Consider the following 109,010-nt stretch of genomic DNA (forward strand, 5'->3'; position numbering starts at 1 on the left):
AAACTCGTGACTTCCCAGTATTTTTTGGAGCCTTGATGTTTTCATTCCTTGCTTCTGAATACTTCTTCTTACCCATTAAAATGCCAGACGGTTTACATTCATGTCTTAAATTGGAGCAAATTAAAATTAATTTTTGTTTTGGCAGTATGTCTTTGAGACTTGTATGACCCCCCCCCCACCTTGAGAAAATAGTTTGTTTTGAGATTGCTAGAGTCCAAACAGCACAAAGGTCAATGGAACATAGAATTCATTCCAAGGTAGCCCACAGGTAAACAGGCCCCTCTCACCTGACCACCGCCCACTCCTGGCACCTAGCAACAGTCATTTCCTTCACCTCTTGTGTAACAGGTGCCACACCTGGCTGGCGACCTGGGGTAGGGATTCAGAGATGAGAGGTGGAGAGGGTGTCACCAAGGAGCCCTCCTCTCCCACCACAGTCCTGGGACCTGAGGCAAGGCACCCCTTCTGCACGGGGCAGCTCTGTGCCCCCAAGCTGTGACAAAGCCAGAGATACCACAAATTCTCACAACCCTGGCCTGGAGGTACTCACCCACCTTAAACATTCTTCCAAAGGAATTCCGAATAAAATGAACTCTTCTGGGTTCACTGTAGCGTTTCCTACCTTCCCTACAGTCATACCAGGCTGTTTTATTTTCTGTAGGCTGCCACAGGACTCGGGATGTACTTAAGAAATGTTAGGGGGTAGAAAGACCTTTTTCTCCTTCTGGCTTCCTCCTGAGAACAGAGTTACTTGGCATCTGCTCGTCCACATCTGCTCGTCCATCACATGGCCTTTCCCTTTTCCCTCTGCACAAGCCTCAGAAACCTGCCTCCTCGGGGTATCCTCAACCCTCCTCCTCTGTCTCCAGCCCTATGGCTTCCTTCCCCGCCTCCCCAGGTTTCCTTCCTGCCCGCTTGGCTGCAGCCACCCACAGGCTGTAACCTCTCCTCTCTCAGAGCCAGAGCCCCAGCTCGGTAACCTAATCACCCTTTCATTACCATCTGCCTGTGAATGAGGCGGTTGTCCTGGCAGTCAAATTGAATTAAGGGCTACATTTGCAAAACCCAAATTTATTCTGCTGGGGCCCCAGTAAAATCGCTAAAATTCAATTTAGCAGACCACGGAAGCACTGGGACAAGGAGCCTCTGAGGCAGGGCGATCAGCCTTTTTCATCTGGTTGCTGTGAGCTGCAGCCTGGTGAGTTGGAACTAGCCTGATTGGTTTGGAATCAAGCCTCTGCCATTGGCTGCTGCGTGATTCTAGGCGAGTTACTTAACTTCTCTGAGCCTCAGTTTCCTTAGCCATAAACCAGTTGCTGTCCAGTCAGTTCTGACTTACGGCAGCCCCATGTGTGTCAGTAGAACTGTGCTCCCTAGGGTTTCGATGACTGATTTTTTTGGACGTAGATCACCAGGGTTTTCTTCCAAGGCAGCTCTGGGTGGGCCCAAACCTCCAACCTTTCAGTTCACAGCCAAGTGCCTTAATTGTTTGAATCGCCCAGGGGGTCCCTAGCCATAAAAGGAGAGTGATAAAAATAGCTACCTTTCAAGCTACTGGTATCAAGTATGTAAAGTGCTTGGCACAGAGTAGACACTCAATAAGTGATAGTCCTTACTGTTTAGAAGAGACTCGTGTCATATAAATAGCAGAAATGAAGCTGCAGAGCTGAAGCTTTCCCCCACAGAGGTCACAGCTCCCACCTTGCTCAAGGTAAATGAGCCAGCTGAGGAATGGTGATCGCCGACATTGCCCAGAGCTGTGTCTTCTAAGACTGATCCACATTCCTGCTCCCGAGTGAGCACCAGGCATCACCTTGGAGCATTGAGCTTGGCTGTCTCCTCCCACATGTAATGGCCCCACTGTGAGTTGGTTTTTTGGACTGGCACCAAGTGAAACTGTTTGCTAAGTCTTGGACACATTACCCCACCCTCATCGCTGGTGGCTAGCACATCAAGGGTTGGGGAGAGCACCAACAAGAAATTCAAAATCCTCCACAAGCACAGTGGACTCCTAGTTACCACTGCAGTTTCCCAAGTAGCTGTGCTCTTCAGCAGTCCTTCCTGGTCAGAAGACGGGGTAGCGAGTGACCTGTACCTTCCAAAAATGGGGCTGGTGATGGCGGTGAAAAGGAAGGCAAAGTAGGAGAATTACTGATTTTTTTCCCTCCTTTCTTGGGCATAACTGGTGACAGTAACAATGGAAAGAAAGCAAACTACGTGGTAAGAGAACCAGCTACAGATAATGCAGTGGTGTAGTGGTTAAGAGCTATGGCCACTAACCAAAAGATCTGCAGTTTGAATCCACCAGCTACTCCTTGGAAACCCTACGGGGCAGTTCTATAGCGTCACTATGAGCCTCATCCTCCCGGTGAAGGCTGTCTCACAAGGCTTTTCCAGTAGATCTTGCCTATCAGACTCTGCCCGGTGGTGGATGCAGAAAACTCAGGAGCCTAGTCTCAATGCCCACCACCCGTCTGTCAATTTCTTGTACCATGGAGGCTTGCGTGTTGCTGTGATGCTGGAGGCTATGCCACTAGTATTTCAAATACCAGCAGGGTCACCCATGGTGGACATATTTCGCCGGAGCTTTCAAACTAACACAGATTAGGAAGAAAGGCCTTCTGAAAATTAGCCAATGAAAACACAATGGGTCACAACAGAATATTGTCTAATACAGTGCCAGACCTCTTGCTTTCTTCGTGTATGATGTCCTTGATGTTATTCCACAATATGTCTGGTTTTTGGTCATTAGTGGTCTCTAAATTCAGGTGGGATATACTCAAGGTCATACTTCTGCTCTTGTGAATTTCTTCTAATTTTCTTCAGCTTCAACTTGAACTTGCATATGAGCATTTGATGGTCTGTTCCACAGTTGGCCCTTGGCCTTGTTCTGACTGATGATTTTGAGCTTTCCTATCGTCTCTTTCCGCAGATGTAGTCAATTTCATTCCTGTGTATTTCATCTAGGCAAGGTCCACAGGTATAGTCACTGTTCAAGTTGCTGAAAAAAGATATTTGCAATGAAGAAGTTGTTGGTTTTGCAAAATTCTATCATGCGCTCTCCAGTATTGTTTCTATCACCAAATATTTTCCAACTACCAATCCTTCTTCTTTGTTTACAACTTTCACATTTCAATCACCAGTAATTATCAATGCATCCTGATTGCATGTTCGATCAATTTCAGACAGCCGAAGTTGGGGAAAATCTTCAGTTTCTTCATTTTTGTCTTAGTGGTTGGTGCGTAAATTTGAATAATAGCTGGTCTTCCTTGTAAGCGTGTGGATATTACCCTATCACTGACAGCTTTGTACTTTAGGATAGATCTTGAAATATTCTTTTTGACAATGAATGCAACTTCATTCCTCTTCAAGTTGTCATTCCCAGCATAGTAGACCATGTGATTGTCCAATTAAAAATGGCCAACACCAGTCCGTTTCAGCTCACTAATGCCTAACTCGACGGCAGTGGGTTTGGGGTTAATGCCTAAGATGTTGATGTTTATGCATTCCATTTCATTTTGACAATTTCCAACATTTCCTTCTGTTGTCCATGGGATTGCCATGAGTTGGAGTCAATAGCAACTAACGACAAGTCTCAACTCAAACATTACCTGAGTCTGACTTTAAACAAGTGGTGATACCTTTGTGGGTCTCAGTTTCTTCACCTGTAAACTGAGGGTGATAGACTAGAGACACATAAAGTCCTTTTAACTCTAACAGTCTGTTTTTTTCGACATGATTTATAAACTAAACTCTTGGCATTTGGAGTGAAATTAAGGTGCAAAGGCTTGGTATGTTGAGCTTTTCCACCTGAGCAAACACTACGCCCACAAAGTATACTTTCCCACTGGCGAGGAAAACAATAGGACCACCCTTGAAGTGGGAGAGGTGAGGTCAAGGAAGTCATTGGGAGGGAGACCTCTTTTTCAGCAGCAAATAACACCACCGCTGCCAGATTAGGGGATTGTAACAACCCAAGTATTCACACACACAGAGTTGCGGTTGCATAAAATAGGCTTTACTTGCAACTTTAGAATTTCAACAAGGAACTACATTACCGCAGTGGATAAATTTAATAACTACTTTTTTGAGTACTAATAAGTTTCACTGTCACTTTTTTTTTTTTTTTTAACATGGGGGGTATGGTAAGAAAATTGGGAAATATTAGAAAGGGAGATTGTTTGCACATGCAAGTCAACTTGGCTGAGTATAAAATTCCTTTAGATGCTTCTCTGTGGATTTCTGACTATTAGTAGTACAAAAAAGGTCTAAAATCAGTCTGGTATTTGTTCTTCCTTCAATAACGTGGGTGGTTATTTTCTGCCTGGATACTTGTAGCACTTTTTTTTTTTTGGTCTTTGTAATTCAAAAATGTCAGTATGTATTCAGGTGTGGGCCTCTTTTATTTTTTCCTTTTAGTGGTTTTATTTGGAATATGTGAGCTTTTTCATTTATATACCCTCGCCTCTTCTAGCCTGGAAATGTTTTTCTTCAATAAAGCTATTATCACGTCTATTTCTATTTTTATTTCTATTGTTTAGGTTTCTTCCTCAGTAATACTATAATTCTTTAATTGGATTCCTATTCTCACTATCAGCATCTATCTCTTTTCTCAATAATCATTTATTTTCTTTTATTTCTACCTCTATTCTTTTGCTAGACTGGTAGTCCCCAATTTATGACAGGATTCCATTCTGACGACTCCATCGTAAGTCAGCTCTGACAGAAGTTGATGTATTTATAATTGCCATCTTTGAACATCTGTGAATGAACATCTGAGAATGATAACATCACCAAATTACAAGCTGCAACATTGTATGTAGCATGTATTACTAGCCATAAGATGTACAAAAAAAAAAGAAAAGACAGTCATAAGTGTGGTTCATTGTAACTCGAATATGTCGTATATAAGTCGGGGACTAGCTGTACATCCTGGTATAGATGTCTCTAGTTTAACGACCAAATCACTGATTTCATTTGCTACACTGTTAATTGTGCTATTTCCACCTCCATGATAGATTTTAGATCTTTGGTTGCATTTTTGTCAACTACCATTATCTCATCTCTCTTTATATTTCATCCTGCTGACTTTTGACCTGAGTCTTTTCTTGCCACATGGTTTTTCTGTAATTCATAAAAACCATGTCCTCTTATAATCAAAGATATTTTTAACATTTTTCTTCTGGTTTCTGTAGTAGATCTGCTTCAGGGGTCTTCTTCTCAGAGTCTTTAGAAATATTCCTTTCCCTTGTTTTATAAGGTACATCTTAGTAGTTGCTTCTGTTCACCTATCTCAAATGAGGGGACATCTGGCAAACCACTAACACTGTTGGACTATTTCCCATGTGCTTGATACTTTGCAAATATGGCAGCATATAAATGTGTGCTTTATTCTCACACAGCCCAGCACCTTACACAGGAGGGAAAACTAGGACTTTGTTTTCTAAGGCCTTGGCTCTTTTCAGCAGCACTGAGGAGCTAACAGCTTCTTCATATTTCAGGAAACTCTCTGAAGAAATTTCTCCATATAAGCATTTGTTTGGGAATCCTGGATCCTCCCAGGAATGGTTCAGAACCATCCTGAAGTGGAAAGGGACAGAGCTGGCTCTTTTTGTGGGTTTACAGGAAAGTTCAGCCAGATTGAGGGTGAATCTCTGGAATCTGCAAGCTGTGGAACCTGAGGTTTCTACAGGGGGTAGGAAGAGACATCCTGCTCAAGTGCAACCTCTGAAAGGGGATTAGGTCTGGGGGGCGAGTGAGCTTCATGACAGGCCTGCTAGGTGGGCATCACTGAGTCCTGCCCTGAGCAGCAGCTCCGGTAGGTGGTGGGGAGCTGACTTCTACAGACATTCAGTGACAGAAGGAACAGCGAGTGTTAAGGGCAGTGACCACAGAGTGTAAGAACAAAGGGCCTGTTCCCACTTTTCTTGGGCTGCATAAGCAGACTGATAGTAAACTTCTTGCTGACCTTGGTACTTGGAGGGAGCAGATCCAGATTTTATCGTATTTAGAATATTAAAGAAAGGTGACTTGTCTTACACCAAGGTATGTGGAGGAAGTCATTCTAGGTACACACACAGTGTTCCAGGAAATCTTCAGACTTACACTAGCAGGCAGGCGTTTTTACAAATGAGGGAACAGAGGTGGGTAAGTAGTTCACCCAACGTCCCCAGTCTGTGTGCGCCAGAGTCAGTATCCTAATCCCCGGCCATTAGATGGCAGAGCTTTTGGCCACCACATTTCATTATCTCTAGAGTGTGGAGATCCCGTGAGTCTTTCCAGGTATTTTAGCAGGAAGTTAACCCAAAAACCTCCTTAGATATTTTATAATACGTTCCTTCTTCTCATCCCCTATGGACTGAATTGCCCCTGAAAGTTGATGGACAATATTGACTTATAAAAAGGGAGAGTAATAAAGAGAAGTACTTATTTACTAATCTTCAGAGAAGTTTCTAGACTTTACAAACCTATAGCTGTCGAGTAGATTCCAACTCATAGCGACCCTATAGGTCAGAGTAGAACTGCCCCATAGAGTTTCCAAGGAGTGCCTGGTGGATTCTAACTGCCAACCTTTTGGTCAGCAGCTATAGCACTTAACCACTATGCCACCAGGGTTTCCTTATAAACTAAGGTGCAATACAATAAAAGAAAGAAAGAAGAAAGGAAAAGGAACAAGGGTCAAAGCCAGGCAGGAAAGGATAGTTAAACAGTGCTTTTTGGAGCAATGGGCCAGGAGAAAAAATAGGAGACAAAGCTCCCTGCATTTGAGAGGTAGTTTCCATTTGAAATTAACCAAGAAATCAACAGAAAAAAAAGAAACGATGCCAAGTATATTTTGTTAAGGTTTAATATCTCCACATAGGGATCTCCAAGGTTTAGATGGAAACAATGTCAAAGTTTGGCTTTATACATCTTATAGTCCTGGCTGCTTACCAAATAAGACTCATGCAAGTAGTTAGTTATGAGGTGGTTGTTTTGGGTGAAGAGTAATTTCTATAACTTGAGTAGTAAAACAAACTCTCTATTGTCATCTGCACTTCATTGTACAGTTTGTGAAATAACCGTCTCAGGCCATAACGTCCCCTCTGCTCTCCGAGATTGCTGCGTCGCAGTGGACGTGAGCAGGACAAGGGGCAGAGGAGGAACATGTGTGACCTTCTAGCTTTCAATGCTCCGTTCCCACCTCCCAAACAGCCTGTGGGTCTGTGTGGTGAAATTGTTACCCTGAGTTTTGAGAAGGAAGAATGCAGTCTTTAAGTCGTAATTCTCTAGCGGATATCAAATGATGGTGAGGAAAACCATGAAGTCAGTTCAGCTTCTGACTCCAAATTCCAAAGAAAAAGACGAGTGATAGAAAATTAAAGGCTGGTGGAAAACAGAGCGGTGTATATTTAGGAATCACTGTGTATAAATATTCCTCCCCCTTCCATTCCTCAAGTGAGTCATTGTTTTCTTAATATGAATATATATCGGCCCAACTGGCTGATATACAACTGCTTATACAAAACCTGACGTGCTTGCAGTATCCCAGTCATTCGACCCCAGAAGCACACTACAGAAGCATCCCAGACCTAAGGCACAAGGCACGCAATAGCCAAGTGCTTTGTCACAGTCCTAAAAGCAGCTTGACATACTTGCCTCTTCTCAAAAATGCATGCAACTTGTCATGAAATTCTGGATACAATTTTGCTATATGCTGCACCATGTGTGTGTATATATATATATATATACACACACACATTTAAATATAATTTATGACCACACCAGTCATGAACAGGAGATAAATGAGCAAAGAATATAAGTAGCTACTGGGCTTTGCCTACTTCTTTTTAAGCCTATGGCAAGATGGTATTCCCTAATTACCAGCCCCTCCACCTTCTCCCTAACCAGCCACCACTTAATACCACTTAAGTCAATAACACGGATTATGAAGGCCCCATTTCTAATACAAACTGGCTGTGTACTATCAGATTCAAAGCTAAAGCAAAAGGCGAAATGTGTAACTGTTTTCACATAAGCACAGAGCATATATGTAATTCATCAGTGAAAATTCTCCTATGGCTTCTTTGTTAGATGAGGTATAATTATCCCAAAGTACACGAGCAGGACCTTATTAAGATCATGATTATTTTACTCTTCATTTTTTCAGTATGAACCTTTCAGTTTGGCAATAAGAATCAGGAGTCTGAAGAATGTACCCTTTGAGAAACAGAGTTATAGAAAATAAGCAGGGATGTGGACAGAAATAGAAATATGAAGATGCATATCACAGCGTTACTTATAATAGGGAAAATCAATACAAAAATAAATAAAAATTAAAAAAATCTAAATGTCCCATAGTAAGAAAATAGTTTAATGAGGTTTGGTGTCTCCAGATGAAAGAATATTTTACAGCCATTAAAAACTGTATTTTGGGAAAATTATGCTACTGATACACTCACAATGAGGACAACTCATGAATAAAAAAAATAAGATATTAAACTGTGTATATACAACGATGGAAATCCTGGTAGTATAGTGGGTAAGAGCTACAGCTGCTAACCAAGAGGTCAGCAGTTCAAATCCCCCAGGCGCTCCTTGGAAACTCTATGGGGCAGTTCTACTCTGTCCTACAAGGTCACTATAAGTTGGAATCGACTCAATGGCAACAGGTTTGGTTTTTTTTTTTTTATATACAATGATCCTGATAATATAATTTTTATACACATAAAAAATAATGAAAGAAAATTGAATTATATTGGTAGTTATCTCTGGGTGGTGTTGATTTTATTTTCATCTTTATATTTTCTGTATTTTCCACAACATCTACCCAACCAAACCAAAATCACTGCGGTCGAGTCAATTCCAACTCATAGAGACCCTAGAGGACAGAGTAGAACTGCCCCGTCAGGTTTCCAGTTCTGTGATCTTTACGGAAGCAGTCAGCCACATCTTTCTCCCAGAGTGGCCAGTGGGTTCAAACTGCCAACCTTTTGCTTAGCAGCCAATTCCTTTAAACACTGGGCCACCAGGGTTCCTCAATATCTACCATGACCTTGCATTAATTTTATAATCATAAAAGTAAATAGCAATTCAAACTAAAGACATTAATTACTGAGTTCATGCAAAGCAGTGTACAAGGTATAAAGCTGTCGAATGAAAACTGCTCTGTATTCACATAACCTTTAAAAGAGTGATCAGTACGTCAGCCTCACCCAGGAACGCAGAAGCCCTGAACAGTGAGAAAAATGCTCTAATGGGCTTCAGCAGCTTAGCTGCTATAAACTACTCCAGGTCTCACATGCTTTTATTCAAGATGGGATCGCAGCTTGTGTTTCCTGTCTTGCTAAGGACACATTCTCCACAGACAGAGGCTTACAGAGTCCCTCTGTTAGTGTTCATCTGTCTGTCCTCATAAAACATGACCTTGCAAGTCAATTCCAGTCGAATCTGAAAGAGGGGCAGAGGGCCCCAGGTAACATAATGCGCCCAGAATAGTCTGCAGCTCTGACAGGTGCAAACAGCTCCACTCGTCTAAATATAAATTGACTTAGGCAGCTTGGAAACAGTCTTCCCCACTTTCTATTCTCATCGGGCAAAAGAATGTTCTCTTCTTTAGCTCTGACTCCTAATGCTGGTTATTTTTATTTAGATCCACTTCATAATAATTTTCATTCAAAGAAGAGCAACGTTAAAAAAAAAAAAAATGTTAGACACTAAAAAAAAAAAAAAAAGATTTCTCTTCCAAAAGCTTGGGTAAGGATAGCATCTTGGTTTGGGCTGTTTTTGAAAGGTGTTAAATTGTGGAAAGAGATAATATGTTAAGATTTTTTTTTTTTAATTTCTGAATGAGCAGAAAGTTAGTATTAACACCTGCATAAAGGCACTGTCTAGTATTAAGCCAGAAAAGAGACCTAATTTTTAATCAGCAGAGTGAAAATTATTTGGGGGACACATAGAACTCTGTACCTTTGCCAGTTCCTGCCATGCTGTCTCTCATTATCCCTAAATCCTAACTCCTCCTTCAGGGTCCTGCTCAATGGTCACTTCTCTGGGAGCCTTCTCTGACCTTCCCCATTGACCAGTATCTCCCATTGCCACACATACAAATTGTCTTCTTCTTAACTCCCAAAGAACACAGAACTTACCTTCCATACATTATCCCACATCATTACTTATTAGCCTATGGGCCCTCAGGGGTAAGATGACATTTCATCCAGTTTTCCATTTCCAGAACTTTGGCCTATGTTATGGTTGTTACTCAGTAGTGTTATTGAATGAATGAATAAATAAGAGGGTGAAAGAGTCAGAGATGAGCCTAAGTGCAAGGAAGAAGATGGACAGTGATACCACTGATAGCCAGGAAGAAGGTGGCTTTATGGAAGAATGATAATTAGCTATGCTTAGCCATTGGTGTTTTTGGTTGGTTGGTTGGTTGGTTGGTTTGGCATATTAAATGAAATTAAGGCTAGAACTCAATGCCAGATATTATAAAAAGGAACTTGGTATATATGGACTAAGGGTTGAAATTTTCCATTTTTACTTTCCTTCTTGGTTGCCATGAAATGAGAGGGTGAGGCAAGATCACCTCTCCGGGCTGGTCCAGCTCACAGGTTCTGAGGCTCTGGGACTTCTGTGTCTTCTGCTCGAACAGTTTTTCTGAGCTTGCAGCCCAGCTCTATTCTGATTGCAAAGGAGACTGTGCTCTTTTCAAACTCATGGACACCGCACTCCCACCTACCAAGACTGTGGTGTGCCACAACTAAGTTTAGCCCCACTCTGCAGGCCCAAAGTTTAGCCCCACTCTGCAGGTCCGAAATAGCCATAGCCACAAGGGGGAAATAATTACCATGGTTTCCTAGATCTACACGAGGAAGCTGCTTCCAGACCCTAATGCTATAAAGTAGTATTTACTTGTCCCAACTTCTTCCCTTTTGGTTCAGCTCACCCTCTGCCTGCACACATTTTGCAATACCTGTTGGCTCTTTATCTTTGCCCACTCCTCTCACATGCTCACTACACTTGAGAGACTTAGCCAGCACTTGGCTTAATCTTCAATTTACTCATCAGCTAATAAAAAGGGGGTTAAAGTTGGCAAAAGGGAATATTGCGTGGAAGCTCTATTTGCCAACCGCATACGAATAGCTGATTTCACAGGTGGTCCTTTATCAGATTTGCCCTTCAAAAAGTAAAGAAAAGAGTTAATGATCATCCTTTGGACCCGGAGACTCTGCTTCCGAGGGAACTCTCTATAGAGCTGAAGGTTGTATTAATTATTGTAACTGACCAGTGTTTTGGTCTCACATCCCTAGTAAGATTGTAAGCTGCTCTTACATCCCTTAAAGTCAAAATTTGCAAATGCCATACTCAGTATAATGAGTTTTCATAAAGCTAAATATATCCAAGGTGAAGGGCTGGCCTTTACCCTGAGATTATGCCCTTCCTGCGTTTTGCTGTTACTGTTGCTCTTAAAGATACAGTTCCATCCTGAGGCACACGGGGTGGCTATGGGTCAGAATCAACTCGAAGGCACCCAACAACAACAACCAAAGGATGGTAATAGGAGACGAGAGCGGTTGTTTATTTATCTTAATGCCCTTACTTGGCACTTTAAAAAGATGGCAACCTCATATCCGTTTCCAAAATATTTTATAAGATTTTATGGGACATTAAATCTAGAAAACTGGGAGCCACCTCCCTAAAGGGGGTAGCTCAGGCTTGAGCACGAAGCAGAAGATATAAATGATGATTCTAACACCCACTGCCCTGAGTCGATTCGGACCCATGGTGACTCCATGTGTTTTTGAGTAGAACTGTGCTCTGTAGGGTTTTCAATGGCTGTGACTTTTTGGAAGTAGAGGGACTGGCTTGTCTTTCAAGGCACCTCTGGGTGGAACTGCCAGTCTTTTGGTTTGTAGCCAGCACTTAACCATTTGCACCCCCCAAGAACACACACACTCTCTCTCTCTCTACGTATATGCATATACACACCAAGTGAAAAAAAAAGAAACATTGCCCTGAGGTGATTCCAACTCATAGCGACCCTACAGGATAGAGTAGAACTGCCCCATTGGGTTTCCAAGGAGCAGCTGGTGGATTCGAACTGCCAACCTTTTGGTTAGCTGCCGAGCTCTTAACCACGGAGCCACCAGGGCTACAGATATGTACACATATATTGGGGTTTTTTATAGCAAAAGTGATGTTCAAACTCTACCAAGGTCATCCTTCTCTATGTGCCTCAGGTGCATCACAGAAGACCTGTACATACAAATACTTATTATACAGATTCAAGGCAGGCGATTGCCCTAAAATCTGCATACCGACAAAACCCACGAGTATAACAGGGGTACTGTGTGAGATGGCCGTTGGTCCTACGCCCCAATACCAGCTTTATAAAAAGGATTTTATGTGTTTCTTTCACAATAGCACTTAGTCCACGACCAGCACAAGCAGGCGTTCAGTAGTTATTTGTTTTGGACACTATCATAGCAGCTGGAGATACTGACCCTGGGGAGACTCCCCACAACAGGGAAGGCAAGTTGGGAGTTCTCAGGGGCCCACCCGGCTCTGCACTTGATGCGAGAGGCCACGGACACTGGCAATCCGGTGCATAAAAGGCGTAAGGGCGGGTCCGGGGGTGGGTGAATGCAAACCTGGTACGACTACAGCCTGCACGTTTTGAACGACTTTGCCTAGCTAGGACTTTTTTGCCTAGGAAGAGGGAACTTTGCACGTCTCCTGCGTCCAGCCCTCTTGCTATAACGGGGCACTCTGATGCAGGAAATTGCCTCTGCCCCCTGGCACGCGTCCCCGGGCTCCTGATGAAACAGTGGCCCACCGCCCCCTCGCCAGCCCCTGGACTCCAGCCCTGTCACTCCGGGCGCGCTGCCGATCACGTGGCGGAGCGGCGCTCCCGGGCTGCGGCTCCGCGGCCATTGGTGGGCGGCTCGCGTCCCGGGCGCGCCCATTGGCTGCGGGGGGCGTTCACGTGAAAGGGGGTCTGGGATGGAACCCGCTGTCGGGAGAGGTGGCCGGAAAGTTAAAGGGGGCCGCGCGGCCGTGGGGAGCCGGAGTCCCGGGGGAGGGGCCGCAGGGAGGAGGCCAGCGGGCTGCTGTCGCGCACGGACGGATGCGGCTGCCCGCGGAGGGCGCTGACCCGAGCGCGGACCCCAGCTCCCGCAGCCACCGCCGCTGCCCCTGGCGCCCGGGCGCAGATGCTGCTGCGGGCTGGTGCCTCTGCACCTCGGGGCTGAGGAGCTGCGCCAGGTACGTCCCTCTGCAAGCCCTGAGGGCGAGGTGCAGGCCAGGGAACCCACGGCGAGGGGCGCGCAGTAAAGACCCGCTGTGGTTCCTGCGCCCCTGCACGGTCGCCGTCCAACTTCCAGGTACTCTCCGACGGTGGCACAGCGTAGGCGGCGGGCAGGCTGTTGCTTGCACTGTGGAGAGGGGGATCCAGGGACCAGAGCTAGGATGGAGCCCGGCTGGACCCACGTGGGCCGCTGAGGGGGGTCCCGGCCACGAGGGATGGCCTGGAGCTGGGACAGGGACTGCCGTGTGGAGATTCTGCACATCAGATACCCCTACCCTCTCTCTGCCTTCTGCTCTTGGCCTCGGGTGGGGTCTGGCACAGGGCCTTTTCAGCCTGGGACCCGACAGCTCTGGAGGGTGTCTCCGTGGGTCCCTGTAAAGAGTTGGGCGGTGGGGCCTTAAGGGAAAGTCACCCAGTCTGCCTCCGGGCCTCAGTTGCTCCGTAAAAAGCAAGGAAGCACACTTGGTAGACTCTCAGGCCGCCAAGGGCAATGGGACGTATAGCACTGCGGTGGCAGTGGCCTCCAGAAGCCCGGCGATGCCAACCCCGGCCCACGGCTGTCTCGGGTTGGCCAGGCCAGGCGGCTGCGCGGGGGCGCTCGCGCGACGCGGCTCCGGCCTGGCCCGAGGGAACCCGGCGCGCCCCGCTCCGCCCCGCCCTGTTGTAATAACTTGGGCTCCTCCTCGTCGTCGCCTTCTTCCCCCTGCCGGTCACATCTCCGGGAACCCAGCCCAGGCCCTGCCTCCCGGACACAGCGACGCTCACGTAGTCGGTGGCAGCGGTCGCCCCCTGCCACCTCCCTCCCGGCAGTCTGATGCAGCGAGCAAGCTGGGGAGGGGGCTTCTGTGCGGCCCGAAAGGTGGGTGCAGGATGAGGGGAAGGCGGTTCTTGGAGAGGTTGGGGCGAGAGGGGGCAGGGTCAGAGAGGAACCTGTGAGGACCCTCCTGCCTGGATCCTCCTGCCTGGATCCTCCTGCCTGCCCCTGGGGCCCTGTTCGTTACATCCTTTTGAACTCAGAGAAAAGGGTGTGAAATGGACAGTACCTGCGAAAGTAGGAGCCCAGAGCGACGTAATAGAAGAGGTGGGGCCTGTCAGGGTATTGTTTTCTGAAGAAGAGGAGAAAGTGGGAGAAAGATGACTTGGAAGCTGAGCTACTGAAACAAATTGGGGTCTGTGGTTTGTGTGGCTGGACTCTCTGGGAGAGCCAGGCTCCAGGAGAAGAGCAGTTAGGGCTTTGGGTTGGGATGAAGAGGAGGAGAGGAAATGGTTCATTTGGCAAGGCTGTCCAGGAGCCAAGATTAAAGTGAAGACAGCTGGAGGACTTACCACAAAAGTGAAGTTGAGGCCTTTCGGGAGGAGTTAGAGGGAAGAGAAGGCCCATCCGGCTTTATTAGCAATATGGCATGTCGGTGTTAGGTGGAACCTCAGAGGGAACACCTCAAGCCCAGAGAGGCTGAGTGACTTGCCCAAGTGGCACAGCTAAGTGCAGCCCCTCTGCGTAGCCAATGCTGTGTGGCCCAGGCTGGACACTGTTAGCTAGCAGGGACTATGCCGACTTAACTTGCTGCTTTCCTGTAATGTGCAGCCCATTCGCAGACATTTATCTCAAAGATACTTTGATGATGGTGACAGGATAGAGGGCTACAAGAGGCCGTGAATAGGGCCCCGTAATCTGAATCCAAAGGGGAAAGATTGCCACTTTATCCATACTGCATTAGCCAGACCTGTGGGGAGGGAACAAAGAAATGCTGAATGACTATGTCTTAAAACATTTTATAACCTTGTTTCGAGTGCTTGCCTAATGGTTTTGATAGAGCTTTCAGTGTTCCTGGTGGGTTTATTGGCACATCCAATTTTTCTGTCTTATCAGAGTAGAAGAGAATGGAGGGAAAAATGCGTTGGCCTAAATACAAAACAAAGATTTGCTTCCTAGAAAAGGCATAGCCAGACAGTCAATAGCTCTACTTGGCTCAGTTGCCTGATACTGTGGAGGTCATGGGGTTATTTTCTGTGTAGTTCCATAGTTTTCACAAGAAAAGTCGCTGTGCTACCTAACCCTGGCGAGCTGTCTTGGGAAGGCATGTTATCTGTCACTAATTTGACAGGGAAAACGCTTATGCAAAACTAACCATGTTCGCTCCAGTTTTCATAGCATTAGAGTTTGTTCTCTTTTGGCCAGGAACACTGAAATCGACCCTTGAGCATGGCCCAGTCTGTCACTGGGCAAGATGGATCTCTTGGGCATCTGTATGAAGGCAAAGTGAGAATCCCAGCTGCCCTGGGGACCAGCTGCTTACCCTCTGTATCCAGATCCTATGTCAAACTCTGCTGGTTCAAGCGTGTCCTTATCTTTTAGTTCTGTTTTTTTCCTTGGTAACTCATAGTCCCTGGCATGGGAGAGGGCTGCAGCAGCCAGGAGAGTCTGCCTGGAGAGAAGTCCCGCTGTACAGCCAAGCACATCCTGTGTTGGAGCTGATCATTTTCATGCCATTTGAGACTAAAACACCTTTCAGGGGGCTTAAGAAAATATTACCTTGTACATCTCAGTTACTAGGAATACTTCTAGGTGATAATCATCCATGTCAAGGTTATTGGGGAGTTTTTTGAGCAGATCAGGAGAGCTTATACCAAGCCAGCACCTGGCTGCAGTGATTTTTGGAGAATCATTGCATTAGTAACGCTGGAATCTACCTGCGAGGACAGGCAAGGTGGTTCACAGTCAAGTTTACCCCAGGTTGAGGCCGCAGGGGTTAATGTTCCCACTTTCAGTAAGGGTGACACTCAAAAAATGAAGGTATTCTGGGCAGGGGTTGCTTGTGCAATCTCACTGGGCCAGCAGCCCTGGTAGTAACCTTGGGTCACCAGGTGGTTAACCTTAGTTTTGCCTTTCACGGACAAATGTTGCAAAACTTTTTTTCTGGCTCCGGAAAGTGCCAGTGGAATTGTTTAACTAGCTCTGGCTCAGACTATACCGTCGCCTCCCTACCCCCAGTTCTGCTTGTTCACCCAGCTTGGCGATAAAAGGAGATCTTGGGGGCACATTTGTACCCCTGGGCCCAAACAGTGAAACTTCACCCATGTCTTCAGCTAAGTCTTTTTAACCTGCAGGATTAGCACTTTAGAGTGGTTTCAGTCTGCTGGACTTGTGAGATTCTCGAACTGAGTCCTTCGCTTCAGAATTCTATTTCCACAGTATCTTGAGAGTTTCCCAATCTTTTTCGAGTGAGCTGTTTTAAAGGTGGGTGTGTGGGAAAGCACATATGAAGGTGGTTTGCAGGCTTGTCAGAGATGCAGAGAGAACTTGAAGTTGACCTTGTGCTGACTCAGTACAGGAGGAAGCTACCAAGGAGGAACGTACTCACCCTTGGCTCACACCAGGTTTTTAAGGGTGGACAGAGTGGGAGAGTCTGGGGTACAAGTCAAGGACGGTTGGCTGGTTGGCTGGTTGGTTGGTTGGTTGGTTGGTTGGTTGGTTGGTTGGTTGGTTGGTTGGTTGGTTTTTAATCTGTATTTTTTATAAAGAAAAAAACTTTACTCTGACCCTCTATACTTATCTTGCCCAGGTCAGTCAGGGCTTTTCTTTCTAAAACAATCATACATGTATAAGAACAGGTAATAAAAAGCAAATTTGCCCTTAAATTTTTCACTAGATTGACTTTGTTGGAGGAGAGAAACTAAGACAAATATCCTTTAAAGTGAATGTTTACATAACTACATGTTGGCACTAATTTAGTCCGTTTTATTTGTCTCTAAATTTGGGTGTCTCTCTGGACATCCCACCTGAAATCCAGACTGGTGTTCGCTGAGTGCCTGTTACATCCTAGGGTAGTGCTGAACTTCTTTTGGAAAATGGGATCACACTTATCGTGTCTTCCTCCTTTCTCATTTTTCCCTTATATATTTTGTTCATCAAAATCAGAAGTTGAAAATGAGATATTATTTACGGGGCTGACCCAGCGGCCCCAGCTTTTGGCAGATCAGCAGCGTTTTGCCCTAACGGTTTTCCACTACGGTTCTCTCCCACAGCCCTAGTCACAGGGTGGGGACTAACCAGTTGCTGTGAGTCGATTCCAACTCATGGTGACCCCATGTGTATCAGAGTAGAACGGTGCTCCGCAGGGTTTTCAGCGGCTGATTTTTCAGAAGTAGATCGCCAGGCCTCTCTTCCAAGGTACCTCTGGGTGGACTTGCACCCTCAGCCTTTCAGTTAGCAGCCAAGTGTTTCACCTTTCACATCCTCTGGGGCCTAGCGGGGGCAATTGAGGCCTTTGAGCGAGCAGCCCCACAATGGCACCACATACCTATACCTTCGCCATAGGAGGCGAGAGAAGCCTGGGAAGTTTTCCTGTTCCCTGATTCTCAGATTTAAGATGCTAATCCCAGTTTTCGCACTAACTTTTCTGATCTAGCTCATTGTAACCGTGAAATCAGAATGTAAATTTGCCGTGGTAATTAGGATGATAAAATTGCTTAGCCGCTGTGAGACAGTAGTGTTGGGATGGGTTTTTGGAAAATCTTAAAATATTTGAGGGTTTTTTTTGAAGATTTTTTTTTTCTGATTATAGAAATAATATGTATTTTAGAAAATGCAAGAAAGGACAAAGCAGGAAAACACATTTCCTGAAATCTTATCAACTGAATATACTGATACCCGTTGCTGTCGAGCCAGCCGATTCTGACTCAAAGCAACCCTGTAGGACAGAGTAGAACTGCCCCATAGGGTTTTCAAGAAGCAGCTGATGGATTTGAACTGCTGACCTTTTGGTCAGCAGCCGAGCTCTTAACCACTGCGCCTCCAGGACTCCAGATGTACTGGTAGTGTTGAGTGTATCATTGATCTTCTTTTTTTTTCTCTGTATGTGTATACTAATTTTCCCCACAAGTCGGGCCTCTATGTGCAATTTTATCTTCTCCACTGTTTACATTAACAATATACTATCGGTTTTTTTCTGTGCCATTTAAATATTTTTGCAAATTATGGTTTTAATGACTATATAAAAGGGTATCATGGATGTAGTACAAGTCATTCAACCAGATGCCTGTTTTTGGTCTTTAGGTTATTTTCTCACCCTTTCCCCTCTATCCACTTTTAATTATTCCTGTAAGATAAATGTATGTGATATTAGAACATCAAATGATAAGAACATTTAGGAATGATGTGCCAATCTATACAATTACAAATATTTGTATTGTCTTTTTAAGTTCTTTCCTAATTTGATTGATAAAAACAGGCATTGTTTCTGAATATAAATTTTTAAAATAACTTATCAGGTTGAACATTTTGCATACTCGTGGCCCATTTTTAAATTTCTTTCACGAATCTGCTACTTGTGCCCTTTGCTCATTTTTTAATGTGGAATCTGTGATTTTGTTATTGCTTCGTAAGGCCTCTTTATATATTAAGGTATTGACTTTAGGGTCATGCTTGTTGTAAAATGTTTTCTGAATTTGTGTTTAATTTTTTGGTTTTATTTATTTTTTCACCTATAGAAAATTATAGTTTTTATGAAGCAGAGTAAATGTCTTTCTTTTAGCATGACTCTTTTTTCCTTTTTATTCTTAAAAAAGCTATTTTCACTTGTAGAGAAGACAAATCTTCACTTACATGAAAGATTTAAAAATGCTAGATTTCTGGTTCTTTCTATAAAGAAAGATATAATGTTGTTGTTAGGTGCTGTCAAGTCGAATTCCAACTCGTAGTGACCCCATGTGACAGAGTATAACTTCCCCATAGGGTTTTCTAGGCTGTAATCTTTATGGGAGCAGACTACCAGGTCTTTCTCCCCCAAAGTGGCAGAGTGGGTTCAAATAGCCAACTTCCCAGTTATTTGCCTAGCGTTTAACCATTGCACCACCTGGGCTCCTTGAAGAAAGCTATACTAGCTGATAAAAACCCATTGTAAGTTAATGAAAGCAGATTTGTGTCTGTCTTCACTGTTGAATCCCAGGGTCTGTACAATGCCAGGCATATAGTAAACTCTAAATCAGCATTTGTGGAATGAATTCATTTCTTTCTATTAAGGCAGTATTTACCAAGCATCTTTCTCAGAACAGCTGTTCTTCAGAAAAGCTGTTCTCCCCAGAAGAGAATCCATATCAAATAAGCTTGGCACATTCTGCAAACACTATGCCATCTTCATGATCACCCCCACGTTAACGTACTGAAAAACCAAACCAAACCAGTTGCCGTGGAGTTGATTCTAACTCGTGGCGATGCCATGATGTCACAGTAGAACTGTGCTCCATAGGGTTTTCAAGGGCTGATTTTTCTGAAGTAGATCTCTAGGGTGCCTCTGGGTGGACTCATCAAACCTCCAGCTTTTTGGTTAGCAGCTGAGCGCGTTAACCATCTGTACCACCCTGCAACCTAAGAATTCTTGACAGAAAAAAACACTTATCAACTTACTTTTAAAATTAATAATTCCATACTTTTTTTTAACCATGGATTTTTTTTTTTCCCACTTTATACTTTTAAGTCCCCTTGATACCAGCGATGTGCTGGACCACACTTTGGTTAATACTGCGAGCCACGTGGGTGGAGGTGAAGCGAAACAGCCTGCTGTTAGCTAGTCTCTGTTGGAACGATGCATTTAACACCCATCTGATCTCTTTGCTGTTTTGTTCTTTTTCCCTCTGTGCCAGGGTTCTAGCCTATTCATCTAGCCCAACGATGGCCGTGGACATAGAATACAGGTACAACTGCATGGCTCCTTCCTTGCGCAGAGAGAGGTTCGCCTTCAAGATCTCACCAAAGCCAAGCAAACCTCTGAGGCCCTGTATTCAGTTGAGCAGCAAGAATGAAACCAATGGAATGGTGGCCCCGACTGACCAGGAGAAAAAGGTGAAAAAGCGGGTCTCCTTTGCCGACAACCAAGGGCTGGCCCTGACAATGGTCAAAGTGTTCTCAGAGTTCGATGACCCATTAGATATCCCATTCAACATCGCCGAGCTTCTAGACAACATCGTTAATTTGACGACAGCAGAGAGCGAGAGCTTTGTTCTGGATTTCTCACAGCCTTCTGCAGATTACTTAGACTTCAGAAATCGACTTCAGAAAGACCACGTCTGCCTTGAAAACTGTGTGCTGAAAGACAGAGCCATTGCCGGCACGGTGAAGGTGCAGAACCTTGCCTTTGAGAAGATTGTGAAAATAAGAATGACATTCGACACTTGGAAAAGCTTCACAGACTTTCCTTGTCGGTATGTGAAGGACACTTATGCCGGTTCAGACAAGGACACGTTCTCCTTTGACATTCGCTTGCCTGAAAAAATCCAGTCTTATGAAAGGATGGAGTTTGCCGTATGCTATGAATGCAGGGGACAGACGTACTGGGACAGCAACAAAGGCAAAAACTATAGGATCACCCGGGCTGAGTTAAGATCTACTCAGGGCGTAGGCGAGCCACAAAATGGACTGGATTTTGGAATAGCCTTCGACCAGTTTGGAAGCCCTCGGTGTTCCTACGGTCTGTTCCCGGAGTGGCCTAGTTATTTAGGATATGAAAAGCTAGGGCCCTACTACTAGTGATCGGCATGGGATGGAGTGGGGCTGAGCCGGTGCACAGACAAGCCTGGCTCCAGTCACAGTGGGATATAGGCAGACGCCAAGAAAAGAGTAAAGTTGAACTGCCATTAGGCATGCTTTTCTTTAAAGAAAGGATCCTATTCGCTTTTTTTCTTAAGCCAGCAAATCCAGTCAGGTTTATGTCACAGAACTGGTTTCATAGTCATTCCCTCAGCGGGCACACCGGAGGATGCACGTGGTGTGCTGGGCCGTGCAGCACCCACAGCAGCCACGAGGATAGGAGTGGATAGTGGGGGGTCTTCGATGCCCCGGAACCAGGTCTGAGGGGAGCCGGCAGTGCCACAGGGCGAGGCGTGCCTGGATGCCGGGAGGACCCACTGCTCTCACCTGGGACTTGGAAAGCCACCTGCACGTGTCGCTCAGTCCCAGCCACCTCACCTTGGACCCCCACTACTGGTCTTCAGGTGTTCTCCGTCCAGCCAGGCCTTTCCTGCATGTGGGTGCCGCTGTTGCTCATCTGTACATATACACCATACTTTATCTCTCCGTGAGGATACGTCAGTCTGAAGTTGCACGTTTCTAATACAGCTATGGAAGAGAGATGGGGTCGGCTCCTTTCTTCTTCTTCTTTTTTTTTTTTTTTTCCTGTGCTGTCATATGATTGCCAGTTCATTTTTTGGCATATTATTTTCTTACACAGTCCATCTGATGTTCAGGAAAATATAATAAAGGCAAATGAGCTTGTGACTGACAGGCTTTCTTCCTCTCTCTTCCCGGACCCATATAGTGGCTCCAGTGAGAATAGCACCCAGTTATCTAGTGACTGGCCCCTGTTGTGGTGTTACAGATTGCCGGGCTAAGACAAGGGAGGACAATCATGAGTGGGACTGTTTTAGCTTTTCCTCTTGGCTTTTAGGGGAGCTTTCTAAGTACTTTTATCCCGAGTCGCCAGACAGCTCAATTACAAGATTTGTTGTAACTTGTTTGGCTGGTTCGCAAGCGTCTCATTCTTTGAAAAACAATTTTTAATCTCCTTTTCTGGAGTTATCTTTTATACTGAGTTTAGGACATTTTGATTTGCAGATCCTACAAATCCTTAAAGCCTCCAGAAAATGATTTTGTTTTGGCTGTGATTTACAATATCCAGGACACTTTGCAAGCACCTAGGGACTTGGATTTGGGTGTTTTTATTTATGGTGTGTGAGTACATAAAGGGTTAGAGGAGAAAACCCAACCAAGTTCTCGTATTCTATTTTAAATATTTGCCAACTCCAAAGCGTCAGAGATGAGTTGTTCTTAACCATGTTGGACCTCGAGTAATAAAGCCTGCCAGCTAAATGCTATTGTACAGAGACTCCTGGGTCGTTCAATGAATCCCCCAAACCTGTGACCTTGTATTTAGGAGTGTTTTGAAAATACTTTTATATGTCTGTTGGTAGAAGGTTGCATTTTTTTCTTTCTTTCTTTTTTTGAGCTTGGTTACATGACTGTGATTTTATTTTTGCCTGATCCTACTAAAGAAAGTTCTCCTAAGGGGGTTAGGAAGAGGGAAACACAGTTGTCTAGACATGGGGGCAAAGCCGCTGGACTCTCCTAGCAAAGGGTCTTCCTTTGCTTGAATTATCCAGATTAATTAGAAACACCTCAGGGCCCCTGTGACTTTGTAAATGTGGCACAATTCTCAGTTGTCAGGCACTGAATGTCATGGCTCTGAGAGTTTTATTGTTTTGTTTTGTTTTGTTAAGCTTTAAAATGTCCTGAGTTTTAAAATGCTCTAAGTGGTGTTTCATGTAATTCTTGGTCATAAAACTGGCTGTTACTAGTCTGCAATTTAGTGCTTTGTTTTGTTTTGTTTTTGTCTGTTTTGTGCTTTTCCCGGGTGAGTAGCACACTGGGATTATATGCTAATGTCACTTATGGGGATGTCACGTTTTTATCTTCTGCTGAAATGAGCTGAAACTGCGCTTTATGTAAGTAAACCTCACGTCAGGCACACAGAAGTTATGTTAAGTGTTAGAAATTTGGTGGTCAAAGCTGTGAATGGCATCGGGCTGAATCAAAGAGAAGCAAAGTGATTTCCTGGATTTATTTTCAGATGCCCCCCCCCCCGCCACTGCCATGGAGGAGAGGTATGAGGTACAAGGTGCACTGTCGTTTATATGCTGTCAGACTGAGGGTGACCAGAGAGTCCTATGTTCATAAGGAAAATGCCTCCAGTGACTGTCTAAGACATTCCCATGTCAGAATTTGAAATACCCTAATTCAGTGATAAGCATCTCTTCTAAAGCAGCCGTAAGTCTTCTCCCAACCCTTTCTTGCTCCCAGCTCAGCCTGGCTTTTTTGCTGGGGGCACTGGTTGCAACCCTCCAGCCAGCGCACCTGGGACGTTCACCTCACTAGGTGGCTCAGAAGACAAGCCCTCACCTGCTTGCAAAAACCCTTCCCTGATTCGAGAATTTGGGTCCCCGACTTCCCTCCTGAGTGTTGTCACTCACTGAGGTAGCAGTACCAGAAGAAGACTGCCCTTTCTTGACCACGCCCTCTTCCCACCATGGCAACCTTCCTCCTTTGGGCCCCGTCTTTCCTTGATGTTCATCAGATGGCCTCAGGAACTGCTTTGAAGGAAGCTCTCCTTATTTCATTGCTAGGTGTGTAGGTAGGCCCTTCACACTCAGGGGGTGACAGATTTCTTAGCTGGACACTTCATTGCAGCCTCACTTGTAGCTTTGGCCTTCCGGTAGCCCTTGGTTATGGCGACAAATGGCCCCAGTCCCACTGTCCTATACAGATTGCCCCAGAAGGGCAAGCCTTATCCAGGATGGGGTACGGCTCCATTTTTGTTATGCAGTTATTTCCTCCAAATGCCATGTGGAGCATTTACAAATTGGGTGCCATAAATAAGCTGGACTACATACGTATGCATAATAAATAAGCTTTCAGCCTTCTTTGGAAGATAGGAAGCATTTGGCTGGGTTTCTTTTTTAAGTGTTTTTGTTATAGGGGCGCACTTAACAACATAAGTGGTTAGAAAGAATGGGGTTTCGCAGCTCTCTATAAATTAAAACAGCTACGGAGTCAATAAGAGAATTTATTTTACATCTAAGATTTGATTTTGAAGGTGGTAAAACGTTACTCTTTCGGTAAGTTTTTTTTAAAGATGTATATTTTGAATTTCTAGGAGAATGCTTTGTGGTTTTTTATCTTCACGTATCATTTGCTTTTTGAAAGTAAGCATTACTTGGCGTCAGTTGGATGTGAAATGGGCTATATATGTGTATAAGCCAAGTACGTGTTTGTATGCTCCTTTTCTTCAGAAGTGCCCATTTTCTGGGTTTTCCCTCTCAACAGACAGTGAACGAAGCTTTCGGTCCTCTTTCATTAGTTTCCTCTTTTAAAAGTCCCTAACTGGCTGTGGTTTACCAGAGTAGGCCTGGGTGGTCCTAATAGCTAATTCTCTCTCCAGATATGATCGCTGAAATTGGGGAAAAGAAGTCACACGTGATGGGACCCCACAGGGTCATCTGAAGTCAATTTGGCAGCTTAGCTTCTTTCCCGAAGCCTGGGACTGGAACGGAAAGCTGTTGTCTAGGCAGTGTTTCCTCTCCAGGGTTGTAAAGCATCGCAGTTCAAGTTGCAAAGCTGTGAATGTTTTTTACAGTTTTGCTATTCAGTTCCTAGAGACGGCTAGAGCTCCGAGGACTTCTAGAAGGCAGCTGTGATGACATTGTTTCGGTTTTACTTCAGCGTGAATGTAGAATTCTCATCTTCATTGTATGCCTGAAAGTGCCTTGTCAAGAAATATTCCACAGGTTTAAAAAATAAATATTTTTGTACACAAAGTTAAAGGGGAAATGCACTTTAAAATCACAAAGAGTGGGTGTGTTTTGTGTGGTATAAGCAAGTGGTTTGTTTGTATCTCAAAAGCAAAAATGCAATAAAAGTAGAAAAAACGAAACTGAAGCTGTCCTATTCTTGGAGTCAGATGAAGGGGAGAAACATTTTAAGTCAAGGTGTTTGTAATCAGTGACTTGCTATGAGTCAGAATCGACTGGACAGCAGTGGGTGGTTTTTTAAGCAATGACTGAGTTAACTAAATTGTAAGGCGTGCAGGAAGGGAGGGTAATTGCTTCCTAAGTGAACGCTGATTGTGGCTGAGACAAAGTGCTGGGGAAGAAGCCCAGGGCCGCTGACGTTCTGCCCCGTGTTTCTGTGTCTGTATTTAATGACCCCAGAGCATGTCCCTTCCTATCTCTCGCTTGCCCTTGGAGCATGTATTTGGTTTAGTGTTTTCACACCCAAGTAGGAAAACTGTAAGTGACTACTCTCATAGGTTTATGGAGCCCTGGTGGCACAGTGGAAAGCCTGGTGGTGTAGTGGTTAAGTGCTACGGCTGCTAACCAAAAGGTCAGCAGTTCGAACCCACCAGCCACTCCTGGGAGAAAGATGCGGCAGTCTGATTCCGTAACTATTTACAGCGTTGGAAACCCTATGGGGCAGTTCTACTCTGTCCTATAGGGTCACTGTGAGTTGGAATCGACTCAATGGCAATGAGTTTGGGTTTTTTGGGTTTTGGGGGGGGTGGTTTATCATAGCTTTGGAGCCCTGGTGGTTCAGTGCTTAAGAGCTACAGCTGTTAACCAAAAGGCTGGCAGTTCAAATTTACCGGCCACTCCTTGGAAACCCTATGGAGCAGTTCTCTTCTGTCCCATAAGGTCACTATGAGTTGACTTCATGGCAGTGGGTTTATCACAGCTTTTAACTGCTTGATCAGCCAAACCCTGTCATCAGCATAACTAAGCAGCCCTCGGCAGGATTCTCTTCTCCTTTGGCTATCAGATATTCATCCTAAGTAGATTTCCAGAGATGTTTTATTTTGAAATTCGAAGAAGGGATGGAGGGAGGGAACTGATGCCAGATGTTCAATAATGTCAGCCAGTCCTCTGCCACCCTGGAACAGTCAGTGGTGACCCCACAGTGGACAAGTGGAGCATATCAAAGCTTAGCACGTGGTACGGAGATAGAAAAACTGTGCTCTGTATATACCTGTCTTTCTCAAAGTTTATGAACACTGCCTACAGTTTGCCCTCAGAGAAATGGGTAAGGGAAAAAATAACATTGGTTGGTTTTTGTGAATGTCTATTTCAGATTCAGTATGGTTTCCCTAATCATTAACCCCCAAACCAAACCCACTGCCGTCAGGTCAATTCTGACTCATAGCAACCCTATAGGACAGAGTAGAACTGCACCATAGGGTTTCCAACGCTGTAAATCATTACAGAATCAGACTGCCACATCTTTCTTCCTTGGAGCGGCTGGTGGGTTCGAACCGCCAACCTTTTGGTTAGCAGCCAAGTGCTTTAACCACTGCACCACCAGGGCTCTTTACATACTGCTGAAATCCAACTTCTGAGATATAATTTTTCATCTCAGATGTGTGGAGTGAAAAACAAACAAGAAAATACTTCAGACTAGCAAATACCCAAGCTTTCTGAATTGTTCAGTTAAACATGAGCTGCTCATCCGCCATGTACGAGGCAGTGCTAGGTGCTTTTTTTACCCAATCCCTATCAGAGATATCCCGTTCTGTGTTTTAGGTAAACCCTTGTGTAGCCCTGGAAACCAGGGTGCTGTGCTGTCCAGGAATAGACAGTGTCAAGAGCCTGGATTCTGGCCTTGACTCTGCCACTGACCTTTTTGAACTCTACTTCCCCGTCCGCTGCTCTCTGAAGGGGATCTGAGTGCCGTTAGCAGGAGTGAAGTAACCAAGGGACTCCAGCAGTTCTCTGAATGCTTTTCAGAGTTGGCCGACATGTTCATTTCTTAAAGGCTCCTCAATATAAATTCTTGAAGAAGCACCACGCACCCTATTTACATTCTTTGTGAGAATCACTGGATTAAGTAGCATATTCCAGACAGTAGTTTGGACTTCACAAAACCATCAGTGTTAACGCTGGAAGGGATCTCAGAGGTATTTCTCTTTGTGGATGAAGATATCCAGGCCCTGACTGAGTTTCCAAAGTCACATAGCTAGTCAATGACAGAGTCAAGAGGACAACATGGGTTTTTTTTTTTTTTTTCTTTTTACAAGGACTGTCTTGCAGAACTAGAATCAATTTCACCAAACGGAGAGACTGACATGGTGATTCTGAAAAGCAGTACCTCCTGCTGGGGAGATACAGTTCCCAGGGGAGAGGTGAGCAAGCTGGTCTTTGTACATGAAAAGGTGCCTCACTCACAGAGGTTTCCTCCGCAGACACACAGAACACAGAGCACGTGCAACCATCACGTTAAGTGATTTCGGTATCTGAGGGCCTGATTGGACAGTAGGTTGTAATTTATGAGAGGAAACCACCAAAAGGGCCTGGCCTTCAGGAGCGCCATCCTGGGAGAGAAGCAGGATTCCCTGCACCCAGAAGGAAGCAGCCCTGTTGTGGCACAGGAGGCCTTTCCCCGTCATTGCTCTTCTCTCTGTGTCACTGTGTTCACGACAGGAGATGGAGACCGAGCCTCAACAGGTGCTTTTTGCTGTCCACATGGGATTCTCTGGCAAGCGTCACAACTGAGTTTGTGTCACTCACTCAGCAAACCCTGGATGTCTCCCCATCATCAGGCCGGTGCTGGACCTTTGGTTCAGTGGCAGGATTCTAGCCTTCCACGTGGGAGACCCAGGTTCAGTTCCCAGCCAGCACACTTCATGTGTAGCCACCGCCCTCTGTTAGTTGAGGCTGTTCGTTGCTATGATGCTGAACAGATTTCAGTGGAACTTCCAGACTAAGTGACTAGGAAAAAAGGCCTGGTGACCTAGGTCCAAAAATCAGCCAGTGAAAACCCTATGAATCACGACAGTCAGATTTGCAACCAACTGCGAGGGTGGACGGCACAGAACCAGGCACTTTTAGTGGCAGGCCATCACGCGTGAAGTTGGGGGCTGCTGGCTGGCAGCTAGCGACAACCACCACCTTGAATGTGGCAGAGGTAGGATGATGAAACACAAACGTCACCTTTCTTTGGGCCAAAGGCTTTACTAATGACCCAGGATCCTGGCCTTCTACCCAAAGAGGCAAGATCAAGTGACCAGACCGGGGCCGGGCAAATTTTTTCAGTAAAGGGCCGCATAGTACATATTTTATGCTTTTTGGACTATGCACAGACTCTGCCACTTATTCTTTGTTTTCCTTTAAACCCTTTTAAAATGTAAAAGCCAGTCCTAGCTTGTGTGCCTTACTGAAGCAGGCCAAGGGCCAGGTTTGGCCCAGTGGCCACAGCTGGCTGGCCCACTGAGAAGTCATTTAGTATTGCCGACTTGCAGTCCCTCAGGTGAGGCCAAGAGCCCCAGGTTATTTTCAGTTTCTTTTTTTAAGATGACTGTATAATTTATGGTCCCAACTGGGCCACTTAGGAAAAGGAATAAGGATGCTTTTAATTACCCTGGCTCACCATGGGCAAACGGGGGCCTGCGGGCACCGTCCTGCCTGATCTGGCCACTGCTCACCTGTCCTGGCCCTTGGGGGCCTCTTAGACCTTTGGAAAGCTCAGATACATGGCCAGGCCAGTCATGTGTTGCCTCAGCTCTGGCTGGACTTCGTTTTTTTTTTTTTTTTTTTGCATGGGTTACAAGGGTGTGGTGATTTATCCTGTGGTCTCAGTGTGTTTTTTTTGGTTAGGTTTTCTACTTCCTAATTGTAGTGCTGACGGCCAAAAGCCCTCTGGAATCTCCGGTCAAGTCCCTCCCAACAGTGGCGTATTTAGGAGTGGAAGAGAGGGTTATTAGTGATTTCAGCTTGTTTCCTACCACCTCTTTCCTCCCGCCATTCCCCATCCTATACCCAACGAACAGAGCATGGCAGAGCTCCTGAGGAAGGTGGTCGTTGTTGACAGGGGCCCTGAGGCTGAATCTAGAAATACTCCAGGGGCCCTGAGGCTGAATCTAGAAATACTCTAGACCTGAGTCCCCAGAAGGTAGCACTAAAATGCTCCTGGGAATTTTGCCAACTATGGGATCGCCACTCATCTTTCTCTGGCCCAGCAAGTTCCAGAGACCATAAGCACCACAGGAAACCAAAGAGGTAGAAAATCCTCCCCGAGGCTCTGTGGGCTCTGTCCTTGAGAGCTTCCTGATGGTCACCATTGCGGATAGGCACAAAGCTCTTCCTTTTAGGTTTTGTCCCCACTTGCTGGTGTTGACCATTACCCACAGCTGAGGGTGGGTCAGTAATGCCAATGAAATCCTAATGTGAGTACTGAGAGGCCTGCGTAGGTGTTTATGAAGCCCCAATATGTCCAGAAGGATCCCTGGTGATACAATCATTGAGCACTCGGCTGCTAACTGAAAGGCCTGTAGTTCAAACCCATCAGCCACTTCAAGGGAAAAAAGACCTGGTGATCTGCTTCTGTAAAGACTACAGCCTAGGAAACTCTTATGAGGCAAGTCTACTCTGCCCTACAGAGTCATAATGAGTCAGAATTGACAGCACACAACAACGAGAGCATGTCCAAGGGAGTCTGTCACCACCAAAGAGTGCTTCAGTTTTCCAGTGTTCATCCTGAAGAGCTCATTTAGAGAAAAGAGAGACGCCACAAATCACAAAGCACAACCTGGCACCACCTTCTGGAGCCACCCAGTTGATTTCCATCTGCCAAGAGTTATGTCATGAATTTACTTGGCCATCATCTCCCCAGTGGCCTTGGCTGACTCAGCCTGTTGGTGGACAACTACCCTCTCGTTCCCGTTTGAATGGAGAACTAGCTAGTGAAATTCCACCCATTTTATTGGTATTAAACCAAACGCTGAAATATCCAAATAATATTTTCATAAATCCTTTTCATATACTGTTTTGCACATTTGCGCGTGTAATAAGCGTTTGTTAATTTGAATTTCCTGCTTGCTTGTCTAATCAATTGATCTATTACCTCACCATCTTGGAACACTATGCCTCAGATTGCTCACATCTTTCATTACTCACACACACCTCTCTCTCTGTCTCTCTCACATACGCACACACCACACACACAAACACGGATATTTTGGAAAGAAAAATTGAGGAAAACATTTTCTCTGCATAAATCCCCCTCACACTGGTTCAGTTTTCTGCTCTGAAATGGTGTGGCTCTTCCCCCACAGTTTCTCTAGGTGGGACACACTGTGTCCTAGCCAGGACAAAGAGCAATGTCGAATGAGCAATACCCTGCTGGCAGTGTCTCCCAGTCAGGAAAGGTGGAGCTATTGGGTCTGTAACTGCAACCTCAGCCCCGTGGGGCAACGAACTCAGGCTGGAGCCGCAAGTGGTTTTCAAACATTTTATTAAGCATTTGGAATCTGTCCTTCAACTGAATCTTACGTGGAACACAATTTGCAAAGTAGATAGGAAGACAGAAGCCCAAGGCGGAAACTGCAGGGAGTTGGGAATCACACCCATTCCCCTCTCCCCAGAACCCAAACCAAACCAAACCCATTGATGTCGAGTCAATTCCAGCTCATACCAACCCTACAGGACAGAGTAGAACTGCCCCATGAGGTTTCCAAGGAGCACCTGGTGGATTCTAACTGCCAACATTTTGGTTAGCAGCCGAGCTCTTAACCACTGCACCACCAGGGCTCCCCAGACTCCTGAGGTAATTCTGAGGAGTCCCAGGGCTCCAGGAATATGGATGAGAACCTACTCCTGCTTCCTCTGTTGGTAAACGTAGTTCAAGGATATCCTGTAAAAGAAAACAAAAGCAAGCAAATAAAGCCTCTGTGAGAGGAAAGCATAACTATTTAACCGCACATTATGCAAAAGATTTTTTGTTATTTTTATCAAGCATAATTATTATCTCCTTTCACACAAAGAACCCTGGTGGCACTGGGGTTAAGAGCTCCAGCCAGCTTTGGCTGCTAACCAAAAGGTCAGCAGTTCAAATCTGCCAGCTCTCCTCGGAAACCCTATGGGGCAGTTCTACTTTCTCCTACACTGTTGCTGAGTCAGAATCAACTCAACAGCAACAGGTTTGGGTTGTTTTGTTTCGTTTCACAAAAAAAAAAAAATCATTGGCTTGTTCACAGAAAATTCATTTGAGTTGTCTCTTGTCTTACGAATATCTTAAATTCATATACATCAATTAAACTGCTCGATGAGGCAACTTCTATTCATTATTTTATGCTAATAATACATAAAACAAAGTTATTCGGTGCTTCCATGGGCAGCTATGAACAGGACCAAACACTCGGGGAATCAGCAGTGGAAAGGGCATCACCATGGCCAAGTTATTGCAACCCTCTCCAATCGTTTCTTCTCCCAAGTTGGAAGTATTTTTCTCCATTTACTTGCATCAAACTAAACCCAGAGAGTCCCAATGTTTCTTTCTCTTATACTACTTTTTAATTTTAAGATAATTATACATACCCATGCAGTTCTAAGAAATAATACAGAGATACCATGTACGCTTCACTCAGTTGTCCCCAATGCCGACATCTTGCGAAACTGTAGTACAATGTCAAAAGCAGGGTAGTGACATTGATACAGTTGAGATACAAAACATTTCCATGCCACAAGGATTCCCCCTGTTGCTGTTTTATAGCCACACCCACCTCTCTTCCTTCACTCAGCCCCCTTCATTTTTGACCCCTGGCAACCACTAAGCTGTTCTCCTTTTCTACAGTTTCATCATTTTGAGAATGTTATGTAAATAGAATCAGATAATATGTAACTTTTGGGAGTTGGCTTTTTTTACTCAGCGTAATTCCTTAGAGAGTCATCCGAAGTGTTCCATGTATCCATCGCTCGTTACTTTTTGTTGCTGAACAGTAGTCCACGGTACCCATGGTCCCCAAGTTTGGTTAACCATTATTAACCTGCTGAGGGACTTCTGAATTGTTTTTAGTTGGGGACAATTATGAATAAAGCTGCTGTGACCATTCGTGTACAGGCTTTTTCATTCCTCTGGGAAAAATGCCCGGGAGTGCGATTTGCTGAGTCATATGGTCATTCCATGTTTAGTTTTGTAAGAAACTGCCTGACAGTTTTCCTGAGTGGCTATACCATTCCATACTAGCACCTGCAATGTATGAGTGACTCGTTTTCTCTGCATCCATGCTCGCTTTTAGGTTGTCGCTGCTTTTTATTTTATCAATTCTGATAGGTGTGTAGTGATTAGTTTTAATTTGCATTTCCCTAACAGTTTATTATGCTGAACATCTTTTCAAGCGCTTATTTGCCATCTGTATATCTTCTTTGGTGAAATGCCTGCTCATGTTGTTTGCCCATTTTCTAATTGGATTGCTTTGTTTTTTACTGTTGAGTTTTGAGAGCTCTTTGTATCTTCTAGACACTAATTCTTTGATGTATGACTTGAAAATATTTTCTTCCAATCTATAATTTGCCTTTTCATCCTCTTCACGTGGACCTTCTCAGAGCAAAAGCTTTTACTGGCTTTTAATTTATCAATTTTTTTTTTCTTTTACGGATGGTGCTTTTGGTGTTAAGGTTTAGAATTCTTTGCCTAGTCTTAGTTTCCAAAGACTTTCTTCTGTGTTTTCTTCTAAAAGTTTTATAGCTTTACGTTTTAAATATATGGTCCATTTGAGTTAATTGTTGTATATGGCGTGAGGCTGGGGTTCTTTGTTTTTGTTTTTTTCCTATGGATGTCCAATTGTTTCAGCACCGTTTGCTGAAAAGGCTGTCCTTCCTCCAGTCAGTTGCTTTTGCATTGTCATCAAAACGCAGTTGGGTATATTCCTGTGGGTTTATTCCTGAGTCTTTATTCTGTTCCAGGGTTGTATGTGTCTCTCCCTTTGCCCGTCCCACACTGTTCTGATTACTGTAGTTATATCAAGCCTTATTGCTGGGTAGAGTTATTTCTCCCAATTCTTTTTCAAGATTATTTTTTTTAAGACCTGTGTCTTTTCATATAAAATTTAAAATCCTCTTGTTTCTCTCTTCAAAAACTCTTGTTGGGATTTTGATCGAAATTACATCAATTTGGGGAGAATTGACATCTTCACTATGCTGAGTCTTCCCATCCATGCACATGGTCGGGGCCTCTCCATTTATCTAGATCTTTGATTTCTTTCATCAGCATTTTATTATTTTCAGCAAATGGATCCTGCACTGCAGTTTATACCTAAATATTTTGTTTTATTTGAAGTGATTCTAAATGGTATTGTATTTTTAATTTTGTCACATGTTATTGTCAGTGTAGAAATGCAATTAAATTTTGTGCGTTGATCTTACATCTTGTGAGCTTGCTGGACTGGATTATTATTAGTTCTAGGAGTTTTTCATAGATTTCTTGGGATTTCCTACTTAGACAATCATGTCATTTGCAAATAGGGGCAGTTCCATTTCTTCCTTTCCAATCTGTCTGCTGTTTATTCCTGTTCCTTTACTTTTCTTTCAGTGGCTAGACTTTCTAGCACTATGTTGAATAAGAGTGGTGAAAGTAACATCCTTGCCTTGGCCCTGATCTTAGAAGGAAAGCATTCAATCTTTCACTGTTAAGTATGATTTTACCTGCAGGCTTTTTTGAATAGATGCTCTCTTTCAAGTTAAGAAAGGTTCCCTTTATACCTAATTTGCTGAGAGTTTTTAATCATGAGTGGATGTTGGGTCTTGTCAGATGCTTTTTCTGTGTCAGTTGGTATAATTATGTGATTTTCTTCTTTACACTGGATTACACTGATTGATTTTCATTTGCTACAAAGCCTGAAAAAAATCCTGCTTGGTCACGCATGGTGTATAATTCTTTTTATATGTACATTGCTGGATTCAATTTGCTAATATTTTGTTGAGGATTTTTTAGTATAAGTTTGTGAGCCATACAGATCTGTAGGTTTCTTTCTCTCACTCTCTCTTTGTACTCTGTTTGGTTTTGGTATCCAGGTAATACTAAAAACCAAAAACCAAACCAGTTGCCATCATAGTGACCCTATGGGACAGAGTAGGACTGCCCTGTAGAGTTTCCAAGGAGTACGTGGTGAATTTGAACGTCCAGGCTTTTGCTTAGCAGCGGTAGCACTTAACCACTATGCCCCCAGGGTTTCCTCAGGTGATACCAGCCTCATAAAATGAGCTGGGAAGTGTTCCTTCCTTTTCTGTTTTCTGGAAGAGATTTTATAAAATTGTTGGTAATTCTTCTTTAAATGTTTGGTGGACTTCACCACTGAAACCATCTGGGCCTGGAGATTTCCTTTTTTGGGAGTTTTATAATTACAAACTCAGTATCATTCATGGTTATGGGGCTTAATACTTTAATAAATTATTTTTGCACAGTTGGGCACTCGATAGATATTTATTAAATTGAATTTCTTGGTGAATATCCTAAAGGCTATTTACAAATTAGTTAGGGCATTACAGTGACTAATCACATAGAATCATATTTAATACAATGCAATGCTCTAGTCTGTTGTACAAAGTTCTTATTTTCATAGTTTCTAATAGCTTTGATATTTTAGGCAAGTCAGAGCCTGCCTAAACAAAAATTTCATTATACAAACCTTTATTTTGTATGATGTACTCCAGGACTTTCCACTGTATTCCATATCACCTTTTAGAATACCGATTATGACTCACTAAATTGATTTCAGGACACACTAATGGGTTATAACCTGCCATTTAAAAAACATTGATTTTAAACTTTCTCTCTTTTGCTGTTGACATTCTATAATTCTATGGTTCCATCACTCCTGCTTTCTTTCCTGATTAAAACATAAATCCTATTGGACACCTGTAACATTATTATTTTGTAATTTATGTTCAAACCACTTCCAAAGTAGATTTAAGACAGTTTACAATAAATGCAGAACAGTCTTTTTTTTTTTTTTTAAGTTATAGGGGAAAAATAAGTCATCACCGAGGGAATTTTTTTTTTTTTTTCTTTTTAGGAGTGAAAACCATTATGGAAGGAAAAATAAATTATTGGGACATCTAGCTATCAAGTCATTTAGTTGAAATTGCTTTTCACTGTACTTAGTTAAAAAGGGGTCAGATTTCAAAAGATGAACAAAGTTTGCTGAGAATGGCAGAATTGCCCAAGCATCACAGTTGTCCTGGATTTGGGGGAAAGAAAGGTACCTTAAGTAAATGTGGTGCTTCTGTAGCCTGGACATGAAGCCCAGGTAAGCACACCAGCTCCTCCACCACCAGAGCCTCAGCTTTGTTCATCCTCCTAGGTAGGACGGGGGTGGCTGTAAGTGGCTTCCTGTAATTGCAAATTAAAAAAAAAAAAAAAAAAACTAAGGAAGAGAAGTTCGAATTCGAGTGTCCAGACAATGGCTTTCTATTGTTACCATAAGTCGTGCTTTCGTTTTCAGTTTTCTTGTGGCTTTGCCATTCTCGTGATATCATTCAGAATGTGGCCATGAATCACAGTATTTCAAAAGGCCTGAGTTTGAATGATTGTAGAGCACACACCGTTACTAGATCATGAGGTCCAGCTTCCACTTTTACAGATGAAGACAATGAGAGCCAAAGAGGTCAGGAGACGTGCTGAAAGTTGAACAGAGGGTTCATGGCGGAAGCTGGCCTAGAACTAGGGCCCTGACTGCAGTCCCGAGCTAGGATGCTCTGCTTCTCAGCTCCGAGCATGAAAAAGCACAGTTAGCAGCAGAGCCCTTTCCCCACCCAGCTCCGAGGCGTCCTTGCATCAGCATCTGCTGCTATAAATAAGACGCAGGAGGGAGGCAGGGAGCGAGTGCGGGAAAGAGAGTAGAACAGGTGGATGTACAGAGGAAGGAAGCAAAGAGTGGAGCAAGGGATGGAGCAAGAGCGGGATGGAGAGAAGGTAAAACAGGAAAGGGCCTTACTTCCTCCTTTTCTTGCTTAACCAGTTCAGAAGGTTGCAGATTTGAGTCCCATCTGAAGAGTGAACAAGTGGAGGCTACCAGAAAATGACAGAAAAGCAGAAATGAGTATCCAGCCAGTGTTACGGTTAATGTTCTAGCCGGGAAAAATCAAACTTTCAATCATCGACTACTAATCACCTAGTGGAATCCCTGGGTGGTGCAAACGGCTGATGTGTTTGGCTGCTAACAAAAAGGTTAGAGGTTCAAGTTCACTCAGAGGCACCTTGGAAGAAAAAACTGGTGATCTACTTCCAAAAAATCAGCCATCGAAAATCCTATGAGTTGCCGTGAGTCAGAATCGACTCAACATCACTCCAGGTGATTACAGACATATACAATTGTGCTCCTCAAGGGCTTACAATCAACTTGGAATTGCTAGCACATACTAGTTGACCAAGCGACTGGATATATGAGTTCACAATTAGGCAACAGTCACCCTTGTCAATAAAGAAATGCATTTATTTATTTATTTTTGGTTCTAATTTCAACCAAAGCAATGGGACCGCTCAATCTCTTGCTTCTTATTCTAGTGTTGCTGTGCCTTTCGCAGCACTGGGACCCGGGGTGTAGACTGCATAAGGGTGTCACTGTTTCACACAGGAAAGCACACGTGGGCAGGGATCTAGAAGACTGGCTGCAGCCTCTACAGCCACTTCTGTTTGGGTAGCTGTGGTTACTTTATTCTGGCAGAACCTGAAGGGCATGGACCCTCACACGCATGACAATGGTAACAACATTATAACATTACAAACTCTACCTCCAGTGTGAGCACCTGCTGGTATCTCTTAGTGGGAGCTCAACTGGCATTTGAGTGGGGCAAGTCATTGGCAGGCAAGACTTTCCTAGGCCCTGTAGGGCATTTAGCTTCCCAGCTCTTGCCCACTAACTCTCTATGGGCACTGGGACATCGCGAAGCACCTCCACCTTTCCAAATACTCCCCTGTGAGTTAGCAGTATCACCTCTGCTGAGAGGCACTGAAAAACAACTATCTGTTCTATGTTCTTTCATTAGGCATGATGCATGTCTAGACCAGTTGAAAAGCCCTCGGCTGACTTAGCAACATTAAAGCCAGCGCTGAGAGCCCACTGCTGGAGCCACGGCTGAAGTGCGCTGCAGGATGCACCAGCACCCACCTCCTCCCCACGCTCCTGGCCATAATTATAGTCCCGAAGCAGACCTAGGGGTTCTTGTTAGTTGTGGTCGAGTTGGCTCTGACTCCTGATGACCTTGTGTTCAACAGAATGAAACACTGCCAGGTCCTGTACCTCCCTCACAACCGTTGCTGTGTTTGAGCCCATTGTTGCAGCCACTGTGTCAGTCCATCTCATTGAGGCTCTTCTTCTCTTTCAGTGACCCTCTACTTTACCAAGCATGATGTCCTTCTCCAAGAACTGGTCTCTCCTGACAACACCTCCAAAGTATGTGAAATGAAGTCTTGCCATCCTCTCTTTTAAGGAGCATTCTGGCTGTACTTCTTCCAAGACAGACTTGTTCCTTCTTTTGGAAGTCCATGGTATATTCAATATTCTTCGCCAACACCATAATTCAAAGGCACCAATTCTTCTTCAGCCTTCCTTATTCATTGTCCAGCTTTCATGTGCATATGAGGCAATTGAAAACACCATGGCTTGGATCAGGTGCACCTTAGTCTTCAAGGTGACATCTTTGCTTTTTAACACTTTAAAAAGGTCTTTTGTAGATTTACCCAATGCAATACGTCATTTGATTTCTTGACTGCTGCTTCCATGGGCATTGATTGTGGGCCCAAGTAAAATGAAATCCATGATAACTTCTATCTTTTTTCCATTTATCATGATGTTGTTTATTGGTCCCATTGTGAGTATTTTTGTTTTCTTTGTGTTGAGGTGTAATCCATACTGAAGGCTGTAGTCTTCGATCTTCATTAGCAAGTGCTTCAAGTCTTCTTCACTTTCAGCAAGCAAAGTTGTGTCACCTGCATATCACAGGTGTTTATGAGACTTCCTCCAATCCTGACAGCAACTGGAGAAATAGAAAGAGATGTATCTCTATAAACGTGTGTGTGTGTGTGTGTATGTTTATGTAGGTAAAAATAACTGTATTTCCTAGCTCTGTTCACTGAGAGGGCCTGGAGAAGCAACACTCCAACAGTAAGGAGCACACTTAGCACTTAGCACTCAGATCTTGGTTTCTGAATATCACTCTCCATGAAAAGTAATTCTTAGAAAAATGGCTGATCTAGAGCTGGGGTGGGGAAAGTACACGATAAGCCCACAACATCTTGTTATAACAGAAGTGCCCAGGGAATGACAGACAGCTTCTAGAGCTCCTGTTGTCCAAATCTGGATCGATTTTAGCATCAAAATAATTAATGATTAAAAAAAAAAAAACAGTTGCCGTCGAGTCGATTCCAACTCACTGCAACCCCATGTGTGTCAGAGTAGAACTGTGCTCCATAGGGTTTTCAGTGGCTGATTTTTCAGAAGTAGATTTCTAGGCCTTTCTTCCAAGGCACCTCTGGGTGGATTCGAACCTGCCCACCTATCAGTTAGTAGCTGAGTGATTAGCCATTCGTGTTACCCAGGGACTCCTAATTAATGTTGTTGTTGTTGGTTGCTGTCAAGGCAATTCCAACTCATGGTGATCTGCCGTGTGCAGAGTGGAACTGCTCTACAGGGTTTTCAAGGCTGTGACCTTTCATAGTAATGGATTCTAATGCATTTGTTTGTAAACAAATGAGTTAAAAAATAAGGAGAAGAAAAAACTCTTCCTTACAAAATAGAACACCAACTAATAAATATAGAAGAAATAATAGAATTAGAAAATAACCATCTGGCAAACATTACAGTAATAATCCAGGCAAGAAGCATCAATGGGGGCTAAAATAAGTAGGTGAAAGTGGGATGAGTGATGGGATATTTACATACTACTTATTAATCACAAAGGAAAAAAGTAACTTTATAATAGAGAAATTGGGCAGACACCATCTAAGTGATGAGTTACCACCACCAGTGATGGGACAAATGGACACCAAGAGCCATGCAATAGGATGTAATGAAAAGAGCACATCATTACTTCTGTGATATTTCTGCCCAAAATAGATAGCTTGGCTCGAATCGTGAGAAAGAACAGGACAAACCCAAGTTGAGGGTCATTCTACAAAATGACTGCCCTGGAATCTTCATAAAGTTCAAGGGCATGAAACTCATTCCAGACTGAGTGAGAGTAGAGGGTACTTTGGGTCCTTTGCTATCACGCGTATCATGGGTGAAACTTAACAGGGCTCTCTGGATGAAAGCTATATAGGAGTTCTTTGTGCAACTTTTGTAACTCTTCTGTAAGTTTGAAATTGTTTCAGAATAAAGTTTTTTTAAAAAACATTTAAGCAGATTAATACTTATATATTGAAGAGCCCTGGTTTCTCTGTGGTTAATACCTATGGCTGCTAACCAAAAGGTCGGCAGTTCAAATCTACCAGCCGCTCCTGGGAAACCTTAGGAGGCAGTTCTGCTCTGTCCTGTAGAGTCGCTATGAGTGGGAATCGACTAGACAGCAATTTTTTTTAATTGTATAGATTTTAAAGGTGAAGTAAGTGACCAAACCAAACCCATCGAGTCAATTTCCACCCATAGCAACCCTATAGGACAGAGTAGAACTGTCCCATAGGGTTTCCAAGGAGCAGCTGGTAGATTCGAACTGCTGACCTTTTGGTTAGCAGCTGAGTCCTTAACCACTGTGCCACCAGGGCTCCAAAATAAGTGACAGTAATGTGTGTATCAGTGCTTCTCAAAGTGTAGTCCACAGACACGTATTGGTCTGCAAACTTTTACTATTCTATAATGAAAGAGCTTGTGTCAACCACCTCACTGAGGACACTGTTCGTTCAGCTGATGGTTTTCTCATGGCGTCACTTTCTCCATGAAGAAAGTCGTGCATTGATTTACATCTGGACTAAAGCCTTTGTCATGGATTGAATTGTGTCCCCCCCAAAATATGTGTTGACTTGGTTAGGCCATGATTCCCACTATTGTGTGGTTGTCCTTCACTTCATGGTTGTAATTTTATGTTAAAGAGGATTAGGGTAGGGTTATAATACCACCCTTACCCAGGCCACATCCCTGATCCAATACAAAGGGAGTTTCCCTGGGGTGTGGCCTGCACTACCTTTTATCTCTCAAGAGATAAAAAGCAAAGGGAAGCAAGCAGAGAGGGGGACCTCATACCACCAAGAAAGCAACACTGGGAGCAGAGTGCATCCTTCAGACCTGAGGTTCCTGCACTGAGATGCTCCCAGACCAAGGGAAGAATGATGACAAGGACCTTCCTCCAGAGCCGACAGAGGGAGAAAGCCTTCCCCTGGAGCTGATGCCCTGAATTTGGACTTGTAGCCTACTTGATAGTGAAAGAAGAAATTTCTCTTCTTTAAAGCCACCTGTGTGTGGTATTTCTGTTATAGCAGCACTAGATGACTAAGATAGCCTTCATGTCATCAGAGACACCTAGAGTAAAAAAAAAATTTTTTTTTTTGAAATGACAATGAAACGTGCATTGTAAATTGGACTTCATCAAAATTTAAAAAAGTTTATCAAAGGACTTTATCAACAAAATGAGACGACAACCTCCATAAATGTAAGAAACAGACTGTAAGACTCTTAGAAACATAAACTGAAATTTCCTAAAGGGAGATGTTAAATTGGAGAGCTCTCTCATGTTAGCGACACAGTTAAAAATTGTCATAGTCAATGTGGGCACCACTGTCTGGAGAAGAGATGAGAGGGCGGGGGGGTCAGAGCTGGCCGAATGGACACAAAAATAAAGTGGAGGTAAGGAGTGTGCTGTCTCATTAGAGGGAGAACAACTAGGAGTATACAGCAAGGTGTAAGTTTTTGTATGAGAGACTGACTTGGGTTGTAAACGTTCACTTAAAACACAAAAAAAACAACCATGGCAGTGCATGACCACTTTGGCAGTGATTAGTTTAAGAGTGAGATATAACATAGTTTTAGTCAATCAGGCATCAAGGGGAGTCTGATGACAGCTTCTGGAAAAAAAAAAAAATTCCTTCCTGATAAAAAGAGACATTTCGAAATAGAGGGTGGAGAGGAGTATGCTGTCTCATTAGGGGGTGAGCAACTAAGAGTATGTAGCAAGGTGTATATAAATTTTTGTATAAAGAGACTGACTTGATTTGTAAACTTTCACATAAAGCACAATAAAAATTAAAAAAAAAATTGTCATAGTCATATGACTCTAACTACCCACTTCAGAGTATACTCCTCGATGCATTTTGTTGTTGATTTGTGCCTTACGAGACCCCATGTGTCATAGAGTAGAACTGCTCTATAGAATTTACTTGGTTGTAATCTCTACGGAAGCAGATCGCCAGGCCTGTTTCTTCCCCGGTGCCACTGGGTGGGTTTGAACCGCCAACCTTTTGGTTACTAGCTGAGCACATACCATTTGCACCATGCTGGGATCTTTCCTCAATGCATTTGGATGAAACAGATAGACTCAGCATTCACGTGATGACCAACCATGGGCCACAAGCCTTACAACCCAGGTAACATGGATTTTTTTTTTTTTTAAACCCGAGCATTTCTTTATTTATTTCTAAGATGAAACCCTCCAAAACAAGATTATATAGTAGATTGTATGGAAGGGGATTACATTCCATTAGATTAGATTACATTCACAAGTAGTGTTGTTGTTGGTCCTGTTGAGTTGGTTCCATTCACAGTGACCTATGTACAACAGAACAAAATGCTGCCCAGTCCTGCACCATCCTCACAACCGTTGCTGTACATAAGCCAATTATTGCATCCGCTGTGTCCAACCATCTTGTTGAGGGTCTTCCTTTTTCATTGACGCTCTACTTTACCAAGCTCATGGGTCTTTTTTGTTCAAGACGGTTACGATGTCTTGACATCTGTCTGGTCCTTAAAGGAGAAGAATGCTTCAGCATACTCCTATCTTTACCAAATGAACACAGGTCAGTTCTCTCATAGTGGAGAAGAAAAACAATAATTTAAGAAATATCTTTGGGAGCAATAGGAATTCTCATTCATTACTGGTGAGAACGCACGTTGAAGACAGTGTGACAATCTTGTGAAGATAAACATAGGCTGACCACGGGGTCTACCAGTTGTGCTCTAAGGTATTTACCCAATTGTTTGAAAAGTATATTCACACAAAAACTTCCATGTCAATGTTTATATCAGCTTTATTCATTTGAGCCTCTTCTCTTTCCTTGAATTTTGCATACAGGGTAATTGTTGTATAGAAAATTTTTCATAAGATTAGAGTGAATACATGTTTTTATTGTTTTTTTCTCTCCAAAAAAAAGAAAAAATACCTTTAAGAGAATTAGCGAAGAAGACAAATTCTCATGTATCTGTAAGAAAAATCTCTCTTTTGCCTCAAAAATGAAACAGTGTTTCATTCTGTTGTATATAGGGCCGCTAAGAGTCGGAACCAACTTGACAACACCTAATAACAACAACAAAAAAGCCAAACCCGTTGCCATTGAGTCAATTCCGACTCATAGTGACTCTATAGGACGGAGCAGAACTGCAGGGGCCTAAAAAAAAGATTTCTTTTTGCAGATACCATGTTTAGTACTTGTGTCTAGCAAACTGGAAAACAATCTCTGCCCTTGATTTTAAAAGGTCTTGATCATCTATTTCTTAATAATTCTTCTTTTTCATGGGCTTATCAGATGATCGGAGGTAGTTCTCCCTACTAGTTTTACATTTTACCTTTTTGGTGGATCCTAGTCCTTCATTTCATCTGGTGTGAGCTTTTGTTTTTTACTTCCTGCGTTTATCCTCCAGCCCATACTGCTCTGCTGCTGTTGCCAAGAACTAGCACTGTCAGGGCAAATAAGATCAACTTCTTTGTACATTGTAGTTCTGCGCGCCACCCCCAAGCTGTGTCACATGGCCTCTTGGACCATCCGAGTCCACCAGCAGGAAGACTGATCAAAGAACCCGAGCAGGATCTTTAGTGCCAGCCGAGCGTCGCCAGCAACCGCTGCACATTCAGGAAGAACATAAATACCCCAATGTTGACCCAAATAAATCAATTGTCCTTGCTGCACCAGCTCCTTTGTAGCACCTGGAGGTGAGAGCAAACATGAGAACGTCTGGCCAGGGCTGGCTGTCCCCTTGCAGCTAACATTGTTTGTTCTGTGTCTCCAGAAACCGTCTCATCAGCATTACTGAGTCTGCAGTCATGGGAATGGTGCACCTCTGGACCGACTCCTGGAGTGGGTGGAGAGGTCTTCAGAGATCAGCAGCGACTCCGAGAAGCAGATTGCGTTGCTGTGAGTCTGGTGGCTATCAGGGTATTCAGAGTTGTAGAGATAAAGTGGTATCTCAGGTGCCATTTCATTTCCAAATTTAGTAAAGACTAAGCTTCTTGATGAAGCATGCAAGATGCTCCACCATCTGGCCTCTGCCCGTCTCCATAGGCCGCAGCCCCTGTCACCCACGGACTCACAACCCATTGACTCTCACCAATACCATGTTGCTCAGCAGGCCTCTCACACACGGTAAACCAGTCGCTGTCGAGTCGATTCCGACTCATGGCAACCGCATGTGTCTCGGAGTAGAATTGCGCTCCACACAGTTTTCGATGGCTGATTTTTTGGAAGTAGATCACCAAGGCTTTCTTCCAAGGTGCCTCTGAGTGGACTCGAACCTTCAGCCTTTTGGTTAGTAGCTAAGCATATTAACCATATGCACCAGCCTCAGGACTACTATTTCTTTTTGTGTGTGACAGCTGCGATCCCCATAATGTGGTAGCAAACTCCCCCTTTCCACCCCAGGTTCCCTGTGTCCGTTCAACCAGTTCCTGTCCCTTCCTGCCTTCTCCTCCTGCCTCTGGACAGCAGTCTCCTATTTGGTCTCGCATATCTGATTGAACCAAGAAGCACATTCCTCACATGCATATTTTTTGTTTTATAGTCTGGTCTAATCTTTGTCTGAAGAGTGGCCTTCAGGAATGGCTTCAGTTCTGGGTTAACAGAGCATCTGGGGGCCATTGTTTGGGGGTTCCTCCAGTATCTGTCAGAACATTGAGTCTGGTCTTTTTATGTGAATTTCAGTTCTGCTCCACACCTTTCTCGTGCTCTGTCTGGCACTCTCCATTGTGTCCACTGTCAGGGCAGTCATTGGTGGTAGCCAGGCACCACCTAGTTCTTCTGGTCTCAGGCTGGCAGAGTCTCTGGTTTATGTGGTCCTTTAGTCTTTTAGGCTAATATTTTCCTTGTGCCTTTGGTTTTCTTCGTTCTCCTCTGCTCCAAGTGGAATGGGACCAATTGATGTGTCTTAGATGGCCTCTCACAAGCTTTTAAGACCCCAGACTCCACTCACCAAAGTGGGATGCAGAACACTTTCTTAATAAGCTTTGTTATGCTAACTGACCTAGACATCTCCCAAAACTATGGTCCCCAGGCCCCAGCTCCAGCTACTCTGTCCCTCAAAGTGTTTGGGTGTATCCAGGAAACTTCTTAGCTTTTGCTTTGGTCCAGTTTTGCTGACTTCCCCTGTATTGGCGTGTTGTCCTTCCCTTCACCAAAGTGGATCCTTGTCTACTATCTAGTTATTGAATTCCCTTCTACCTCCCAGGACTACTATTTCTTACCTACAGGGTTTGCTTAGGCAATTCCTTTTGCCTAGACTGCTCTGTCAAGTAAAGGCTCAGTACCTGGCATGGAATAGTTGTTAAACCCAACTGAGACCTCAGGCCTCTTTTGTTTTGTTAAGCTTCTACAGAGTACTACTAGGTTTCTCTTGGTCCATTTCCCATAGTTAAAAGATTTGACATGTCTCGGTAGTAGGTTAAGCCCACCTCAGAGACATAAAATGCTGATCAGAATTTTAACCTGGAGAAAATAACCCTTTGCATTAGATTAACCAACAACACAAAGCATAGCTTATGTGAATATTTCAGGAAATGGAAGGAATTGCCTCATCCACATGGAAAATACCTGGGGTCTGACAAAGTCTGTTCCTGTGTTTCCAGAGCACCTCTCATCAGGGTTCTTAGTTGCTATGGTAATCTTCTCTGTTGATTTGGTTCCCATAGGCGAGAATACCAAGAGTCTGTCATTACCCATCTTTAAGACAAGCTTACAGCTATCATCCATATTAAGCCACTTTTGAAGGTCATTGGGATTAATATTAATAATTACTCCAATGCAATAGGTATAAATAGGATTATTCCTGGCAAATTGGGACATATGGTTACTCTACCCATATCAAGCTTTATGGGGTTTTGCATAAAGAGGTGTTTACTGGCTGAATGTATCTTAGTTTTGTTTTTGTTTTCCTCCTCACTTTCAATTTAACCTTCTTAAAAGCAAGGATTATATCTAATGCTTCTTCTGAATTATCTACAATATTGGATATATAACAGGTGCTTAAAAATGCTTGCTTATTGTTCTTCCCAAATGAAAATTCCCTATGGGTAACTGGAAATGTAAAAATTGAACTTTGTTAAGAAGTTAAGGCTAGAAAATTTGGGAGGGTCTTTGAAACAGAGGAGTCACTTTTAGCTGGGAATAAAAACCCTCCCAAGATAGTATGTAAATCTAAGAAAACTCAAGTCGATGATAAGACTTGAAATCCTCCACAGAAGGAAGAAATCCTCTTGCCTTTTACTGAGCTAGAACATGACAAAAGTCATGGGCTTTCACTAATCCTAGTACTTTATAAAGTGTGGCTCTGGGTGGAGGTCTTGGAGATTTAGTTAGGAAAAAAACAGTAATGAAATGAATACTTTTAGGTAATACCAACCATTGCTAAAAATAATAGAATTCAATAATAATAATAACCAAGGACAGGCATGTAGAATGTTGAAACTGGAAAGAAACTTGGACTACCTGAAACCCTTACTGCCTCAATTTTCAGATGAGAAATTTTTCAGGTGAGCCCAGTGAAGTTAAATGCCATCCAATGACCTCTTGCCCTTCTAGAAAATTCTTGCTGGTAGAGTTTGACGAGATTTAATTATTCATCTCTGCATACTTCAGCAGTCTTGGGAAACCTGGATCCACATTCCATGGCATTGATATTTCCCCTTTAGGTAAAGAAATGGAAACATTTCGAAAGCTTTTCTTCTTGTTTGGTGACTCTCTCTCCCCTGAGGTCTACGTTAGCAAATGCAGACCAGTTCTTGTAAGCAGTAGAAAGAGAAATATGAGGGAGAGAAGGCAAATGGAAGCCATAAACAAAGGTGGTGGCATCTGGCCCTCCTGTGGGTGAAAACCTGGCCCTTGCCATCTCGGTCATAGATGCTGTAAGATGCCAACATCTGATTTAGATATTCCCAGGATGAAATGGAGAGTTCGGTCTCAGAGTAAATTGAGAACATAAATTTATGACAAACCAGGAAATGCTCTTTTAAATAGTGTCATAGTTTTAGCACTAGCCAGACAGGTCACCAATGTAAGGTTGCTTCATTTTTCCAAGGTTTTCCTAATAGTTCAAGATTTGTCATTGTCACAAAATTATGGGAGACAGCTCCTTGGCATCTATCATTGGCACTTGGACCACTGAAAGGTTAAATCCATTTCCCAACGTTACATGGTGAGTCAAAAGGGAAGTATGGTGTCTGCTTATAACCTCCTACTACAGCTATTTTATGGGCGATGAGGAAGGTGAGGCTCTGCACTGGCCATGGCCCAAGCCGTCATTCTCATAAAGACTGCTGTTGGACATGGAATTTGCACTGTGCCTCCCACTCCAGCTTTTAAAAGATAGGATGATTTTTACAACATGATTAAAAAAAAAGTAGGGTAGGGAAGGGGGAGGTGGGTCTTAGAGATTCCAGAAACTGACAAGATTCTGGCACCAGCAAGGCATTTTAGTTGGGACTTTAATTTACCTAATGAAAATGTGAGGATTGATGACTTCCTTGGAGAAAAGGCCCCACATCCAACCCACTGTGCTGTTAGTCCAGGGCTGAACACAGTGACTGAGACAAAGGCATGGAAACTGAGTTAGAAATGTAAACAGTCTTTTCCTTCCACCCCTAACACAGCAGGCTCGGTAGGGTGGATTTTTTCTATAGGTGGAAAAGGTTAACTGCCCAGTTCAGAGCACAGGCCACCTAGATCAATGACTATGTACTCCTGAGTTTGCCTGCCCTATAGAAATTTTTTTTTTTTTTTATAGAAATTAGTGGAGCCCTGGTGGCACAGTGGTTAAGAGCGACAGCTGCTAACCCAAAGATTGGCAGTTCAAATCCACCAGCCCCTTGGAAACTCTATGGGGCAGTTCTACTCTGTCCTATAGGGCTGCTATGAGTTGGAATTGACTAGGCGGTAATTTTTGGGGGGGAGGGCGTGCCGGCGGTTTCTAGAAATTAGTTCCTGAGAAGTAAAAAAAGTGATTGAGCCAGCATTAAGGGATTCCTCATAAATAACAGACAAGCTAGTTGCACTTAGTAAAATGCTGTTAAATTCTTGGTCTGCAAGCAAAATTTTGTCAAGAGGCTTCTTTCTACTTCCTGCTACCAGAACTAACCTTAAAATTAGGTTGTTAAGTCATTCTAGAAATGATCCTCAGGGTTTATCCTGACCTTTCTGGTGAACAAGCAAAAGTAAAGAAAGGAAGAATAGCTTGCCCAAGATCACACAGGGAGTTAGCAACAATGGGGACCAACAGTCAGATCCCTTGAGTCTTAGAAGCATGTCTTCTACATCTGCAGCGTATCCCTCCCTTTCTGGCCCCCTGGCATGTGGGGGCCTCTCAGACCTTGGATAGTTTCCCTCTCTAGCAAGGAGACAGGAGAATAGGAAAGGTAAATATTCAAGGCTTGTATTTATACGACCATGAGCCATGCTACCATATTTCTTTTATAGGGAAGGAGAGGTAAAACTCGTATCTACCCCATTCTTATAAGCCACAAAGTCAGGTAAATCTAGATTTCAGTTCTTCCAACACACTGGGAAATACGCTGGAAGAATCACAATGAGTGACAGAGATAAACCACTTGATCTCTTTATGTCTCACTCATTCATCTGAAAAATGAGGATAATAATTGTGATTAATTTAAAGTGTTGTGAGAGGGCTAAGTGTGGTAATGTTCATGGACCATTTAGCATTGTGCCTTCAAAAGAATATATGAGCAAGTATTACTTTGGCTTCTGCGTATTGGTTGGCTATGGCCAACCAGCTCCATTCAAAGTCCCCTCAAAGGCTGTCCTACATCCAAGGGACCCTCTTCTATGCAGTAGGGGCCTGGATCCTGAGATGTGGTTTCCAAGGGATCTTAGGACCCTCTTAGTAGAACTGTCATAGGAATCCTCAGCCTGGAAGCCTGGATCTATTCCTCTCACTGCACACAGGCACACACACCCCCTCCCATCAAGTCTCAGCACCCTCTCCAGCTTTCTTCTCTCTAGAATGAGGCAGTTGGTTCTGCTTCAGGTAATGATGGGGTAGCTCCTCTCAAACAACTACCAGAAAGTACAGGAGAGTGACCAAAGGTAAGCAGAAACTAGAAGAGTGTCAATACTTGGAAGAAGGGAATGGTATTTGGTGAACTTCTTGCTTTTTTCATGACTTTTTTTCCTGAGGGAAGCCCTTGTTTCTACCACACAAGATAACTAAAACTTAGGCAGAAACCTACAATTTTCATACCTGGGTGCATCCTCATCAGCTGGAAAATAAGAGGGAGGAGTCCCTGGGTTGTGCAAATGTTTAATGCACTGGGCTGCTAACTGAAAGGATAGAGGCTCAAGTCTACCCAAGGATGCCTTGGAAGAAGAATCTGGCAATCTACTTTTGAAAAATCAGCTATTGGAAACCCTATGGAGCACAGCTCTACTCTAACACATATGGGGTCACCATGAGTCAGAGTTGACTCACTGACAGCTGGAGGTGGCGGTGATGGTAATAGCAGAACAGAGACATCTAGAGAGTGGAGCCCCAAATTATGCATTTAAATTCTGCCTAAATCTTTGACTGGCCCTCCAACTATGCATGAGTGGGACAAATGCCAAAAAATCCAAGGCTAAAAGGACTGAATTTAGATTTCAGCTTCTTCCCACGGTATGGTAAACAGTTTGGAGTATGAGTCCAACCAAGTAACTGCCTGTTAACGACAACAACAAAAACAAAAAAATCTCTCTTTGAAAGAATATGGTAGAATACAGAGTCCCTATAATGGATCATTCAAAATTTCTGGGATATAACTTAAAATTACAGGATATACAAACAATCAGAAAAATGTGACACTTAAAAGGCAATTGTTTAAAACCAACTCCAGGATGACACAAGATGGCATCTTTGACGTGTAAAAAAAAGAGAAAGAAAACACAAAACTACCAACCCAGAGTTCTATATCCAATAAAAATATATTAGGAAGGAAAGATCAACAAAAATTAAGAGAATTCATGACCAGCAGACCTGCACTGTAGAAGTACTACAGCGTAAGTTCTTTAGAATGATGGGAAAGCAATGAGATGGAAACTTGATTCTCAAGGAGGAATGAAGAGAATCAAAATGGTAAACATACAGATAAACATTTCTTTAAAATATGTATGATCATTCAAAGCAAAAATTAAAATGTCATTTATAACATATATAGATATGATGTCCATGACAACTATGTCATTAAGAACGGGTGGGATAAAGGGACCCGTGGTTCTTACATTTTATGTGAAGAGGTGCAAAAGTAGCTCTCAGTAGACAATGAAGAATTAAAGGAGTATATTTTAATCACTAAAGTAGCCACTAAAAAATAATGCAAGTAGGCTTAAATAAAAAGCCAGTAGGCAAGTTGCTGTATTTTTACGAAAATAATGCACTTTCTGTTTGCCAACCACTCCCTCCCCTCGTGAGGTATTTTTATAAGCACAGTATGTTAAATTTTTTTTTTTAACAGCAACATGTAAAAAAGTTGACATAGTGCACTTGTAAAAATACCTTGCAGGGGGAGGGCACAGTTGACAAAAAAAAGTAGGACACGTACATTATTTACATAAAAATATGGCAAAATGAAATTTTGAAATATTCAGTTGACTCAAAGTAAAGCAAGAAAGGGGAATCAGGGAAACAAAAAACAGATAAAACGTTGAAAAAATAGAAAAATGGTGGGCCTAAATCCAACATAGCAATAAGTATGTTAAATGTTAACAGACTAAGCATACCTGTTAAAAAGCAGAGGTTGTCAAAATGGATAAAAAAGCAAGACCTAAATTTACAGTGTGCTTTAAATATAAAGACCAAAACTCAAAAAAACCCATTGCTGTCGAGTTGATTCTGACTCATGGTGGCCCTATACGACAGAGTAGAGCTGCCTCATAGGGTTTCCAAGGAGCAGCTGGTGGATTCAAACTGCCAGTCTTTTGGTTAGCAGCTGAGCGCTTAACTGCTACACCACCAGGGTTTCCCCTATAAAGACATAGGTCGAAAGTAAAAGCAAAGGTAAGTGAAAGGATGAAAAAAGATATACCCTACAAAGAGTAAGCATAAGATGGCTGAGTGGCTATATTAATATCATATGAATAGGCTTCAAGGCTAAAAGTATTATCAGAGATAAAAAGTGATATTTCATAATGTTAAAAGGATCTATCATCGGGAAGACATAACAATTACCCATGTCTATGCACGGAACAGCAGAGCTTCCAAATGCATAAAACGAGGGGGTTGCACTTGACACGTTATTATTCTACATGAAAGAGAAGGTGATAGGAAGTAGAGTGCTCATGGCAGGTGGAAGGAGGCCCTGTGTTCAGGTAAGCACTTATTGTTAGGTGCCATCGAGTTGGTGTTTCGACTCATACCAACTGCATGTACAACAGAACGAAACACTGCCTGGTACTGCGCCATTGCATAACCGTTGTCATGCTTCAGCCCATTGTTGCAGCCACTGTGTCAACCCATCTTGTTGAATATCTTCCTCTTTTTTGCTGACCCTCTACTTTACCAAGCATGATGTCCTTCTCCAGGGACTGATCCCTCCTGATAACATGCCCAAAGTATAAGATACGAAGTCTCGCCACCCTTGCTTCTAAGGAGCATTCTGGCTGTACTTCTTCCAAGATAGATTTGTTCGTTCTTTTGGCAGTCCACAGTACATTCAACATTCTTCGCCAACACCGTAATTCAAAGGTGTCAATTCTTCTTCAGTCTTCTTTACTCATTGTCCAGCTTTCGAATGCATACAAGGCAATTGAAAACACCACGGCTTGGGTCAGGCACACCTTAGTCTTCGAGGTGACATCTTTGCTTTTCAACACTTAAAAAGGTCTTTTGCAGCAGATTTGCCCAACGCAATGTGTCATTTTCAGGTAAGCACTAGTGAGGCATTTTATCGCCCCTGCAAGAGCAAGCCTGGTTCATTTTCTGTAACCTTTATGAATAAGACAGCCTTATGCTCTCAGATGAGTCCCTGGGTGGTACCAACAATTAACACACTTGGCTGCTAATTCGAAGGTTGGCCATTTGAGTCCACCCAGAGGCCCCTCCAAAGAAAGGCCTGATCTACTCCGGAAAAATCAGCTGTTCGGAACCCTGCAGAGCACAGGTCTACTCTGACGTACATGGAGTTACCACGAACTGAATCCACTCCGTGGCAAACGGTATGTTCTCAGAATCTCTTCGGTATGATTTCTACAACTAGCGCATCATATAAAAATGTTTCATTGTAGCATGTGAATAATCGTATGCATTGATAGCTAATAATAAGAAGAATTTTGGACTTAGCAGACTTTCTTGAGAGGTTTGAGAACTTGGCTCTATGCCTACAATTGTGCTGCATGCTATTAGCTCTCTGCCCTTCAAAAATCCTAAGAGACATTTGGGAAGATAAGTCAGACAGACACAAAAGCAATCCCTAACAATCAAGACACAACTGAAATCTCAAATAATCCATCCAGATATAAAATCACCAGGGGAGCAGGGCATTTAAGAATGGGTAGGATTTGGAAAGGAATGGGGCAAGAGATTCCAGGAGTGGGTATGCTGTGAGCAAAGGTTCCAAGGCAGTGACCTGGGCTTCCCAGGATACAAAGAGTAGAGCAGACTGACTGAAGGGAGCTTCATGTAATAATCCTGCCCTTTAGATGAACAGAGCAAATCAAGACCTAAGGTTATTGTGGGCTCAGTCTTCCACTGTTCAAAAACAACGTACGTGTTTGAATGAAAGATACACAAACAATGATCAGGGACTGTGGGTGTACCCTACAGGAGGTGGGAAGAGAACAGAAATCGCTCCTCAACTCCTGCAGGGAGGACGTGGTTTTTATGCCAAGCAGAGCCCCTCAAATGGTGTAAAAAGCCAAGGTCTCCGTGGTTGGTGTGACGGATTTTCCAGGTAGGACAGGACAAAGAGGTTCTTTTCTTCTCTCTGAAACAAAGGAGAATGGTTTACACCAAGCAGGAGCAGGCAGGGGAGAAGGATTTAGTAGCAACTTAAGGAAACTGAAGGAATGCTGTCGGCCCAGCTCACGCCATGCGGATCTCTCTTCTTACTTGACATTCCCTTCCTTAGCTTTTACGTACACAGTCTGTGCCTCTCTCAAGCACCTGCTTGTCTAACATCTTCAGATGTTTCTTCTCATGGATTTGGATATAATTTAACTCTATCATTTTTTAAATATGATTATAAGCTTCCCAAAGGCAGAGGCTGCCTTTTCTGGCCTTACAGCTCTGGATACCACAATGCGATGAATGGTCTCCAGATGTAGACTGACCAGCATGGATTGAGATAACCAACTTTCAACAGGGAGATCAAAAAGAGGTGTTCACTGATAAACTGGCCCCTGCTGTGTTGTTCAGTGTCTGTTACTCTGAGAGCACAATTGATTTCTCCTATCTCTACAGAAATTCCATGGTCTGCAAGTGAGGAAACTGCTGGGGACCTTAGGAGGCCCAGCCTTGAGCCAGACCCAGCTTTGTAAAGAGCATATACCAGGATCAGAGGATACCGTGAGTCAAAGCATTAGGATATAAAACACAAGAACATCACGGAGGACGAAGTACTAAGCAAAAATTATGCCACTCAACTATGTGACTTTCAGATAAACATTTATAATCATGTGAACACAGAAACTACAAATTATTATTGAATATCTGCATGTACAAGGAGCCTTGGTGGCACAGTGGTTAAGAGCTATGGCTGCTAACCAAAAGGTCGGTAGTTCGAATCCACCAGCCACTCCTTGGAAACCCTATGGGGCAGTTCTACCGTGTCCTATAGGGTATCTATGAGTCCTAATCAACTTGATGGCAATGAATTTTGGGGTTTTGGGGGCATGTACCAAGCATTAAGCTAGGGGCTGGCATATAAAGCTGCTATGTACTTAAAGCTGAACTTTGAAGAATGAGTAGAATTAGACTTCCAGCTCTGGTAATGTGGAAGACCATAAAGGTTTTAACAACAACAAAAAAAGGTTTTTAAATGTATAGATGAGCTTCCAAGAAAGAAAGGGAAATTCTCAGGTGCCAAAAATGCAGAGGAAAGTGAAAAAAAAGGAGAAGAAAGAAAACACGTGAGCTTTAACTGTACGGACTTTAGACTTTCTTCCACAGGTCACAGGTAGTATGGCACGGGGGAAGGTAACTAGCATTTATGGGCATCTACTTGGAAACCCTGGTGGCGTAGTGGTTAAGTGCTACGGCTGCTAACCAAAGGGTCAGCAGTTCAAACCCTCCAGGCGCTCTTTGGAAACTCAATGGGGCAGTTCTACTCTGTCCTATAGGGTCGCTATGAGTCGGAATCGACTCGACAGCACTGGGTTTGGGTTTTGTTTTGGTTTACCATGTACCTGGTCTTGGGTTAGACTCTACATATGTTACCTCACATTACTCGGATGATGGAATAACAAAAACCGTATGTTAATAAGCAGAATGGACTGAACACTCAATCGGATTTTAGACATAAGCTGAGCATCTTTATCTCAACCCCTTGTTAATATACATTATAGCCTGTTCCAAGGGAGATGTGGGCTGTGATCTCGTGTCCAGCACAATATATTATGATCAGCTGAGGCAGCAGAGATAAGACCCGGGACTGTGCTCATGGGTAAAGCTTTCCACTCTGGTCAAATGCACACCCAACACCACTTAAGGATTTAGTAATCCCAGTTTTCTGACACCTCCCTATCCTGACCCCAGGCTACAGGAATCCAGGAACTCCGGTCCTAACAACCAATCACTGAATATAAGAAGGCCCCATCTGGAACTCAGAGCCAGCCCCAGCTACTTGTAGAAAGGGTTCCCTCACTGTCTGTGTTCTCAGATGCGCCCTGAAGATGCCCTTCTGAGGCCCCCTTGAGTTCATGGTATGTTGTAGGGACATCAAAGCTAGAGAGACTAGAATTCTGAACCCTCAGCACACCATTCTGCCCCCTGCCACCCCTGCGGCCAGCTTTAGATTTGCACTAACCAGAGTGGTTCTTTTTATGAACCTGTTGGGTGCTGTGTCCTCATTCCAAGTCCTGATGGTACGAGGATGACACTGTAGACACGTAGCCGAGGGCAAAGGACAAGAACTGTTCCCCTTTCTCATGTATGGCTAACAAGAAAATGGAGAACTTCTGGAGAACAGGCTTAGCAGTCAGTGAGCCAGCCACAGAAATTCACTAGCTGTGAATCTACTGGATAATAAAACAATCATAAATTATCCTAACTGGGAAACATAGACGGCGTGGCCCTGTGTTGCCGCCCCTGCTCCCAACTTCTCTCTGTTTCCATGGAGTCAGGTTTGCTCTCCTGTTTATGCCTTCTCTGGCACCTGCAATGTTGCCTTTTCCACTGGCTTCCTTCCGGCAGCTGCAAGCAAGCTCAAAACCAACCAACCAACCAACTGAAAACAAACAACGACAACAAAACAAAACACCCTTCCTCTCTTCTTCTTTTTACTACCTTAGTTCTCTGATTTCTTACAGCTTCTTTCCCTGAATTTGTGCCAAAAAGACCTCTGCTTCCAAACATCTTCCGAGATTGCTCTCCTGCCAGCCCCCAAGGGCAGCCCAGTCATCTGCTCTAACGGCCCTTTCATAGTCCTGTTAACCTAACCACGGGTTAGTCTCTTCTCCTGTATGGTAAGCTTCAGAAGTACGAGGAGTACATTTTGGTCTTCCTCGTTAACCCAGAGCTTTACGCATAGTAGGTGCTCAATAGTCACTAGAAGGAAGGGAGAGGAAAAGGGCTTGGCTTGGGAAATGATGCCATTACATGTACTATTCTTCCAAAGAAGTGAATCTCTGACCTTGTGGAGCTTGAAGAAATTGTGAAGAATCTGATTTGAGGATGTGAATGCAATGTGGTTTTGCGTTATCTCACTGTTCCTCAGTCGGTCCCGCTGTCTGAGCAACTAACTGTCCTCTCTCCTCTCAGACTAAGCAGGTTTGTAGCAGAGGTCCTGTTGCCACTACAGGCTACCTCGTCTTGTCTAAAACTCCCCAATCCTGCAGCGTAGACCATAGTAGATTCTACCGTGTTCAGAGAAGCAGAGAAAATGCTAGCTAGACTCCTTGCCATTTCTCAAGAGAGTGAGAAATTAGCTAGCACCTAATGTTTTCCCAGCACCAGGTTGAGTGAAGAAGACACAGACTCAGAGTCTGATGAGCTTTCGCTCTCCTTATGATAAAATTAAAACCACAGAGTAGTCTATGAGCCACTCATACAAGGCGACATTGAATCAGGACAATCATTATCCTAGATGGGAGAGAATGTAGTTGGTAGGAGTTCGGGAGAGCTTCATGGAGAAGGTGGGGGTCAAAGCTTGTCCTCGTGCAGCGTGGACTGTGGTAGCCATGTCTTGGAATCTGTTATAGCATGGTCTGTGGCATGATGTAAAGCCACCAGCCAGATTCTTTCAGGGATACTAAAGATGGGCCCTAGGTGACAGAAGGACGTGACAAAGCTTCAGACATGTCCCATATCCCTTTAAAGGGCCCACAGAATAAGAACGGGGCCAGAACACAGTGCACCTACAATGCAGTTAAATGGAGAAGAAGGGGCCTTCTGACATACAGTTTGGAGATTAGGGCTTTGGGCATACAAAAGACAAAGAATGAGCAAAGCCTCTAAGACCTGATTTCTTCCTGAACCTCACCATCCAAGTTTTCAGAGATACTGTTTCCATTTAAAAGTGCACTCCCTTGGAAGTAGTGTTGGTACAGCCCTGCCCCTGTGACCTGAGGTGCAGTTTACAAACACACAGAGAAGGGGCTGACGTGTACGGGTGCCTCTGGTGATAAGCCGTGGTTATATTTAGTCCCGAGCTCAAGTTAAACAAGGGGCCGCCTGCAATGAAGAGAGCACCAAAAACAAACACAAGTGCAGAGCCAGAGCAAAGGGCAAGGCTGCAAAGAATAAATATGCACAAGCCCTGGCCCAGATGTGATGGGGCAGGTGGAGCGAGTCGCTGTGGGCTGAGGCAGGGGAAACGGTGTTGGTCACTGAGGGACCACTTCCCATTGTTGAGTACTCACATCAATTACACGGAACCATCTAAGAGGTGACATCATTAACCACCCCTCTCCAGCTGCTTAGTAACAGTGTGCTTAAGGAAGTCACATCATCTCACTGGCACCCAGTTTCCTCATCGATAAAAGGAGGGGACTGAGCCACATAATATCCCAATTCCTTTCCAGCTGCGTTTTCCCAACTCACTTGCTAATTGCCATGCGTAACTGGGAAAAAGGAAATCGGAAGGCCACTGTATTTGTTTTCAAAACACTGTTGACATGGTGACCCAGCTGTTATCTTTATCACGTCCTTTAAAAGATCAGTTGAGCAAAGGACACAATTTTTTTTTTTTTTTCCAGACTAGAGTTAATCCACTTTAAAATTTAACAGCTAAACTACTAAAGAAAAATGTTAAACTCTGTGTAGCAGCAACCCAGTGGGCTGGCAGCGCACACAGCACCATTGATCACATTAGAAAAAGGTGCTCCCTCCAGGTAGGCCCAGTCCCGAGAGCCCAGAGCTTGGTGCGGCTCAAGCTACATCTTGTTCCTCCCAGATCCCTTGCAGGCACCCTGTCCAGGGCAGAACCTGCGTGGTCTTACAGCAATAGAGGAGCAACATATAAGTCTGTGCTTTTTTCCTCCTTCTAAAATCAAACAAGTTGCTGTCATTGTCAACCCCATATGTGTCAGAGTAGAACAATTTCACATTTTTCCACATCACAGACTCTGCTTCGAGGTATGGCTGGCATCTGTCTCTCTCCCAACCCCACAGCACCCCCCTGCAGAACAAAGCCTGTTTTCAAATTAACAATCTCTGACAGGTACAGAAGACCCAGTAAGCGAGGTAGGCATGGGTTCCACCACATCTTTGATGTGAAATTGTTCACTACAGATGATCTGGTAAGCAATGTAGCACTGTGCTCACCTTGCCTATTGGATAATCCACTCCTGTCTACAGTGGATGTATCTTGTACGTTATATTTTGCTTAGATGCTCAGACTAAGAGTTGAAGCAAAATGAAGCCAACATCTCAATGGACCAGAGGCCCCTTTGGCGCCCGTGACCAACCGAATGTTCCAGTGTACTCCAGTCTGAGGAGAAAGGCAAAGCGTAAGGCAAGTTCTTGACTTTTCTGAACATTGATTTATTCCTCCTACTCACACTGTGGCTGTGAGCACAGGCTTTAGGCACAGGATGGCCTAGGTAGGTAAGAAACCTTGGGCAAGTTATTTAATTTCAAAAAGCCTCCATTTGCTCACCTATAAATGAAGATTACTATAGTATTTACCTCAGAGGGATTGCTGTAGGGATCTAAGAATAATGCAATTAAAATTCTTAGCACAATGCCTTGTATGTGCGAAAGACACAATAAAGTTTAGCAATTATTTTTCTTCTTCACCTTCTTTGTCCATGTCTACACTGGTCTACAGTGAGCTGCCATGAACAGAATGAGAGCTCTGAGGTCAAATGGACCTGAGTTTTCATTCCATTTTTGACATCTTTTGGGGGATGTGGTAAGTAATGATGTCAAAAAACCTCAGTTTCCTCATCTCTGTGATGAAAAATAATATGCTCTCTTGAATTTTCCTCTCAGGGAAAAACTATTTAGCCCAGTGTCTGCCATATAATAGCTGCTCAATAAATAATAGCTCTTCTGTTTGCTCCTCTCACAAAGCCTGACTCATGAGAGAAATTTAGTAACACCGTCCTCTGCTAAGACATCAAAGTGGACAAATCCAGAGATGTGCTGGTGTGCTTATATGGCCCACAAGGCCGACTGTGTACATGTCTCCTCCCCAGCTGTCTGTGTTCCATGGCTTCATTCACAGAGACTTGAAATCAGCCACAGTGGTAGTATTTTTATCTCTACACTACACGCAATAGAAATATGGTGTACAAATACACTATATACAGAACAAATAAGGGTTTTTTTGAAGGATGGGGAAACTGGCACACCACTGATTTAATACCTTTTTTCAAGATTAACTAATGTAAGATAAATAAAAAATAAATGTGCTTAATTCTTATGCAAGGAATAAATGAAAGTATCCTGTACTCTGAGCATTCTGAATAGCCAGTTTTCCAGAGTCTTTTCCCAGAATCTGAAAATCTAGGGGGAATTGAAGAAAGGCAAGGGACCAAAAGAAGAGGGGAAAAAAAGCCTAGAGACTAGAGTGGGGTAGATTTAAGCTAGTGGTTTTGAGCCCCATGAGCTTCTGTGTGAACTACTGCCTCTTGCCTATGTACAAGTTCCACATGAGCCCAGTTAAGTGTTCTGGAATTCCCATACTTCCCAATATTATCCATAATTTGTTATGACCCATCAGTTGAATGCCTTTGCATAGTCAATAAAACACAGGTAAACATCTTTCTGGTATTCTCTGCTTTCAGCCAAGATCCATCTGACATCAGCAGTGATATCCCTTACCCCGCGTCCTCTTTTGAATCCAGCTTGAATTTCTGGCAGTTCCCTTTCAATGTACTGCTGCAACCGTTTTTGAATTATCTTCAGCAAAATTTTCCTTGCGTGTGATATTAATGGTATTGTTTGATAATTTCTGCATTCCATTGAATCATCTTTCTTTGGAATGGGTGCACATATGGATCTCTTCCAGTCGGTTGGCTAGGTAGCTGTCTTCCAAATTTCTTGGCATAGACGACGGATGAGCACTTCCAGCGTTGCATCTGTTTGTTGAAACATCTCTGTTGGTATTCCATCAATTCCTGGAGCCTTGCTTTGTTTTTTTTTTTTTTTTTTGCCAATGCCTTCAGTGCAGCTTGGACTTCTTCCTTCCTACTCTTATATAGACAACTGATTTACCACAAAGGTGCAAAGACAATTCAGTGAAGGATCCTCTTTTCAACAAATCTTGCTGGAAAAATTGGATATCCATATACATATAATAATAATGAGAACTTTAATCCATACCACACAACATATATAAAAAGTAACTCAAAGTAGATGATAGACCTAAATGTAAAAACCTAAAACCTTAAAATTTCAAGTGGAAAACAAAGGAGAAAATCTTTGTGACCTGCAGTTAAACAAACATTTCTTAGATAAGACACCAAAAACACGATCCGTAAAATAACATACCCGTTGTCGTGGAGTCGATTCCGACTCATAGCGACCCTACAGGACAGAGTAGAACCGCCCCCATAGAGTTTCCAAGGAGTGCCTGGTGGGTTCAAACTGCCGACCTTTTGGTTAGCAGCTGTGGCTCTTAACCACTATGCCACCAGGGTTTCCAACGTACTGATAAGCTCAGCTTTATCAAAATTAAAGTCACCTGCTCTTCAAAAGGTACTGTGAAGAAAATGAACTGACAAGCCGCAGACTGGGAGAAAAGATTTGCAAATCATATACCTGATCGAGGACTTCTTATCCAGAATATGTTAAAAAAACAAAAACTCTTACAACACAACAACAAGATAAACAACTTGATTAAAAAATGGAAGAAATACTTAAATGGACATTTCAATGAAAAAGATATACAAATGGCTAATAAGCATAGGAAAAATAACTAACATAATCAGTCATTGTTGTTGGGCGCAGTCGAGTTGATTCCTACTCATAGCGACCCCATGTGACAGGGTACAACGGCCCCATAGGGTTTTCCTGCCTGTAATCTTTACAGAAGCAGATCTCCAGGTCTTTCTCCCACTGAGCCGTTGAGTGGGTTCCAACCACCAACCTTTTGGTTAGCAGCTGAGTGCTTAATCGTTGTCCTACCAGGGCTCATTTAGTTATTAAAACTGTTGCCGTCGAGTCAATTCTGACTCATAGTGACCCTACGTTGTTCGTTGTTAGGTGCTGTCAAGTCAGTTCCAGCTCATAGCGACCCTATGCACAACAGAACGAAACACTGCCCAGTCCTGAGCCATCCTCCCAATCGTTGCTATGCTTGAGCTCATTCTTGCAGCCACTGTGTCAATCCACCTCGTTGAGGGTCTTCCTCTTTTCCGCTGACCCTGTACTCTGCCAAGCATGATGTCATTCTCCAGGGACCGATCCCTCCTGACAACCTGTCCAAAGTATATAAGATGCAGTCTCGCCATCCTTGCTTCTAAGGAGCATTCTGGTTGTACTTCTTCCAATACAGATTTGTTCGTTCTTTTGGCAGTCCATGGTATATTCAATATTCTTCGCGAACACCACAATTCAAAGACATCAATTCTTCTTCAGTCTTCCAGCTATGAAAGCTGGACAATGAATAAGGAAGGCTGAAGAAGTGACCCTATAGTACAGAGTAGAACTGACCCATTGGGTTTCCAAGGAGCACCTGGTGGATTCGAACTGTCGGCCTTTTGGTTAGCAGCTGTAGCTCTTAACCGCTAGGCCACCAGGGTCTCCCCTTTAATTATTAGGGAAATGCAAATTTAAGGCACCATGAGATAGCACTAGAATGGATGTGATTAAAAATAAGACAATAACAAATGTTGCAGAGAATGTGGAAAAAAGGGAACCCTCATACACTGATGGTGGGAATGTAAGATAGTACAGCTAGTTTGGAAAACAGTTTGACAGTTTCTTAGATAACTAAACAAGTTTACCATATGACCCAGCATCTACCCCTAGTTGTCTACCCAAGAAAAATGAATACATATGTTCACATGAAGGCTTAAATGCAAAGGTTCATAGCAGCATTATTCATAATAGACAAAAAGTAGAAATGGCCCAGTTGTCCACCAGGTGAATGAATAAACAAGCTGTAGTATACAGTTATCATACAACAGAAACCTACTCAGCAGTGAAGGGGTATAAACTATTGACACACACTACAACATAGGTCAACCTCAAAATAATTAAACTGAGTGAAAAAAGTCACGCAAAAAAGAGAACATACTTGATGATTATTTACAGAAAATTCTAGAAAATTCAGACTAATCAGTAGCTGCATATCAGGTGGGGTGGGGAAAGGAGGACGCACAAGGAAACTTTGGGGAGTGTTGAATATGTTCAGTATATTATGATGATGGTTTTATGGGTATATCCAAACCAGCTGCCATTGAGTCTATTCTGACTCTCAGTGACCCCATGTGTGTCAGAGTAGAACTGTGCTCTGCAGGGTTTTCAAGGGCTGATTTTTTGGAAGTAGGTTGCCAGGTCTTTCTTGGAGGCTCCTCTGCATGGACTCAAACCTCCAACCTTTTGGTTAGCAGCCCAGCATTCCAACTGTTTGCACCAACAAGGGACTATAGATGTCCAAACTCATCAAATTATATATTTTAAATACGTGCAGTGTATTGTATGTCAATTATACTTCAATAAAGCTGTTAAAAACAACAACAACACAACTCTTCAGTGGTTTTCATAGCTTTCAGAATAAAATCTACACTCTTTACAACGTGAACTACGTGATCTGGGCCCCAGCTTCCTGTCCAGTCTTCTACATTCCCACCACAAGTTTGTTTCAGATTCCTGTGATTTTTTTCTCAGTTCCTTGAATGAGCAAAACTCTTTCACATACAGGAAGTTGTCGTCAAGAAGTTTCCCCTGCCTGAACACTCTTCTTTCTGCTTTGGACTCGCATGCCTGCAATCTAGCTTTTTCTCATCCCTCCTCAGATACAATTTTACATACTCAGGGAAGCCTCTTCTTCCAACCCTGCTATCCTCTATCACTTCACCCTGTTGTTATTTCTTTCAGCGAACTTTTATAACTATGTGTTTTCTTGCTTATTTCTTTCCTTTTCATTTCTTTCTCCTCTTTTTCCCTTCTTTCTTTTTTTAATCTGTCTTCTTACTTACTAGGTAGTAAACCCTTCTGGGCAGAGACCATGTTTGTTTGGCTCATCACTGGATCCCCAGTACCTGCTGCAGTGCCTAGCCCTCAATTGTGGATGAGTGAATAAGGAAAGGGATATAATTAAGGGCTAAAGAATAGTATGGAAAATAAGTACTATACTAAAGGCCAGAGGAGGGAGAAAAAAGCTATGGGACTGAACTGTCCCAGTAGGCCTTAAAGGGGAGGTAAAGTCGGTTGCATCCTGAAGGATGGGGAGGGTGTAAATAAGGAGAGAGAGAAGAGGGGGTGTCCAGAGGGAGCAACAAGAGTTAGAGAAAAGGCAAAGGTGCAGTGGGGTCATGGGTTGTTTGGGACTTAGGTTGGTGAGGCAGGCTTCGTCTAGACTGTGAAGAGCCTCACCTCCCATCACAAAGGCAGTGTGTAGGCCCTGCAGGATGGCCTGGAGAGAATGAAGGATAGGATGCTAGTGAGGAGATCAGACAGAGGCTCAAAATGGAAAGGAAGAGATAGACATTTCAAGGACAAAGCTTACAGGACCTTGGATTCATGTAAGTTTCTTCTCAAAGCAGGCCTAAGATGTACCATCAATGTCATTCTGGGGCACCAAGCTTCCTAGGACATCCAGGTCACCACTCTTTCCTCCCCTTCGTTCTCATAACAACACCTCACAGTGACGTTGTCGACGTGCTTTTACAGTGCTTCTCCTGCCATTAACCCACGGGAGAGGAGGTAACCGTCTCTGGGGTCCTGGTTTGGGCCTTGAAAGAGGACAAAGCTCTTCATTAAGAACCAAGCGTAGGTATCTTCAGACACAGATCCTTCATGATTCTCTGTCCTTTAGGCCTTAAGAGCTGGGGCAAGACTTGCAACCCAGCACCTCTTTATAAAAACTCAGCAGGAAGCATTTAAACAGCCTGGCTTTGTTCTGAAGGGAGAGAAAGCAATGCAACTGAAAAGGTACTGTTTACTTTTCATTCAATACTAAAGCCAAATAGAATGTGTTTGCTCTCTGCTGAATGCTATGGAATGGAGAGTTTGTAGTTGGGCCTCATGAAATGGTACAGGGTAAATGTTCTGTCCAGCTCAGGTCCACAGCAGTACGTTTGGCTAGCACTTAGAGTTTACCAAGTACTTTCATAGACATTATTGCATTTGAGCCTCAGGTTAACCCTGTGTTGAAAGTGGATATTATTATGGTTTCCATATTACAGACAACCCAATGCCCTGGAACTTGTAAGCGAGGGCTTAATAGATGTTTCTTTAATGAGGCTAGTGAGGCTAAATGATCGCCCAGGGTCACAGAGCTGGGTTGTCACATGTTCTCCCTTTGTCTCCTGTAAAATAAAACCAAACCCATTGCCATCAAGTCAATTCTGACTCATAAATTGCCTTGTTAGTTGCCATATCCAGTCATCTTCAACTCATGGTGACCTTATGTATAATAAACAAAACCTTGCCCAGTCCTGTGTCACCTTCATGATGAATGGTATGTTTGAGCCCATTGTTCAAGTTATTGTGTCAATCTATACCTTTGAGGGTCTCCCTTGTTTTCATTGACCCTTTACTTCACCAAACATGATGCAATTGGCCTTTCCTGATGGACACATGTCCAAAGTAAGTGAGCCAAAGTCTCGCCATCCTTGCTACCAAAGAGCATTCTGGTTGTACTTCTTCTAAGACTGATTTATTCATCCTTTTGTTAGTGCATGGTACGTATAGTCAATATTCTTCACCAACACCACAATTTAAATACATCAAACACAGAGGAGAGTTCTATTATGATCTCTCTTGTTCCATAGGTTTGGGTATGCTGTGGTCACCATCTCTGCATGTAGAGTGCTGACACTGCTCATTATGATACAAGAAAATTATAATCAGTGGTACCAATTATCAAACACCTATAATATGCCAGGAGCCCTGGTGGTGCAGTGGTTAACACCTTGGCTAAAAACCAAAAGTTGGCAGTTCAAATCCACCAGCATCTCCTTGAAAACCCTACGGGACAGTTCAACTGGAGGACAGTTGAATCCACCAGCCACTCCTTGTAAACTCTATGGGGCAATTCTACTCTGTCCTGTAGTGCTGCTATGAGTCAAAATCAATTTGACGGCAACAAACTTTCATTTTGGTTATAATGTGCCAGATGTTTGCATTCAGCATCTCATTTAATCTCCACAATAATCCTAAGAAGTAGGTTTTATTATTCTTTTCTTCCATATGATAAAATAAGGCTCAGTGGGGTGAATTAACTTTCTCAAAGTTACTAGCTGTTCCAACAGCCAGTATAAAAGACCCAGGATTCAAACCAGACCTGAATGGCTCCAAGGCCTGTTCTCTTTCCATTGTACCATGATGGCTTTTAACCTGGGAATTTCCTTTGTGTCCTTCCTTCCACCCACTATCCCATTTCAGGTACTCCCTACCCTTATTACACGATCAGACATCAGTCATCTAAGTGGATTACAATTTTTTTAAAAACAGGAAAACCTCTCCAACCTTAATATTTGGTTGAGCCCTTAAATTTAGTAAAGCCCTTCAGGGTTTCCTGTCTTCAGACAGACTGCCATTGTTAAACGTTAGGGAAGAAAACTATATGAGATGAAATATCTAGTAATCCCAAAAGCAATGAACCCCAGCAGGAACAGACATTGTAAAACAGACCAAATAATGAGAAACACATTTATGTTCCCCAACCAGTATGCAGAAAAAGAGAAAAGACGATGAGGTCTTTGTTCTGAGCAGTTGGATTGCTGGAAAAGCATCATCTGTCAAAACATCGGGCAGAGAGTGAGAGCGGGCAAAGCCAAGCTCTCTCCCTTGTGGTCAGAGCAAACAGGTAGGCCAGATGGCTGGGAGGGTTTTGTCTCATCAAAGAGGTTCACAGAGTAAAAAGTTTGAGAGACTCGGTGTGTACAGCAATTGCATGGAGTGGGATTGTTAGGTGAAATATCAGTCCCCAACGCTTGTGGAGAGGCCTCTGGAATGTTGCCCAAGTCAGTACTGAGAATGGGGGTAGGATCCTCTTCCCCTTGAGGGAGCTCTCCTGGTTGCCTGGATGAATTACGAAAATCTGCAATGATCCTCAGTGTCCATAATGTAAATACGCTATCATTTTAGGAATTGGAGTTGTTTGAGAAATACCTCAGCTAATTTTTCAATTTTCTTCAATGTTCATCTTGTGTGCTGTTTATAATTTTATCCAGCAAAGCTTTTAATTTGTTAGTAATTGTCATTATTATTATTAAATTAGTAATAATTACTGAAGCTAGCTGATGAGTAAGTGGGGTACCACATGGAACTATAAATAACATGTATTAAACACATATGCATCTTCCCTTAAAATTACATCCACCTCTTTCTTTGACAGAATAATTTTTTTAAGTCTTAAGCTGTTTTACTAACATTATTCTTATGGGTTCTGTGCCTGTCTATTTTGTAACCCTTGGTCTCCTTATATCCACAGCTTACGTTCCAGCAACTGTTTTGTGAGGTAAAATTCTCTGGAAAACTCAAAGACCCATGTTCTATTTTCTTAACTGTGCACTTTGCTCTCTGTGATATGATATTTTCCTGACCCCTGGAGATAGGTTAATCCAGATTTGTTCTCTGAAGCACTGGGTACCAGGAAACTCATATCAGCTACTCAGTACCCATCGGTTACTCTGTAAAGGACTTCCAAGAACAGATGAGCTCAGTGACCTTTAAAACTAACAGGCCATCACCCAGAACTTCCATTTTTATACATATGCAGTGGTCCACCATATTCACTGCAGAAGATGAGGCAAAGCTGAAAGATCACAAAACCCCAATTCCTCAGTCAGCACAAGGCTGCAGAAGTTTGCAGGTTCTAAATGATCCAATCTTGTCATGTATATAACCCAGATACAGGTTATGGGCGTCTACTCTGACTGCACAATTGCCCAACTCGAAACTTGGCCTGCTGTGAAACAAAGTTCTACACCAAAATGAAGAAGTAGATGATGTCATCGACCTTGAAAAATGGAAGAAATCCTGTGAAATCATAAACCACATTTCATATGCATTTCAATTGGTCCATATGCTAGTTACATGCATAGATAGCTAACATTGTGATTGCCAAAATAATACTACTGACACACGAAACATCAGTCTACCATCAGATTCAAAGGCAATGCCCCAAATGTATGGATGCATAGCTGTTGTTACAGCAACATACACATGTTGTTCATAGTCACGCTGCAGGATTCAAGTAAGATCCATGAGGCAATTGGTGTGCAGAGCAGGCCAACTATGCTTATCTTCCTCAAAAAATATTTTACACATAAACAAAAAAACCAAACCCATTGCCATCGAGTCGATGCCGAATCACAGGGGTCCTATATTGTACACATGCACACCTACGAATATGTAAATCACCAGGTTTCAAGAACTTAGAATTGAAGAAGTCAAGATTTGAATCTAGAGACAGACTCGTGCCCACAGCCCTGGGTCGTTAAAACTTATTGCCATCGAGTCAATTCTGACTCATAGTGACCCTACAGGTCAGAGTAGAACTGGCCCGTATGCTTTCCAAAGGGCACCTGGTGGATTCAGACTGTCAATCTTTTGGTTAGCAGCCATACCTCTTAATCACTACGCCACCAGGATTTCCATAGCGACCCTATACAGAACAAAACACTGCCCAGTCCTGCGCCATCCTCACAATCGTTGTTATGCTTAAGCCCATTGTTGTAGCCACTGTGTCAATCCATCTCGTTGAGGGTCTTCCTCTTTTTCGATGACCCTCTACTTTACCAAGCATGATGTTCTTCTCCAGGGACTGATCCCTCCTGATAACATGCCCAAAGTATGCAAGACAAGGTCTCGCCATCCTTGCTTCTAAGGTGCATTCTGGCTGTACTTCTTCCAAGACAGATTTGCTTGTTCTTTTGGCAGTCCACGGTATATTCAATATTCTTCGCCAACACCATAATTCAAAGGCATCAAATCTTTCTGGTTTTCTTTATTCATTCTCCAGCTTTTGCATGCATTTGAGGTAATCGAAATACCACGGCTTGGGTCAGGTGCACTTTAGTCCTCAAAGTGACATTCTTGCTTTTCAACACTTTAAAGAGGTCTTTTGGAGCAGATTTGCCCAGTGAAATACATAGTCTGACTTCTTGACTGCTGCTTCCATGGCCATTGATTGCCACCTACTTGACCTACTTGGTTTTAGATATAAACAGGGTATTTGCTTGTTCCAACTCAGTCTCAGAGGCAACCCTGACCCCACCGTACAATGATGTAGACGAGAAGGTTCTGGACAGAATGAGGAACTGGTATCCTTCCAGCTCCTCCCCAGTAAGGATTTTCACAGCACCATGGCAATCCTGTCATCAAAACACAGGCAAGTACAAAAAGCTCTTTCCAACATCCAGAAATTAACACCTGTGCTACTGGATTTTTAAGCGGTATTTAGGAATATCTGTTTTTTTTAAACTTGTGTATGGATCCTGAAATACCATTGCAAGTCCAGAAATCTGTATTTCACTCCCAAACATACATCTAACATTTTTGGGAACTTGGATAGTTTGTTCCTAAGTGTTCACATAAAAACCAGATAAATATTTTCACTGGGGATCCTTTTGAAAAAAATCCCATAACATTAGATCTTGACCTAAGAGCCAGATTCAAATACATTTTTCCTGATGGCTTCATTTCTAGAAAGACAAAATTCAAACTTTGGCGTTTGGCATTCAAATGAAAAATAGAAGAACATTTTTATTTGAGCAAAAAAACAGATAATAGCAAGAACTCTAACTTTCTCTGGTGATGTTTTCTATCTTTCTTGTGTGTATTGATTTGGTGGGATGGGGAGAAAGACTAGCGGGGAGATCAGACTCATTTTCTGGGTATTCTAGAACAAAAGTATACAATTAATACACAGTGTTATTTTAAACTTACACATGAGGTGAGCGTTGCTGTGGTTTTTATCAGGTGCCATTGAGTCAATTCCAAGCCATAATGACCCCAAGTACAGCAGAACAAAACACTGCCTGGTCCTGCACCATCTTCACAATTGTTGCTATGCTTGAGCCCATTGTTGTACCCACTGTGTCAATCCATCTTTGTTGGTCTTCCTCTTTTTCGCTGACCCTCTACTTTATCAAGCATGGTGTCCTTCTTCAGGGACTGATCCCTCCTGATAACATGTCCAAAGTACCTGAAACAAAATCTCACTATCCTTGCTTCTAAGGAGCATTCAGGCTGTACTTCTTCCAAGATAGATTTGTTCGTTCTTCTGGCAGTCCATGGTATATTCAATATTCTTCACCAACACCATAATTCAAAGGTGGTGTCAATTATTTTCAGTCTTCCTTATTCATTGGCCAGCTTTTGCGTCTGTCAGTTTGTCGTACTGTGGTAGCTTGCATGTTGCTGTGTTACTGGAACTTTGCCACCAATATTTCAAATACCAGCAGGGTCACCCTTGGTGGACAGGTTTCAGCGAAGCTTCCAGACTAAGACAGACTAGGAAGGAGGACATAGCATTCTACTTCTGAAAAAACTGACCAGTGGAAACTTTATGGATAGCAGCAGAACATTGTCTGATACAATGTTGGAAGATGAACTCCGAGGGTTGGAAGGCGCTCAAAATACAACTGGGGAAGAGTTGCCTCCTCAAAATAGAGTTGATCTTAATGATGGAGATGGAGTCAAGCTTTCAGAACCTTCATTTGTTGACGTGGCATGACTCAAAATGAGAAGACATAGCTGCAAACATCCATTAATAATTGGAATGTGGAATGTACGAAGTATGAATCTAGGAAAATTGGAAGTCATCAAAAATGAAATGGAACGCTTAAAGATCAATTTCCTAGGCATTAGTGAGCTGAGATGAACTGGTATATTGGTCATTTTGAATCAATCATATGTTCTACTGTGCCCAGAATGACAACTTGAAGAGGAATGGCATTGTATTCATTGTCAAAAAGAACATTTCAACAACTATCCTGAAGTACAAGGCTGTCAGTGATAGGATAATATCCATACTCCTACAAGGAAGACCAGTTAATACAACTGTTATTCAAATGTACACACCAACCACTAGGGCTAAAGGTGAAGAAAATTGAACATTTTTACCAACTCCTGCAGCCTGAAATTGATCAAATACGCAATCAAGATGCATTGATGATTACTGGCAGTTGGAATGTGAAAGTTGGAAACAAATACAAAGGGTTAGCAGTTGGAAAATATGGCTTTGGTGATAGAAATGGTGCCAGAGATCAAATGATAGAATTTTGCAAGACCAACAACTTCTTCACCACAAATACCTTTTTTCAGCAACAAAAACGGCAACTATACACGTGGATCCTGTCAGATGGAATACACAGGAGAGAGGGGAGTAGGGGAACATATATGTGTAACTATAAAAATCCTTGATTTTGTAAAAAAAGTTAACTCATATAAAGAATGAAATAATTTACAGATCAACTGCGTTCTTTGCAGAATTCTGACCTGGACTACAACCTTTAAAATGCTGAGTATTAAACAGTAATATATGCACATGATAAAACATTTAGAAAACACAGAAAATTATAAAGAAAAAAAAAACCCTAATTTCACTACTCAGAAACAGTTTGAAGTACTTCTTTGTTAATCTCCTCTCACACCTCTGAAATTGCAATTATACGGAAAAGGCAGTCTTGTTTTATTTTAATCATGTGTCTTTCTTCCACTTACTATTGTTTTGGAACCATTTTCCTTATTTCATTCATTTCTTTTCCAAAGCACAGTCTATAACTGATGCCAGTCATTGTCATTATAGAGAAGGACGGGGTTCTTGAGGTGAGAGGAAGACTGCCTTCTCATTTCTTCTGTTTCAGATGATTGAAACTTTTAAACCATGTACATGTCATACTTTTTTAAATTTAAAAAATTAATGTGTGTAAAACATCATCTTGACTGACTGCATAATTCTAGCATAGCTCAGTGTATTTAAATATTTTCCATCTTTGGTCATATAGATATTTTCTCAATATCTTACTGTAATGGATTGAATTATGTCCCCTCAAAATATGTGTCAACAATTCCCAGTATTATGTGGTTGTCCTCCATTTTATGATTTTCCTATGTGCTATAAATCATAATCTGTGCCTGTGGGTAAAGAGTATTAGGGTGGGATGTAACACCCTTGCCCAAGTCACATCCCTGGGGTATATTCTGAGTCACTTTTTATCTTACAAGAAATAAAAGGAAAGGGAAGCAGAGAGTTGGGGACATCATACCACCAAGAAAGTAGTGCCTGGAGCAGAGTACATCATTTGGACCCAGGGTTCCTGCATGGAGAAGCTCCTAGTCCAGGGGAAGATTGGTGACAGGGACCTTCCTCCAGAGCCGACAGAGGGAGAAAGCCTTCCCCTGGAGCTGACACCCTGAATTTGGACTTGTAGTCTACTAGATGGTGAGAGAATAAATTTTTCTTTGTTAAAGCCATCCACTTGTGGTATTTCTGTTATAGCAGCACTAGATGACTAAGACACTATAATAAATAACGCTGCAGTGAGTATCCTTAACCTATATCCTCAATTTCATAGCAGATTATTTCCTTAGGCTGAATTCCTAGATCTAGAATTATTGTATCAACAAATGAGAGCTTTTAAAGGCTTTTACACATTTGCACAAATTGTTTTCTAAAAGTTGGCACCAACGTGCACCTTCACCAGCAAAATCCACCTGAGCTCATTGCACAACTCCCCTTGGTCCTCCACCACCCAGCTTCTCTGTTACTCAGAACACAAGAAGGAAGTTGAAGCAGTAGAGTTTACGAATAATTGGGTCAAGCAAGTGTCATTGGTCCTTGGGTGAGGTTTGCATATGAAGAGAGATGGGCTTTCCATTACCCACTCTGTAGCGTATAAGCATGCCCCACTGTTGCACACATGCACGCACACACACACACAGGTGTGCAGATGGAAAGCATGATATAGTGTGAGACTGATGCCAACTCAAAAAGTGTAGGTTGTGAACTCATCTTGCCACCAGTCATCCTTGATTTGAAAGCAGCATGCCCTCTTTCCATCAGCCGAGTCAGGAGACATTCTCAGGGCAATTTCAGGAAATCTGTCTTATTGCTCACATCCACATCCTGCTTTTCCGACTCTTGTTTGCGTTTCCACCAGCGCCTGACCCCATCTTACCACGTCTCTTACTTCTTCACCAAAAAGCTAAGTGGACTTTCCTACCTAATTCACCTCTTCTTCCTACCGCTGTAAAACAAACAACAAAAAGTGAGGGGCTATTTTGGCGACCCAGCGCTTGTCAGTTCATGCTGCTGATGAAGAAGAGGTTTGGAGAACAACAAAAGGATTAGATAATATGGGCTCTGGCTAAGACTTAGATACTCACTGGGAGAGAGAAAACACCTGAGCTCTGAAGGTGGACTCCAGTCTTTGCTCAGGGACACCAGGGTTCCTTCAGTGTCCTCCTCACAGGGACATGTACACTGTCTCTTCCCTCTGCATCTTGTGTCACCTGGAGGACCACAGCGAACCCTTGGTGGTCTGTGAAACATACTTTGCAAACCCCTGCATCAAAACGTTTATCAGAAAAGAAAGAAGAATCTCAAGCTCGCCTCTGGAGGAAGTCCCAGGCTCTGTGTGAAATGATGGGAATAGTCTGGAATACTCCCGGGGTTGATGTTACTCTCTTTCCATATGTTTTATAGGCAGCTAAGGAGCAGAGGTCAGAGAAACTCAGTGGAGAAAAGGAAAGATAAGGATGAGGCAGGAACTATTTTGATTCCCATTTTATGCTTGAGAAAACTGAGGCCTAGCAAGATTAAATAACCTGCCAAAAGTCAGAGTTAGGAAGTGGTTGAGCTGCTGTTCGAACCCATGTCTGGCTTATTCTAAAGATGGAGCTCTTTCTTATCAGGACATTGCCAACCCTGTGGTCCAGGAAATAATGTATTTTTGCACTTCAGGGTAGGAGGCAGAAGAAATGCCTGAAGAGTGGGCCAGGGAAAATACTCAGCCTGTTCCGAGGAGCCGCTCACCCTTGCCCTTGTCTGGCAGAGCTCTCCACACAATACGGTCACAGGGAAGGACATGGGTGTGAGACATGGGGCACATTTCCTGAAATTTCTGATGAGGATGTTTCCTGACTCAGCTGGCAGAAAAGAGGGTGTGCTACTTTCTAATGAAGGATGACTGGCAGCAAGACAAGACGACCGCTTACATATTTGGAACTGGCATTGGCCCTACTCCTTGCCATGTCTCCCACCATCTACAAGTGCACGCAGCACAGAGAGAGAGACTTGGTGTTAACTGCTCGGTAGTTTCCACAGACTTCCGCTTTCATCACATTCCCAATTTCCTTGGCACACCAGCTGTGGTTTGCTAGTTTCCGCCCCTGATCTCTTCCCTTTTACACTTTCAGAAAAACCACGTCAAGAGCTTTAGCAGGATGGGCGCAATCTTGGTGAATGTGCTACAACAAAGGCAACTTTAGCCACATTTATGACTTCACTGTTCAAGAATAATGGAAGTAGGAAATTAAGTCATTGAATGGATAATTTGGCCTCAATTATTCTGATAACACTTGGTTTCATTTTGTTAGCAGAGGCTCAGCAAAGAGCAAATGCATACAGGAGGGATCAGTGCAGGGAAGAGAAGGTGGTATCTCCTGAAATGAGCTCTGCTTCCTCTAGCCTCAGGAAATCCCCTGTGAGTCCTGACCCCACCTGTCTGAGCTCACAGCCTCGCCTGGTCATGAGAGCCAGGGGTCAGCAACAGTATCATCTGAAGCAACCTCTCAAAGGACCACAAACCCTGGAGTGAGTCAGAAATGTACCTGTGTGTACCTGCAGAAGTATGCACATTCTTTCCAACTCTGCCAGGAATAGGGTGACCCACTCATCCCAGTTTGTCTGGGGCTTACGAACTCTTGTTGACTCAACCTCTGACAGCTCTTAAACTTTAGCATGAATCTAAATCAGGGGTCAGCAAATTTTTTCTGTAAAAGGCCAAATAATAAATATTTGGGACTTTGTGGACCACATAATCTCTGTCGCAACTACTCAACTTTGCCATTGTAGAACAAAAGCAAGCATAGACAATACAGAGATGAATGATTGTGGCTGTGTTTCAATAAAACTTTATTTACGAAAACAGGCAGTGGGCAGGATTTGGCCCTCAGGCTGTTGGACCCCAAATCTAAATCTTCTAGGGCTTGTTAAAATACGAATCGCTGGGCCCAACCCTCAAAATTTTAGATTCAGTAGGTTTGGAGTGGGCCTAAGAGTTTGCATTTCTAACAAGTTTCTAGGTGATGCTGATGCTGCTGGTTGGGGGGCCACACTTTCCTAAACATTGCCCTAGGACAGTCCCATAAACCTGATGTGCTCAATGAATTATCAAGCTCACACAAATTATAGAACTTTTCTTCCAAGAGACTGAAAGCCTTGTGTGTGCCAGACCTCTCCTACCTCTTTGTTATTGTTAGTTGTTGCCAAGTCAGTTCCAACTCATAGCAACCCTATGTACAACAGGACAAAACACTGCCCAGTCCCACGCCATCCTCACAATCATTGTTGTGTTTAAGCCCATTGTTGCAGCCACTGTGTCAATCCATTTTGTTGAGAGTCTTCCTCTTTTTTGATGACCTCTACTTTACCAAGCGTGATGTCCCTCCTGACATGTCTGAAGTATGTGAGACGTAGTCTCGCCATCCTTTCTTCTAAGGAGCATTCTGGCTGTACTTCTTCCAGGACAGATATATTCCTTCTTTTGGCAGTCCATGGTATAGTCAGTATTCTTTGCCAACACCACAATTCAAAGGCATCAATTCTTCTTCAGTCTACCTCTTTGAAAGGTAAGAACTATCAGCTTTTGTATTACGCTACCTAGTTAAAGAAAATGGAATCTTCTCTAGCTAGTTTATGAAGGAACGGATAGGGTACGGTAGAGTGCTCACAGACTCATTGAAAAAGTTGGAGGCACACACCCTAGGATCCACTTCCAGGAACAGCTCCCAGACCTACATGGCTGAGTGGCTATGGAGTGTGCCCTCCACTGGCCCAGGCAATCAGTTTTCCTCCCATAAAGTCTTATGTGTCTGATTTTCAAAATTCCAGATCCACGTATGAGCCTTTGGGGTGAGGGAGGCTGGGAAATATAGATTTTTGAATCTTATGTTAGGAAGGCAGGCTTCACCAACTAGAGAGCTATCAAAACATGGAGCAGTGTTCAGAAGATTTAGGGCAGCCACTATCGATACAATTTCATGTAAAAGTAAAGAAAGGAAAAGAAAAGGTATGGTGAGGAACAAAAAGTTATAAAGCAATAAAACTCCAGACACCTGGGATTTGTTTCAAAATAAGACGGGTGAAGGACAGACAGGGGAGTGGTGTAGATGAAGCAGTATTTATCGTGAGCTGATGATTGTTGAGGCCGGTGATGGATACCTGGAGGTTCCTTGTGCTATTCTTTCTTCTTTAGTGCATGTTTGAAATTGTCTATACTAAAAAGTGAAATTAAAAAAGGCAGCAAAGGTTGAGATAAACAGAACAGTGTTAAACAGCAATTTCTGAACCCTGAATGGTATGCTTGCTTTTAATGAGCATATATGACGTAGTAGACCTTTGGACTGGTATTATTTTCATAGCTCAGTTATTGTTTTAACAACATTCCCAAAGAGGGGTAGATAACTGACCTTTCACCACAGTCTTTGTGTTTAGTTCACACTGACAAATGCGCTGTAACCACCTGTTACATTCGTGGAGCAAAATAGGTTCTGACTCTGCCTGGGCTTCTATGTAGGGTTGCCAGATTTAGCAAATAATATCAATACCAAACCCCACTGAAATCTGAATTTCAGACAAACAGCATTTTTAGTATAAGTATGTCCCATTCAATATTTGGACCATGCTTATACTAAGAAATTATTGGTTGTTCATCTGAAATTCAAATTTAACTGGGCATCTTCTATTTTATCTGCAAACCTACTTCTATGGCTTATAGAATTTAGAAGATTCGATCCTCCCACCACTCTCCAACTTGTGCCACACCTTACCTCACCCCAAACTGCCTAAGCTGCACTCCTGTATTTATGGTTCTCTGAGGATTGGACCAATAACTTTCCTTACACTCCTAGAAAGGCTTTGCCTCAGACCCTAGATAGGTTCAAGGTAGACCATCCGCCCCATCTTCTAGACCTTGAAGGGGAGTTGGGAAGAGGAGAGGCCATTTTCCTAACACTTCTCAAGCTAGTGCCTCCTGCCTCAGATGAGGAACCCAGGCTCAGGCGCCCCACAAGTTCCTTTCAATATCCTTCCAAGGCAATGGAACATAGCTGTTATTAAGACTCTTAAGATGTGCAGGCTATTTCTGCTACTACAGACTTCATACACACAGATAAGCTCTGTGCAATCTGGTCTTCAAAGAAAACAAAGGAAGAGCGATTTAGTGCTGGAAGGCAGGAGATGTCTATCTCCCCATCCCACTTAACTTCATCTCAGTTTTTTCATTACCCATTTCAGAGTGTGAACACCTGGATGATCAAGCTTCTGTCCCATGGAAGGCCTCTCCATCTTTTCTCCCCTACTGGTGGCCACTTGACAACTCATTAGAATCACTGCTGTAAGTGAGCCAGAGGAAGGAAGTGAAAAAATACCATGAGTCAACACATTACTTGCCAGAAGTTCTGGTAAAAGGAGTAGGAGGAGTGTAAAGGAAGAGGAATATGCAGAAAACAAGAATTTTAGGGGGTGCAGATAGCACTGTTTTTTGTTTTTTTTTTTAGGGCTTCTCTTCTACTGCGCCTCTAAACCAGAGACAAGAGTCAACTCACCCAGCTGTAACTGTCTTAATGAGAGGTTAAAGACAGGGACTAAAATTCTTTTCCGGACTTATAGGAAAAGCCACTCATGCTTTCTGTTCTATTTTGGAGCTATGTAAATTTTAGAATTCTAATGGGCGAAAATATCAATATTTTAGAAGCTGGCTACAAAATCCAGAGGGACTAGGAGGAAGGCAGAATTCTCCATGAGGAGAGAACAACTTTTTTTTTTTTCCAGAAAAAAAATTAATAGGTATGCTTGGTTAGAAAAGAATAGGTACTTCCAGTGGAGGCTGATGAGACTTCTGGACAACGAAGGACTACATTGCTGTGTTAGATACAAAGCTGGAATGCTTCAGTGTTCCCATGAGGTGAGGAAGACAGGGGCTTGAGGGCCACAGATGGTAACTAGAGGTGAAGAGAAGGGTGCCAGAATGGAAAGGGGAATCCAAGCAAATATATCAGTAGGTGGCGCCATGGAGAGAAGACTGACCAGAGAGAAAACTGCAAGTCAGGGACAGTGGAAGGATTTCAGGACAGTGATATACAGCATCAGTTTTTTAAAAAAAACAATGTATCACGGACAATTCCAAGCCTATGCAAAAGTAAACAGACTAGTAAAATGAGCCCCCAAGGACCATATGTCAACAATTATTAACTCTCAGCCCATCTCGTTTCATCTGAAATTCCCCACCCACTCGCTCCTTCCCCACATATTATTTTGAATAAATTTCCAGACATCATATTTCATCTGCAAATATTCCGGGAAAGCATTAAATTTTCAGTAGTGGCCTATTCTGTGCTGGGCTGCTATTCTCCTAGGTCAGCCAGTACCCCAGTTAAAAGCTTGTTGCATACAGGAGCCCAGCTGGTGGTGCTTTGGGGTGGTGGAGAAATGGAGAAGGGCCCATGTTCCACACTGATGATGGTCTCTGAGTTCTGAGCTTCGAGAGCTTGGAGAAGCAGCTAGAAATCAACTGACCATGGGAAATAAGGCTGTAGCAAGGTTGACCAGGAGGACATGAATCCCATGAAAATCTCCAGGAAGCTCAGGCATGGGTGCCGGACTTCCCACAATATATGGTAGTCCAAGCCATTCTCTCAAGACATTGAATGAGAAGGTATCTGGGCATTTGTAGGGCACATCCATTCAAGTGGCAGAGTACTTGGGTTGTAAAGCCATTTCTGTAGAGAGTTCCTCTTTTTTGCTAGCTAAATCTGTGTACTGTCAAAGGGGCGGAACAACCAACATTTTGCATTTTCCAAAATAGCTTTAAGAAACAAGAAACCCCTTACTTTTTTCCCCCCTCATTAGAGCTAAGCAATTTTTTAGGAAAATAAAAAAAGATAGTTGAACTGACATAAAAAAAAAAAAAGTAGTTGCCATCAAGTCAATTCCAACTCATGGTGAACCTATGTGTGCCGAGTGGAATTACGCTCCCTAGGGTTTTCATGGCTGTGACCTTTTGGAAGCAGATCGCTGGGCCTTTCTTCCAAGGTGCCTCTGTGTGGGTGTAAACCGCCAACCTTTCAGTTAGTAGCCAAGTGTGTAACCGTAGTATTCCCAAAATAAAATGGTCACAGGAACTCCAATGCCAAGGTCCATTCCCCAGAAGTAAAGGCTAAGTGCGCTCTTCAGTTCTTGGTCATCACCTGCTCTCTACACTTGGCGATCCTTGGGTTGCTCCACCTTCTTCACAAAGACCTGTTGTCAGCAGTTTTCAGTAAATAAATACCCTTTCTTAAGAAATGTCATTACTCAGCCAAATTAAATACCTGTAATAAAGCTTTTTCCCCTCCCTGTGCGTTCTCCTGACACCCATCAAGAACCTCCCTTTCAAAGTCCTGTCTTCTTACCTTTTTCACTTAAATCTCTGCTTGACACCTGCCTTCCGGGTAAGACAACACCTTTGGAGCCCCATAATCTTGCCCGTTCAGTCTTTAGACTTTCCTATCCTGATAAAATCTTTGTTCACTCAGCACAATAAGGAGCCTCTTCTCTGAGAACTGAGGTCTGTAGATTTGCTGATGATCCGGCAAGGCCCCTGCAGCCTCTGGAGTGCAAGGGCCCCACAAAGGAAGGATAGTTCTCTCCTACAGCCGGGTTCTCAGACTGCAGCATGCATCAGAGTCACCCAGAGGGCTTCTTAGACTGTGGACCACAGTTTCTGAGGCAGGAGGGCTGGGTGAGCCTGAAAATGCACATTTATCTGTCAAAATGAAAATGACCTTGTGTCTGACTTCTAGAAGATTGTGCCCTATTGGATAAATCCCTCCTTTGATTTGAGTAGCCCTTTAGAACTATACGGTCGTTATGAGTCGCAATCAACTTGACGGCAGTGGGTTTGGTTTTTGGTTTGTAGAACTTGAAATCACTGTTATATTTATTAGAACTTTGTTCATTTTTTTAAAAACTAAACCTCACCACAATCCTGGGAGGGTAGCAGGTTCTGAGCTTAGCATCAGAAAACCTGAGTTTGAATTCCATCTCTACCGAATATTAGATCTGTGACTTTGGACAAGTTACTGAAATGCTCAAAGCCTGAGTTACCTGCAAAATGGGGATAATAATTTCCCAAAGAGGTAATACCAACACTTTTGAAAATGCTTTGTGAACTGCGAAGTGCTTTTAAAAAAAAAACAAAAACCGTTGCTGTGGGGTCAATTCAGACTCATGGCAATGCCATGTATGTCAGAGTAGAACTGTGCTCCATAGAGTTTTTCGATGACTGATTTTTAGGAGGTAGATGGCCAGGCCTTTCTCCAGAGGTACCTGGAGAAACCACCAACCTTTTGGTTAACAGCCAAGTGCGTTAACTGTTTGCACCCCCTAGGGACTCTCCCAAAGTGCTATAAGCCAAACCAAACAACAACAAACCCATGGTCATTGAGTCAATTCTGGCTTGCAGTGACCCTATAGGAGAGAGTAGAACTGCCCCATAGGGTTTCCAAAGAGCAGCTGGTAGATGTGAATTGCCAACCTTTTGGTGAGCAGCCGAGCTCTTAACCACTGCACTACCAGGTCCCAAAGTGCTATACAAATACAAAATACTAGAGACAAGACAGTCCGTGGTCAGTGAGGCTGACAGCGCATTATGGGAACACAGAGGAAGCAGTATCTTCAGCCGGCAAGAGGAAAGATTGGATGGGGTAAGCTTTGCGGAAAAAGTGGACTTTTTGCTGGGCCTTAAAAGTTCTCAGCAGGCAGGGAACTGAGTGGGGAAGGGAGAGATTGAGAAGTGGAAGCACAGAGACAGGAAAATCGACAATACATTTAGGAACTGAGGGGTATGTGAGGCTGATTAATCTAAAGAAACAGCAGGAAAAAGAGCTTAATTTAAAACCACATTATAGAAAGCTTTGAATACCAGGAAAAGGAGTTTGAACATAACTCAGTAGGTAAAGGGAAGTCAATAAACGGCTCCTATCAGCAACTGGTGGTTTGTTGGTAGTATTCTCACCTTCCATGCAAGAAGCCCGGGTTATATTCCTGGCCAGTGTGTGCTGCTATGATGCTGAACAGGTGTTACCAGAGCTTCCAGGCTAAGATAGACTAGGAAGAAAGGCCTGGTGATCTACGTCCAAAAATCAGCCAGTGAACACCCTATGGATCACAGCAGTCTGATCCAAAACGGATCTTGGGGATAGGGCAGGATGAGGCAGCATTTCCTTACATTGCGTATGGGGTTGCCATGAGTCAGGACTCACGTGCGATCAGAAGGTAATACGGGGTAAATCAGAAGTGGGACAGAATGGAGTCAGTGACATTTGTTAAGGATCTACTTCTTTAACAGCTCCCCCTACCTCCACAGGCCTGGCTCTATAACTACCTTCCCAGCTTCCCACCAGTGTAGCCTTATAATAAATCCCAAGCCTTCAAATCGTCATTGTTTCCCCAAGAGTCTCCACCCTCTGGTGCTAGTCCTGCCTTCTGGAGCACTGGGGAGAGATACTTGCCTTCTTCCTCCTAGCAGTCCTTGAAGCTCTCTTGTCATCTTGTATTTCTTTTCCCGTTGCTAAATATGTCCAGTTTTTTCCGTTATTTCTCATTTATTTAGCAGGCTTTTCTGCCATTCTAGTTACCCTTCTCTGGATATAGTTTCTCCCACAGAAGAGGAGCCTGTTGAAAACCCGCTGCCGTCGAGTCAATTCTAACTCATAGCGACCCTATGGGGCAGAGTATAACTGCCCCATAGAGTTTCCAAGGAGCGCCTGGTGGATTCAAACTGCGACCTTTTGGTAAGCAGCCGTAGCACTTAACCACTGTAGGGAGACACACAGCATTACCCAAGGCACTAGGGTAATTGAAACAAACAAAGCCTTGAGCGATGGATAAGAACTTAATCCCCCACCAGGTCTCTTTCCTTGCTTGGTAACTTAACGAGAGTGCTTGAGAGAAAGTCAAGTTCAAGGTCCAAGTCGGTTCTCACTTGTCTATGGTGTCACACCTTGGAGCCTTGATCATACTTAAATCTTTCATCTCATTTTGACTTGAGTTTGACCAAAAGGTCAGCAGTTCAAATCCACCAGCTGCTCCTTGGAAACTGTATGTTCTACTCTGTCCCATGGGGTCACTATGAGTCAGAATCAACTCAACAGCAACGAGTTTGGTTTGGTCTGGTATGTTCTGTGAAAGTTCTCAGGAGTTCAAAACACTTACAGGCATTTCATTACTGTTTTATACCAACTCCTTAGTAGCTTCTCCTCAGCCCCCAAACCCTGGAAATATTTTCCACTATGTGTCTCCCTCATTTCCTCGTGTAGCCTGTGTGTCTGACGAAAAATAAGGACACACTGGATCCCCACTTTGTGTGAAAACACATTTCATTTTGCTCTCAAAACTGAAAGATCTGTCTGAGCTTCCGCTCATGAAACAAGATGTTTTGATTTGATAAAATTTTTCATTTGTGTTGCTTGGTGTTGAGGCATATCCAGGCTCATTTGGAAATCCATTTTTATTGGCGGTGACTCATTAGAAAGAATGTAATGTGCTGGTGTTCATCACCAAGCAGAGTGTCTTTCCCATATAGGGCTTGTAGCTCTGATGTGATTCAGGAAGGAGAACTGGACTTCCCGTGGGAAATCCACCAACTTGTGGAATTCAAGTAAATGTGTGGTACCTATATGTCGTTCTTTTGTATCACTGCGCTGTGGTGCTGGAGGACAGAATATGGCCTTTATGGCTCTGAATGTGAAGAAAGCATGCTGAGTTCCCTTAAAAAAATCAAAACCCGTCACCGTCAAGTGGATTCCTACTCATAGTGACCCTATAGGACAGAGTAGAACTGCCCCATAGGGTTTCCAAGGAGCGCCTGGTAGATTTGAACGGCCAGCCTTTGGTTAGCAGGCGAGCTCTTAACCACTGCACCACAAGGGCTCCTTGACTTCCCTTACAAGGACTGAAATAAGCCAACAAGACTATGTCCCCTATTAACCAAGACTTCAGGAGTTATCAGAAAAAAAAAAAAAGAGAGATTTTATAAGAACTGCCCATATATGTGGGTAAAATACAATGTTTACTAGATCAGTAAAGGTACTATACCATTGGAGGAGTCCTGGGTGGTACAAACAGTTAACACACTCAGCTGCTGAAATGTCGGAGGTTTGAATCCACCCAAGGCATCTCAGAAGAAAGACCCAGAGATCTACTTCTGAAAAACTACTCATTGAAAACCCTGTGGTACACAGTGCTACTCTGACACTGATGGGGTTGCTGTGAGGTAGAACCGATTTGAAGGCAACTAGTTAACTGGTTATATCACATGAATCTCCCCATAAAGAGATTTATTAACAAATGAGGCACCCTACAACAAAAGTTTTCCTGGATTATATATAGTTTTGGGGCCCTGGTGGTACAGTGATTAAGAGCTTGGCTGCTAACCAAAAGGTTGGCAGTTCAAATCCATCCAGACTTTACAGCCCTGATTACATCAGAGAGGAAATAGTTCAAATGTGCTTAGGCTTATTTAAGAAATTAGTGGCTTTCTATTGACAGATATTTTCATGCCAGAAGAATATAATTATTCCATGACATTTTTAAAAGTCTGACATCATGTGTCTTTAAAACAAAATTTGGATATGGCGTGGTTAAATGCCTTTTAATTTTTTTTTAATACAAATTGAACTGACAAACTAAAAGAAAATCATCAAAATTCTTCTACTTGTTATTTTATAAATGAGAAATTTCACTACTATCCTTTCCCACACGTTATTCTGTAAGTTGCCCATCTGTGATCAAAGAGACATGTCTTCCCGTGTAAACACCCCCGCGTATGCTTTCTCCCATACTTACCCTTCTTGGATGTATTCTGGCCATAAGTTGAGATGTTTTGATAAGAGAATGGCCAATACCCTTTAAGAGAGAAGAAGGTTCAGTTTATGTAATATATAGTCCCTTATATCTTTTGGAATGATTTGACAGATTAATGCTACTATAAAGTAGTAAAGATATGCCTCTGGTGAAGATAAATAACATTGATTCACTGTTCTTCCAAAACCAAGAACAAAGCTGAAGAGAGAAGGCCTTGATGACGTTTAGGGCTGAGAAGACAACCAATATTCAAACTGACTGACAGCAGAAGCCAGAAGAAGGATTATGCATTTTTCCCTGAGGAATGCGGTGAATAAAAATGAGAAATCCCAAAGGCAAGCTGGGTAGAAGAGGGATGTAAATTAAAGAAAACCACAGAGCAAAGGTACCATGAAGAATGAATGTTTCTGAAGTTCACAAGAGGTGAAAAGACGAATCGCTGCATTTTGATATCAGTGAATGGATTTAAGGCTGAGTTTGGTCTCCGAATGAGGGATCAAGTTTTCTGTTCACCTTAGAAAACTCTGTGGTAACCTGACTTCTCCCCTTCTGTCTCAGGTGCTGCATTTCAGTGGGTCGTTCACTCCCTAGTGCGCTGGCCCTGGCTACGTACGGGGGAGAACGCACGTTAAGGTGAGGGTCTGGTGAAGAGCTAACTAAAAATAGTGGCAGAGAGATGGACATTTGTGTCACAGTGCTGGTTCATGAAGCTTTCAGAGTTTTTTTTTTTTTTTTAAGAAGATTAGCAGTTGCTTAGGGCTGAGAGTAATGTGGGGAAAGTTAAAGGGTATGGGATTTCTTTTGAGGGTGATGAAAATGGTCCAAAATTCACTGTGGTGATGGTTGTACATATCTGTGAATATACTAAAAACCAGTGAATTGTACCCTTTAAATGGGTGAATTGTAGGGTACGTGAATTATATCTCAATAGGTATAGATAGCGGCTGTCACCTATGACTCGCAGAAGCCTTATGTACAACAGAACAAAATGTCGCCCACTCCTGCGTCATCCTCATGATCTCCAGCATGTTGGAGTCCATTGTTGTGGCTATCGTGCCTGTTCATCTCACCAAGGGTCTCCCACACCCTCGCTGGCGCTCTACTTCACCGAACATGATGTCCTCCTCTAGTGATTGATCCCTCCTGATGATATGTCCAAAGCAAACAAGCTGGATAATGTTCTGTTATGATCCATTGAGTTTTCATTAGCTAATTTTTAGAAATTGATCCTCAGGCCTTTATTCCTAGTCTGTATTAGTTTGAAACCTGTCCACTATGGGTGGCTCTACTGATATTTGAAGTCCTGGTGGCGTAGCTTCCAGAGTGACAGCAACACACAAGCCACCACAGCCAACAAACTGACAGAGAGGTGGTGTTATATCTCAATGAAGCTGTTGAAAAAAAATAAAATAAAAGCTTGCAGGCTTCATAGATACATTCAAACTCCCTGAAGGAATGAATTACTGGGCCGAGGGCTGGGGACCATGGTCTCAGGGGACATCTAGCTCAATTGGCATAACATAGTTTATAAATAATATGTTCTACATTCTACTTTGGTGAGTAGCATCTGTGGTCTTAAAAGCTTGTGAGTAGCCATCTAAGATACTCCACTGGTCCCACTCCATCTGAAGCAAGGGAGAATGAAGAAAATCAAAGACACAAGGGAAAGATTAGCTCAAAAGCCTAACAGACCACAACTACCACAGCCTCCACCAGACTGAGTACAGGACAACCAGATGGTGCCCAGCTATCACCACCAACTGTTCTGACAGGGATTACAATAAAGGGTCCTGGACAGAGCTGGAGAAAAATGTGGAAGAAAATTCTAATTCACAAAAAAGACCACGTTTACTGGTCTGACAGAGACTGGAGAAACCCCGAGAGTACAGGCCCCAGACACCCTCTTAACTCAGTACTGAAGTCACTCCTGAGGTTCACCCTTCAGCCAAAGATTAGACAGGCCCATAAAACAAACACATACACATAGCTTAACCACGAAATGTGAGACTCAATGAGCATACCAGCCCAGGGGCAAGGACCCACTGCCGTTGAGTCGATTCTGACTCATAGCGACACTATAGGACAGAGTAGAACCGCCCCATAGAGTTTTCAAGGAGTGCCTGGTGGATTCGAGCTGCCGACCTTTTGGTTAGCAGCTGTAGCACTTAACCACTATGCTACCAGGGTTTCCAGAGAAGGCAGGAGGGGACAGGAAAGCTGGATGAATGAAAATGGGTTGTGAGGATGGCACAGGCCTGGGAGTGTTTCGTTCTGTTGTATTTAGGGTTGCTATGCAGCACCTCACAACAAGGTCGAGAAAGGGAGAGTGTTGACATGTCACGGGGTTGGCAACCAATGTCACAAAACAACGTGTGTATTAATTGTTTAATGAGAAAGTAATTTGCTCTGTAAAATTTCAACTAAAGCACAATTAAAAAAAAACTTGCAAGAAATTAGAAGGGTAAGGTCAATATGGTTGTGGGAGTAAACCTAAACAGAGCTAGGTCACAGGGTCAGGAGGAAAAGACTGGGTATCACTGACCCCCAAAAGGAAAGATATTATCAAATGTTAAGGAAAGAGCCACTGGGAAACTCTAAGTCATTAGAGTGTGTATTTCATTGCCTCTTAGGAGAATTCTGCCCCTCAGTCATCTCTAGATCTCATTGTTTCCAAAGCTGAATTACTTTGCCCCATTGGAACTTACAGACTTAGGGTGTGATGACCGTGTTACAGTTTGACGTCACAAAGGAAGGTATCAGCCATGGAATGAATCATGTGGGAGCTGGTTTCCCTGCAGAATGGGATGAGAGCACAAACTAAAGAAGTCTATTAGCCTGTTCTACTTGAGGAAACGGAGTCCCTGTGTGGTGCAAATGGTTAACATGCTCAGCTGCTAACCAAAGGGTCAGAGGTTCAAGCCTGCCCAGAAGAAAGGCCCGGTGATCTACTTCTAAAACATCAGCTGTGGAAAACCCTATGGAGCACAGCTCTACTCTGACCCACACAGGGTCACCACGAGTCGAAGAAAACCCTATGGAGCACAGCTCTACTCTGACCCATACAGGGTCACCACGAGTCGAAGAAAACCCTATGGAGCACAGCTCTACTCTGACCCACACAGGGTCACCACGAGTCGAAGAAAACCCTATGGAGCACAGCTCTACTCTGACCCACACAGGGTCACCACGAGTCGAAGAAAACCCTATGGAGCACAGCTCTACTCTGACCCATACAGGGTCACCACGAGTCGAAGAAAACCCTATGGAGCACAGCTCTACTCTGACCCACACAGGGTCACCACGAGTCGAAGAAAACCCTATGGAGCACAGCTCTACTCTGACCCATACAGGGTCACCACGAGTCGAAGAAAACCCTATGGAGCACAGCTCTACTCTGACCCACACAGGGTCACCACGAGTCGAAGAAAACCCTATGGAGCACAGCTCTACTCTGACCCACACAGGGTCACCATGAGTCGAAGAAAACCCTATGGAGCACAGCTCTACTCTGACCCACACAGGGTCACCACGAGTCGAAGAAAACCCTATGGAGCACAGCTCTATTCTGATCCACACAGGGTCACCACGAGTCAGAGTTGACTTGATGGCAACTGGGGGAGTGGTATTGGATTTGAGGAAAGCATTTCTCAGATGAATGAATTGGGAATTAAAAATTGGAAAAAAACTTTTTTAAGTTTTCCTTTACATAAGTAGGCCATCATTCACAGGAGTTCTACTTCTCATATGCTCTTCCCTCCGAAGCTTCTCGGATAGCTCTGGAATTACTAGAAACTTAAGAAGTACTTGGTGCTTTTAATTATATTGAATTCCAAAGAAGGAGCTTAAAGGTTAGGCGTTTTGTGGTGGGTATGCATTCTACTTCCAAGTGTAATAACTAGAATATAAATCCCAGAAAAGGAAAGGTATTTAATAAACACCAAAGTGCCTTTGAGGGATGACTGTGCCAAGTTTACTGGTTATCATTAGTTTTGTTCAAGTGGTTAGAAAAAATTGACTTGGCAGATGTCTATAACCATGCTATCTTCTGCTTAGAAAAATGCCCTGTATTATGCTAAGTAAACACAAGGACTTTTCCTTGTGAGTCAAATAATCTTTAGCAACAGCTCCCTTCCCAAACATGCCAAGAAAGATACATTGCTTTGGGTTACAGACACTGGAAAATCAACAGACCCAAACACCCAGAACCTGGGAGAGAGAGGATTGGGCGTGGTACCCCTGCAGTCTCTGAAGAGCCGCAAAGTGTTGGCACCCCTGAAAGGGTCTCTCCCCACCCCAACCCTGCTGCCCTGACCAACACCACAATGGCCCACCAGGCCTCTCACACAAGGTTTGCCATGACATCAAGGAAAAGAGATGAAAATGGATTCGCCCCTGAAGTCTGACTGGAATAGGACAAGAAAACTTACTAGGGGGAGTAGAAACATTTTGTGTCTTAACTGGGGTGGTGGATTCTAGATGTACATATTTGATCAAAACTTATTGAACTGGACACTTAAGATCTGTGCTTTTCATAGTATGTAAGTTTCACATACGTATGGGAAAGCTGGGCAATGAACAAGGAAGACCAAAGAAGAATTGACACCTTTGAATTATGGTGTGGGCAAAGAATACTGAATATACCACAGACTGCCAAAAGAATGAACAAACCTGTCATGCAAGAAGTACAACCAGAATACTTATTAGAAGCAAGGATGGAGAGACTTCGTCTCACTTACTTTGGACATGTTATCAGAAGGGATCAGTCCCTAGAGAAGGATATCATGCTTGGTAAAGTAGAGGGTCAACGAAAAAGTGGAAGGCCCTCAAGAAGCTGGATTGACACAGTGGCTACAGCAATAGGCTCAAGCATAACAAGGATTGTAAGGGTGGCGCAGGATGGGGCAGCGTTTCTTTCCGTTGTGCATGGGGTCGCTATGAGTTGGAAGTGACGTGACAGCACCTAACAACAAATTTGAAATCAATACAAATGCTACACAAGTAGAAAAAGAAGGATTGGGCCCCGAGTTAGAAACAAAGTTCACAGACCATCATAACAATAATTTAAAAAAAAAAAAATTAACTTTGATCTGTAGACCTGAAACTGGAGCTCGATTCTTTCAGAGGCCAAATGTGCTCTTTCATGCAAGCATTTGCAGGGACGAAATCCAATAGTTAAGTGGGTTAATTGGTCCTTATGAGCAATGAGTCCTTGTGTGTATTCATTACGAATGCTCTGCGGATGAATCAGTAGGTGGGAAAAAGCCAACCAATTTCGTCCTTTCTGTTCCATACCGGGACTTCTCCATGGGACAGAGATGTGGCAGTCTCCTTTCGTAAAGTTCTCAGCCTTGGAAACCCTATGGGGCAGTTCCACTCTGTCTTATAGGGTCACTATGAGTTGAAATCAACTCAGTGGCAATGGGCTTGGTTTTTTTTTGTTTATTTTTAAAGTACTTTAAATACGCTTGGTGAGTAAAGCCATCATTGCCCTCTGAACTCCAACAACCAGAAGAGTATATAACAAATCATTATGATTGTATCATTTGTTTCAGTCTCATAATACTTACATAATACTTGATCCGCATAACAGAGAGGCTAGTACATTAATATTTAATGTCATCCAGTATTCTTAGGAAAGATTAACAAGGAGGCAATCAACATAACTCAATTTTCCCCACCGCTTAAGTTTATCCCCTTATATTACCAAAATATTCTAAATCTTAACTAGCCTGAATAAAAATCATTCAAAAATCCACCGCAACAAAGAAATGCAAATTAAAATGGTAAGTATTTTTTAAAAAAATTTGCCTATCATATTAAGAAAGATTATTATTATTATTAAATTATAATACTCAGGTTTGGAGAGAATACCACGAAAAGATCGTTATAGACATTGCTGAAGGGAATGTGAATTTTCACATTTCTGAGAGATATTGTGACAATATGTATCCAAAGTCTTTAAAACGTTCAACTCTTTGACCCCCCAATCCCGCTAATGAGACAGCACACTCCTGTCTACTCTGTATGCCCCATGTCCATTCAGCCAGCCTCTGTCCCCCTCTGCCTTCGCATCTCGCCTCCAGACAGGAGCTGCCCACATTGTCTCATGTGTCTACTTGAGCCAAGAAGCTCACTCTTCACCAGTATCATTTTCTATCCCATAGTCCAGTCCATTCCCTGTCTAGAGAGTTGGCTTCGGGAATGGTTCCAGTCTTGGGCTAACAGAAGGTCTGGGGACCATGACCTCCACGGTCCTTCTGGTCTCAGTCAGACCATTAAGTCTGGTCTTTTTACGAGAATTTGAGGCCTGCATCCCACCGATCTCCTGCTCCCTCAGGGGTTCTCTGTTGACGATCTATTTCTGAAAAATCATCCATTGAAAATTCCACAGAGCACAGCTCTTCTCTGCCACACGGGAGGTCGCCATGAGTCGGAGTTTGGCTCCAGGGCAACTGGTCACTCATCCTTAATAAGACAGCCTCAATTAAAAAATAAAAACGAAATCCTATCTGCCTTTCCCAGCATTCCTGAAGAGCAGTGTATTCGCGTGTGATGTCATGGAAGTTGTGGACCAGAGCTTCCCGAAATCCTTCTTTAAAAGTTAGCCCATCTCAATCAATTGTATGAGATCAAAAGGGCACTATCTGCCGAAACCAAAGATGAGAAAGCAGGAGGGGGTAGAAAATCAGGACAAAAGAAAATAGAGAACCCAGGGCGGAAATGGGGAGAGTGCTGACACATTGTGGGGAATGAAACCAAGGCCAGGAAATGCTTTATGTACAAACTATCAAATGGGAAACTAATTTGCTCTGTAAACTTTCACCTGAAGTGCAATAAATAAATAAATAAATAAAAGTGAGGTGCAATAAATAAATAAATAAATAAAAGTGAGGCTGTCTCAGGTCAATCACATATAATAAGATTTCAGAGACAACTGGGGAAAAAGTTGAATTTCAAGAAAGGTAAATTAATGACTAAGGAGAAAAGCAATTCTGGCTGAAATATTGCTCTGAAAATATATGCCCTCTGCTTCCTCCACTTTTGTAGCTGTAAAACTTGAAATTGTTCAAGTTTTGGTGGGAACTCTTTGCCTGGGGGAAGAAGTCTGTAGAGGGGTGTTATATAATATATAGGTGATATAACTCTCTGTGAGCACATGTGTAGAAAATCAGTATGATACGTAATAGAAGTAAAATGAGGTGGGAAGAACCTGAACAACGAGGCTATTGACCTAGCTTCCAGTCAACAAGATTACATATGTTTTAGTCATCTAGTGCTGCCGTAACAGAAACACCACCGTGGATGGCTTTAACAAAGAGAAATTTATTTCCTCACGGTGAAGTAGGCTAAAAGTCCAAATTCAGGGCATCGGCTCCAGGGGAAGTCTTTCTCTGTCGGCTCTGGAGAAAGGTCTTTGTCCTCGATCTTCCCCGGTCGAGGAGTTTCTCCGGCAGAGGGACCCGGGGTCCAAAGGACGCTCTCTGCTCCTGGTGCTGCTTTCTTGGTGGTATGAGGTCCCCAACTCTCTGCTTGCTTCCCTTTCCTTTTATCTCTTGTAAAATAAAAAGGTGGTGCAGCCCACACCCCAGGGAAACTCCTTTTACATTGGCTCAGGGATGTGGCCTGGGTAAGGGTGGTGTTGCAGTCCCACCCTAATTCTCTTTAACATAAAATTACAATCACAAAATGGAGGACAAACACAGAATACTGGGACTCATGGCCTAACCAAGTTGATACACACATTCCAGCTGTTGACCTGGCTTCTAGTCAACAAGACTACATACGTAACAAGATTACATACATAATTGGACTACTGACTCTGCTCCAATTAGCTGCACAATCTTGGCAGTCACATAACCCAGTAGATCCTAGTTTCCTGAATTTAAAATGAAGAAATTGCCCTGGGTCATCTCAAAGGCCTGATGCACCTTTCTTCTTCTTTCCCCACGACCCCTCCCCACCCTATAAATGAGGCACATGCATACTCATGCAGACACACACAGGTTCAAGTTTACATCCTACTGTTACCTTTAAAGGAGCCCTGATGGCGCAGTGGTAAAGCGCTTGGCTGTTAACTGTAAGGTTCCAACCCTCCAACCACTCCATCGGAGAAAGATGGGGCAGTCTGCTTGCATAAAGATGTACAGCCGTGGAGACCCTATAGGGCAGTTCTACCCTGTCCTATAGGGTCGTTGTGACTCAGAATGGACTGAATGGCAAGAAGTTATTACCTGTATAATGCACACCTCCATAGAGAGGGAAAATTACAATCCTAAAATAAGGGGCTGTTTATGTCTACACACTTACATAGATTTTAGAATGATGAAAGAACATATATACCCACTCTTCAGGTATAACATATTTTATATGTATGGATACCTTGTAGCTAGCACCTCGATGCTGAATCAGTAATCAAGGCTTATATTCGTTTAATACTTTGGCGTGTACAAAGCAATTTTATATCATTGTTTTTATTTTTGAAACTTACAACTACTTTTGAAAATAGCTAGGGCATAAGAATTATTTCCTTTTTACAAATAAGAAATGCATTGAGGCTTAAAAATGTTAAATGACTGGCCCAAGTTCCCGCAGCGAGGAGCAGACCTTGGACCAGGCATTTCTCCCAGTTCACCTGCACTTATCCCCTCTGCCGCATTGTTGGCTGCTGGAACGACTGACCGTCAGTGTCACCCTCATGCTCTCACGTCTATTTTCTGTTCCAGCTCAGCTGAAAGCACTGAGCCAATGTGATCTCCAAACGTTGGTAAAACAAAAGCTGTAACACAGACCCTCAACCGGCTGCCTCACTGCAAACTCACAGAGCAGATACCTTTCAGTCTCTGCAGTGGGACCTGCAAGAGGTCAGAATGACCCTCTTTTTGCCTCTAAATTTTAGATAAGAAAACAGAATACTTAAAATAGTTAATACGTGAATAATAAAATGACCTATATCAACACAAAATAATTCATCGGGTTTCTTCCTGCCTTTAATTTTCTCCCGCTTTCAGTACGGCACGGAGGTTAAGAGCTACGGCTGCTAACCAAAAAGTTGGCAGTTTGAATCCACCAGCCACTCACTGGAAACCCTATGGGGCAGTTCTGATCTGTCCTGTAGGGTTGCTATGAGTCAGAATTGGCTCAACGGCAATAGCTTTAATGACACAAACACAATGTGAACATCAAATCCAACCAGTGCGAGTGTTGCTGAAGTCAGAAGACATTGGGCACGAATCCTTATAGGATCAACAAGTGGCTGCCAACATATTAAATATTTATCTCCATCTGATTAAGTCAAGTTTAACGGGAATACTCTTTTCCAGTCGCCCTGACACTTTTGTTTCCTCAACTGTGCTATGGATTTGTTTTGAAGAATAAAGTCAGGCGTATAATGCACCTAGCAACATGCCTGCTGTGCATGGGCAAGCACGTACTCACACAATCCCACACCTGGTTTAAGTTATTATCATCATGAGTTAGCAATCCTTTCTTCAAACAAAATGGTGGGAAGCCCAATCAATAAAGGTGGAGTTGCTCAGGGTGAAACCAGGGAGTGGGGAGAGACTCAGACTCCACACTCCTTTCTGGGATACTCTGCAGAACCCTTAGTGTTCCTGGAAAATAATCTGGAGACCACCGGGATAAGATGTGATGACGTTACCGATTGCCATCAGGTTGATTCCAAGTCATGGTGACCCCTACATATGTCAGATTAAAACTGTGCTCCATAGGATTTTCAATGGCTGATTTTTCAGAAGGAGATCACCAGGTCTTTCTTCCAAGGCACACAGAAGGCACTCAGTATTTGTGAAATAAATGAATATAGATGCCCAGCCCTTTGCAGTCTGGAAAGAATCAATGCTTAGGTGACACCAAGCTTCTGTTAAGGGTCATGGTATAATTTGGGGTAAGGGTAATGGTTGAATATGATGAACACAATGTCACTGAACTGTACGTGTGAAGATTACTGAAACGGCAAATGTTTTGTTACATATATATGTACCACGATAAAAAAAAATTACATAAAACCCCTAAAAATCCATACAACCCAGCAATCCCACTCCTTGGAATATATCCTAGAGAAATAAGAGCCTTTACACAAACAGATATATGCACACCCATGTTTATTGCAGCACTGTTTACCATAGCAAAAAGATGGAAGCAACCAAGGTGCCCATCAATGAATGAATGGATAAATTATGGTATATTCACACAATGCAATACTACGCATCGATAAAGAACAGTGACGAATCTGTGAGACATTTCATAACATGGAGGAACCTGGAAGGCATTATGCTGAGTGAAATTAGTCAGATGCAGAAGGACAAATATTGTACAAGACCACTATTATAAGAGCTTGAGAAATAGTATAAACTGAGAAGAACACATTCTTTTGTGGTTACGAGGGTGGGGGGGAGGGTGGGAGAGGGTTATTTACTGATTAGATAGTAGATAAGAACTACTTTAGGTAAAGGGAAGGACAATACTCAATACAGGGAAAGTCAACTCAACGGGACTGGACCAAAAGCAAAGAAGTTTCCTGGATAAACTGAATGCTTCGAAGGTCAGCAGAGCAAGGGTGGGGGTTTGGGGACTATGGCTTCAGGGGACATCTAAATTAATTGGCAAAATAAATTCTATTAAGAAAACATTCTGCATCCCACTTTGAAGTGTGGCGTCTGGGGTCTTAAATGCTAACAAGCAGCCATCGTAGATGCATCAGTTGGTCTCACCCCACCTGCATCAAAGGAGAATGAAGAACACCAAGGACACAAGATAATTATGAGCCCAAGAGACAGAAAGGGCCACATGAACTAGAGACTTACATCATCCTGAAACCAGAAGAACTAGATGGTGCCTGACCACAACCGATGACTGCCCTGACAGGGAGCACAACAGAGAACCCTTGAGGGAGCAGGAGAACAGTGGGATGCAGACCCCAAATTCGCCAGACTTAATGGTCTGACTGAGACTAGAAGAATCCCGGCGGTCATGTCCCCAAACCTTCTGTTGGGCCAGGATAGGAACCATTCCCGAAGACAACTCATCACACATGGAATGGACTGGACAATGGGTTGGAGAGAGATGCTGATGAGGAGTGAGCTACTTGTATCAGGTGGACACTTGAGACTGTGTTGGCATCTCCTGTCTGGAGGGGAGATGGGAGGGTAGAGGGGGTTAGAAACTGGCAAAATGGTCACGAAAGGAGAGACTGGAAGGAGGGATTGAGCTGACTCATTCAGGGGAGAGTAAATGGGATTATGTAGTAAGGTGTATATAAGTTTATATGTGAGAGACTGGCTTGATTTGTAAACTTTCACTTAAAGCACAATAAAATTAAAAAAAAAAAAAAAACCTAAAAATAGAACAACCATATGACCCAGGAATTCTGCTTCTAGGTATATACCCAAAAGACTTGAATGCAGAGACTCAGAGACTTTTACATCAATGTTCATTGCAACACTATTCACAATAGCCAAAAGGTAGAAACAGACTAAATGCCCATCAAGAGATGAACGGATAAACAAAATGTGGTACAGACATACAATGGAATACTACTCAGCCGGTAGGAGAAATGAGGTCTTGATACACGCTACAGTATGGATGGAGCTTGAAGACATTATGCTGAGTGAAATAAGCCTATCACAAAAGGACAAATATTGTATGACCTCATTTATATAAAAAAAGAAAAAGCAAATGTATAGAGACAAAAGCTTATTAGTGATTACCAGGGGCAGGAGGGAGGAGGAAGGGAGGGTTAACAGTGATAGAAAAATCATGTTGACTAAGGGTCTTGCACAGCTGATTATTGTTAACTGCTGTGCAAGACCCTTACACCTGTAAAAAGTTGAATTGGCAAAGGTTGTGTGATAGATATACTTACAATGACGAAAAACAAAAGAGTAGCTTCTAAGGCTACTTAGACATACAGCTCAACACCTCATGGGATTTGATTCCTTGGTTTAGAGGTTTAGGGTCATGGTTTCATGGAACGTTTCAGGTAATCGGTCTAATAACAGGCTTAGCGCTTCTATGCAATCTCCTAGTTCACTGCATAGTGCCTGGGGCCTTATTTATATTTATATTTACCTTTGATAACCCAATTCCACGGTGTTGCTTTTACACAGTTATATAATTAGATTCACTCTGTGGAGCTCCAGCAGCATAAATCACAAATCTGGTAAACTTCGCATATGGACGTGACAATGGGAACTCAGCATCACACCAGGTAGCACATGGGAGCCAAGCACTTTGTATATTTGGCTTCACAAAAATGCAGTCATGCAATAGATACTCTTGTAACTGGCTCACCTCACTCGATATGACATTTGAGTATATATACAATCCAGGTTATTATACATATTTGCAGTTTACTCACTTTCACATCTGAATTGTATACCGCTCATCCACCGCAGGTGTATTTTCTTTCACTTCGAAAGGACCTGTTGGATATTGTTCTGTCCTCAAGTTTTAACTGCTTTTCTGGAGACAACAGAGAACTGAGTGCTGGGCCACTTTTCAGAAGACTGATCCCCCTTAACCTGTTCCCCCTAAGTTCTGAAATACGCTTTCTGAGTAAATCTCTTTGCTTCAGCTTTCCAAAATATAAGCTGCAGTTTACATATTTTACCTCCTTGACAACTGTGGCCCAGGCTTCTGTCTCTCTGGACCTCCCACAGTGCTTTAACACAGTTCTTTGCACAAAGAATGCACCTCAGTATGTATGCAATTAATACGTTTCTCAGTTAATTAATTAATGCCAGAAAGCTGCCAGTGTTAGGGCGGTTATATGGCAGGATCCCAGAAGACTACGGGCTACAGGAGAGGTAGAGCAGTTAGGTTAAGAACAGGAGGGAACTGTTTGCAAACTAGTGGTGGTGTTCTGGATTCTTTTGATGGCAAGTGACAGAAACCCAACTCAAATTCGCTTAAATGTAAAAGGGTATTTACTGAAAAAATATAAGGGCCACTCAGAAAATAAAAGGAAGGGCTCTTTGTTCAAACCATGATCAGAAAGGCAGAAAGCCAAGCAACTCCTGGAGTCCAGGTTCTGGACCCACAACTCCCACACCATCAGGTCCCGGGCCCCTCTTCTCCTCCTCTCCCCTCTTTTTCTCCCCTCCCCTCCCTTTTTCTCCTCTCTTTCTCCCTCCCTTTCCTCTCCTTAAATTATTCCTTTTTGTATGTGAGCTATCTTCTGTCCTGCAGCCCAGTAGCTTCTTCCCTGAGACTGCAGCAACGGCACCTGGCAGCTTCAGTTTCACATGCTCACAACTGTGGGAGCAGAGGAAAAAGCCTCGCCACCCCTTTCCAAGACTTCAGCTAGAAAAACACAAGCACAGGCCTGGGCTTGGATTCTTTCTCCTTGACCAGTCACTGTAGTTGGGGAGGTGGGGAAAGGGGAAGAAGCAGAAAGTCCTAATAGTTATTAGTCATTTACTCGTATTACTTTACGCCAGGCAAGAAGCCCTGGTGACACAGTAGTTCAGTGTTCAGCTGCTAACCAAAAGATCGCGGGTTCAAAACCACCAGCTGCTCCATGGGAAGGATGGGACGGTTGGCTTCCATAAAGATGTCAGCCTTGGAAACCCTATGGGGCAGTTCTACTCTGTCCTATAGGGCTGCTGAGTTGGAATCGACTCAACAGCAACGGGTTTGGTTTTTGGTATATGCCAGGCGTTGTTCTAATCTTTAGTTAACAGGCACTTACGGAGCATTACCATGGGCCAGTCCCTGTTTTAGGTGCTTTATAGGTATTAACCATTTAATCCTCACAACAACAACAACCCTTTAGCAAGATCTATATTATTCCCATTTTACAGATGACCCAACTGAGACATGAAGAGACTAGGAAAGTTGTCCAAGATCACGTGCCTAGTAAGTGGTAGGCTGGTATGTGAACCCAGGCAGTCTAGTTACTGAGTTCATTCTTTCAGCCACAAAGCTATACAGCCTCCCTTCTTTACATGTTTTAACCTATATGTGAGACAGGTGGTAGAGTCACCTCTGTTTTACAGTGGGAAAAAGGAGACACAAAATACACTGGTAACTTCTCCCAGGTCACACAGCCTGTAAGTGGGAGAGTTGGGATTCGGACCCACAGATTCCAGCCCGAAAGCCCATGCTTTGAACCACTCTGCTGAGCTGTAGAGTTGGGGGAGGAGGGGTGTGGTGCCTTGAAGAAGGGAGAGGGCGTGAGAAGACAAGACATTCATCCATTCCATCCAGTACAGTAATAAGCAAAGCCAGCCACTCTCAGGAACACTTACTAGCCTAACCCTAAGCTGGGGGCAAGGGGCTTAGGTGGTACAAGTGGTTTGCCATCAGCTACTAACCAAAAAGTTGGCGGCTCGAATCCACCCTGCGGCTCCACAGAAGAAAAGGCCTGGCGATCTGCTTATGTAAAGATTACAGCCTAGAAAACCCTATGGGGCAGCTCTGCTCTGTAACACATGGGACCACCATGAATACAGGGTGGATGAATGCAGCCAACAACAACAATCTGGGAGGCCAGGAAGTGCTCAGCAGAATGAGAAGAGCCAGGAACGGAGGGAAGGGAGAGCCAGCAGAGTCACGGTGGAAAACCAGGGCTGGGATCAGGGTCTGAAGAAAACCTCGGTAGAGTGTGCGTGCCTGGGACACCGATGGGAACAGCTACTCTGTGAGGGCACAAACAAAAGGGTAGAGAAAGTTGCATCAAAGAAGCAGCTGGACTTGCTTAGAGCTCTTGCGGCGCGGAGAAGCCCTTGCCCTAGAAAACCACAGTGTTGTGTCAACTTAGATTCTCTCAGAAAATACCTTTACTGAGTTAGGATTTGATGTCGTGCTCTCAGGTTTTATCAAGGATTCAGATGAGAAATGGCCATTTAAGGAACATCTTGTAGGTCTTCAGGAAATCTGAAATGGAATCCCTTGCTCTTGCCTTTTATATGACGAGCATAATATTCTGCCTGAAATTTAAAGTCAGAAAAATACTTCTCTCCAGGCACACATGTGTGCTTCCTTTTATCAGACAAATGAACTATATAAAAAAAAAAAATAGCACAACATAATTCCCTTTTTACACTGGCCCCTGTGAACCCTAAGTTAAATTTAGTTCTTTATTGTTGTAATTTCACGTTCGGTTCTTCATGTAGTTATATCATGCCTCCTTATTTGCTCTGATTTCCCTTTTTGTCTTAAGGCATCATTTTTTTTTTTAACTTTTTAATTATACAGTAGAGCACACATACAAAGGAGTGCACAAAATTAAAATGTATAGCACAATGCTTATGTCAAGATAAACACCCATATAGCCACCACCCAGGTGAATGAACAGACATTGCCAGCATCACAAAAGCCCTTTCAATCCTTCTCCCAAACACCACACTCCCACTCTCTCCACTACCCCTCCCTCATTATCCTGTGACGTCAATCACTCTCTAGCTTGTCTTTGTATTTTTACCACCTAAACATGCAGTCCTCAACACTGTGGTTTAGGTTTGCATTTTTCTTTTAGTTTCACATAAATGGAACCAAGCAATATGTAGTCTTTTGTGATGGCTAATTTTACTCAGTGTTACATTGAGCATACGTACAATCCAAGTTATGATTTGAAGTTCACTCATTTTTATGTCTGTAGAGTGCCATTATATGACTAGACCACAATTTATTTATCCATTCTGCTATTGATGGACATCGGATTGTTTCCAGTTTGTTGATTCTATAGCTAGAAGTAGAATTGGTATTCTTAGTTATGTTCAACTTTAGTGGATGATGTCATACTGCTTTCTGTAGCGGCAGTACCAATTTAAACCTCCACCGGCAGTGTACTTGCACTCCCATTGCTCCACATCTTTACCAACACTTGATATTGTCAGTTTTTTTTTCCCTATGTTTTTGGGGGTGCAGGAAGGCACCCGTATCTTCTTGTGCTTTTTTATTTGAATTTCCTTGATTACTAATGTGGTTGAACACCTTTTGGTATGTTTAAAGGGCATCATGTTTGATAAAGTAGAGGGTTGGAGGGAAATCCTGAATGAGATGGACTGAAAAAGTAGCCACAACAGCAGACTCAAGCAAACCAACAATCATAAGGATTGTGCAGGACCAGGCAACGGTTTTTTCTATTACACATAAGGTGGCCATAAGTCAGAGCCAACTTAACAGCAGCTAGCAACAACAACATGGGTCATTTGGAAATCCTCTTTTGAATCCTTTTGTTTTATACATATTTATACTTGTTTTATACATTGTATACATTTGCAGTTCATTCATTTTCATATCTGTGTAGTGTTCCATTATATGGCTAGACCACAACTTATTTATCCATTTTACTCTTGAAGGACAGTGGAAAGCCCTCAATGAGATGGACTGACACCATAACCACAGCAACGCACTCAAACATACCAATGATCACGAGGATGGTGCAGAACTGGGTAACTTTTCATTCTGTTGTACATAAGGTTGCCATGAGTCAGCACCAACTTGATGGCCAACTTGATGGCCACTAACACAACAACAAAGCCTTTCAGTGGCTGGGTCCAGCCCTTGGTGCCTAACAAAGGAGGAGGGAATTTGAGTTAGTAAGCCTGATAGGCCTGGTTCAGCATAACATCCTGGGTTGGTAAAAATGGGGCAGTTAACAAGATAGGGATTCTGGAGCTTAGTTGAGGGTGTTCACTATCCAAAGAGAGTTTTGAAGTTTGCACCATTGCAGGGTGAAGGAGACAAGAAATAGCCTGAGTTGTGAAGCAGGAGAGTCAGTAACTGGGACGGATCATACTGATTCCAGATATCCAGAGAGAACAGAAAGAGCTGAGCAGGCAGGAACAGGGGAGTGGACCAGAATGGGGTATGGTAGGCAGAATAACAGTCCTCCAAAGATGTTTGTGTCCTTGTCCCTGGAATCTGTAGATTTGTTAGGTTGCAAGGCAAAGGGGAATTAACATTGCAGATGGAGTTAAGATTGCTCATAAAGTGACCCTGAGATTAGACTGGATCACCTGGATGGGCCCAATCTAATCACAAGAGTCCTTACACTGTGGAAGAGGAAAGCACAAGAGTCGATGTCAGAGTAAAGCAGCATCACCAAGAATCGACCAGCCATTGCTGGCTCCAAAGAGAGAGGAATGGGACCATGACCCAAGGAATACCGTGGCCTCTAGAAACTGGAAAATGCAAAGAGATGCATTCTTCCCGAGAGTCTGCAGAAGGAATGCAGCCATGCCAACACCCTGATTTTACCCCAGTGAGACCCATTTTGGATTCTGACCTCCAGAACTCTTGGATGATAAATTGCTGTTGTTTTAAGCCACTCTGACTCATGGTGACCCCATGTGTGTCAGAGTAAAATGGTGTTCCATAGGGTTTTCAATGGCTGATATTTTTGGAAGTAGATTGACCAGCCTTTCTTTCAAGGAACCTCTGGGTGGACTTGAACCTCCAACATTTTGTTTAGCAGGTGAGAGTGCTAACCCTTTGCACCACCCAGGGACTCCCTCAGATTTACTAATAAGCAACAATACTGATGATTTGGCCTACCCTCTGGTAGGTTATCTGGTGCATTAGTTAAGAGCTCAGTTGCTAACCATAACCAAAGGTCAGCAGTTATCAGCGAGCAGTGAAATACTCCAAAAGTCAACAGAGACAAGAAGGTAGAGCTTCTAGAAGAGACTTAGAAAATCTAATACAATGTGATAATAGCTGCCTTTTTTTTTTTTTTTTTTTTGGAGCACTTAGAATGTACCAGTGCAAACCACTTTATATATATTGCCTCATTCATCCTTAAAACTCCCTGTGAGAAGCATATTATTAGCTCTGTTTTACAGATGAGGGAGCTGAGGGTTAAACAGGTTAATCCACCACGGAACCAGCTAGTAATCCATCCCTGTATAATGGGGAGTTGTGTGGAGCTCCAGGACTCACTGTGGCCAAAAGAAGCAGGGTGAGGAGCTGCCGAAGCTGCCTGGGACAGACAGGGCGGATGATGCCCAAAGGAGTGGGAGCGCTCTGTGTGTGGTTTTCCAGTCTCCCCTCTTCTCACCTGCTGACTGTGTTCGTGGAGGTTATTTCTCTGCTAAGTCCTCACTTTGATGCAGAAAATCCTCATCGGGTCATCCGGAACCTAGTATTTTCTCTGCTTCTTTGTAAAAACCAAAAACCTGTTGCCATCGAGTTGATTCCAACACATAGTGACCGTAGAGGACAGAGTAGAACTGCCCCATAGGGTTTCCAAGGAGTGGCTGGTGGATTCGAACTGCTGACCTTTTGGTTAGCAGTAAATTGCACGCTTTTGTGATATTTGCCTCCTGAATTCAGAAGGAACTGAACAAGTAAAAAAGAAGTGATTTGTTCCTCTTGTGGGAACGTTCACTGCTAGGGCTGGGACTTGAGTCAGGGAGGAATACAAAATTGAAGATCAATAATACTTTAATGCATTACTTAAAACAATCAAAAGTAACACCAAAAAACCAAAAAATCGATTTTAAGTAAAGATGGGTCCAAACTTAGGCTTGCTCAGCTCCCTTCACTCCTTCCACCCTAACTAACCCTGGCCCTTTTTTCTGGCGGATCCTGTCTACATGTAAACTTTGGACATTTTGTTTGTTTGCTTGCTTTGCTTTGCTTTGCATTAATTGACAAAAAAAAAAAAAAGACATTGCATTAAATATTATCTTTATTACTGAGTTTATCTATTTTTTTTGCGTGTGTGCCCCCTTAAATTTCTCACCCAAGGAGAGTGCCTCACTTGCCTCGCCCTTCCCTGGGTACATGTAACACAGAATCACAGACGGTGGGTCCTGTTTTCCAGTTTACAGCTCTCCCCGTCGTCTCCTGCCTCGCCCACCCCTTAGCTGTTCTCTGTCTGCCCCTCCCCCAATACATGGCTGCCATGAAGCCCTGGTGGTGCAGTGGTTAAGAGCTCAGCTGCTAACCAAAAGTCGGCAGTTCAAATCCACCAGCCGCCCCTTGGAAACCCTTTGGGGCAGTTCTACTGTGTCCTATAGGGTCCCTGTGAGTCAGGATCTACTTGACGGCAACGGGTATGGTGGACACAAGTTCATAGCTGAAGCAGACACCACTCGAGCCTTCCCTCTCCCAGGACACCGGGGAGAAAGAGGAAAGAAAAGAATTGTCTCCACCTTGCACAACAGCTATAGAAGGAGTTTTGCTGCCTGTCTTTCTCTTTCCTAGGGACGCTTTTGATACCATCGATTCAGTTATTTGCTGTGAGGGAAATTCCTGTCTCTGCCACTCTCAAATCAGTGCCGACATCTAATTTCAAGTATTGAATTCTCATCACTGTTTCTCTAGAGTTCTCAAAGAAAAAAAAATCCCTATGTCCAGGTTGTGCCCGAGATCCATTATATCAGTGTCACTGGAGGTGAGAGCCTGACATGCGTAATTCTGGAAGCTTCCTGGATGGTTCCAATGGGCAGCCAAGGCTGAGACCGGTTGCAATGGTGAAAGACTGGTTTCTTCTGTGGTCCTTCCCAGAGGACACCGTCAGTTAGGGCTCTAGACTCAGAGGGACAGAGATTGAACGGCTGGCTTTCCCACTTGTTACCTTTGTGACCTTGGACAGGATGCTTAACTTTTGTTTCTTCATCTGTGTGTGGACTTGATTTAAGAAATGAAGCTAAGGCATGTGATACACCAGGCAAAGTGCCTGCTGAGCGCGCACGTACTCAGCTCAGCGCCTGGGGTGCGTGTTTGTGCATGTACTCACACACCTCTACGCTCGGCATCAGCTGATTTTATTATTATTAGTTATGAATGCTTTATTCAAACAAAACGATGAGAAGCCCAATAAATGAACACGGAAAGGTTGAACTTCTCTCTGGATGAACCCTGAAAACGTTGTCCTGGGATAATATTTAAACCTCAAACGTTAAGCCCAAAATATTCCCTGATGTCCTCCGAAAACTAAGCAACAGTTTAGCTTAATTAGTAAAGAATGTCTGCCTTGAGCATTGTGCTCTTTTAAAGAACAACCTGTATGGGATCAAACTGACATTGTGTTTTTTAAAGAATTACCTATATGGGATTGAATTGAAAGATTAGACACAAACCTTAGGGAGCAGTGAGTTTATGTCAACGGGGAAGGAACATTTCAGAAAATGAGGGTGAGAACGGTTGCACAACTCGAAGGATGTGATCCATGTCACTGAATTGTACATGTAGAAATTGCTGAATTGGTGTATGTTCTGATGTATGTATTCTCAACAATAAAAATAAAATAAATTATTAAAAAAAAAAAAAAGATGGAGCTGGTTTGTGTGAGGCCAGGAGCTGGGGAGAGACAGATCCCACAATCCTTGCTGGGGTGCTCTGCAGAACCCTTAGCGTTCCTGGGAAATACTCTACAGACCATTGGTACGGGATGTAATGACGTTGCCAGGTGCCCTCATGTGGATGCTGGTACGTGGAGACCTCGTGTGTGTCAGAGCAGAGCGATGCTCCACAGCGTGTTCAGTGGTGGTGACCTCAGAGCAGAGCGATGCTCCACAGCGTGTTCAGTGGTGGTGACCTCAGAGCAGAGCGATGCTCCACAGCGTGTTCAGTGGTGGTGACCTTTTGGAAGTAGATGGCTGGGACGTTCTTCTGAGGCACCTCTGGGTAGACTTGAGCCTTCAATCTTTCAGTTAGCAGCTGAGTGCATTAATCTTTGGTACCTCCCAGGGACTCCCCACGACATTACAGACACAATTTTACTGTGTTTCAAGTAGCCTTCTCTGCTTTAGAACGGCTGTGGTCCTCAGAGGGTTGAACGTGCTTCCTGTTCAAGAGTGAAAGGATATCTAAGTGCTCTGTGCAGGAAGACCCTAAGGGCATTCCGGCTCGGTAAGGGTTGCTCCCTTTGGAAAAGACTAGATTGCCCGTTTTTCTATCTGAGAACAGCTGTGTTCTGTTTCTTGGCCAGTGTTGACTGTTTCAACCAGAAGCTAAACCCAGCTGGTCAAAACTCCCTGCCCAGTGGAGAGACCTCTGCCAGCCTCAGGCCGCTCAGACAGGGTGGGGCAGAAGGTGCAGATAGGATGACCGGTAGACTGAAGCTGGCTGTGCCTCAGAGCCCATCTGTGCCACACAATCGGCCACATTTCCTTTTCCCATGGGGGTGCTGGCTTGGTCCCAGCTTGTGTACATGTGGCTTCCATTGCTTCCTTTCATTTCTTCCAATCAACTGAGTATCCTTTTCCAAAATTTATTTTTTCATAAAGATGTACTCTTTGTACCAAAATCACAGCTGAATAAACTACTTGGTGGTGAGGGTGTTTTGTTTTTTCCCTCATTGATGCAAGAGTCCATGTCCAGATTTGTTTGGGAAGAATGTTGCCATTCCATACTATAGTGTGCTTAAACTCGATGCCTTGATGGTTCTTTGCTGTTGTTAGCTGCCCTCTGGTCCACTCCGACTCATGATGTCCTCGTGTGCGCAGAGTCGAACTGCTCCATAGGGTTTTCAAGGCTGTGACCTTTTGGAAGCAGAGCACTAGGTCTGTCTTCCCAGGTGCCTCTGGGTGGATTCGGCCAGCCAACATTTAGGTTAGCAGTTGAACGTGGACCGTTTGTGCCACCTAGTTCTTTAGGGAAGCCGTTTTTTGTTTTTGTTATTTATTGTTGTAAAAATACATGGAACACTTTTGCCAATTCACCATTTTTCAGGTGTACAGTTTCCTGATATCAGTTAATTAGTCATCTTGTGCAACCATCACCCATGATCGTTGTCAACTTTCCTGTCACCACAAACAGAAGCTCATTGCTTTAGGGACTCATACTAGTTGAGATCCTTTGTTGCAAGTAATAACCTGTGCCGGCTTCCACCACAGAGAGAAATTTATGATAAGGACAAAGCAACATCTCGTGGAAGCCAGGAAAGCAGTGTGGCCAGGCCTCAGGAAGGCCCTGGGAACTGGACAGCTGGCAGGACATCTGGGCCCTGTCTCAGCTCAGCAGCTTTGCCTGTCTGCTGCCCCATCTCTCTCTGCTCACAGCCTCTGTCACCAAAGAGATGCGCTGCTGTCCCTTAGAGGACAGTACTCATCAATGCCACTCAGGAGGTCTGCTCAGAATGACAAGTGAGTGTCTTTCAGTAAAAATTCTCAGGAAAAACTACTTTCCTATGGCTCGCATAACCAAATACCACAAGCTGGGTGCCTTGTAAGAACAGAAATTTGTTGTCTTACAGTTCTGGAGGCTAAGAGTCCAAATTCAGGGTGTCAGCAAGGCCATATTCTCTCTGAATGTTCTAGGGGAAGATCCTTTCTTGTCTCTCTTAGCTTCTGGTAGCTGCAGGCGTTCCTTGATGTGTAGCTGCATCTTCTCATGGCTATCCTTCCTCTGTCTCTCTCTCTTGTCTCTTCTCAACTTCTGTAGGACACCATTCAGATTGGATTAGGGGCCACCCTACCCCCGTATGACCTCATGTTAACTGATAACATCTTCAAAGACCCTATTTCCAAACAAGGTCACCTTTATAGGTACCATACGTTAAGACTTCAACTTAAATTTTTGTGGGGATGCAGTTCAATATCCAACAGTCAAATTCCATCATAGATGGCCAATGGACAGATAGTCCAGTGGCTTTCTACTCAACTAAGTTTTCCAGATCTGGTTGATGAGTAAATGAGCCACTTGTGGGAGGTTTTTAAAATATAGATAGATCCCCAGGCCCCACCGTAGGGGTAGGGCTTCAGATCCTGCATTGAAATTTCCTCAGAAGGTTCTGATGATAAGTTAGATTTCAGTGCCACTGAAACACAAGTCTTAGGGCCCCATTAATTTTTCTGTTAAAGTCTAACGAGAGACTGCCTTTTATGCCGTCTACTATTTGTGGAGGCTGTTACATTAGGGCTAGAGTGAGCAAGTCATTTCAGTGCAAATATGCATGAGTGGTATGGGGAACTCCCTGTTCCACGGAGCACTTGCTGTAGAACCAGTCTAGTGGAAATCTGAGAAGCCAGCTCAGAGCCAGATCTCCTATCATTACTCTTAAAAGGCTTCAGGGTCAGGACTCCTAGACAAGATTTCAAGAACCGTTCTTACCAGGTTACATCTGGCACAGCGTTAGCGAGCAGATGATGCAGGCATTGTGGGTCAGTGCCAGAGTCAAGGATAGGTTTAGAATCTGGATGTTTATATTGAGGAAAAGTAGAGCTCCATTGGGAAAATACTATCTTAGAGCATCTAGTTGTGTTTTATGTCCCCTTGCTTTTATTTCTTACACACACTGTTCCTGCTATTTGGTAAACTACTACCCCCTCTCTTTCTAATGCCTATCTGCCTGTTCTTCAAGATTCAGCACAGGTCTCCACTTAAGGGCAGCCCTCACTGACTCCCTGCTCCCACAATGCCCTCTGTGCACTTGGATCACAACTGGGTTATGATTTTTTTGCTTTCCCATCACCTCCACTTGGTGATGGGTATTTGGTACATTAGTAACTAAATCAATTTATATGGGGGTGATGTGAACCCACCTTCTACTGAACCCATGTGGTGACTTGTCTGCTAATCCGGCTCCTTGCCTCCCATCTGTCCCACACATCTCCCTTATTATCACAGCCAGGGCCAGTTTTCTTTTGCCAACAATCTCAATACTATTCCAGATTCTAGGATTGCTGATGACTTAACCAGGGAAAATTTGAGACACCCTAGACCTGTTGCCCAGCATCCAGTATGCCACGTTAACTAGGACATCCTTTAGCACCAAGATGAATTTTGAAGATGTTTTATTTGTGTTTTACTCTAAGATATCCAAAAATAAAAAACTGAAAAAACAAACCATTGCTGTTGAATTAATTCCAACTCATTTAGCTAAGTCAGCCGTATTTCAGTGGGCATAATACAGGTGTTGCTTCATTTAACTTCTATAACAAAACTATAAAGGAAGTTTTCTAGGGGAAACTGGGGTTAAGTAACTTGTCCTGGTTAAGTGACACATGTCCGGTAAGTGTCAAAATCAAGTTTGAAACCCAGATCTGACTCAAAACCCTGTGTTCTTCAATACTACGTACTCTAGGCCCCTTTCAAACCTTACTTTACATTGTTGGTTATCTCCTCCTGCATATGCCTTACTGAATATCATGTATAGAATGGTTTTCTAAAATTATCTGTTTTAAAGCCTCCAATAGAATATGAGCCTAAATCTATTTGAAGCTGCCTATCATGGTTGAGGAAAATATTTTTCCCCAGCTGTCTTCACTTCCCATCAAATACATCCCTGAACTCCAAGAAGGCCCTACTTTCATGGGGCCATGTGTATTAGATGTGGCCCCTACATTGTTGAGTCTGAGAATGTACAAAGTACTGTATCACTACTGGATGATGGGGGGCCAGCACGGCTCTCAGAGGGTGATGGCTACTTTTATGTGTCAGTTTGGCTAGGCTGTGGTTTCCGGTTGTATAGCCAAAGCCTAGTCTAGCCAAAGTTTCTGTCATGGAATAGACACATGTGATTAAATCAGTTGGCCTTGGGTAGAGCAGATTACCTTCCATAATGTGATCGAACGTGTTGCTGTTGCTAGCTGCCATAGAGTTAGCCCCCAACTCACGGCAACACCACACACAGCGGAATCAAATGCTGCTCAGTCCTTGCCATCCTTACGATCAGTTGTGAATTGGGCCATTATGATCTATAGGGTTTTCAGTGGCTGATTTTTAGAAGCAGATCGTCAAGCCTTTCTTCCTAGTCTGTCTTAGTCTGGAAACCCCGCTGAAGCCTGTTCAGCATTGTATCAACACACAAGCCTGCACAGACAGACAGGTGATAGCTGCACTTGAGGTGAGTTGGCCAGGAGTTGAATTCGAGTCTCCTGTATGGGAGTCAAGAATTATACCACTGAACCACCAATGGCCCCCACTGGTATCTTATGGAATGTAAGCACCTTCCATAATGCAATCTAACGCTATCCGTCAGGCTGAGGTCATACCAATGTAGGGTAGATCCTAGACCTAATCACTTCTGAGTTATAAAAGACCAGAATAGATACACAGTGAGAGATGCCAGGTGAGTATTATCTACAAGACAAGGAATGCCAAGGAACCAAGGGACATCCAGGGCTACTGACAAGAAAGGAATAGACACAGCTGAGACCTCGATTTGGATTTTAGCCTCCAGACCTATGAGAAAATGTCTGTTCTTCAAAGCCACCTGCTTGTGGTACTGGTGTTATGGCAGCACTAGGTAACTAAAACACAGAATATTAATAACTGAGTCACGAAAGAGTCGCAGAAATAGGGCTTGAGTTGGGTGGTTGGGGGAGGGCAGTGCATACACAGGTTTCCCAGACCTACTACCTTCATATCTGATTGTGCCCACAACAAGAAAACATTCATTGCTTAGGATGGTATTTTAAGAAGACACGGAGTTCTAGGGGATAGGAGAAGTAGCTTGCATCATATTGTAAGTCGGGAGGTAGAATGAAAATTTAAAAATAAATAAATCAGAATTATGTATCTCCTTCACACTCAAGCATGATTCAAAAGCTAGAGGCCTAAAGAGAAGCACTTGGATGTAAGAGCAGAGTCAAACCTAACTAATTCCAACAGGAGAGCTGGAGCAGCCTGCAAGGAAGGAAGCAGCAACCACACCTTTTCTCCCCAGGGGCCAGAGCACACTCAAGTCAGGGGCTCTCAGAGACTACTGTCTACGTGCCAGGCAGATATTTGGGAGCTGATCCAAACAGGCTCAGGTGTTACCTCCTGCCAAGCTTAATGCTGTCCTCCAGCCTCATTAGCAAACCCCTTTTCATTTGCCATGCAAAGGGTAATCACATGTAGGGCAGCCTCCAAGGGCAGAAAGCCACAGCCTTGCCTGCGGTGTGACAAATGAAGTATCCTCAGAAACACCCATTAAAGAACAGGAACTGGCCGCTTTTGCTACAGATTTTGATCGTCTCTGTTGATTTTTATTGCATTAAGCTGAACAAAGTAGTTCTTTTTTTTTTTTTTCAGAGGGTCTTCAGTATTTAGATAAAAGAAAAACCAAGGACAGAGTAGAACTACCCACTGGGTTTCCAGGCTGTAATCTTTATGGAAGCAGACTGCCACATCTTTCTCCCCTAGCAGCTGAGTGCTTTAACCACTGTGCCACCAGAGCTCCTCAGTATTTAGACAGTGCTGGCTAAAAGTCGGAATCGAGTCGACGGTGTCTAATACATAGAAAGGTGTTCCTAGATGGTGCAAATGGTTAACACACTTGGCTGCTCACTGCAAAGATGGAGGTTTGGGTCCACCCAGAGGCACCTCAGAAAGAAGGCTGGTGATTTACTTCTGAAAAATCGGCCATTGATAACCCTATGGAGCACAGTTCTACTCTGACACATGTGGGGTCACCATGAGTCGGGATCGACTCAATTCCAACTGGTTTTAACATATAGATACTAATCAAGTATACCCAACACATGCTCTAAAGAAAAAAAAAACCAGGGAAGAGAACTGATTGGGGTCAAAACAAACAAACAAAAAAACCAAACCCATTGCCGTCAATACGATTCCAACTCACAGCGACCCTATAAGACAGAGTAGAACTGCCCCACAGGGTTTCCAAGGAGCAGTTGTTGGTGGAGTCCAACTGCCCTGATCCTTTGTTTAGCAGCCGATCTCTTAACCCCTGTGCCACCAGCTCAAGGGCAATCCAAAAGAGGTATTTGTTTTAAAGACCATGTCCACAATAATCCTACATTTTCTTCTCACAAAAATGTATCAAATACTCAGCCTACTTTTCTCCTGACTAGTAGGACTAGGAAAACCCTGGTGGCATACTGGTTAAGTGCTACAGCTGCTAACAAAAAGGCTGGCAGTTCAAATCCACCAGGCGCTCCTTGGAAACTCTATGGCGCAGTTCTGTTCTGTCCTATAGGGTTGCTGAGTTGGAATCCACTCGATGCCAATGGGTTTGGTTTTTTTTTTAGTAGGACTGGACCTCATACGCAGGGTGCAGTCTAGCTTCATGGACATCTGACGCCATCATCCAACATCTGCAGTCTAGCAATTTTTATTTTATCTTTCAGAATTCTGCAATAACTGATTCCCCTTTTAGACTTCATATTTTTCAGCTAAACCTAAATTAATGCCCCAGCTCCTGGTTTGAGGAGATATTGTTATTGTGTTAGCTGTTGTTAGCTATCAGCTC

At 43.3% G+C, this 109,010-nt stretch overlaps 1 protein-coding gene and 2 long non-coding RNA genes across 4 annotated transcripts; 1 reads left to right on the plus strand and 2 right to left on the minus strand.

Moving 5' to 3' along the window:
* Window positions 1–13,141: 13,141 nt before the first annotated feature.
* On the plus strand, window positions 13,142–24,768 carry PPP1R3B (protein phosphatase 1 regulatory subunit 3B). Of its 2 annotated transcripts, none has more exons than XM_064272841.1 (2): window positions 13,142–13,245; window positions 19,931–24,768. In XM_064272841.1, the coding sequence occupies exon 2, from the start codon at window positions 19,959–19,961 to the stop codon at window positions 20,811–20,813; it is 855 nt and encodes a 284-aa protein (XP_064128911.1). In that variant the 5' UTR covers window positions 13,142–13,245; window positions 19,931–19,958; the 3' UTR covers window positions 20,814–24,768. The 2 variants fall into 2 exon arrangements, with proteins under 2 accessions (XP_064128911.1, XP_010590783.1); XM_010592481.3 differs by lacking the exon at window positions 13,142–13,245 and adding an exon at window positions 13,984–14,147.
* A 4,102-nt stretch (window positions 24,769–28,870) lies between these two features.
* On the minus strand, window positions 28,871–85,006 carry LOC135228260 (uncharacterized). Its single transcript, XR_010318660.1, has 3 exons — window positions 81,881–85,006; window positions 34,862–34,988; window positions 28,871–30,512 (listed from the first exon to the last, which is right to left on the minus strand). It is a non-coding gene; the product is annotated as an uncharacterized LOC135228260 (long non-coding RNA).
* LOC135228261 (uncharacterized) lies at window positions 41,616–48,248 on the minus strand. Its single transcript, XR_010318661.1, has 2 exons — window positions 43,432–48,248; window positions 41,616–43,316 (listed from the first exon to the last, which is right to left on the minus strand). It is a non-coding gene; the product is annotated as an uncharacterized LOC135228261 (long non-coding RNA).
* Window positions 85,007–109,010: the final 24,004 nt, after the last annotated feature.

This window comes from Loxodonta africana, chromosome 19 (assembly GCF_030014295.1).
Source record: "Loxodonta africana isolate mLoxAfr1 chromosome 19, mLoxAfr1.hap2, whole genome shotgun sequence".
Classification (NCBI taxonomy): Eukaryota; Metazoa; Chordata; class Mammalia; order Proboscidea; family Elephantidae; genus Loxodonta; species Loxodonta africana.

Coding starts and splice junctions, on each gene's coding strand:
- PPP1R3B (XM_064272841.1), top strand. CDS start 19,959: ATGGCCGTGGACATAGAATACAGGTACAACTGCATGGCTCCTTCCTTG.